This window comes from Diadema antillarum, unplaced genomic scaffold (assembly GCF_040938485.1).
Source record: "Diadema antillarum isolate AM-2024a unplaced genomic scaffold, OU_Dant_1.0 seq00000002_RagTag, whole genome shotgun sequence".
Taxonomy (NCBI): Eukaryota; Metazoa; Echinodermata; class Echinoidea; order Diadematoida; family Diadematidae; genus Diadema; species Diadema antillarum.
Window position 1 is genome coordinate 1,119,585 of NW_027271124.1, and position 136,475 is coordinate 1,256,059.

The 136,475-nt window shown below is 39.0% G+C and overlaps 3 protein-coding genes across 3 annotated transcripts; all 3 read left to right on the plus strand.

The window, feature by feature from the left end:
• Positions 1 to 7,059: 7,059 nt before the first annotated feature.
• LOC139724867 (ATP-binding cassette sub-family C member 9-like) lies at positions 7,060 to 56,049 on the plus strand. Its single transcript, XM_071635991.1, has 30 exons — positions 7,060 to 7,154; positions 23,165 to 23,767; positions 24,688 to 24,930; positions 25,781 to 25,975; positions 27,622 to 27,780; positions 29,570 to 29,725; positions 30,295 to 30,429; positions 31,723 to 31,885; positions 32,819 to 32,859; positions 33,427 to 33,714; positions 34,294 to 34,476; positions 35,567 to 35,645; positions 37,246 to 37,351; positions 37,752 to 37,850; positions 38,277 to 38,442; positions 39,006 to 39,143; positions 39,531 to 39,756; positions 40,417 to 40,619; positions 42,146 to 42,315; positions 43,174 to 43,243; positions 44,372 to 44,529; positions 45,888 to 46,083; positions 46,614 to 46,727; positions 48,225 to 48,336; positions 49,004 to 49,131; positions 50,036 to 50,223; positions 51,091 to 51,194; positions 52,408 to 52,541; positions 53,384 to 53,446; positions 54,252 to 56,049. Exons 2-30 carry the CDS (start codon positions 23,207 to 23,209, stop codon positions 54,387 to 54,389), a joined length of 4,716 nt encoding a protein of 1,571 aa, XP_071492092.1. The 5' UTR covers positions 7,060 to 7,154; positions 23,165 to 23,206; the 3' UTR covers positions 54,390 to 56,049.
• Positions 56,050 to 64,872: 8,823 nt separating this feature from the next.
• LOC139724902 (decapping and exoribonuclease protein-like) lies at positions 64,873 to 75,734 on the plus strand. The gene is made up of 7 exons (XM_071636026.1): positions 64,873 to 65,159; positions 66,115 to 66,199; positions 67,337 to 67,367; positions 73,397 to 73,589; positions 73,841 to 73,979; positions 74,356 to 74,466; positions 75,582 to 75,734. Exons 1-7 carry the CDS (start codon positions 64,873 to 64,875, stop codon positions 75,732 to 75,734), a joined length of 999 nt encoding a protein of 332 aa, XP_071492127.1.
• A 12,347-nt stretch (positions 75,735 to 88,081) lies between these two features.
• Positions 88,082 to 108,580, plus strand: LOC139724904 (decapping and exoribonuclease protein-like). Its single transcript, XM_071636028.1, has 7 exons — positions 88,082 to 88,386; positions 102,475 to 102,645; positions 103,138 to 103,196; positions 104,105 to 104,297; positions 106,284 to 106,422; positions 106,737 to 106,822; positions 108,427 to 108,580. Exons 1-7 carry the CDS (start codon positions 88,082 to 88,084, stop codon positions 108,578 to 108,580), a joined length of 1,107 nt encoding a protein of 368 aa, XP_071492129.1.
• The last annotated feature ends 27,895 nt before the right edge of the window (positions 108,581 to 136,475 follow it).

Below are 136,475 nucleotides of genomic sequence, written 5' to 3' on the forward strand. Positions count from 1 at the left end.
ACTTTGATCCATGATTTAGCACCCCCCCCCCACTTCTTACAGCTGAAATGTTGTAATATGACGATTAAATAGAACCGATGCAAGTTCTTTTCTAATTCATTTCATTAAAAAAAATAACATTCGGTTACATCCATTATCCAACCCAACTTGTATAATATGTGGGTGCCGCTATTGTTACTGATTCGTGTAAAGATATAAAAAGGTAGACTTTTTTGGGGGGAGGGGTAATACTTGGTCATATTTTGGTGAATAATCCTCGTCTTTCTGTTTTTATTTCACTTTATCAAATTTCATTACAATTGTCTTTAACATGTAATATTACACAAATAATACAGAAAGTTTTATCAAAGTAGATTAAACAATAACAGTTGGCAACTTACAGAACGTCAAGTGATTCCTGTCGCGATTGGGAATACACAGGTCGAACAGGGCAAAATGTCGTATGCGTCCGTTCAAACATGCATCAAGGCAGAGAAATTGCCTGTTCGACACAATTCTTGAGGTTTCAGTGTTGACTCTTCGTCCGGCGCTTACACACCAATCACAGGACTTCACTCCGGCGAATCTCTCTACCAGTGTGGCAGATCTCTTGGAGGAGTCGAATCAAGCACGAACTTTTGCAAGAAAGGGGGACGGATTTATTGATCTCTAGACTTTTATGCCCTTGGCCTACCTCATAGAGCTGGGTACGAACTATAAAAAAAAATAAACAAAGGTTCGTTATGTCTCTCTGGACTTTGTCCCTTCACCGCTATTTCAACATTTATGATACGTATCATTATTATGGAGCTATACGTTGTTGCATTCCGATTTGTTAACAAACAAAGCCAACGAAATGACGCGATCGTTAAATATCGTATAATGTGATCATTACATTGGGATGCATTCGTTTATATCGTCATGCAGTGTGAGTGGTCTCGGCCAGACATTTTAAGGATAACAACTTATGATTCTTATTGACTGAAAAAACAAACAAATTACAGACAAGATATGCTGCCTCACCAAGTGGTATAAGCACGTCCCCCCCCCCTTTCTTTCTCTCTCTCTCTCTCTCTCTCCCTCCCTCTCTCTCTCTCTCTTTATCTCTCTCTTTCTCTACCGTAGTGGACTCAGAAACAGGTGACACGGATAACAATTTCGCATTTCTGCGGCGCCGTTTTACTTCTCGTCTTCTCACTAAACCATAAGATGGTCCAAAGAGGTATACAGCTGTATCACATAGGGCCTACTCTTCCTTCGTTTTTGGATGGTCTGAAGTGGATAAAGACACACTAGTTTGCGAACTGCTCAAAAATTTTTCATCAAAAAAAAATGGAGGATGAATGATCAGGAGTACAACATTAAGAGGATAAATCCCAAAAGGAATATACTTGAAAATTCACGAATAGAGAAAGAAGAGGTCGATCGGCGGAGAGATGGGACAGCTACGAGGATAATGAACTCTTTGAAAATTGATACGTAATATAGGCAGTCAATACACGCTCCTTAAAAAAAAATATAAAAAAACGCGTTCCAGTTATGACTGTAATGTACCTTGCACAGTATTTTTCGGTTGTTGTTGTTGTTCTTGTATTCACGAAATGTTTCTATTTTATTCTTTTTTACAATAGAAAAAGACATCCATGACTGTGATCATGCAATGAAATAGTTAGAACGTCGTGTTGCAACGTTATACGTCCAAGACAGAAATCCCATTCGTACAGATTGGATATGTTTAACACGCGTAAATAAAAAAAAATAAAAATCGGTCATCGCTAATATTTTCTCCGTTCGAGATCAAATCTTCACTGATTGTTCACCATGTGCACTTTGTATTCATTTCACAATGTGTGTCTTGGAAACAGCTCACATCGTGTTCCATATAAAAAGATGCTTACTAACTCTATATACATAAACCTTGACCCCCATGTTATCTGTTGTGTCCTCGCCCAGGACAGTTCGTTCCAGGGTCGAATTTTGATGTGGTTTGCCGATAAGACCAAGTCACTAACCGGTCAAGTCCACGAGAGCACTGGCGTAGCCAGGGGGGGGGGGGGGGGGGGGCGATGGGGGCGGTCGCCCCCCCCCCCCCCTAAGATTTGGACCGGGGATTTGGGAGGCGGAAAAAAAAATGCGTGTATACTGTATGCATGCACATACATTTCACTCAAAGTGTGCACCAGATCGTTGAATTTCAATTCAAAATATGCAAAATCTCTCGTGCTTGGGAGGGGGTATCCCCCTCCCAAACCCTCCCCCTCTGTGCCTCTTTCCCTAGCTAAGTACACTTTTTAGATTTACAAAAAATTCTGAATAATTCTGAGTGCACCAGACTTATCACTTATATTCCGAAAACTGAAGGTTCCCTCATGTATAAGGGGAATTTCCCCTTTTAATCGACCCTTTCCTCCCTCAGCCCCCCCCCCCCCCCCATCAGGTGTTTTCTTTTTTTTTTTTTTGGTGATTTCCCAAATGTTGATTCCATCAAATACGCGTATACGAGATATCTCAATTTCAACCTTAAAAAGATAAAAGCTCCATGGGAAGGGAAGGGTGGAGTTAACACTCGCCCACGCCTTCTCCTGTGGCTATACCCAGATCGCTTTATTTCAATTCTAAAAACGCAAAAGCTCCGCGAGCGGGAAGAGGAATCCCCCTTCCCCTAAGCTCTACCTCACTAGACTTTATACATACGCACAGATGGTGCACATTCGGAATAAGAGCTAAATTCCGTGATTTTAACACTTCGATGAAAAAGTATCGCACCAAAAATTTGCACCAGATCGCTGAATTTCAGGTCTGAAAACGCAAAATCACCTTCGTGTGGGAGGGGATATGCCCCTATCTACACCCTCGTGTGCATGCTTTTTCTGTTTGATTGCTGAACAGACAGCGTTCATGATATTCAGTGTAAGAATTAGTACAAGAAGACTAGTGTATTCATATTATACCATTTTATAGGCAAATTGTTCAATAATAATCTACACTAAAATATACTGCAACCTTAAACAAGTAGGACTGTTTCAACTCGTTAAAACACGCAAAAACATGCATCAAATTGCACCATTTGCAACATCAAAATGCAAAAAGTTCTCACCGTGGGAGGGGGGACACCCCCCTCCCACACCCTCCCCTACCCCCTCGCTCGCTCCGCTCGCTCGGGTTTAGTCGCGTTCATGATATTCAGTGAAAAGAATTGATACAAGAAGTGTATCTAAATTATACCATTTTATAGGCAAATTGTTCAATAATAATCTACACTAAAATATACTGCAACCTTAAACAAGTGGGACTGTTTCAACTCGTTAAAACACGCAAAAACATGCATCAAATTGCACCATTTGCAACATCAAAATGCAAAAAGTTCTCACCGTGGGAGGGGGGACACCCCCCTCCCACACCCTCCCCTACCCCCTCGCTCGGGTTCAGTCGTGTTCATGATATTCAATGAAAAGAATTGATACAAGAAGTGTATTTGAATTATACCATTTTATAGGCAAATTGTTCAATAATAATCTACATTAAAATATACTGCTACCTTAAACAAGTGGGACTGTTTCACGTCGATAAAACGCGCAAAAACATGCATCAAATTGCACCATTTGCAACATCAAAATGCAAAAAGTTCTCACCGTGGGAGGGGGGACACCCCCCTCCCACACCCTCCCCTACCCCCTCGCTCGCTCCGCTCGCTCGGGTTTAGTCGCGTTCATGATATTCAGTGAAAACAATTGATACAAGAAGTGTATCTAAATTATACCATTTTATAGGGTAATTGTTCAATAATAATCTACACTAAAATATACTGCAACCTTAAACAAGTGGGACTGTTTCAACTCGTTAAAACACGCAAAAACATGCATCAAATTGCACCATTTGCAACATCAAAATGCAAAAAGTTCTCACCGTGGGAGCGGGGACACCCCCCTCCCACACCCTCCCCTATATCCCCTCGCTCGGGTTCAGTCGTGTTCATGATATTCAATGAACAGAATTGATACAAGAAGTGTATTTGAATTATACCATTTTATAGGCAAATTGTTCAATAATAATCTACACTAAGATATACTGCTACCTTAAACAAGTGGGACTGTTTCACGTCGATAAAACGCGCAAAAACATGCATCAAATTGCACCATTTGCAACATCAAAATGCAAAAAGTTCCTACCGTGGGAGGGGGGACACCCCCCTCCCACACCCTCCCCTACCCCCTCGCTCGCTCCGCTCGCTCGGGTTCAGTCGCGTTCATGATATTCAGTAAAAAGAATTAATATAAGAAGTGAATCTAAAATATATACCATTTTATAGGCAAATTGTTCAATAATAATCTACATCAAAATGAACTGCCACCATAAACAAGTGGGACTGTTTCACGTCGATAAAACGCGCAAAAACATACATCAAATTGCACCATTTACAACATCCAAATGCAAAAAGTTCTTACCGTGGGAGGGGGGACACCCCCCTCCCACACCCTCCCCCCCTCGCTCGCTCCGCTCGCTCGGGCTCGGTCGCTTCGCTCCCTCGCAGACTAACCGCCCCCCCTAAGATGAAATCCTGGCTACGCCGTTGCCACTGGCGTAGCCAGGGGGGGGGCGATGGGGGCGATCGCCCCCCCTAAGATTTGGACCGGGGATTTGGGAGACGGAAAAAAAATGCGTGTATACTGTATATGCATGCACATGAAGCGGGTCTCCTTTGCAACCTTTCATCAAATAAGATATTTTTTGAATATTTCACTCAAAGTGTGCACCAGATCGTTGAATTTCAATTCAAAATATGCAAAATCTCTCGTGCTTGGGAGGGGGATACCCCCTCCCAAACCCTCCCCCTCTGTGCCCCTTTCCCTAGCTTAGTACACTTTTTAGATTTACAAAAAATTATGAATAATTCTGAGTGCACAAGACTTATCACTTACATTCCGAAAACTCAAGGTTCCTGTCATGTATAAGGGGAATTTCCCCTTTTAATCGACCCTTTCCTCCCTCAGCCCCCTCCCCCAATCAGTTTTAACACTCGCCCACGCCTTCTCCCTGCTCCCCCCCTTCCACCATGCATAGAAGTATAGACTGTGGCTATACCCAGATCGCTTTATTTCAATTCTAAAAACGCAAAAGCTCCGCGAGCGGGAGGAGGAATCCCCCTTCCTCTATATACCTCACTAGACTTTATACATACACACAGATGGTGCACATTCGGAATAAGAGCTAAATTCCGTGATTTTATCACTTCGATGAAAAAGTATTGCACCAAAAATTTGCAACAGATCGCTGAATTTCAGGTCTGAAAACGCAAAATCACCTTCGTGTGGGAGGGGATATGCCCCTATCTACACCCTCGTGTGCATGCTTTCTCTGTTTGACTGCTGAACAGACGGTATTCATGATATTCAGTGTAAGAATATTAATACAAGACGATTATCTAAATGATACCATTTTATAGGCAAATTGTTCAATAATAATCTACACTAAAAGATAATGCTACCTTAAACAAGTGGGACTGTTTCACGTCGATAAAACGCGCAAAAACATGCATCTAATTGCACCATTTGCAACATCAAAATGCAAAAAGTTCTTACCGTGGGAGGGGGACACCCCCTCCCACACCCTCCCCTCCCCCCTCGCTCGCTACGCTCGCTCGGGTTCAGTCGCGTTCATGATATTCAGTGAAAAGAAGTAATACAAGAAGTGTATTTAAATTATACCATATTATAGGCAAATTGTTCAATGATAATCTACATCAAAATATACTGCAACCTTAAACAAGTTGGACTGTTTCAACTCGTTAAAACACGCAAAAACATGCATCAAATTGCACCATTTGCAACATCAAAATGCAAAAGGTTCTCACCGTGGGAGGGGGGACACCCCCCTCCCACACCCTCCCCTCCCCCTTCACTCGCTCCGCTCTCTCGGGTTCAGTCGCGTTCATGATATTCAGTGAAAAGAGTTAATACAAGAAGTGTATTTAACTGATAGCATTCTATAGGCAAATTGTTCAATAATAATCTACATCAAAATAAACTGCTACCTTAAACAAGTGGGACTGTTTCACGTCGATATAACGCGCAAAAACATGCATCAAATTGCACCATTTACAACATCAAAATGCAAAAAGTTCTTACCGTGGGAGGGGGGACACCCCCTCCCACACCCTCCCCCCCTCGCTCGCTCCGCTCGCTCGGGATCGGTCGCTTCGCTCCCTCGCAGACTAACCGCCCCCCCTAAGATGAAATCCTGGCTACGCCGTTGCGTGGACCACAGTGATCCCAACATCAAGACTTCATTTCAAGTTGAGAAACCGTAATTTGATTATTTTTCTGTGTTTTTATACAAAATCATTTTCGGAAATAGACAAAGTCTAGACCTACTACTAGATCTACCGACATCTCAGATCGACCTAACAGCCAGGCCTAACTCGATCTAACGTTAGCGTAGAATGGGTATAGACCCTGCGGAGTTCGTGATTCCTGTGTGTGACTGTGTGGTCGAATCATGACGAGTGTTTGAAAGCAGTACACAGGGTGGTTTACAATTCTCTGCCTAATTGTTACATTTATTTTTGGGCCTTCCTGAGTTGGCGGTCACTAATTTTGTATTGTGATTGTGGACAAGGTGTTGTATAAAACGAATAATTTATGATTTTGTTCGTGCATTGGGGCACGTAATACCGCACTCGGCGCGAGATTCGCCACTGGTCTATTCAACGCGGCGCTACGCGCCTTGTTGAATAGACCAGTGGCTCATCTCGCGCCTCGTGCGATATTCGTGCCCTAGTGCACTCACAACTCATAAATTATTCGTATAATATATATATATATATATATATACATATATATATATATATATATATATATATATATATATATATATATATAAATCTCCAGAAAGCTCATTAGACCAAGATGCCTCAATTCATATAAGCAATTTTGCATTAGAATAGGTCAGTCTATTCTGTCGCAGCCTGGGAAGAGACTAGTTGATCAGGCCCGTGAGAGAAGAGAATTAGAGAACAAAATCAATAATTCACCCGCTGTGTGCGAAAAGTTTGATAGGGTCATGATACGACTTCATCCGACCCGAGAGGGAGCGCATTGACAGTACCTATCCGAAAGCAGCAAGAAACACACATCTGTCCAACGATGATCATTATTTGAGTAGCCGAACGTTCCTGAGTAAGTTTTGAAACAGTATGAAGACCATCATTATGCCTAAACTAGACTTTAGCTTTGAGTTGCCTCCGTTCTGTCTGAGCTGAAGTCTGATGAATAAATTAAATTACAAATGCGTTTTGGTCTTCTCGGTTCTCGGGCACATAATTACAATGTTCTCTCTAGAAATAGAACTGAGCTGCGTGAACGACGGGGCCCAATAACTCCATGACTATTGTTTGTATGGCGAAGGAAGTACCTCCACGGCGCTGCTGAATAGCCCAAGCATGCAACGGTATACTTTCCGCGCTTGAACACAGCTTTACAATAGGCACAGCACATCCCTGCAGGCAATGAATGCACTTTACGGTCCTCCAACCGTGAGGGTGGTTTTGGCTCTGTTTATGCCTGTGCGAAGGTCTTCTTGCTGCAGTAGTTGTAAAGCGAAGCGAGCCGAGGTTTTGAAGGGTCGTCATCGCACCGATATCCGATATAGAGACAGCCAAGCCTCAGTCCTCGAGCTACGCGTGGCGTGCAATTAGCGCTTTCATGTCAATAACAATGTAGATTATCACTATTATTTATTTATTTTTTTTTTGGGGGGGGGGGGGGGGAGGGTGTTTGTTTTTCCGAAAGGCTGCTTCTTCAGGATCTACATCAACATGAATGTTGAGAAGGAGAGTAAGCTCTTATGCGTGACTGCGGTAGTCGCATGCTCATCCATTTTCTCTTTTTCGCGTACTTGGACATTGTAGCAGCCCCCTCCCTCCCCCTTCCTCCACTATTGCCCAAGGGCCCAAGGGGCCGGGGGGGGGGGGGGTGAAGTACAAGGCGAGCTCGTCTGGTTCCCGATGAATAGCCCGTGACCAAACGGTGTGCAGATGCACATCGTCTGTCGCTGTGCTATTAGTACAGCACTGTGTGCTTGTATATTCCGGAGGTGAGACGTCTGATAACCTGAAATCTAATTATCTCTTAGCACCTGTGTACAAAATACATTTACAGTGTACAGCGTATTACAATTTATTCACATGATATTCAGCAGAGGCTTCTGCCAGTTTCTTCAATGTATGTTTGATTTGATTTGATTTGATTTGATTTGATTTGATTTGATTTGATTTGATTTGATTTGATTTGATAAATGCCTATTAGTTCCTGTGTTATCATTTTACATGAACATGAATTGTTATATTACATACATACATGTATTGTTGGCGCCATACATGCATATCAGTTGTTAACAAAATACTTTTTCTTCATCGTTCATTGCCTAATTTACACAATGTACAGCTGAATCCTATCATCAATAGGGCTACTTGATTTACCTGAATCCCTCGTACATGTACGCATAGAAAAAGTAGGAGGGAGGGATGACTTGCGTAGAGATAAGATAGTACTAGTAGAAAGGAGAAAGGGGAAGGAAAGGTCTGTCTGCTCTCTCTAAGGGCTTACACAGATTTAGCTTACCTGGACCACTAATCAGTAAAGCATGACAAAACATTTTCTCATCGAGGCACAGGTGAACAGCTACAGTTCATGGTTGGTTTGCATGATTGTAATTAAATTGGCGGCGATTGGTTCTACGAAAGAATTACGTGTATACTATTACAATATTAAACAATGACAACGGAATTACTGTTATCCAGAGAGCAACATCGTTTTACAGCTTTCCTAAAAGAGTACACGGATTTTAAACTTCGATTTTCTGAAGGAAGAGAGTTCCAAACATCGGGTCCGGTGTGTTCTGTCTGATAGAGTTTACAGCCATGTTTTAGGATTATATAAATGAAATTTATCAGATTGCCTTGTGGGATAAGAATGTATGTCCTTGTTTAATTGAAAAAAGTGAGAAGAAAGAAGATGGCAACTGACCATTATGTGAGCGAAAAGTGTGAGTTTGCAAAAACAAAAAATGATAATAATAATGTCATTTACCATGGGTGTTTTTAATTCTACAAGTAAAGGATATTCAATGGTCTCGATATCCTGAGTTGGTGCATATACGTATAACTTTCTTTTGTAGAAGTAATAATGTTATCAATGTGACTTTGTCGGGCAACACAATTAGTTGCTGCATTTATTACCATGCATGTGCCAGATCATTTTGCGATAAGTTTTCTCCTTGCATGGTCCATTATTACGTGAGTTGTTGGCATTAACTGTGAAATAGGAAAAATGCAGGATTATTTAACACTTTGTTAGTGGAATACAGATGGAGCTATCATAAATGATTATTTAAACTTCGCTAGTGGTATACAGTCATAAAGCTATTCATAGTACAGCACAGGTGTGCATTCGAGGACTTGAAGAGTTAAAGTCATCATCTCAAACATTTTACCGTCTCCGACGTCGTCTGCGACATCGGTCATAAAAAAATATTAAAACAAAATACCCGTGTAGTGACAGCGTTCGTATGCTGCTTCCAAACTATGGTATTTTCTCCCACTGTAGAGGCAAGCAGCTACTTGAATTAATGTATATAATATGTGTTCTGTTAATTTAGATTGCGCAGTTCGGTACGTTATTATATCGCAGCTGAGCGACTGAAATTCCCTTCGTTATCATTATCAATGATATTCTTAATATCAGAAATAATAGCATTAATAACAGGAAAAATAATAACCATAATATTTTTAGTAGTAATGTTGATAATATTAATCGTATCATTATGATCTTCATATTTGTTATCATTATAAAGTCAACCATGGAGTAGCTCCATGGGTCAACACTTACTGTAGAGAGCGTGGGAGTGTCTCTTTCTCCTACTGTCAAAGTGCAGTGGCCAGAAGAAAACCGCAGGGGCGGCGCTACCTTATTTCAAAATGAGGAGGCCGACTTTATGGAAACAGGGACGTTAATTCGTTTTCAAGATGGAAGCTTTATACCAAATTGAGCTCACAAGCAAGGAAAAAAAAGATAAGAAATAATTCTGCTCATGTCAAAAAACAACAACAAAAGATCTTTATATTTTTCTCTGCTACTTCTCAACAAACAAACAAAAAATAGAAAAGAAAGAAAACTAAGACCTTACATCTTCTGCATAAGTGGGGACCATGATAGTGTTACCCTATATTTTCTGCAAAAAAGTGGGGGCCCACCCCCCCCCCCCCTCCCTTGCGTCGGCCCTGAATCGAAGTGGCTCCTACATAGGGAGAGGTGAGCCTCACCTCCCTGCTCCTACTTATCGAACTTAGCATTGTAGTCAATAACTGTAAGGCGGAAAGAGAGGAAAAACGACATTCCTGTCCACAAAAGAAAAAAAAATTGATGTCGATTGCAGGGCATGCAAGTGTCAATCTCGTCCATGCATGCGTATTTATGCCTCCGATCCTCAAAGGGATGGATATGATTAGTAGCCGGAAGTTCGTAGAGAGGGTAGAATTGAGTTGACACAATTCTTTGGTGATCGGTCAAGGTTCCTAATGTTATAATCTACTTTGGTTGTAGGTGCCATTCTCTATAGCGACACCTTCAGCTAGTTCCATTTTGTCATATGATTAGATAAATAAACTGTGAGAATATATTACATGTATTGTGGCTTATCATTATCCTGAACACCCGTTTTACAAGTGATCAACTTTTCCTTTCCACCAGTCATTTCTTCTTTCCCGTCCTTGATATACCTCTCTCTATCCGAATTACTTTATTCCTTCCATTTTTGTCGAGCCCACCGGAGGTGAGGGGAGACGAAGGGATCGCCTGCGGCGTCTGTCCGTCCGTCGTCCGTCCGTCCGTCGTCTCAACTCTGTCCGTAACGCTACAAAAACTTCAACAACTCTTTACTCTGGGCTTCAATTGCAATCAAACTTCGAGGGAAGAGGGGTCATACAAAGTTTCACATTTTACCATGTCGTCGGCCTTATGCCAAAAGGGCCTTAACACCATAGACTTTGTACACTATTAGTGCCCTTTTGGCATGAGGCCGACGATGTATGAAGGTGACCTTGACCATGTATGAAGGTCACCTCAAGGTCAAAGCTCACAGGCAGGGGTCAATGAACTTTAGGGCCCAATGTTAAGTTTTTATGGCGCGTTTCTACTATGGGTCATAACTTTTGATCCATAACTCCATTTGTGACCAAACTTGGATAGTAGATGTCCCTTGGGGAGTGGATGGTCATTACAAGGTCAATGGTCACAAACATGGGTCAACGAACTTTCAGAGCCCAATGTTAAGTTTTTAGGGCGCGTTTCTATTATGGGTCATAACTTTTGATCCATAGGCCCGTTTGTGACTAAACTTAGATGGTAGATGTCCCTTGGGGAGTGGATGGTCACCACAAGGTCAAAGGTCACAGGCATGGGTCAAAGAACTTTAAGGGCCCAATGTTAAGTTTCTATGGCACGTTTCTTTTTTGCCATAAATTTTCACCCTTTTATATCTCCTTTTATCTGTGAAACTCGAAGAGGTCTTGTTATAAAGTCATCTCATGTCGAGTATTCATATGGCGCATTTCTATTATTGGTCATAACTTTTGATCAATAGGTACGTTTGTGACTAAACTTGGATGGTAGATGTCCCTTGAGGAGTGGATGATCACTCCAAGGTCAAAGGTCACAAGCAGGGGTCAACCAACTTTAAGAGCCCAATGTTAAATTTTTATGGCACGTTTCTATTATGGGTCATAACTTTTGATCCATAACTCTATTTGTGACTCAACTTGGATGGTAGATGTCCCTTGGGGAGTGGATGGTCATTACAAGGTCAATGGTCACAAACATGGGTCAACGAACTTTCAGAGCCCAATGTTAAGTTTTTAGGGCGCGTTTCTATTATGGGTCATAACTTTTGATCCATAGGCCCGTTTGTGACTAAACTTAGATGGTAGATGTCCCTTGGTCACCACAAGGTCAAAGGTCACAGGCATGGGTCAAAGAACTTTAAGGGCCCAATGTTAAGTTTCTATGGCACGTTTCTTTTTTGCCATAAATTTTCACCCTTTTATATCTCCTTTTATCTGTGAAACTCGAAGAGGTCTTGTTATAAAGTCATCTCATGTCGAGTATTCATAGCAAGGCAAGTGCCATAATGTGTCTCGCCCATTCGCGTACAATTTCTTGGGATATAGTCAAGTTCAACCCAGGATCATCTTTATAAATTATACAGTCAAAGTTTCTATCAGTGTAATTTGTGGTGAATATTTTCATGTTGTTCCCTAGTTTTCATTTTACTCTTGACATCAATCAAACCCCATTCTTGGAACTTTCTGATTAGTCCTATGCTTGTCAATAATCATTTATAGCCATGTATGCCTTCGTCCAATTACGGAGCACTGATGTAAAGTACAGTCAGATTTCGTGTAAATTGAATAAGTGAGGTATACTTTCACTTTGTTTCCCACCTTTCATTCTATTCATTGCCGTACGGAATTAATAACTGCTTTCTGGGAAAAGTGTAGACATTGCGTAGTTGTAAGAATTCATTAACTTTTAATTATCCAGCCAACGCCTCAGTGTAGTAGATGTACAATCAAAAGCTGCCTTAGCGGCCACCCGTCTATAGCAGCCACCTGCCTTATGCGGCGGCAAACAAATCCCCCCGAGAGAAAACTCATGTATAAGACGCTGTGTATAGCGGTCACCTGTCTAAAGCGGCTAGCGACCATCAACTTTGTCTCCCGCGGTGTATTTTAAACTGTGTGTATCGGCAAAAGACACACACGGAGCTGTATAGCCGAGCCGATAATTAAGTTGCACGTCACTATAGTTCGACACCTAGGAGTTATAAGTGTATTATAGCCCACTAGTCATACAGGTATGATACAGCCCATTAGTCACACAGCCCATAAGAGTCATACAGCCCATGAGCTCGACCATGAGGCTAAAAAGTCCCAGGAGTCCGACTCTAAGCAAAGGCTCATGAGACCGACACATTAACCCGTGTGATATAATGTCGAATTTGTTGGCCTTCTTTGCTTAGTGTCGAACTCGTGGGCCTTATTTGCCCAGTGTCGAACTCACGGAAGTGTTTTGCCAATGTGTCGAACTCACTAGCTGCATTCACCTGCTATTCATTCACAGTATAATGCCCAAGTGAAAAGCTTATTTACTGTACACACGCTACTGTGCAACTCGATCATTTCCGGCATTGTTATGAAACACACGTGTACGTATGCACATAATATACATGATATTGTAGGTAATACACACAACATGTTGGATAACCTGTCTATAGCAACCATCTGTGTACTGTGCAACAAAACGGAGAAAAAAAAAGGAGGGAGTTGTGGTCATAGGATATAGGATGTTAAGGACCTTGCAAGTAGGCATCTCAATAATGCCCAAGTGCATAATTATATCCTATGTCACAACTCTGCTTTTCCTAATCCCTTCCCCACCTTCCTCTTGTTTTGGTTTCTCATTTCAGTCCTTCATTCTGCAATACATTATATATCATTTTCGCTCATCCGCATGTAGTACATTTTGTAATTTCTGGGACCTTGTTTAACAAGCTCTGGTAACAACATTCCATGTATACATAAACCTGCTTCAATTTTGTAATTGTTTTTGAAACAATGTACATGTCCCCACGAGGGATTTGTGTTATGTGAATGATTTGTGAAATAAATAGTTGATGTTTGAATTAGATTTGAATTAACTCGATTAATACCGGCATTGTTCAATGCATAAAATACATGTGTGCAAACGTGATTATGCACATACATGTATGTGTGTTCTTACAAATGTATACAACGATGTACATGTAGGCAATTAACGCACACAAAATGTCAGAGAACCTGTCCATAGCGGCCATCTATCTATAACGGCCACTCTTTTCATCTCTCTGGGTGGTCGCTGCAGACAGGTTTGACTGTACCTCTGAGGACGCATACAGTGAGCTTCTGAAGCTTTATATCTGATGCTGCCACCCCCTGCTTGACAGCACTTAATGGCCTGTAGCATACCACGTGATTTCTATGAGTTTCTCGTCCATTTTTTCGTACAATCTCGAGGCATCACGCTTACAGGTTAGTAAACAATTAACACACACACACACACACACACACACACACACACACACACACACACACATAATATGTATAAATTCGACAATGCAATTTGTGAACAAGATCAGTGTGCAATTGTTACTTCAACATGTAAAGTAATTAAGACGGCCCGTATGATCTGTTGTGGACACTGAGGGATCGGAAGGGCCATCTTAACCGCAGGGACATTGATACGAATTAAGACGTGATTCAACTTTATAAGAACTTTGCAGGAAAGCCACTTCATATACCATAATGCTATCATCATGCGATTAACCACAGGAATATTCTCACGAGTGATACAACTTTTATACAAGAACTAATTCGCAAGAAAGCCAATTCTCATACCAAATGCGATCGTCATGCGACTAACCACAGGGACCTTCACACGTATTAAGACGTGATACAACTTTACAAGAACTTTGCAAGAAAGCCATTTTTAAAACCATAATTCGATTATCAATGTCCACGTTATCCATCAAGATCGGATGAATTTGTCTTTAAAATATCTATAGACCGATTCGGGTTCGTTGAGGGCAGCAGACAATTTGTGGCACTGGGCGCAGCCATGAGCTCATTTTCAGGTGTCTTAGCCGACCCCCCTCCTCTCCCCCACCCCCGGGCAACATGTTTATCACGCACTTGTAACAAAGGTTCGCACACTAAGCAAGCGTTTGCGCACTGAGTACGAGACGTCTATTGGCTAAAACAACCATGCATCATTTTTTCATTCCGCGCGCGGAAGGGGGTGGGGGAGAGGGAAGGGGGGGGGGGATGTCGGCTAAGACACCGCGTTAATGGCGCTGCCCATGCCAAAAATACACATAGCGCGTCACAGAATCGGTCTATATGAACACTGATATATCATGTACTCACTTTCCTTTTACATCAGGTGGTTGAAACATATTGTGTCGGGTATTTTTCTTAAGGCCGTTTCACACCTTTCCGGACAAGCCTTGCGTGCGACTTGCGAGGAACAATTTTTACTACCCGGAGGTCCCCACAGATGACCCGCACATGACAGTTACTAGCACGTATCTCACCCGTAGTTACCCGGAGTTGCTCACGCAAGTCCCACTATACCCTTCACCCGCAGTCAAGTTAAGGCCCTGTCACACCTTTCCGGGCAAGCTAGGCGGATTTGTTGCGTGTGGGGATTTTCCAGCACGCAGGACAATTTTTGCATGCGGACAAGGATTTGGCAAAGTTTCGCATGCGTTTTACCTGCTGGACCCGTGCTACTTAATTTCTAATTCCGTGTGACCTGCGTGTCAGGCGCGTGGATGGGGAGTAAGGGCTGACAACTCAGTGAAGAAATCCCTCTGGAATGGCAGAAGTCTCACAGAATGTCATTATCTTGACGCATACGGGGACTGCGAAGTACCTGCGTTACAGCTGCGAAGTACCTGCGTGGGAGTTGCCTGCGAGGTGCTGCCGTTATACAAGGGCCTCCTACTGGCGTTCTGCGTGGACCTCTGCGGGCAATCCCAGTGACTTACCCGGATAAAAGTTTTTGTCATCCTAAAATCTTTGCTGTGGGTAAATCGGACTTGCGTGCGCACCTCCTGGCAATTACGGGCGTGATACGTGCTAGGTACTGTTAGGTGCGGACCAACTGCTGGGAGGTCCGGGTAACAAAAAAAAAAAAATCCCCGCAATTCAACCCGCTAGTCTTCCCAAGACACGGTGTGGCAAGGCCTTAAACATGCTCAAAACTCGTTCCGGGTGAGTCGCGGGTGGTATGCCCGCTGAGGTACACGCAGAACACCAGTAGGAGGCCCTGAGAGGCAGCACCTCGCAGGCAACTCCCACATAACGCAGGTACTTCTCAGTCTCCGTATGTCACTCGTTGCTGAAAATGGATCGGTTTCAAAGCTCTCACTCAGGTCACATGGAATACACGCAAGTAGCAGGTAAATAGCGCGCGTCTAGCAGTAAGACGCAAGTACGGAACTCGCCAACATCCTTGTCCCGCAGAAAATTCTCCTGCGTGCTGGAAAATCCCTACTCGCAACAAGCCCGCGTAACTTACCAGGAAAGGTGTGACAGGGCCTTTATAGATTTCAAGGTTCTTATTCAATGAAACTTTGGCAAGCCTTTTTGTTACTATGCAATGTGCAATCATCGCGCACCCGTTGATTACTTGCAAAGTGATTAAGTAAAAAGGATGGTTCGTTTCACCCCACTCTACCCTCTTTAAATCCCGTGGTCAGACTTCAATGCAGAACAGTTCACGAAAGCTCCGTTTTTGTTGTTGTTTTTTGTTTTTCTTTTTTACTTAGACGAAAATACAGGTCACAAATTACCTTGAGACGAGAGAATTATCTTTGTGATGCAAATAACCCTATCGTCTTCTTTTGTCAAATCCGCGAAAAAAAAAATGCTGTTGGTCTGTGCTGCAAACATGCACTATTTTCCTCTTTCCCTAGGCCTAGCTGTCCCCAACCTCATCCCTCTCTCTCCATCTCCCTCCTCCTCCCCCCCCCCCCCTTTCCATACAGGCTTACTTCTCCCTCTTTTCCCATGCTCAAAGTTAGATAGTAATAGTACATAACGAGGGATGAGGTGTTGGAATTCAGTGTTATCACCAGTAAGACCAGTGCCACAGAACATAATGAATACATGGTATGCCATCTTGTTTTAACAAGAAGGTACTATAATAGGCGAACCTAGTAGGGCCTACATCCTTGGTTTGAGTGGGGTAAACCCAACTGCAAACAAAGTCGCGTAATCTGCCAGCGCAGTTTTTTTTTTTTTCTCACACGTAGCGTTTCTTTCATACGTATGGGACTCACTGTACAGTGACACCCATCTCATTCCACACGTTGACTTTTCTTGGAATTACGAGGCATTAGCTAAATGTTTAATGTTTAAAGCAACGGAGTTTTGAACGTAGAGATCAATTAATGTAATCTTCATCATCATCGTTGATGTGTTTCCTTGATAGTCTAGACACAGCGAGCCCGAGCTGTTTCCGTTAAATTCAAACGAATTTGCCACACGGTGTGAATGCATGCTCCGTTGCACTGCATGAGATAGCTTTTTTTAGGGACACACCATCTCTAGCTGTGGAACAGCGACCACTTCAGCAGTAAGACACTTCAATATACACGTAAAACAGGGGGTAAGTCCATCGATTTTATATACTTAAGTGAATTTTACTGCCATGAATCAGGGAGGTGGAAATCAATACAACCCTCCGAGTTCGACAGCCAGTTTTGTAGCTGTATATCGAGAGAATTACGAATTGCAATACAGTGCATGAATATCACCAGTACATGTAATTAAATCAGACAAAACGGAATGCGAAGGATAGCATTTTCACTCAAGTGGGGGTGTTGTTAAGGTGAACATAGTTACTGTTTCGATAATAGCAAGTGTCTGTGTTCTTGTTTGTCTTGATATCTTTTGTTTTTCTTACTTTTGGTCATATTTTTAGCTGTCATTCGATGTAAACTAAATAGAGTTATTTATATGTAACATTTATTCAGCCTATTACAGACAATCTCGATTCTGCAAGCACAACCTCTAGCTGAAGGCACCCCCCCCCCAAAAAAAAAGAAGAAAAAATAGCAAACGCAAATATAACACATGTTCTGTGATGGTGCGATATTCAAGCTGTGAGTGAAGAGAACTTGACACATTTCACCTAATTACAGGTGTATCTAGTTTTCAATAGTCTTAAAGGAGACCTCCGGATGATTTTTCAGATTTTTACATTTGAACAACTATAATCAGTTATACTGAGGACAGAGTTTAAGAATTTGTGATAATTGGGACAAAGAATAAGAACATTAAGATTTTTTTTTTCAAAATTTGGAAGAAATTGTAATGAACAAGGATGATGACATGGCAGAGTCACCATAAGAATGCATGAGTTGGGGCTCAAGGAAGCAGAACAAAAGAAGAAGGCATGCATAGATTATACACAGGTGAACTCGCAAGCAAGCGGTATTGTAATGGAATTACACTGCAACATTTCTGAAATACACTGTATGTGAACCTCCTATGTCATCATCCTTGTTCAGTGTAATTTGTTTAAGGTTTTTCAAAGATTTCTCTGCTGAAGAACCACAATATCTATACATGGAGTTGTCAATTTAATGCACTACATGATGTGAAATTATGAAAATCGTCTGGAATGTCCCTTTAAGATTTCTTTGGCAGTGTCTCGTATTGCCTGCGTCATCAGTTTTATTCTTCAACATTTTAATGAGTCTTAAAATGTTCTTTATGGACTCGTAATTGCATAAACTTGCCCAGCTCGGTTTTCTTTCTTCTTGTTCTTCTTCATCGAAGAGATTAATTTCAGCTAGCAAGTCATAACACAGAAACAGCTAGTTCCTTGGAATACGAGGATATTTTCTTTTGTTTGTATTATAATTACCACTATTATCAGCATTTTCAATATCAAACGTGATACGACCGTATGATCAATGAGGCATACCTGTCAAACTAATCAAATTTGTCTCATCAAGAGTCACTAGTTTAGTCATTACAAATAAAAAATGCAGGTATATAGCCATCATGTTATACTGAATTGTCTCATTAGTTACCAAACGAATGCCATATAAGGAAAATTGCAAAATTGCAAATTAGTACTGTGGCATTACAAAGGCAACCAAACACAAAACGTTTACTCGATTGAAGCCTACATTGAAGCAAAAGTTATCTCCCTCCCACGCCAAATCACTCAGTCGTACTACAATTTAAGCTATGTTTTAAGTTTGAAATATCTGAAGTTTCTATAGTCCTTAATTTGTGTCATGAAAATACCTAATGCTGTGTTCATTTGAAGCTTTTAAAAATAAAGGTGGGAAATGGACGCTTTGTAAGTGCTTCAAGAAGTAAAGATCTGTGAGCGACCGGATTTACCATACCCATTGCTTCTCATTGACAGTATAGTGTTCGAATAAACCATGATTCATGAGCATGATGGTATTTGTATACGTCAATGAGGTATGCGTGATATCTCCTTGGTATATATATGTAGATATCCTGATAGTGATAGAAAACCTAACAAGTTTGTAAGTCCCAGTGTTGTCCACTTATATCTACAAGCGTGTAACAAGCAGACAGAATGTTTGCTTATGGGTGACGTAATGACTAATTCGGCGTTGATATTTATTCGTCAAATTAGGGCGCTGTTACAGCTTGCCCAACTGCACTAAAAGTGCATCAAGTCACACACCTAGAAACATTTTTTTTAAAATCTGAAATAAGCGGCACTCCGATAAAATTTAAACATAAAATATGTATGAGTATGATGATATATACACAGAGAGAGAGAGAGAGAGTATTTTGAAATGCGCCATCGATAGAACTATAGTAACCTCCTATGAGTTGGAGAGGGACATAATATTAGAGCGAGGTATGTACAGTCGTACAATTTTAAAACGATAAGTTGAAGAGAGAGATAGAAACATGCTATAAACAGATATAACAAACATATATATAACCAAAACAAGATGCAAACATGCATGACTTCAGATTCTTTTGAATAGTTTTTATGCAGTCTGCCAATCGGGTCCTCAGTGGAAGAACATTCCACGGGGATGGAGCTGCAGAAATTAAAATCTTTTCTTCGAGAAAGGAGATAAATATTTGGACTGTTATAATTAGGGTCATATATTGCCTGCACTATATTCAGCTATGCTATATCGCAAGTTATTGAGAAGTCTTAAAGGGGAATTCGGCTCCATATTCGAGTGGACCCAAATTAATTCAAAGTAATCAAATAGGTTGCCACGCTCAGAAAACTTGGCCTGTTTTTCTTGTTTTTTTTTTTATTAACTCAGGAACGAAATACTTCTCATCGAATCTTTCCTGAGTGACATACCACACTTCAAGCAATGTTATTAGTAGAAAAGGAGATTGTCAACAAATCATTGGTATTACATGTATAAAGCTACTTGCAAGCTCTCCAATCTACGTGGTGCGGTCTACATAATCAATGGCACGATTTAAAACAATGACATCATCTCGTCTAATTTGCATCTTACAGATGTATGTGCATAATATAATATACATTGACCGATATCATATGCGGAAGTTTAACTTCCGCATTTGAAAAAAAAAAATGGCGAGGTCGATTATGATGAGCTGTCACTTTCGTAGTTGTATAACATTTCTTTACAAATAAAAGTTACCCGAAAAGTAATATTAACAAGAAGTATTCCTTTAAACACACCAAGTATATTACCTACATGCGTGGGCAGGAGCTCATGGAGTGATTTACGCTAGTGATTACGGGTTAGTTAGTTTAAGTTAAAGTTTAACGTAGAGTATACGACACATGCATGTTGCTTAAAATGACTGAATCAACAATTGGTGGTCCATTTGGGGAATGAACAATGCTGCGTGTGAATTCTGACATCCTTCACGTAAACTGCTTTTATACCGTTGTTGATGTGAGCATTATATTGCTTTTGATAATTATGTTTCCCTCTCAAAGGCCTAACGTCAATCGTTATGAAGATATGCCATTCAGTGTATATCCTCTAAAGTGTAATGTATCAGTTTTCTCAAACGACATGAACGAACGCAAAACGGGCAATTTGCTCGAGTTGAGAGCGTAGGCCCGTAGCATTTTGAATGTGTACGTGTGTCGGGGATGACTTAAAGAGGTACGGCTTTGGAGTATCGCATGGCTTCATGTTATGTAATCATTACTGTGGTCCTTTATAAATACAATATCACAAAGTTAGGCGGGTTTACTTCCTTTCGCTTTCGCGTTGGCTCACCTTAGCCCTCCGTCATGCCTCGTGCGACTTGTTTGAGACTAGTGGGGGGAACGAGCAGACAAGGGGTGAACGCACTGATCTCTACCTGAGAGCATGCCGCGAGTATAAAAAGAGATTGTTTTGTGAATGCTGAACGAGAGGCACAAATCTCTAGCATTTTCACTGTTGTTGTTATTATTATTTTGATATTTGAAGCGGTTGTCTGTCAGTTGTTAATATTTTGCCTATAATCTTGCCTATAGCTGTTACAGTCCCGCATAAGACGCGGTGCTAAATACACCTATGCCACAAGGCATGCATTTTGTCTGCAGGGAGGTGAGAAGAGCACCTCCCTGCTCTGCTAGTACGTGATAAGGTTATGGCTCAATGGGCCGCAGTGGTGCAAGGATGTATTATGTAGTCATTGTAACTTACGTTGACACACACTGAATATCGTTATTATGACCAGTATATGTTTTTTTTATGAATATTGATAGTATTGCTTCCGTTTTCCGTCATGTCTATTTTGAGCACGCTTAACGCGTCGTCTGTTCTGCCATGACGTCACTGCCCCTTTGGCGATCGCTGATGCAGTATCAATCAGGGTATTAAAGTACCATTCAGTGACCGGTCGACAACTGGTGACGGAAAATCGAATATTGCGTGGAAATCCCGTCGCCCGTCGGCTATTTCAACGGGAAAATGAATAAAATATCATTTTCCTATTTCCAACTGAAAATGGAACACAGGATAATGGATTTGCTCTGAAATCCTGTTTTCCGTGTTTAGTTATGAGGAAATGTGGAAAAATGACTAAAAATCCCATTTTCTTAATATTTCCAAAAATAGGAAATGGAAAACAGGATATCGGTTCGATATTTGTTTTTCCATTTTCCATTTGCAACGAGCGACAGGATATTGAAGGCCACCCCCAACGGCCACTTTATTTCGACACGTAAATCAGTGGTAGCCACAGCGGTCACAGAACTGTGTAGAGTTCTGTGGTAGCGGTTCGCTATTATTCATCGTCTAGAAGAAGGAGACTATATACCTTGGCTACGCTACGCATCTCATGTACGTACACACCGGTCATGTCAATTTACTATCCCGCATGAAGCGGACATTGTGCGAGTGATGTAATGTTGATGCTCTTTCGCCAGTTTTTTATCCCAGTATTTGTGGAAAGGAAAATGAGCTGGTGTTCTTTTCGGTTAACAAATCCAGTCAGGACTTGATGTTTCTTGCCTTTTTCGTTCGACCTGACCCAAAAACTGCATCCGTCGTTTCCTGCATGACGACCGAAAGCAGCGCTCGTTCCGCCGATACCATCTCTGACACTTCTGCGTTTGATTTTCTTTCTATTCAGTCCACGTGTTCTCTTTTTTGTCATACTATGACGAGCTACAGCGTGACGTCGTAAGTGAAACACCATGGCTCGTCATTTTTTTCTTTTTGAATCGGTTGTTGTAGATTTTTTGTGAATGCTTCAAAAGCAGGTAAAACGCTGATAGGTGTAAAGAAATCCCAAATAACCTGCTGTCCTGATTATTATAATATTCAAATCGCTTACCCATGTGCGACCCTACTAGTCGGCAAACGTACAGGCAAAGACAAAATACAATGTGCGGTTTTAAGTGGAACGCACGTGGGGGTCGACGATCTTTTTTTTTTAAATTGTATAGTTAACAGCATTTATCATTCATTGATGGTGAATTTTGTAATCTGATTGGTCAATCAACCACGCAAAATAGCTCATATTACGCGAATGATATCATTGCCCACGTTTTACTTCGTGTTTCGCCATTCATATTCATATTGGTGTGGTCTTATGCGTACACGTATACATATGCGTTGATCAATGTGAGCACAACTAAAACGGTTCAAGCTGGTTATTCAAACGTCGAAGATTCGTCGGAAATTGGCAAATACAAAATATTCATCTAGGATCTTGATCTGGATGTAGAGTGTCTCGTCTTCACGCTAAATGCTGTTTCGTGGAATATAGTTCCAGACCATAGATGTTTCCTGGTAGGTGGTTTTCGTAACATATTCAAATTTTATGCATAGACCTGCCTTTTAAACAAAAATCATTCTTGACAACATGAAAGCTTGTCCGAGGCTCGTCAAACATAGCAACAAGTAATACATGTATATGCAAACTGGATTCCAGCAATTGAATTTCATTTAAGAAGTGCAGGTCAATGGAATAACTCATCTGTATGTTGCCGAAAATGACACATCCATAAATTTGAATACATTATGAAAACGGTCTATCACGTGAACAATCAGAGGTAACTAATAGTGTCCGCTTTACATTCTTTTTCAGAATATGAGATAGCGGAAGAAGGAGGAGAGGTGGACTTTGCCCATGGCGTGGTTTTGTGGGGTGAACTCGACGGACGCCAATCTGTCGAGGATTGAGAATGAGTGCGTGATCGACGCCCTCATCTGTGCACCGCCCGTCGTCTTCACCGTCTGTGCCACCCTCATCCTGCTCTGTTGCTGTGCCATTAACAGGCCCGTGCGGAAGATCCTGCTCCGGTACCCTGGACACGTAGTGCGATGGCTAACCAGTCTGGCCATCGTCGCCGTCGGCGTGGCAGCAGTCGGCGAGGGTATTTTGAGTGAGGAATCATACCGGCGAGGTGGGAGCCAGCCGCGGCCCCACCTGTACCTCAGCGGCACCGCACTTCTCATCTCGGGCATAATGTCCATAGGGTACTACCACTGGCTCGAGCTATGGCGCCGGAAGCTAATGGCCTGGCCCCTCCTCGCCTTCTGGATAGCATCATTAGTCACCATGGCCTGTCGTATTCGTCATTTCATCGCCACAGGAATGAACGACTTTCAGATCGCTCGATTCAGCATCACGATTGTGCTTCTCGTCTTGTATAGTATCATGTTCATCACTGAAATATTCTTTCTAACGGTTAGTCACCACTTCATTATCTACTTAGATGTAGTAAATGGTGAGCAATGGCCCACGCTGTTGAACATTTGAACAGTTGAATTATATCCTAATAGTAAGGAAAGTTATAAGAGTTTTCTGGTTTTTTTTCTTTGTTGGGGGGGGGGGGGGGGGCGGGAGGGGGGAGTACGAAACAATATCTTTCGCAGTTACAGAGGCAAATGCGATTACAAGATGCAAGTCTTGTCAAAAGTAGACCCTATATTTTTTTTTTGGGGGGGGGGAGGAAGAAAGTATGGAAATAAGAAATGTATATAGTAGTTATACCGTAAATTGGTCGGTAGCATACCTTGAGTGGTAGAAGAAATGTCTTTTTATTGCAACCAATCGACAAATTGCCCTTCGTCGACGTAAGTACGCATTGATTTCTTCATCGTTTTTGGTAATAGCGATGATAAAGACCATTGGCATACATACACGGATGGGATGTATGCCCGCAATTTTCATCATGGCTATTCCTCAAAACCCTGAACAAATTGGTATGTATTTACGTCTATGAATGAGGATTTGTCAATCACCGGCTAGAGGAAAGAACGAAAGGCAAGAGTCATTAATTGGACAAGATGTTTTACCCACAATGTTCCTCTCGACCCAGGTGTATAAATGGGTATCGATCAACGCCATACAGGGTAATAATAATGGCAGGGCCCTCTGGTAGAACAGTGGCAACCCTGAAGAGGCTACCCTGGATAAAGAAGACCTTCTATATTAATATTAATGTTTTGAAGAAGTGTCTTATGTGCTGTTGCTTTCCTGAATCATTAATTTATTCAGAGATTGACCTGCTGGTCAACTGGTTAATATTAAACGTCTTGTTTGTTTGCTTGTTTGTTTGTTTGTTTGTTTGTTTGTTTTTTATCTTTTTTTCTTTGTTTTCACAGAAAACCTACTCCTCCTGCGGCCAAAATATAGACGCTATCCACCCGGATCTGAAGAAGAAAGACATGAATTACCTGGCCAAATGCTCCTCCCTACTATCCGAGGTGGTGTTCTGGTGGGAAAACTGGCTCTTCCGGAAGGGCTTCAAGAAAATTATCGAAGTGGAAGATCTGGGCAGCATTCCGGACGTCCACACATCATCTTACAACCACCGACGTTTTAAAGAAGTCTTCATGAAACAAAAGGTGATTTTTTTTTAAAATCTCAGTGACGCAAGAAAGTTTTTTTTTTTTCATCAATGGAAAAACACATGTTTCGATTAAAGGTCCCGTTTACCTTTGGGACCAGTGATTTCAAAAATGTTCAAGATATCACATTTTGATGCATGTGTGTAGGTCTGTTGCATCACAAAACACCCTACCATATAAAATTTTCTCAATAAAGCCTAAAATATAAGGTGATATTTTATTATTATATAAGGAGGTAGGGCCCTGTTTTTCTCAATAAACCATAACTGTAGACGGTTTTGTCTGGAATCATTTTTGTTATAACTATTGTTCACATTTTGTGTATTTAACAATACTTAATACGGATTCAAATTTTCACAGTGGTTCATTCTTTCGTTTCTTTTTTTCTTTTTGTTTCATCTGCAATGATGGTAGATTATGCCTTGGTTTTGCGTGGAATAACCTCCATCCATGTTTTGTTGCAGTTGTTATATTCTTGAAGTGTATAAATGAAGGAATATAAGATGTACTCTTTAAATATTTTATTTTTTATGAAATGAGTACTGTGAAATTTTGATATTCCTTTGATAATGATGCTCAAAAAAGGAAATAATATTGTACTCTAACTTTTACCTGTATTGTATTTGGATGTTATCACAGATTGTCATAACAACAAAAAGGACGATTTCATAATGCGTCAGTCAGTGGAGTTACACGGTGCTGGCCCATTGTCTAACGATCAAGTGTTCATTTTCTAAGTGAACGCAGTTAACTAAAATGATTTAAGAGTTCGTGATATACCTCTTTGTCGCTCGATGGATATTTATTCCTTCCCCTGTCATGTATTTTTCCTTTTATCATCATTCAGGAGAAATGTGTCAAGTTTGGCAAACTTCCCAGCATGTTCAAGGTGATGTGGGTGACGTGTGGGCCTTCCATAGCGCTCGCCGGACTGTTGAAGATCATCGGTGACTTGCTGAGCTTTATCGGGCCAATGGCCATCAGTGGAATCGTCTTGTTCGTCGCAAACACTTACTACAGGCCAGAGGAAGCAGTTACAGACGTATGCTGACAGACGACAATTCATATCTCTATGGCCCGAATTCACGAAGATGGTTTAACCCTAATCAGGCCGGGCTTTTTTGGCCATGCTAAAACCGGAGGGGGCGGATTCCGCCCCCCCCCCCCCCCCCCCCCCCCGAGATCTCGGCCATCGGTGGTGCGATCGCGACGAAATTTGGCATGCGTGACACCCACGTCATAATCTACAAGATTGTGTCATAAGATTTTTTGAAACAATCAATTTCAAATTTTAATTAATTAATTATGCAAATTAAGCTCAAGACCACATTGTAGCTTAATTAAAAGCATTGAGAGTCTACATTTTGGTCTGTAAACCTGTTTTAGCGTATTCAACAATTGTACATCACAAAAAAACTTCCAAAACTCAATTCAATTCTTATGTATTCTATTGTTTTCAGAATTTCTTTGTTTTTAAACTTTTGTTTTTTCTTTGTTTTTTTATTGAAAATTGTCACTGACCACTTTTCTACCATAATTACCATAAAATCAATCAATGAAAGTGATTAATTGTAAAAATAATCAGGTTTTTATGACTTTTATGACACAGCACTGTTTTCCATAGGAAATGTACACAAAATCACAAAATTGTGCCCGTTTCGGGGCGACATGCCGTTACAAAAATGGGCGTGGCTTCGAAAAAGTATGCGCAGACTTTGCAAATTTGGTCTCAAAAGTTGCGCGAGACTTGAACGAAGAAAGTCAAGAAGCCTCACGACGAGGCCTTCTCGCGTTACAGAATTATAGCGAGAAACGTCGAGGGGGGGGGGAGGCGGATTCTACCCCCCCCCCCCCCGCCCTGTTAGGGTTAAACCTGGTTTAAACCTTGACAATGGTACAAATTTAGACCATGGTCTAAAATAAGCGTGAAATAGGCGTACACGTACCTTTGATATGCACGTAGATATCAAAGTGCGTTTGTTACTGGACGTCTGTCGGCGTATAATGCGCAGTCTGTAAATCGTATTTACGCAGAAGAAATTTGCATAAGCCATGGTTTAAATTTGTTTCATACAATTGTATGTCTCTTATTTGGTTTTATAAGACTTTGTTAACTTAGGTTTAGATACCTTCAGATAGTGTCTACATTAGGTTACAACGCGTATGCCAGCCAATAAGATACCTTCAGATATTGTCTACATTAGGTTACAATGCGTATGCCAATAAGATAAGTTGGTGATGTCATCGACTCACCCTCTGGTTTGCGAACGGATTGTTTTAACAGTTATTTTTTGTTTTTATTTGTTATCAATCGCCATCGTAAAGTTATGCATAAACAACTGCATCCCTTCCACTCGAAGTCTTCAAAACTATGGCTCCTGAAATGAAATCATGTGAAATTTTGAAATCCCAATTGACGTTTTCTTTTAATGTCCAATTTTAGAGCACTGTTGTTATGCCTGTTTGACTTTCCAGGATTGTCTCTGCCATTTTTACTTCCTCCTGTAAATGTGATGGATCTATGAATTTGTCAGTGCTATAGCTTCCACATTCGTATTTGTGGACAAAAAATAAAAGCACACCATTCAGTTCAATTCAGTTTAGATCAATATGCATGTCTGCACATTAAAATTTCTATATATAGCCTATGCATATTTATAAAATCGTTTTTATCCATTTCTTTTATAGGTGGTTTTCCCGCATTTTGTTACTGTCAAGGAGTTCTTCTCCAACGGCTACGTGTTAGTCAGTGTGGTTCTGATTACGTCATTGATACGTCACACCTGTGATCAGTTCTACCAGTACTTGGTCGCGATAGAAGGGCTTCACGCTCGTGCTGCCATCCAGGTTAGACTAGATAACTACTGTACATGTCTCTACCCGACGGTATTAAAGGGACTGTACAGTACTGGTTGAGGTGGGGATTCAGGTCTATAACATTCCTTGGTGAGATGATGAGAAACCTCTTATGAAATATGAAAGAGCATGTAATTTTAAGAAGGATTCAACATTTAGTTGATGAAAATTCGTTTTCAAATGGCTGAGATATCCAAAAAAGTGGTAATAATAAAAGGCGACAGGCCACGCCTTTTATTAGGATCTCTTTGTTTCACCTCGTTTTTGGATATCTCAGCTATTTCAAAACCGATTTTCATCAAAATAATAAACTTTTGATACCCCATAGACTTGCATGCTCTTTGACATCTCATAGAGTGATTTCTGAATATCTCGCAAAACGTTAAAATCTAAATCCTCACGTCAACCAGAACGGTACAGTCCCTTTAAATATCACAACTGTTTTAAGATCTTATCTCGAAAGCTCGCAAAGAATTGAAATAGCAGTGCAATACATAGATAACACTTGCTACAGATGACTACTCGAAGTGCTATAAGAGTAAGTATTTGTTTCATTCGTGGAACTTTGTGTAATTTAGAATAAGGTTGATTCTTAGTATAACTTTGTCTATTAGGTCACTTCGTCTCTGGAAGTACATTCAGGTATTGTCCATTTTTTTGTGTGTTGAACAATAGTAAAACATTTGTATGTATCTTTATTTTACTTTATTAGTGGAAAATTGAGCAAAGAAAATGGGATTCCATCGGGAATTATTTTACTTTATTAGCGTAGGTAATTTGAGTGTTATTTATAGCAAGCTTAATGTTGATTTGATGATTAAAGTTTGATTTACAGCTTCAACATGTTCAAGGGTACTTATTATTTCATGAAACTCAAGTAACAAGAAATATTAATCACTCGGAAAATCTGAACGTAAATGTTAAAGTTTAAACTGTCGTATCGTGTTGCGAAATCAAGACATAGAGTTATTACGCAAAGAGTAGTATGTGTATCTAACTTACATGTTTATGAAAACACATCCAGAAACTCGATATCCTAAGTTGTTCATCCTTATAAGTTCAATACCATTTCATCGATTCCCATAACTTTTTGAAAGAAAAAAGTTAAAACAATATATAATTACACATTTGGAAGTGTGAATGCCACTCCACGATATTTGTTATAAAATGGAGTAAAAACAGACAAACAAAACAGGACATGTTTCACGGAAGTTAAAGATGAAAAAGAAAACTGTAAAAGAAAAATATCTTTTGTCGATGATAAAGCCTTTACAAAGTCTTTTCTACTTGATTATTATAGTGATAAAACAATAGATGTAAATGACTTATCTTGTCCTTTTTGAATACATAAGTTAAACGAGGAAATTAGTGAAAATGTGTGTGCCAGCGAAAGGAAAGCTCGTGCGGCCATAACATCACCAACAACTATTACTTCCGTTTGCCCTTTGACCCATATTATTGTTCACAGAACACAAGAAAACAGCAGAGTTATTTGATTTTTTTTCCATCATCTCATCTTATCGAAAATTCCACGACTGTGTTTGATTGATATTATTGTTCGCAGAACACAAGAAAACAGTAGAGTTATAGATTTAAATTACTCCATTTTTAAATTTAACTTAAACAAGGTATGGATTTGTGCTTTCACATTATTGTAGTCACGCAGCATGCACCCCTGCTGCGAAAATACTATTGAAATAAACACACGTTGTATATAAAGGTGAGGTACAGTTCATAAACTACCGCCCCTTCGTCGCTCAATCTTCTTCGTATTCTATAGGCGATGGTATACGAGAAGTCGATGCGCCTGTCGACGTTCGCGATGTCGGGCGGAATGATGACCATGGGGCAGATCACCAACCACATGTCGGTCGACGCCAACAACGTCATGATGTTCTTTACCATGTGCAATGAAATCTGGGCCGTGCCTTTGAAGGTCAGCTCAATTACGTGTTCGACCACGGTATATTCTCACATTGCCAGAGAAACTATCTGACTTGACACTTCACTCCTTCACCATTCGATATCTCACGGGGTTGACCTTGTTAATAACCTTGACCTTTTCAAGCAATCTGAAGAAAAGTAGCAGAAAATTATTAAGAAATATAGGACACATAGTGAGATAGTCTTAATTAAGCTTAATGAAAATTAATTGAAGTGACTATAAGAGTACTATGAATGAATACAAGTCAACATGCATTTGTATTGCATAGATGACCACTCAGCTCAAAACCAACAAAAAGTAGGCCAAAATTAATTTCCACATTTCTACATAGTTCGAAAGAACAAACTCTAAGCTTTAAAAGGATATATGACTTGTTAAAATTGGACCCTCCCAAATAATTCAAAAAAGTGATCGAAATAAGAGAGAGAGTTCGGAGGTATAGTTTCAGGGGAGGGGAGAGAAAAAAGGATTTAAAGATTTGGGTCAGTCACTTTTTTTTTCTTTTGTACGCTTCAGGGTTATCACCTTCTCTGTATGTGTTTGTATTTTATGCATTTTAGATTGTAATCACGCTGATATTATTACACACTCAACTGGGAGCCCCGGCACTCATTGCCGCCTGCTTGTTTCTCGTCACCGTGCCACTGCAGCTCAAGATTGGGGTCACCGTAGCGGGATACATCAAGATGGTTCTGGTGAGAATAATAGCTGCAGTCATCTGAAGGGGTTTGTTTATTCATTTTCCATCTGAGAAGATGGTTGGATAGCCCATATTCAGCTACGTTAAGCTGGTCTTCCATGGGGTCCAGTTGGATGTGATGTAGGACCACTTCACCAGGTTAAACACCCTGCTCTTCGCGATGAAGGAATGAAGCGAGATGTTTTACGTGCATGAGTTGTGACTTTCTCATACACAGGACCTCTATTTTATGTGCCGAGGGACAGAGTGTTTTGCCTCTTGATAGAGGGGCCGGCATGCTTACACACAACATTGCTCAGTCCAGCCTCGGGTTCGAATCCGGGCCGCGTGATCGTGAGGCAGACGCGCTACCGACTGAGCCAACTCACCGCCGGTGGGGGAGGGGCAGTAAGAGGAGGGAAGGAGGAGAGAGGGATGGGGAGTGGGGCAGGGGAGGGGTACCTCTCATGTTTGAAAGTTTGCGTGGATTGGTATACACACAAACACTGAACAGGTGTCGCACTTCTTATAATTTATTTGCAAAAACAAATTAGCCAGAGTTAATGCAATACAGCACAAAATGTGAATGATGATGTGAGAACATGGGGTCCATTTTTCGCTCATCAGTAATTTGTTTATCTGTAACATTATGCATTCACCCCAGAAAGTAACAAAGGTAAAAAACAAAACAAAACAAAGGTTAATAAGCTAAGGAGTCGGAGTCATATTCCATCAAGGAAACTCGGCCCATCTCAATCACTGAGATGGAATTCGATGATTAGATATGAAGATTAGATTAGATAGTGATCACAATGTAATCATTATTACAGATTGATTATACTGCGCATTGAGTCATGACTTCATATGGAAGTTTTCAGAAAATGAAAAACTGTCCAGGAAATGCGTAAAGCACCTGAGCAACAGAAACCTTGAAGTTAGCATTAAGAGAAAAATAAACTGACGTAATTATTTCATGTTATGTATTTTAAGCACAATAATAATTTTGTAAGCATACACACAAAAAGCTAGCTTCTAGCTAGCTAGCTAGATATACGTAGATAGATAGATAGATAGATAGATAGATAGGTGGATGGATAGGTAGGTGGATAGATAGATGGATAGATAGATAGATACACTTGTAGATAGATAGATAGATAGATAGATAGATAGATAGATTAAATTGATAAAGACAGATGTGCCTGAGTGTGTATCATCGGGTGGTCCCAGCTTTGGTATATAATCAGTGATTACTTTATATCATTGATCATCATTGTAGTTGCTATAAAATCCTTTTTGTATGTCCTCGCAGAAATGTGCTGACACTAGACTGAAACTTTCAAACGAGATGTTACAAGGAATCAAACTCCTGAAGCTCTACGGCTGGGAGAAAGTCTTCTACGAAACAATCAAGCAGGCTAGGGAAAAAGAGTTGGCCGTTCTATGGAAACAATACGTCATAGTGTCCTGCAATTGTGAGTAATACATAATCCCACACCGAAGAAGATTATATATATGTAAATATGTATATATAAATATATATATATATATATATATATATAATATATATATACATACATACATATATACATATATATATATGTATATATATATGTATATCATATTATATATATATATATAGTAGCTATACACATGTATATATATATATATATGTATATATATATATATATATATATATATGAATACATTATATATATTATTCTTCAACATCGAAGCATACAATCAGTATGTACTATACAGCATAACCTTACCTGTCGCTTCGTTATGTGCAATAGTGAGTTTTGGATCAGCTAAAGACGATGCTATTAAGCAGTAGTTTCCATTGTCCAACCCGGGAGGCTGCGTCGTGTCTTAACTTTCAAGCTCGCTATTGTTGCACTGAGCAAACCGGATTATTATGTCACATAAAATAGGAGATAATGTCGAAGGCTGAGTGAATTAAAGGACCAAGACGGAATAATACCATTTTACGGGTGGCATAATAGACATCCGTGATCTAGTTCTCTCCCGCCCTGAATGATAACATTTCTGTGGTCATTATTTTTGCGTGCCCAGTGTGGTGCCGAGATTCTTGCAGACATCATACAGAGGGACGGAATTGATTACAAGCTAGTCATGATAGTGTATCTTACTGTAGCAGGAAGGTGATACTGCTCTGCCTCCACATCTATATTTTTGTAGTATCTACACCAGTATTCGTCTGTAGTTTGTAGTAAAGATGAAACGCAATGACTGCTGAATTTATCCAACAGTTGATTATGATAAAGACGTTGATTTTTTTGGCAACTGATTTATGCATTATAACTTTGTAAAGTTAGAAATTTTCGTTATGAACATGATGAATTATCCTTCTGTGTTTCTATATTTCCTTTGTATCATTTCTCCAGTCATGCTCAATGCTGCCACTCCGCTAGTCGTCACAGTAGTGGTAAGTGTAAAGGAGGCTGTTCTCTAACAGTGTTTTGGAGGATTAATAGTAATGGCTGACTGATTTTGTGAACCACAATATTGTCCATATTTTCAAAAAGTGGGATTTTACCAGGCATGATTATGTTGTTATTCACAGGTGTATATTTGGCATAGTAAAGCAGTAGTTGATTATACAAATAAATATCGAATGATTATGACATGAGAACCACGCAATCATGTGAGTAATTTCTATCGCTTTGACTGAAAGGTTTACAAACATACTATTGTTTATGGTTTCTCTTATAATGCTCATGGGATATGTAAGAACACCTCGCCCTTGATAGTGATTTGAAAAGATTTACATTACAGACAATGACAGATAATGAATGTGTTGATATATCACGTGCCTTCACTATAAGCCACTTTGTATCGATTCATCCAGTGCAAACTGTGCTGTTGTCTTTTCTTTTTTTCGTAATGAATATGGCTCCCAGTTTTGAAAAGGAAATAAAGTTTAATAAATCAATATGCCTTTGCTCATAATAATATATCAAATCCCTTCTTGTGATATACGCTCTGGCTGTAGGCATTTTGCTCCTACACCGCCATTACGAAGGAGCCACTCACCCCGGACATCGCTTTCTCAACCTTGGCGCTCTTCAACCAAATTACTGCCCCGCTCTTCCTTCTTCCCTTCGTCGTCAACCTGTTCGTCAACTGCATCGTGAGCTGCAAGCGATTATCGGCATACTTCGCTGCCCCAGAGATCGAAGGCAGTAACCAGTACGACGATGACAACGGGGCCAAAAGGCAGAACGGGCTAGGGTCGGACTATGGGGGGAGTTTCACCGAAAGCAATCAGAATGACAAAAATGTGAGAATTTCATTGTTCTGACCAACCTGAAGCCTCCCCTTCACGTTGAATTCCAGCTTCTGTAGAGTTTAAATCCACTTGCACAGAATTTTACTTCCGTGTTGTGTTACGCTATAAGCTCAAGATGCACTGCATGTTTTACTTTTACGTGGAATGCACGTGGATGCTGACGGAAAACTTGCACCTTTAAGGAAGGATATGACCTTTTTGCTTCATTGGCAACTGATGTGTAGTCTGAATTATGTAAATAATGCTGTGTCCCAACAACTATACACTGAATGTGAAAAACAAATGTGAAAAGATGAGTGTAATTGAAAGTGATTTTGAAAGGTTGTAGACACAAATCGATTTGCGCCTAATGCCAATCGTCTCTTCGATGTATTCAGCGTATGAATTTGTGACGCTACAGTTTAATTTATGTGCGACGAGAAATATGAAATAAACGATAACTACAATGGACCTATCATGCAGAAGGTTTGCTGATGTAGATGTTCTTGAGGTGTGCGTCACTTCTGTTAAGTTCGTTTGCAGTGAGACATTATTTCGACCATAATTATGACAGTGGTAAACCGTTCACAGGGTACGGGCGTCAGGTATCGGCAGCCTGGGAAGAAACAGTTCATCATCGATAACTACGCAGGGGACGACGACCGTGAACCTCTGCTGGGGAGCACGGATGGGAGTTTCTACGGGTCTGTTGAATCGAAGACCGACATGAACACGTCCTTTACCGAAGTGATCCCCGATGACGTGGCAGTCAGGGTGAGTTATTCTGCGGTCATCAAATATAGCATAGTTACAATTAGTTTGTTTGTTTGTTTGTTCGTTTGTTCATTTCCCATCTGAGAAGATGGCTGGATGGCCCATATTCAGCTACGTTAAGCTGGTCTTCCATGGGGTCCAGTTGGATTTAAGGTGGGACCACTTCACCGGGTTAAACACCCTGCTCTTTACGATGAATGAATGAAGCGGGATCTTTTACGTGCATGAGTTGTTACTCTCTCATACACGGGACCTCCATTTCATGTCCTATCCGAGGGACAGAGTGTTTTGCCTCTTGGCAGACTGCGCGATGCGCAGAGAAGACAACGAAGGCTACGTTACTTAGCAACACCTACGCACTTTACTCTTGATGACCGCTCATACTTCGGTAATCTTCGTATCAATGCTAACGGTGATCGGCAGTATCATCAACAGCGCCCTCTACACTACCGGGACTATGCCCCTTTAATTACGTTTTTCTCGTTATCTCAGTGTGACGATACATAAAGCATTATCGTGATAGCTGTCATCACTCTTTGCAATGTCGTTTATTTCATCAATGCCGGTCAACAATATCCACCTCCATAAACTTACGGTCAAAGTGAAGACTCATATCACAAGCAGAATAAAAAGTGACATATAACACGATTTAGTCGATCACATTTTCCCAAAAGTGTTTATAATTTTTCTTACTTTTTTATTGAAAGGTCCTAGCTTACGTACGGCTATGTATTCGAAGTGTATAGTATGTGCATTCCTGGTCGTATTCTTCATGGCCTTTTCGAAAGTTGGATAATCTCGTCAAACTACGTATGTCTCGTATGAGTTTGTATATGTGTGTGTATAATTTATGTGGACGAGCAAGAGGTACATGGAGGGGGGGGGTCCATCTTCAATGTTGCACTTTATTTAGTCAGGCACTGCGTGGGGGTATTGACATTGTGGGAGTATTTGTCTATGGGAGAGAAGAACGGGGTACTCTCACAAGTGCCTAGTTCTACAAGGCGTAGTTTGTGTTTGTATATGTGTGTGTGCCGTAGTGATGTCATCTCGAATGATTAGATTCAGATTATCGTCTGTTGCATTTTAGATAACTGACGGGAACTTCACGTGGGACCCCGCCTCTACCTCGCAAACCCTGCATGACATCAATGTGGACATACCAGCTGGTGGGTGGCGAAGCATGATAATCATAATTATTATGAAACCCTTGTAATCAGATGGATTGTTCTTCAAATGGGTAACATAATTATGAAAGAGCAATATTATGATATAGTGCTCACATTTCATCGGCAAGCGGTGCATTTTCGCAATCTGTTGGGTCTTGTACGAAGCGCTATAGTTAGGTTTTTAATCGTCTATCTTGAATGTATATTGCATTATAGACGGTAATATTTATATAGGACAAAGTATCATACATTGTGCTATCAAGAAAGATGTATTTGCAGCTATTTTCGTGATTTATCTCATCATATCCCACAGACCGAGGAAAATAGGGGATTTATCGAGGCCTTGTGAGTCTCACCAGATTTCCTACTGTCATTTCAAAGAGAAATGTATCACACTTCTATTCCACATTACTGAAAGTGTATGGTTCTCTGAGTGAAAAGCAAACAAAAACAAAACAAAACCTAGACGGCAACATAGTGTATGCTAGCGTGAATGTGAAGAGAATGACCAAAAAAAAAGTTATTGTAATTGCAATGTATAGCCAGTGTTTGGCTAGGCGGGGGCAAAGTGCGTCCCCAATACACTCATTCCATAGACACGTACAACTGTTTGCCATTGTGCTGACATGCTTGACTGAACATGTTGTGTATGACTTCTTGAAGTAATGAGACCATAGGGAATCTTTCTAACTGTTCATCGTCAATGTTTCAGTGTGTGTTCTGGAAAAGCTGCTTAGGGATTTCAGTGCACAGAAACAAAACAAAATAAAAAAAACAAAAGAAAAGAAAACCTCAGCAGCTGTTTGAATTCTATTCATTCCATCAGAAGGTAAATTATCCTTAACATTGCACATAGGGGTCGTGTTTTCTGTATCCAGCGAGGCGCTGACATAAACTTTGCTGTCGAGAGGGGAGTTACATTCTGGTGTAAATACGTTAAACCAGTTGCCTGTCTGCTTTGCGTGGGTTCAGAACTAGACTGTAAAAGACGATTGAATCAGCTCCGCTGAGGGCGCTATACTGGTCGACACCAGTGATACACTTTAGCGGGAATATTGCATAGGGCTCACACAGGTAAATAATTCCCCAAAGAGACGTGTGTTAAAATTCAAAATTCAAAAAATTCAGTTAAATAGCTGGGAAAATGAGTTATTTCATCTTCACTAACCTGGATAAGTGAGCTATGCCCTTTCATCCATCAAATTTCCAAGGCGGGTTCTTCAGCTCAAACTCTGTCAAAGGGTCGTCAAAGCCAGACTACGAGTTCTTTTCGCTAAAAAAAAATCACCTATTTTCATCACATGCACCCAATGAAATATTGTCCCTTCAAATTCCATGAGAAAAGCTTTCATCGTCAAACCAAAATGCAATTTGTAGAGGAATTCATACTCAGTATCTGCAGCTATTCAGTTTTATGCCAAACTACATTATTGATTTTTGATTTTTTTTTTCTTCATTTATTTTGGTTTCTTTGGTACAAATTTGTGAAGGGGTCTGGGACATTCCATTTTATTTACAGGTGTGAGCCCTATAATTCAGTTGCGGTTGTCCATCTTACCACCCCTGATATCGCATGTATCAATTTTTTCTATTTTCACAGGCAAGTTGACTATGATTGTCGGCGCCGTAGGGAGCGGGAAATCGTCCCTGATCCAAGCAATTCTAGGAGAGATGACAACCATTACAGGAAGTGTACAGCTGAATAAGTAAGAAAAATTATATGACAGTTTTATCCTATCAGATGGGATAAGGGACTGTTTGATTGCATTCTGTTTGGTTGGGTTATGAGTTATTGATATATTTATGTTTTGATGGATGTGCGTATTTAGTCTGTTCAAACCTCGGTGAGAAATGCATTGATTATTATTGTGACTGTAAGAGACTTTCTCCACAATACTGTAAGCAGATTATATTTTTTTCGAAAGAACAGTGTCATAAAGAATTCTTGAGTTACGTTGAGAAGCATCCATAATGCAGATAGAATACAGATCTGAGAATATTCTTTATATTAGGAATGATCTGAGATTTTATGCTATTGTCAATGTGCCTTATATCGACGGAAACGTTTTCACAGCCATAATCCTCTACCTTATGTGTATCGTGTAGGAATCATCACACCGTAGCATTTGCTGCGCAGAAGGCATGGCTGGTAAATTCCTCGCTCCGAGAAAACATCATCTTCGGGCAACCTTTTCGTGAATCTAGGTAAGTTTCTCTCCTCGCCTGTTCAACCATAATATACTAAGATCGAGAAAAATCTAAGAATCTCTCCTCAAAATCCCATTTACTGCACGTCATATTCTCTTCAGCAAGTGACGGCAATGTAATCATGACATTCGACAAATTGCAGCTCTACTTATTGTTAGCAGTAACACACAGTCAAACCCTTTTTTTGCACTGGATTATGGTAAGAGTTGGTGTCTCAAAACCGACAATGCTGACCAGACACAGAAGCACTTAAATATATTATGTATATAGGTCTGGAACATTTTACTAAAACGTGAATTGTGTTGATTTTATTTTCTGAGCTTTTTAAGAGGTCATCGTTCGCACCGACCAATCTAACATAATCAAATGACGTAACTATTACTATTGCATGTTTATTTTTCTGACCGTTAAATGATACAACAGGTATCAGAAGGTCTTAGATGCTTGTGCGTTGAAATCTGACATTGATATGCTACCCGCTGGTGATGAAACAGAAATAGGAGAAAAGGGCATCAACCTCAGCGGGGGACAAAAACAACGTGTCAGTGTTGCGAGGGCGCTGTATTCTAACAGAGATATCATCTTACTGGTAAGAACCAATTGCTGTCTGATTTTCGGTATTATGTCGTTCGTGTCGTTTGCCAATTTTCCTAAGCCACCATGATTTTGATTTAATGTTGTTTGTGATGTCTACCGACTACTCTGTGACGTATGACGTTCGACATGATTTATGAAATAAAGACATCGATTTTTTTTTTGATTTTTTTTTCTGTAATGAAATGATATCAATTAACATTATGAAAGAAAATGGGATTCCATCGCGATTCAACCTACATCCGGTTTGCTAGACCGGTATGTACTTTTACCCACTGAGTTATGAAAAGCCGAAGTACAGTTTTCGTCCCTGATCATTGCGCGTGTACGGTAGTCAAAAGCTGTTGTAAACCTGGATCCTAAGGATAAAAATCAACTTTAGGATCGATGCGAGGGATCACTGAAGGGATGCAATCTTTTCTTCTTCTTTTTTTTTGTATATGTAATACATACCAGCAAATAGGGATACTGAGAGGAAATACATACATATATATATATATATATATATATACATGAAGTATTAATGAAAATAAGTTATTTCCTGCTTTACCATACTAGGACGACCCTCTGTCGGCGTTGGATGTTCATGTCGGAGCGCATCTTTTCCAGACAGGCATCCTCAAAACTCTCAAGAAACGGAAGCAGACCATTGTCTTGGTGACCCATCAACTCCAGTACCTCCCAGAGGCTGATCAGGTGAGACTATAGTCCACGTTTGCCTCGTCCACCGTCTATACATACTACAATGAGCTCCCCTCATCTTAATGGTAATTTTGCCACAAATTGATAGGCCCCATGGTAACAGCAACCCAGTACTACCTCAAGCTTGAATTGTGCTCTGAAATAATGGCCACGACCAATGGAAAACAGCGTCCTATGTTTCATAGTGTGACGGTTTTTTGACGTACTTACACGAAGCACACAAGGACAGAGCAGTATTCAATGCATTGAGGGTTGGTCGTTTCGTGTTTGATTTGGGGCTGTATGATGTAATTGTATACCACCCTGCAAGCCTTCTGCTAAAACGTGGCTCAATGAAATAAATGGTGACAGTGTATTTGATATTCTTTTTTTTTCATTCAGATCATCGTTATGAAGGATGGTCGGATAACGAGTCAGGGCACCCCGGAGGAGGTGGCTGAGTTGGACCCAGTCCTCTGCTCAGACTGGACCCGGGCCGTTCAAGTCATGAGCGGGACAGAGACGGAGTCTGGAGCCGAGTCCGACGGGGTGCTGAGGGAACGAACAGCTCTTAAAAAACAGATTGCTCGCACCGCCTCGACTATCTCTTCAGGCAGTGACGCACAAGGTTTTTTTATCTTTATCATTTGATATGATCGTACAAAAAAAAAGAACACACACATTTCATTACGATGATATATTAAGAGAAATATATTGTGCCATTTTGAAGGCAAAAGAACCCACTCTACTTCTCTTTTTGAACGGAAGAGGAAGAAAAGAACAAACACACAAATACCGGAAGATGTACTCGGATATCCGAGTAAGGAGTACGTGTCTGACTCCTGATTGTATATACATTTTCTTATAGTCTTACAGACTAAGAGATTTTATGATCACATTATATTTTTACTCCATTTCTTCTCTTTTTGTTGTTTTGTGGTTTTTCAATTTTTTTGAATGTTATCAGCATATGATATTACTCCTGTTTCTTATTGAAGCGCAAATTTCGCATTGAAAGCACCTACTGTGATATTATATTATACACGCCCGCACACACACACACACAGTTATATATTTATACGTATTTATAATCATATGTAATGTTATCGGTCGCAATTCGCGAAAATTTCATGCAGCGAAAAGGCCGTCGGCTCAAATTAGGGGAAATTTCATGTCACGAATTTCAGAGTGAGCAATTATAGGAAACGTTGGAAAACAGCTCGATATAAAAACAGGCACGTGGTTTGTAATAGCTATAGTCTTATTCATCTTCCTCTCTCATGTGCAGCCAACGAAAAAGGCCGACTGATTGCCGACGAGGAGCGAGACAGGGGGTCGGTGTCCTACCAAATCTACCTTTACTACTTCCGTGCCGTAGGCTATGTCATGACGGCGTCCATCTTGGTCACAGTGGTCATCAGGGCGGCCGCTCAGATCGGAACGAACTTTTGGCTGTCCAGCTGGAGCGAGTACGACCTCAACGTAACAGGGGTGGGTGAAAAGATACTTGACAAGGAGTTTCATTGGCAAATACAGTATGAATCTTAACGCTGACAATACTATAATAGCACTCTACGATACCAGGCCCTATGCCACGCTTTAAGTTCGTCAGCGCAGCAGCGTCTCAGCTCGTTTTATTATAATTAATGATTGTGTTTCTGGTGTTAAATTTTGCTATTTTCTTTCTTTGTGTAATCATAAAAAGCAAGCATTACCTAAAGCGGCAAGTATATAAGATCAGAAAACATAGCGTGAGCTGAAAAAAAAATTAAGGCCTTGAAAACATTAACCCTATATTAACTGGGGGGATGGGTTCAAATTGATCCCCCCCCCCCCCAGCATTTCGCGCCACGGTTCCGTAACGCGAAAAAATGGCGCCGCATCACTTCATGACTTTTTTCATTGAAGTCTCCCGCATATTTTGAGACCAAATTTGCAACGTCCGGGTACACCGTTCCGAATGTACGTAATAATTTGCATATGCATGTCAACCCCAAAACAGCTCAAATTCACGATATCGTGTGCAAATCCAATGCAAATTGTACTTTTTTGTTAAATTGATATGAATTAGATTATTTCCACTTTTAATCATTGAAATTAATCAATTCTAATGTAGATAAGCTTGAAAAAGTGCCTGCAACAAAATTTGGTCAAAAAACAGTAGAAAACAAAAGGTCGAAAAACAATAAAATACATGAGAAATTAAAAAACAATAAACAAAGGAAATTGATTATGATTGTGCAGTTTTTTTGCAAGAAAATTGTTCAATGTGTCTTGAGGAATTCGTAAACAAAAGTTTACCAATCCTTTAGTCTTTCTAATGGAGTTACAGGTGAAAATATGAATTTCATGCATAAATTTACATAATTGATATACTAAAAATAGAAAATCAATATTTTTCTATTGTATGACCATGTAATCTTGTAGTTTACATCCGGCTCTATGTTCAGGCAAAATTTTGCGGCGATCGTGCGATCGGCGGCCGAGATCTGAAAGGGGAGGGGGTCAAATTGACCCCCCCAGTAAAAGCTTGGTCTCAAATAGCCCAGTTAAAATAGGGTTAAGGGAGGAAAACCACTTCATTGTGTATGCGATTACCATGTGAAAACAAAATTTTTCCAATTACCATTTCATTTCTCTCAAGAGAGATAAGAATGTAGTCACCATATTTATGGAAGATTGCATTCTTGCCATTTTAACAATGTAAGCATATTCAATTTACTTTGAATATTTGAGGATTTGCTGCCTACCTACCACATGACCCATCGATTGAAGATGAAAGGCATATTTTTGACCAAAGCTCACACTAAGTACTATTCGTATAATTAAGTTCCTCGCTGTCCTTAGATGAGTCTCATATCAACAGCACTGAGAGAAACCGCCAAGAGTGAATAATTGCATAAAATGTCCGTTGCGACTGAAATCCCAGTCTTGGTATCCAATGTTGGGCTACCATGGAAGCAATTTTCACCCTCAGATCTTGAGGACTCATCAATCTTACGTTCTTCGTCTCACAGACGTCTTCTTCGAAGTCATCGGGTTACTGGATAGGCGGTTACGCGGGCTTGTCTGTGGCTACCATCATCCTGACATCATTTAACATCATTCTGGTGGCTTTCGGAGCCCTTGCGGCCTCCACGAACATCCATTACACCCTCCTCCGCAACATCATCTGCATCCCAATGAGGTAAGGTTTGTGAATATTAATGAATAGTTGAAGATATAGAGACAAATAAATAGATGAATAGGTAGACTGGAAAATATTAATTTTGGTAGAGATGAAAAGATGTAAAGTTCAACTGATTGACTGATTGATTGATTGATTGATTGATTGATTGATTGATTGATTGATTGCTTGATTGATTGATTGATTGATTGATTGATTGATTGATTGATTGATTGATTCATTCATTCATTCATTCATTCATTCATTCATTCATTCATTCATTGATTCATTCATTCATTCTTGATTATCAATTCTTGATTATTGATTCTTGATTGTAGGAATATTGCGGTATAGCGGATAAGAATCTTGACTTTCAATCTGAGGCCCCGAGTTCGAATTTCGTCAAGTGCCGAGTACGTTCTTCGACAAAAATTAATGTTTTTACCTACCGTGTCCCTCTCGACACAGGTGCATAAATGAGTACCTAGCATCTGTAGGGTAAGGATAATAGCAGGGTCCTTCTGCAGCGCAGTGGCAACAATGAAGAGGCAACCCTGGATAATTTTTTTTATTTATTACAATACTATTATTGATTGATGTTTTTTATTTATTTCATTTTTTGCGGAGGGGGGGGGGGGGGTCGGTCGGATGGATGTTGGTGTTTCGGTTGGATGATTGTTGGCGTAGTGGTTGGTATAGGTTAGTAGACCCAGACACCTCCTTGGTAGACCATTGCTCCACAGAGAAGATACGTAGATCACTTAACTTCGAAGTTGTTGGTTTTTATTTTGTACTTGATAACAAAAGAAATAAATTTCATCCATATCAATCTCCTCGGATGTTAAACTCCTTGTGGTTCTATACCTGCTTCCTTTACAGATTTTTTGATACCACCCCGATTGGTAGAATCCTCAATCGATTGTCCAGCGATACTCAGTTGATCGACCAGGTGAGTTTCCTCTAACATTTTCCAAGAGGTGATTTATATTTTGGAAGATTCATTTATTCGTTTATGAGTGGTTATTGATTCATGAATATTCCTCTTTACCGTGAATTATGTAAAAGGGGGAGGAACAACCCTTACCCTACCTCTTAAATTGATAATAACAACAACCTAATAATGCGTGCACATCACACATTAGCGTTAATGAGAATTATCCATCCGATAGTAGCTTTGTAACAGGCGAAAACACCGGAGGCGAAGCCGAGTGTGTTCTGAAATGATCAAAAGATACGGAGGGTGGATAATTTTACTATTAAACGCCCTGACCGAGTAATATGCATTATTTGTTTTATAAAGTGGTAACATGATTTGAATTCCACTGCAACCACTTTCACAAGATTCCCAGGCCAGCACTAGCTTCAAACTAAAACTTTGAACCGCACACACGAACAGTTGCGATGCATTTTCTAAACACGGGCAGTGCCGCTGAGCAGAGTAGTCTACTATCGCCGGGTCCGCTGCAACCACTTTCACAAGATTCCCAGGCCAGCACTAGCTTCAAACTAAAACTTTGAACCGCACACACGAACAGTTGCGATGCATTTTCTAAACACGGGCAGTGCCGCTGAGCAGAGTAGTCTACTATCGCCGGTGATAGGTAAAGTTGGGACATTAGGCAATATAAAAGACTGGTTACGTGATAGCTCTCAGCCAGTGATTTGATTAGAATTCATAGCACAGTTTCATGATGAATAATCATCCGCAGAGAACTGACTGATTACTCATTGCTGAACATACCAGGCTAGTGTCGGACACGTCTTTTACTTTAGAATTGCTACCCTAACAGGTGGCAAACCAGATCACTGTACTCAGACCCTCTGGCTAGAGAATAGTCATTACTTGCATCCTCCCTTCCCACAGAGAATAATCAACCTTGTATTAGAGAACTTTCGCTGTTATTGCTGCTGCTTTTGTTACTTCATCTTCTTCATGTAGATTAATGGTACGTTTTGTAGGTAATGTTTTATTTATATGATCTTGGTAAGATGAAACGCTCTTCAAACAATCCAGATCAAGTGCATTCCCTACAAAACAAAGTCAAATGAATATTGTTCACACGTTGCCTTCCTGCAGAGGTTAGTCCACTGTTTGCGGCTGTTGGTCAATCTTTTCGCCAACGTGTTCAGTGCCCTCATCGTCCAGATCATCGTCGTGTGGTACTTCGGTGTGTTCATCGTTCCGATCTGCTTGGCTTTCTTCGGTCTTCTGGTTTACTACATTTCAACGTCGAGGTGAATACCGCTCAAAATGAATGACTTCGTGTAAAAGACTTCGCGATCTGGTAACTGGCCATCATTAGGTCCTAATAGAGGCAATGCGACGCCAATGGTTTGCAGTCATTATGTTCTGTCATAGGACGTGTAATGTATTGCGAAATATGCGGAAGTTCTATAGAAGCTGCCATTCAAGACTAATTTCTATATAGTATGAAATATATGGGGTTGTAAACTCTCAATTTTAATAGACCCTTGAGCGTGGGGATTCTTATGGGTGATCCAAACCACTCACTACCCACAGGGGTAGGTCCTACACTAAAACCACAAACACTTATCGGTAACTGTCGACACCAGTCGAGATTCTTCGACTATGCGTGGACTTACATAGAGATCAGTCATAAAGCTGTAGACAATTTGTTATGGAGATTCTCGAATATGTCCGAACCGCGCCAGCCTTTTACAGTCTTATAATTACCACCCCCAGAATCAGATTAGTTTATAGGCTTATTTTGATACCCCTCCGCAAAATCTGCATTGCCGTTCTTTGTATTATTGTTACTATTGCCTAAGCTTTGACTATGATAAGAACTTCTTTAACCTATACTTCGCAGTTGAAGGGTTTGTGGTATGATGATTCTTTTTTCTTCTCTTTCTTCCTCAAACCTCCGAGGATCGTTGTCTCTGTTGCATATTCCGGTCTATTCTGTTACCTCTTTGTCACGCTCTAGTCTTGTTTCCTCTCGTGTCAAGTCAGTTTGATTCCTACAAGTAGTCTTGTTGCTGTTCCAGTCTTGTCTCATGCTCATTATTTTGTTTGTTTGTTGTTTTGTATGTAACTGTTTGTCTGTCTGTCTCTTAGTGGGCTGCCAAACTTTTTTTTTGCCAAACTTTTTGTGCTACCTTGTTGCTATTTTGAATCATTTTTTGCATCGACCATTTAAATACAAGAGGGGCCCACACTCTACAAGCATTGTCTTTTTAGTGGGTCCCTCTGTTGTTGTTTTTTTTTTTCACACAGTGCATATTGACAATTCATTTCACTTTCGTTACCTCAGCAACTATTGCAATGTATCGATACTGTTTTTTTTTCTATTATTGTTGTTTTCTCTGTACAAATTTCCATGCATTCTTTCTGTCACTCAGGAAAGTGAGATTTACGTTTGTATATTATTTTATTGTGGAAAAAACAAATAAAATTTGAACTTGAACTTAAACTTGAACTATCCACTCCTTGAATCCTCACGTTATCGGGTCTTTAACTGGTTCTAGCGTAGAGAGCCGAGCTATTCGCAATGCTGCGCTCATCACAACTTGGAACCCTAGTAACTTTTCGTGATCTACTCGATTTTTCTCGATCTCCTTGTAAACTCTAGAGAGCTCCAGAGATGCGAGAGTGTCAGCCGCTCGCCGATCTTCGCTCACTTCTCGGAAACTCTCGGCGGCTTGTCGACTATTAGGGCCTACAAGGAGGAAGGCCGCTTCTTCGATACAATAATCGATCGCATCAACACCAACAACACTGTATTCTTGTATCTCTTGACTTCCATGAGATGGGTGGCCGTAAGACTGGTAAGACGAGAATGTAATCGGAATGAACATCTTGGACGTGGTCTTAACCGCGATTCGCTGCCATCTACCAGTTACTGATGTCCAACCATCGCTTTCTTGATTGCATGTCTCCCTGCCTTGCACGCGATTAGAAATCAATTCAAAATTTACTATTAGTTATCTATTTACAGATTGATGTACCAGTCATTTAATCCATTAGCATGTTTTCTATCTACCGGTAGACGTGTAAGATGTATTAATGGCTTTACAGCTAGGTGAACTGTGAAAATCATGGTCCTGGCTATCTATTTCTTTGTCTATACGTATTAACACTTTGTGTGCTTTGAGTGTCGATTGCACACACAAAAAATAGCATTGTACTTACCGTCTAAAGTCCCTAGCACAAATGATATAATCAGTTCCATACATCCTCAGTCTATCCACCGATCAATCACTCAGTCTTTCAATTCGTTCTGTCAGTTTCTAGGCGCGTATGTTCTGTCTGCTCTATTCAATCATTGATGTCTTTGCTCTGTCCCAATTTTTGACAGGATTTCCTGGGAGACATCGTCGTCTTTATCTCCAGTCTCTGCGTCTTGCTCGGAGCCGCGTACCTTGGGGTGGACTCCAGTCTCGTTGGTCTCGCTATCTCCTACTCGTTGGAAGTAAGATATAAAAATTATACCTTCATTTGATGAGTTATCAATGTCTATAATGTCAGAGGGCGGTGATTTAGCTCACTCTGTAGCTCATCTGCCTCCAAAGGACTGGTTTGATTCAAAAGTCTGAGTACTGTTGTGTGTAATCTTACCGTCACCATAGTAAAGAGGTATTAAACACTCTGACATAAAATTGAGGTCCCGTGTGTGAGAGATTCACAACTCATGCTTGCAAAAGATCCCGCTTCATTCATTCATCGTAATAAGCAGGGTGCATACTCCGCTGAAGTGGTCTCGCCTCACATTCAACTAGACCCAATGAAAGACCAGATAGTGCAGCTGAATATGGGCTGTCCTGCCATCTTCTCAGATGAAACAACATACAAAACACAAACAAACAACACAGAAACCTCGCACAAAATTATTGTAGTTAGAGGATGATTATTAAAAAGTGACCTTGCTGAAGATATAATTGAGGTTTAAAAGATATTACATTGCCCTGGTTGAGACTGTCGAGCACTGATTTAGAAAATATCATGCAGGGTAGCTCATTCTGAACAGTTATTGACTGTTGGTATGAGTTTATGTTTGAGTTTATTTTATTTCACCACGGGTCACTCACTTCAGCCAATGGCTGTTCTTCTGTGAGTCCGTGAAGTAAAAACCATGCAATTCTAAAATACAACATTTTATACATAGTATAGGAAACGTCAAAAAAAAAAAATGGTATGCATAGCTTCTCTCTGGACATTCACAACCGTAAGGTAACGTCTTCTGGAACACTGCATGGAAGACGCGCATAGAAGCCCACTCAGGACACTACTGATATTCAGAAGTTTATCAAAGAAGCCTTCGGGATATTGCTTTAGTGATATTGCGTTAGTTTACTAGGTTACTCACACGTATTCACAAGAAAATAACTGATTTTAAGGTTATTGCTGACATCAGGAATTGTCTTGCTAGTATCGGAGTTACGATGTTCAACAGAGTCAGAGTGACTTCGATACAGCATGGGAAATTAATTCAAATAAATTGTAATTTACCAGGCCAGGAGAAGTCCAAGAAAATCTCGAAATTTCATCTCATCTAAAAATGTGTCGTCAGTCTTGAAAGTAGTTACTTACTGATACCTTACAGTAAAAATAAGTAAATAAATAAATAAATAAACAAATAAGACAAGCAAACGCGTGCGATCGCTCAATGTATGAAATTGAAAGACTGATGTAACTTGATATTTTATTTGGGTGAGACAAAAAATACGATTCTCTCTGTTGAGGATGCCTGCATATATTTGAAAGCTACAGGAGGGAAATTTCATGGAAAGAGTCCCTTATTGTCTTAAATTTAACCCTCCCCCCCCCCCCCCCACACACACACACAATTTTAGCTGGTATGAACTTTATTTTTCGTCGCCTTCGTCACCGTCGCCATGGTATGTGTGTGCGCACGTGTGCATCTTTACCTTACACTCACTTCACGTTGAAAGTTATTCTTCTTCTCCAGGTTTCCCTTTACATGAATTTCGCGGTGCGCCAGTGTTCCGAAGTCGAACTCCAGATGAACGGCGTTGAACGCGTGAAATATTACTCGGAGGTCCCTACTGAAGACTACGAAGGTATAGTGTACCTGTGTCGTTCAAGGAACGCACACGTATGCGGGCACATTCTCGGTATAGGCTGCCTCAACGTCACGACACGCATTCAGCTCATTAACATATTCATTTCAAACTCAAAATGGTAGAAGTACTTTCATACTTGGTTCTACAGAAAACCTGAAGTGTTACAACGTTCTGTTTGCTTGTTTTTTCCTATACAAAGTACTTTCCGCCAAAAATGAAAAAAAAAAATCTTTGGATTTTTGCATTTTTTTTCCACTTTTTAAAGCAAGCGAAGAAAGTAAATGAATATGTATGTGTGACACTCGTTGAAACTAATACTAAGTCATTGCTTATTCATGAAGTCATTAGCTTTGTTATGTTTCCAGGAAGTGTTGAGATGGTGAATGTTGACATCACTTTGGGAGATTTGGTTGCCCCTCTTATTTAATTTATTTTCATTTATTTATTTACTCAGTTAGTTACTCGTTTATTTATCTATTGGTTAATCTATCTATTCATCATTTTATTAATTAATTAATTTATTTATTTATTTATTTATTCCATTCATTTATTCCTTCCTTCCTTCATTCATTCATTTAATCTATATGTACTGAGTAATTATCTGTAGTATGTTCGAACCTTACAGGTTGCAAACAAAATGTGATGTTGGTCTCTATCCCTTTAGGTATCGAACCTTCCCCCGACTGGCCGTCACGAGGGAAGATTGAAATCATGGATTTGAGTGTGAGGTATGCCGAAGGGCTCGACCCCGTGCTCCATGATATTACTTTCACAGTAGAAGGCATGGAAAAGGTAGGCCTTTGTTGTTGTATTTCTTTTTTTTACAGACACAAATCATGTGTTTTTGCCACTTTTATATCAGTAATTTAATTAAAAAGAGAGAGAAAGATAAATTATCACTTTGGCTTATGCGTTACTGCGTAATACACCAGCGTCAGTTGACCCGTCTATTCCCGAGGAACCAATTGACTTAAATGCGTCATGTCTCATACAAGGAGACATAGACCTGCCAGAAAATAGGACATTCAGTACAGTATACTATATGTAGTATTGGACTTTCGACATCTAGATATTGTAAACAATTACAATTATGAACAGACCATGCTTTTAACTGCATCTAACAAGTCGCTCAAGAATAAGACTTAATAAAAATTTTGCCAAATTTTGCAGACAGAAGATGAAGTGTGCTTGACCCCGTCTTCTTTCTGTCCAACTGTTCACCCCCCCCCCCCACACACACACACACACACACAATTCTCTCCTCTCATTCTGTCTGTTGTTCCTCTCTCTCTCTCTCTCTGTGCATATATATATATATATATATATATATATATATGTGTGTGTGTGTGTGTGTGTGTGTGTGTGTGTGTGTGTTTGTAAGAAATCAAGTTTGATCCGGACATTGCTCTCTGCTTTTCCTTTAATCAAGCTTTCGGCCTGTCATGGCCTTCACCAGGATCTACCAAGAGGACACACAATCTAATAATTGTCTAGATGTCATAATGTGCCATGATGTAATAAGTGCAGTATTATACAGTACAATGTTCTGTAATAATTATGATGATAATAATATAAATCTTCTGAAATATTACCTTTGCACGAATCAATTTACCTCGGTCAGGATCGATCTGTGGCATGGGTGTGTATATTGACATACCTTTCTCTAATTCTCTATCTTTCTCTCTGGCTGCTACAGCTTGGTATTTGCGGACGAACAGGTAGTGGGAAGTCCTCGCTCACCCTCGCCCTCTTCCGCATGATCGACACATTCCAGGGAAGCATCGTCATCGACGGGATCGACATCGCTACCGTCCCGCTGAGGACGTTACGTCAACGATTGTCGATCATCCCCCAGGACTCCGTCCTCTTTACCGGATCCATCAGGTAAGAAGATTAATCATATCAATAAGAAGAACGTATTTGAGGACCAACTGCATCGGTTGCATATGCCATCTTGGGCGATAAAAGCCATTTTTATTAATGGCCAACTGAAACATCGCATCGACATATTTATCTATATACATATATATATATATATATATATATATATATATATATATATATGTATATATGTATATATATATATATGTTTATATTTATATATATATTATGTTATATCATATTATATTATATTATATTATATTGTGGTGTAAATAGCTATTAAGGAAATACAACTTTCGTGAATTTTTTCTTAATAACTAGTCATTCAACCCGCAAAATTAGTCTTCACACTGCGTCAAAGAGACATTCCAGCCGGTCATGGTTTTAGTTTCTTTAGCGATGCCGAGCCGTACTCCGTGCGGCTCTCACATCGTTGATAAAACTTTAGTTTGCACCGAGTGTCACCTAACACCTGAATTTTCTGTTTTTCATCATTATCTCTTCTCACGAAATTTGTACTGTGATCACAATTTCTTAGAAAATAGAAGCCAGCTGGCATAGGGAGGAACGTACTGAAAGATCCGTCCGAGTGGTTTGAGATACTGTTGAAAAAGATTATAACCTCCACCAGTAACATTTCCAAACACTGTTGATGCGATATTCGAGACAACAATTGTCGCCATTTTATTCCGTTATATTCCATCTATGAGATAGCACCAGTACTTTGAAAGTTATGACAATGTCCTGCATTGGCAGAGCATCCACTCTGCGCATGGAAGAACAATGCAAAGTAAATAATTCGCTGTGCATCAGACCATGTTTATCCAATGGAACATTTGCCCTAAAAAAAAAAAAAAAAATGACATACAGGAGCAACCTCGACCCTACTGGCACAAAGACCGACAGTGAAATATGGTACGCTCTCGAGACTGCGCAACTCAAGGACGTAGTATCAACCATCCCGTTGGGACTGGGTAAGAAACCAGGCTGCCAGTTTGATTTCTTGAAAAATTGATAATAAATGTTCACAGACCTTTTCCTGTGTAGGATACGAAGTTCGGCGTCAGTCAATTTAAGCGCGTGAGCGCGTGAGGGTATACGATCGTTTACTTTTTTCACAAAGAAGTTCTTTTTCGATATAAACATTCAGGTACAAATTAATATCACCCTTGATGATAGATGATATAGATGATATGATTTGACAGACAGCTGCAGATAGTCTAAATAAATGTGAATACGATTCCAGTTAACATGGGATACAAAACCGTTAGTTTTTTGACATTTTATGTTCATCTATTTTCTTCGCTTGCTTTACGTAATGACAAAACGAGATTTAAAAAAATCTAGTGATTTCTCATTGTTTGTGGCAAAAAAAAAAAAATATTTTGCATACAAATGAAAAAAAAAACCCAGCATTTTAAGATTTACGGTTTTCTTCAGAACCAAGTATAAAAGTACTTCTAGCAATTCCAAATTTACTCTCTATCATAATTTCCTGTATTTGAGGGGGAAAAAAATCTTCGTGTTAGATATCGCCTTCCCAAATTCAAATGTGTAATTGTTTCTGTGGAGCTTGAACTAATCTTACAGAGGTCTGCGTAATGATATGATTGCATATTAAATCATTTTCTGGAAAAATCATTTCCAATTGAAGATTGGAAATGACTCACAAAGTACAATCACTCACAAAAATGCTAACTAAATATCCAAAACTTTCATCCGGCAAAATCCCATGCTTAGGAAATACTGCCTCCTCAATTTTAAGGGAGATGAAATGAAATGACTTCACATATTTACAATACTATAGTAGTTGTTTATGGTGTCTTCGTCTGAATGTTTCATTATCATTCGTCAAGATTAGTCAATATTTAGATAAGACTATAAATCAACCGACATATCTTTTCTTCTGACACAAAATCATTATTCCAAGTATACGTGATTCGATGTATCCGTCTCAGACCCCCCCTCCTCCCCTTGCCTTCAGCTATGATTAACTCGATGTTATGATTTAATCCGATATGACCAGGCCACTCTTCTTATGTACAGTTCTTAATGAAGCCGTTCTTATAGAGACTATGTCATGGTTGAGACCAAATTCGTGATCATATACCTCTAGATTTCACAGTAAAAGAATGTAAATGACCTACTGATATTATATATTCCGATTTGTTGACGCATTTTCGGCAGACTACACGGTAACGGAAGGAGGGGAAAACTTCAGCGTTGGTCAGCGTCAACTGTTCTGTTTGGCACGAGCTTTCCTCAGGAACTCGAAGATCGTCGTCATGGATGAGGCGACAGCGTCCATCGATCACGAAACGGTGAGTTTTCTTTGCTGGAAATGATATTGTAAGGTACACGAAAACACATTTGAGGGACTGTGCAAACGACTTCATGCATTTACTCTACTCGACTGGTGTGAGTATGGGTAAGATCTTGCGGCGATGGGTGTATCTGATCAAATGTTCAAGTTGACAATTTTAATACATGGAATAAAGTAATACAAAGGAAAAAGTGTATGTATCATTAACAATCAGAACGTTTTCACGAAAGGGTGATTATGTTGTAACCATATATAGGCCTACAGTGATGTTTAGGAGAGGCCATGATTACTGTATTATAAATGATATATAATAAATCTCCCATCGGTTTGTACACAAAATGATGTCGAGAGAAATTCTCATGAAGAAACTACAGCTCATTTCCTGAAAAGGCATTACTGCCTAGTCATGGCAGCACGACCAATACAAATACAAAGAAAACTAATGCTTACAAATCAAAGGGACATTTAGTGCAGTATTGTCTTCAGCTTAAAGAGTCTAGTGAGGCAATTACGTCATCACTAAACATTTTGCATAATGGTTGTTACCGATATAACTGTTTCATGAAAATGTGTTTAGTCTGAATACATAGTACGTAACTGTCTTACTTTCTGTCCGTTCTGATGACAATTTTACCGTTCGTTATCAAATATTACATTCTCCGTGAGAATCAACGTGAACATCGAGTATTAGGCCTACTATTACCATTACTAGCTGTGCATATGTGATAGTAGTTGTATCCAGCACCGGAGCTTATGCACTTTTATTTGCTCATATTTAGTATTACTGTATCAGAGAATTATATTCTCACACGGCACAAAAACTTTTTTCCCCTTGCCTAGGATGGAATAATCCAAGACGTGGTAGCAGATGTCTTTGAGAATCAGACTGTCCTTACCATTGCAGTAAGTCCTTAATCACTTTAAAAATCATGATATTTTGTATAAGTCTTGTTTTAGTGATATGATGCAATGATGATTACTATCGTAAGCAATCAAAATTGTTAAAGGCGTTGATGGCAGTTTTACTCAATAATCCACGTAGAAGTGGTTGTAAGTAGTAGTAGTAGTAGTAGTAGAAGTAGTAGGTAAAGTAGATAGGTATAGTATACTATATAGCACAAAGGCTTTGGTAGCAACATCACCATGGGCTTTATAACTATAATAGCATCAAGTTAAAAGATATCGTATTGTAATTACAAGGTGTAAAGTCTTTCTTCCGTTTAAGTATAAAGTAGGAAAAATGACAGTAATCGGAGGGTAATTGGCGTGATACGTTATCTACCGTTTGAGTCCATATCGGTAAAGCCATCATCAATCATGGTCATCGTTTGTATATTCTCATTTTGATTGCCTGAAATTGCCGCTGCTGTTGATGTTTGTGCTACTATTTCTCTACTACTACTGCTACTGTTTCTCGGTTTCTTGTAACAGCGTAATCAAATATTTTGTCCAAACCAGCTTTGATTACCCCGGCTAAACAGTAAAATGGTGATTAGTTTTTAAAAACAACGAATATTGTCGAGAGATACATATCGCATAGATTTGACTCATTCTTCGAGAATGATAAGCAGTCAAGTCGGGTACAAACAAAGTTTTTGATTGTGAACCACCCCCCCCCCCCTCCCCCCCCCCCCCCCGAAAAAAAAAAAAAAAACAGAGAAAAAAAATCACGTTGTGATACTTACCGAACTTTAATGTCTGTTTCCAGCATCGCGTTGGGACTATTCTCAACTCTGACACCATACTCACCCTAAAGGATGGCCGGATCGCCGAGTTTGACGAGCCTGGCAACTTGTTGGATCGTCACGATAGTATTTTCGCCTCGCTGGTGAAGGCGGGAAAGTAGAGCAGTGTTATTATGTGGACCGTGGAAGAGATATTAAGCCCGTGATTTTTTTTTTTCCTTTTAACTGAATAGACTATGTATTTAACTACTCTTCCAACTCTCTTATGCCTAAAGTCATGTGTGTGTGTGTGTGTGATGTTGTGTGTGTGTATGGAGGTGTTGCGTGTGTGTTTTATGCATTACAAAGAGGGCTTCATTTAGTATTTTTATTGACTGATATATGAACGTATTTCTACATTGTTGATAGTGAATCGAGGATGAGCCTGAATGATTAATATTCTATGCACAATTCTAGTCAGCTGAGAAAGGAATGAAATTATATAGTTCTTTTTGAAGCAATGAATTTAAAGAAATTCATGTTGGCAAATTCTTAATGATTTAGTATTCATTCTCCTCATGTAGAATATGTGCATGACATTTATTTTGTGTACTTTTATACCGTGAAAAGAATGAACATTATCAGCAAAATGAATGATTAACTGTATGGACGTATTTTATGTCACATAGCAACTGATTCATTTCACACTGTGGAAGAAATTTAACTCTAATGATACGTTTGGAATTCAATTTGCGTTCGATATCGTTTCAAATGCATATTCTTTCCTAAGTTTATGTAACTCTGCGGTAAACCTGTCCAACGGAGTATTCAATAGTCATTGTTACTGTTGTAAAACACCGTTTACCCGTTTATTCGATATTCCGATGAAGAGTTTGAAAAAGACAGCAGCAACATGTACTTGTCAAAGTGCTTTGGTGGTTAAAGATTATTCTTGCTTGTCGTATGATGGAGGACGCCACTCCGGGGCATTTCATCAAGTGTTCTGTCAATGATTTTCACTGAAAAATCTGTTCTCAGCCAATTAGATGTAAGGATTTCAGTAGCGTAAAACAGTTGCTAGTGATTGGCAAGTTTCATGAAATGCTGCCTGTCACTAGCTGAGAAAAATCTAGCACACATGAATATGCAGTTGATATCAATTCCAGTAGATATTGACGATTTGTGATGGAGATGGTCGTATGCATTCCAGTTAAGTATGGGATCGAGACTGTGCATTGCGAAGGTTTGCCCAAATCGGTTATATTCGCGACATTCGAAATTTGACCCGTAAGAATACTTTATGTTTTATCACATTGCACTTTATCAGGAAGATCAATAGATAGTTTGGCGCATGTATGTATGATATGTATGATGCTGTACTGTTGTTCACGTAGTTTGTTCGAAGGGACAATAATTTAAAACTAATTATCAATAACTAATTATTATTTCGTAAGTGGTAACTCTCCTTTGAAACTTGCGTAATGACAATGAGATCCAGGTGCAATTTGCTTATTTGACGCACCATGTCAAAAGATATTTTCTCATCTTGATGTTTAAGCAATTAATTTAAAAAAATTTAAAACTTAACAAAAATTAAAATTATTCCAATTTTCAAATGTCTTACTTCTGCTCTATCCTTCTATCATGATTTTATTACATTTTTGCATCATTAAAACAGCCCGTAATGCCCTGTCCGTGCACTGGTCCTCTCATTGGTTTGTAGTTCATGTGAATGACCGTTATAGAGTCCTGACACAACCAGACTTCACAGCAGTTACCACAGGGCTTGATAAGATCGTGGAATAATGAATAAATACAGTGTCTTTGCCAGTGTATTGTCTAGTTCATCGTAGCATATACAAGTTCCACTTTTTTTCACGTATTCCACTTGAGGTGGACAAGAAAGCTAGAACTAAAGCTGTTGTCCAAATTCAATCCCAAGTGGTACTTGGAATTGACAGTGTGCAAGTGACAATAGTGCGTGTGTGCATGTGAAGTCGCCTAAGCTTTGTTTCTCTCTCATTGTCCCAAACAATATCAGCTTACACTTGTTTAATGTAAACAAATGCTTATTGTGACAGAGCATGACAAATGTCGATGGACTTTTGGCTATTTTCAGTAAGTTCCAATGAAGCAAAAAAACAAAAACAAAAACAGAAACAGTAATACTGTGGGTTCCAGCCGTAGTAGTTGGATACACGAATATCATTCATATTCAAATAACTTGCTTAAACACTCTTTTTTTTTCAAGAAAAATTTACAGTACCGGTAATACCTCTACATTCATCTATGATTATGAGGATCTAAATTTTTTTCACTTTATTAAAGACATACCACTCTATAGATCAAAGAATTAAGCTATGATATGTAATAACTCTTTAAAATACAACATGAAAAAGTTTAAAGACGGGTGGACTTGCAAGCTATGTGTTTCAAAATGTAGAGATATTTCGATAGGCTTTGTCAAAAAAATAAACTAAAACCTGGTAATATATCGTGTTTCACCTTGTTGAGTGAAGTGTTCATGAAAACAGTTGTTGTTGATCTATTATTAGTAATTTCAAGAAGTAAGATTATCCACAAACGTCACAATATCTTTATCCTGCATATTTGAAAATTTTTAGCCGTTTCCACATTTCACTTGAGTTTCCGTTCTTTTCAATAAATTGGTAAAAAAAACATATTTACACTTCTAGCTTTTCTTATCTGTGAAGTGACAGCGTTTCGCAAGTTCAAGTAATCTTTCCAAATACTGATAGGAAATTTATAATTCTTTGCAATCCTTTACATTTATCCCAATGCGCAATACATCAGTGTCGTACATTTTTTCTATCGTGTGTTGCATAGTACATGTACAACACCAATGTGAATTTTGAGGTGTTCAGTATAATTAAGGATACTATAAATCTCACGATATCTCACTTCAATTTGTCCCCAATTGTAGACAAATCAATTTTCTTTACATTTCTCCGGGTAATAAGTTTAGTTCATGGACTCTGAATATTTTGTATAAATTCGCAAACATAAAGCACATAAGTGGTCACTCGATGTTACATGAATTACATCGTATTTATCAACTTTTATTTTATTGGGTTACAAGGCACAATCAATTAAAGTGTAGATCGAGTTACGCATAATTTTCTTCTCTGCCGCGCGAGGTTGTCACTGTCTGTTTTACTCCAGCCCAATCCAGTCTCACATAAAGTCGACACATCAAATGATGTTATTTTGCAATATAATTCAGTTTATCTCTTTCGTGTTTTTTTTTCACATAAAGAACACATACATGTAATTACATATTATGAGCTGCATTAAAGCAAGTGAAAGGCAATCATAATATATTCTCACAAACATTGTCTTGATTTGTGACTTTTCTGTTCAGCACAATGTCTTTCCCTATTGAACCAACTGTAGATGGAAAGAATACTGATGACATAACAAATGTTACAAACCTAATACAGTATGCAATTCGGCAATCAAAAAAAAAATCATTACAAACTGATGCAGCATAGATATGAGTCCATATTTTACATGCAGTTTACCTCATACAGAGCATTCTGATTTTGTTTCACACCCAATTCTTACAAAAGGATATCTAATCACCATATGAGCAACAAAATACATTGTAGAGCACATTTCACTATTTCTCGCGGAAAAGTGATAATGGTCACTTGTTGGTGCTGTCACATAATGCAAAAAAATGACATGAAGACTGGCGATGACGTTCAACCGCCCAATTTCTTTGTACTCTAATGTTACATGCACAACAATGTTCTTGACATGTAACTGCAACCCCTTCATTACTCTTGCTGAACATATATTATTTGCTTGAAAGTCCTCTCATCTCAACCCACTAAAAGGAACGGGCCAGCAAATCACACAATTTTCCCACCAACCCCCTACCCCCGAAAAAAAAAATTCTAACATAGACTAGTTTTAAAAATACTAATTGCAAAATAGCCACGCATCCTAGATACAACAAGCACAATAATCGAAAGTATTACTCACAAACCGCTGTCGTGAGATCCATACGTAATTTATTGTAGTCTTTGCTTCAGACTCAAAGTCCAGTATGTATGGCTGGCAGCAGTTTGGTGCGTAGCATCTTATGCCATGGTAATGAGCGGGACGTTCAGTCTGTTCTGTACGCTCAAATGTTTCTTCTCAACAGCATTGTATGTATGCCCGTATATACATGTATTTTGGTTATCCTTCAAGAGTTCACTTTCTCTCAGTGACATCTATCGGCGGCATCTTGTGGCGACCTACACTCACTTGCTCTAGGAAATCCCTCTTGCCGACAAGTTTGCTTTATCATTTGTATAATAATTATGATCAACTTTTAATAGATTAAAAAAGGCCTATACATGCATCGCCAAAAGAGCTCTTTAAAAATTCGAACAACCAATCATAATTCTATCAAAGCCGACCACAGCAGGACGGTATCATGGCTAGCAATGACGTATCAGTTCTAGAATGGAATTGAGACCATCAGAAAGAGTTGAAGGAAAATGGACTCCTGAAACCTGGTGGAAAGGGTCCACAAATGAAGTAAGAATAAAAAGTGACATGCATCACAAAACCAGGGAGGTGGTCTCTCTTCCAGCTCCCTGAAAAAAAAAAAGTCGTCCACACACTGACTTTGTGTCAGGACTCAAAATAGATGAGATGGATCAACTAAGTCAAACTTGAACTTTTCATATTTTCTGAAAGAGCAATTTAAAGGAAACCAAAACCCAAAGAGAAATGTGGATTGAATGAAAGCAGCAACATTAAAGAACACATAAGAGAAAGTTTGAGGAATATCGACGCAAAGTTAATAAATTTTAAAGGTTGGAACCGCTGGATACGGAGACTACTAGAGGTTATGAAGTCATGTGTGGACAACAATATAAAGAAAATATAAAGGGAATTCCTCCAGAATCACTTTTCTAGCAAAATGAAAGAGCACTTGACTCACCGCTTTCAAGAAGCAGGGGCAATAAATGCTACCCTTTACATAATATGTTAGAATCAAGTTGATGGAATGTGCATTTTTCATGAAAAATGGCTTTTATAGAATTTTATTTGTATTTTCTTATGTTGTCCACACATGACGTCATAACCTATAGTAGTCTCTTCATCCAGCGGTTCCAACACCAAAAACTTTAAAAATTCATAACTTTTTCATCGATTATCCGATTTTCCTCAAACTTTGACTAATGTGTTCTATTAATGTTGCTGTTTTCACTCAGTCCACATTTCTCTTTGGGTTCTGGTTTCCTTTAAGAATTCATCTACATCATGACAAATTTTGGTATCGTAAAAAGGATGGGAAAATGTGTTCGTGGCAGTTTTTCTAGAACACCATTTTTTCGGAAGGGGGGGGTAATTGACTGTCATTAGGTCTGCCTTAGAGTCCCCTTTTCATTTCTGAAAATCCCTTTACAAATTCTTCACTTTTAACTCTAATAACTGTTATAAGCAGTGGCGGATCCAGAGGGAGGTGCACCGGGCCCTCGCCCACCCCCCCTTTTTTTTAAACAAAAGAAATATAAAGAAAACATTGGAGGTGCATGCACATCCCCCTTTAATTTGGTAAAGGCTCCTCCCCTTTACGGAATTCCTGGATCCGCCCCTGATAAGGATAATACTACTACTTTAAATATTATATATTAGTAATGAATAGAATATGTTGAAAAAGCATGATTAATTTCAGCGTAATCTGATATCTCTTCATCGTTTGTGCGGTGGAGTTTCACATCCTGTGTTTGGCCCATTCATTGCTTACATAGCACAACATGGTAAGATGGGGTCCGGTAAGATTAAGCGCTTGAATACATCCTTGTACTCTTTCCTATAGACTAAACACTTTTCCATATTATGTGTTTTCATGTCAATATTTAGATGGATTGGGAGAGTTCATTTGAATTCAGTTATACATCAAAAGTTAAAGTTTGCTCTTTCAGAGTCTGTCCTTAGCTAAGATTACATGTCTGGCGGCTTTTATTTGTTTTGTAATGCAGGATCACAATTATAGAACAAATTTGTTGAAGTGGCCTATACTGATATTGACTGAGTATGCTTGTCTTCCCGCTCAGCCAGCAAAAATCAAAACAACTGGTCTCTAATCAGTTTCATTGCAATAATTTCTTCAGTCGGACAGCATCACTCCAATAATGTACCTTATCCTATATAGTAAGTGTGATAGATATTCTTAGGTAATGTAAGAATTCACGCCTACAAAAAAAAGAACAGGATAGAAAGAATACGCAGTCATATTTTGCATATGAACAGACACTACCCCCACACTTGGGGGAAATGCAAGATTCTAGTACTGTGAAAGCTTTTATTTGAAATTTGCGGATCACTGTTGGGCCGCGAATATAACGACACGAGAAAACATCGCGAATTAGGGGCAGGCATTATTTAGCGCACTTATATGATATCGTGTCAAATTGCAAAATTGACATTTCGCGAAGATGTCTATGATCTCACAACGTAAATAACAACCTTTACTTATCGTAAGAGGGTTTGGAGGGAGGGGGAGTGGAGAAAAAAAGATGAAGCTGATATATTAGGAGTTCTTGCTCGTCTTTGTTCGCACTTCGTTTTATGATGCAAGGTTAATAGCAATGGCCACTTTATGAGCTCCTTTCGTGTTCTTAATTTCGTTCCTTTTCTCTTTTGTAGGTTTTCCCAGTTAATTTCGTAAAGTTGTACTCCATTCTCACTGTATGTACATTCCATTCCTTATGTTTGAAGCTGTGGAGTGACTTCGATCTGATGATTTGCTTTCAAATCCACTTTTAGGAACCGAAATTAATGACAACTCCTCCCCCCCCCCCCCGAAATTCGGGAGTAAGCAATCAATTTCATGTTTGGCCATAAACTTCCAAATTTGAGCATTCAAATTGATATTCAGTTATATTGTGAATCTGAGATTCAGATTGATTGAGCATTCGATGGGCTAGACAGCACTTTAAACCATTTGAGTGATCGATTTTCACAACTAATTATTCAACTTATATATATATATATATATATATATATACATATATTATTGTATTAAAAAGTGATTCTGTCTATCAAATCATTGAATATTAATTTTACTCTCTATCCGAAATTTCATTATCATGATCAGATGTTTATTTTTTGTTGTCTAAACCTTATTCTCGCGCTAATTATTCTATGTGAACTTCAATATAAATCCTTAAGTTTGTCATGATCATCACAATCCTTATTTCGGTAATCTTTAACATCCTTATTTTTATCTTGATCGTCATATTGTTTTTGTGATGTTCTTTCTACATATTATTTTATTTTCATTATCGTTTCTGATCCATTATAGAGATTTAAAACATTAAAAAATAAAACGCAGAATTAACCAACAAGTAATGTGATTTCTCAATGGACACCTTGCAGATTTAATCTGAATGCTAGCTCGCATTATAGGTGAACTTGTTTGCATTTATACGACTTTCAGTTTGTATTGAGCGGGAATTCCCACTCCATAATAACGTTTTACACTGAACGTAATAACCATTATGCCCTAGTCACACAGTGCCTTACGATGGGTTACGTCCGCCGCGGATAGATACGGATGAGTGGACGCAAGGGGACGCAGAGTGGACGCAGGCATCCGCAGGGTTGTATGTAGACGTAACTGTCCGTAACTAATCCGTAAAGAAACACAAAATGACGGGGCCAAGCCTGCGAAATGTTGAAATGTTCAAAATTTCTCAGCGGCACTCCACGGATGCAGACTTTCCCTAGCAGCTTTTCCCTAGTGTACAATATAAGACAGTCCAACATGTGATAGCCTTGTTGTCATAATACACTAACTGAGCAGGTATCGTCAGAGAAAACCACATTGTCCATAATTATTCATAACAATCTGTAACTGTCCGTAACTCCCCGCAAGTATTCAAAAGTCTTCGGAAGTTTACGCAAGTCGAAAAAATAAATAAGGGGTCAATTCGTAAGATTATCCGCAAGTGGACGCAGGTGTCCGCATCTGATCGTATCTGTCCGTATCGCCTGCATTTTTTTCCGTGTTTTTTTATTGAAAAAAAAAAATTCTTGTCACGGCAAGGGATTCGCGAGAGTCCGCAGGAAAAATTACTTTTTTTGACGTAACTCCGGACGCAGAGCATTATGTGACTGGGGCCTGAGCTTTTCTGCACATGTGTTCATTGCATGATCTATGAAGCGTGCACTGTAGGCCTATAAGGTTGCCCACAATGGGAATTCCCATAGTCCATGGGCCAAGACCCGAAAAATGCGTTATTGGTACCACCTGAGGTGGCAAGTTCTAGTTGTGCATTTTGAAATGGCATACTAACGACTATTCGAATTATGTCAATTTCACGTCATTATATGCCTTCTTTTTGACGTAAATAATAAAAAATGTCGTACTGTCTGCTCAAATAGAAGTTGTCCAAAAGGCATCAAAACAGATGGAGGTCTTATAGAAACTTCTTAATGACGTGTAAATTACCATTTTAAAGATGAGATGTCAGATTAATGTCATAAGCACGTCGTTTACACGTCAATATGCCTTTTTAACGTATATTGGAAAAGAAAGCAGGACAACGTCTTAAAGACGCCTTTGTGACGGAAATCAAGAAAATTGACTTGATTTTGACGTCATTTTAAAGTTGTCACCGCTGGGTTAAGTAGTATTTCATTACACGCAAGGTACAATCATGATACGAATCTAACTTACCCTACTCCTAATGTCCTAAATCCTGTACGTCTACCACCTATTCGTATATAGTTACAAGACTGTTGTATCACATTAAAACTTTCGGTACAAAGAAAATCTGATACAAAAAGAGGCTGCCACATTGCTCATGATAGATTCCGTATTTTTGTCCAGGCTTGGTATGGAGCTAAAACACTTTAATGGCTAAAAAATCATCACTCAAACGTGCAGTGATGATTATATATTTCAGTCTCCTATAAATGCATAATACATTTTGTATTATAAAACTCGTCAGTAGCGTTTGTGACTCTGATGTGAAGCTCGATGCTCCAACTTAATGAAAAGATCTTTAATTTTTCTATCTTATCGGGTAATCTTGATTTCTTTTGGTTATTTACCATTAACATCTTTCGCTAAATGACAACACATAATAAAACGATTGTTTCACATCGCTTCCACAAAACGTGTATATGAGAATCGGAGCTGCGGGTTGCATTTTTTTCTCTCACACGGTAGACATATTCGGGTTTTGCTGTCATAATAAAGTTCATACGGGTGAAGTGCTATCATAGCTTAGTTACTCATCACTATTCTTGTGTGTGTGTGAAATCACAATACGACTCGACTTTGAGACAAGAAATCATGCAAGACTTCCTTGAGTGTCAGTCGGTTTTGGTATGGTTTGTACACATTAAAACTAATGAACCGAACTGAAAATCTGATACCAGTTAATTCTAGTTGGAACTTGGCTTCTTTTGGTTTCTGCATTGATCATGAATTATTTTCATAAAAAGGGACGAGTATGAATGCAATTATCGCGTATTATATTTTTGAAGTGTAAGCTCAATTTACAGGAATTAGACTCAAGAATTGTCCCAATATTTATTTTGTACTATAACAATAACAATAACGACATGATCATTTTGTAATGAAATACGAACGATGGAATCGAAATTATTTTCTCTTGAAACAACATAAAAGAGAATCTATAATTTGAAAAAGTAGTGGAAATAGATACAAGACATCAAAATACTTAAAAAATTGAACATGATATTGCAACTTCTTATTTCAATTTTCATAATTATGACATAATTTTAACCAAAACTAATGCTTGTAACTGATCGTAAAGATGTCATAATGACGTCATACTAGGCCTATTCATTTTTGTATCGATTATGCATACTTATAACATTGAATCTAATATGCAAAAACTATTGAAAATAAGGAAAAGCATCATAAATTGCAGTATTTATGCTGTTTTAGAAATTGTACTTGTTATTCTTATCTTTCTCAAACTAATCCCAACTTGTGATGAAGACATATTTTCATATTTAATTGGGCTTATCAAAAAATTATGACCTAGTTTAGTAACCATGTCATGAAGCATTACAACTTTTTGCCTGTAAATACAGAAAACAAAAACACATATCAATGTAAAATCAGATAAAAATACTAATAACATAATTGCCACCCATCCTACGACACTTGTGACTTGTAATGAAATCGCAGTTACTCCCAAACCGTGCGCTGTTGCGAAATTACTGCGTGGACAGAAATACATGTATCTCGAGCTATCATTTTGCAATCCGTAGTCATATTCTTTGCTTCAGACTGTAAGTCCTGTTATTATGGCAAGCTGCAGTCTTATGAGCGGGATGAATTGCTCTTTGAGTCTGTGTGTGTCTTTCCAACATTTCAATATTATGTAGTATGTTTTGGTTAATCATTCTAGGGTTCACTATCCTTCAATGAATATCTATGAGCGGTATCTTCTGGCGATCTACACTCACTTGCTCCAGAGTATATCCCTTTACAGCTTTGCTTTGTGCCTGATTAACTCTTAGCAATATTCTTAGCAATTTCATTGCTGTTAGGGATCTACCACCGCCCGTGAAACATTCACAATCGCCGAAAGAGCTCTTCAAAATTTGGACATCCAACTACAATTCTGTTCAAGTCGACAATAGCAGGACAGTATCATGGCTAGCAATGACGTAGGATTCCATGATCACGTTGTTCTTGGAACATTCTCCACTGACGAAGACAAGAATTACTGTAATGATCTGCGAAATCGCCGATTCTTTGTCGAACCAGACGAGAGGCCAAATTTCGACCTGACGCACGGCATCGACGACTTTGCCGAGAGGGATTACAGCGATGTGCAACCGACATCGCTGACTCCGGTTCTAGAATGGATTCGAGACCATCAGAAAGAACTTAAGGAAAATGGAATCCTGAAACCTGCCGCAAAGAGTCAAGAAATAAAGTAAGAAAAGAATATAGCATAAATTTGTTGAAGCGGAACACTGATCAAATCTGTAATGCCTAAAGGGGTGGTATAGCATTGGTGGAGCTGAGGATTGGGCTTTTAACTTTTTTTTGCGATATACCAAGAAACCACATATGAAATAATACAGAACAAACCATTCTAAGAGGAATTCAAAGTCCATTAGATGAAAATCTGTTTTGAAATTGCTGAGACATTTTATATACCTTCAACCTTACTACATTTAATACATTGCTCAATTAGAATGTGTATATAGTAAAGCATTTTTGAACATGTTGAAAATGAAAATTTGGCTCAAGCATACTATATCTGCGAATCATGATCCCTACGAAGAGCTAACGAATAGCCCAACAACACGTCATGTCAAACATGTTAAGGCCCTGTCACACTATATAGCATATACAAGCGTTTCCTCTACTTTGCGCGCTCTTTACTCTACTCTTGACTAAAGTCAAGCACGTCAGACGAATGTCATGTAATGGCTGAAGCAATTTAGAATATGGCGTGTATTACAACTGTATTGGTCATTCGTTATCTGTTTGTTACTATAATGCTCTGTAAACGTTGTGCATTCGTTTCGGCAAAGTTCCAAATTGGCTGGACGTATAAGGTCCTACCTAGACAAACGGCGGACGGTTAAATAACGAACACTCGGCACCAAAAACATTAAAACAGCAGATGTTCAACGTCTACACGGCGTGTTACGTTGTCATCCTCTAACAGTTTTTATGTCCCCAAAATCAAAATTCGAATCCAGCGTATCTCTGTCAATCCCTACGAATAGTTAATGAATACAACAAACCTCAAACATGTTACGGAAGATAAGTGACGGATGCGAACGTATCTTAAAATTTTCGAATACGTTGGGCATTCGTTAGCTCGATATGATCAAGTATGACACTGCCTTTACGTATTGTCTGATTCTTTCTCTCAGAATGGACGTCGACTTCATAGCTCGTCGTGGCATTCTCGGTTGCCTCCTCCGTGCTGGAACCGATGCTGTCGAAGTCGACCTGATGGTAACGCGTTACCATGGGACCTACTACCTATAGAGGGCGTGACGGACCTACGACTCGAAAGGGTCCCGAAACAGTTGGGATTCGGCGGGAAAAAAATTCTGCAGTACGTCACAAGCGGTATGCAACATTTGAAAAATTGCCTGCACTAACAATAAGCCTAGGCCTATGATCTCTCAGTTTCCATCGTAGCTTTGTTGAGTGCTACGGTACAAAATTCGAGATAACGTAAGGCATTTGTGATAGCACATATATAAAGAAGAGGAAAGGCATTGTACAATTACATGCATAATGGAGAATATACGAGATGCTTGTAAGTTGCAAAGTTGTATATGTACGTGATAAGAAAATGCTCTAAAATGGCATTATAGGTCAGAGGTATATATCAAACGATGAAAAACGGAGCCCACTATGACTTGTCATCTTTACTATAGATGATGGCTGACTTTGATTCATATCAGACAGAAAACAATGCAGGACAAAATGTATAATGTATGTTTCCGCTAAACGACCACTTCCTTCGCATGTTAGGACTCTTAAGCAAAGCGCAAAGCAACTAAACATGCAAGCGGGGTTTCAATAATAGATATTAAGTTGATAAAGATGGAGTAAAACTTAAGCTACGGTCACAAAGGTTCCATGCGTTCGTACGAATGTCACTGTTCGTACGATTTCTGGAGATTCGTAAATGGGGTACAGATTCTTACGGCCTTCTTACGAATTTCGTACGAACGCTGTTAAATTCGCAAGAACAACTTAAGGCCTTTTAGAAAAACGAAATGATTTTCAGTTATGTAATGGCCCTAGAATTCGTACGTTTGTCGTAAGAATGTCTTGAGTTATTCTTTCGTCAGACTTACGGCCGTCTTAAGATTTCTTTTTGTCGTAAGATGGTCGTACGTGCAACTCATGGTACTCTCAAGTCATTCGTAAGAGAGTTTTAATCTTCAAGATGTTAGTAGTGCCACCGAGATTACAACTGCAGCTGCATTTGCAAATAGAGGAGGACATGGAGGAGGAGGAGGTTGTTGCTCCAACTCTCCCCCCTCTCTCTCCTTCCTCCTCATCTCCCTTCTTACTTTTCTTCCCCTTCCCCCTTTTCCCTTTGATTGCCTTCCCTTTTGGTCCCAAATTTAACAGAGATGTTTTCTGGTCGAACACCTAGAACAGAGTGAGGATTTCAACTTCGCGCGTTTGGTTTTATACCCCTAAAACTCAACAGTTGAACAAATCTTGTACCTACGCCTTATAAGTCTCTCACGACCACCTTACAAACTCGAAGAGTTCATAAAGCATTCTTACGAAAGACGTAAGAGCCCTCTATGAATGATTTAAGGCGATCTTACAATCATCGTAAGAATTAAAGGCTTCTAGAATTGTCTCTCGACCCTAAAAAATTTTGCGTAGTTCTTACGATGTTCGTACGACGTTCGTAAGGCCGCCTTACGAAGAGAGGGTTTCTTACGCAGTATTAAAGAAAAAAAAGTCTTGGACAAGATCATCGACCAGGTTACGAACTTACGAACGGTCTACGAACGGTCTACGAACGCTGGTTTCGTACGGCCTTCTTTAGAAGATCTTAAGCCCCGGTCACATAATGCTCTGCGTCCGGCGTTACGTCCAAAAAAGTCATTTTTTCCGCGGACCCCCGCGGATCCTTTGCCGTCACCAGAAATTTGTACAAAACATGCGGGCAAAAAATGCGGGCGATACAGACAGATACGACCAGATGCGAATACTTGCGTCCACTTGCGGATATTCTTACGAATTGGCACATAATAGTTCTGAACACTTGCGGAGAGTTGCGGATATTTTCGGATAATTACGGATAGTTACAGATTGTTATTAATAATTATGGACAATTTGGTTTTCTCTTACGATTCCTGCTAAGTCAGTGTATTATGACAGCAAGGTTATCCCATTTTATTTTATTCATTTATTTATTTATTTATTTATTTATTTATTTTATTTGTTCATTCTCCACTCACGGGATGGATTACCCTGGTCAGCTAAAACCTGGTTTTCACAGGGGTCCAACCAAAATACAAAACATGCCATCAGTACAAACAACAAATCAATCAATCATATACAACTAAAATTACATAAAAAGCCAGAATGGCATGAGCTATACAATTTAACTAAGGGGAAAAAACCTACATATTATTAAGAAATTAGAAACAATAATAAAAAATGATATAATCAACATCAAAAATCGGGGAATGGGGGTGGGGGATGGGTGAGAAAAATCGTTCTCGTACAATCTCAAATAATCTACTAATTGCGTTGACTCATTATCCTGCAAAAATGGGTATGTCGGGGCTGTGATTTACGTAACGTTTGAATGCTTCAAAATATGATACAATTGTTGAAGAGGGATAATTAAGCTCATTCCAAAGTTTGGCCCCTCGATAAGATAGGGACCGTTTACCATAGTTGGTCTTCGGTTGAATGAGTTTCAATTTGGATGGGCCGGACCTTGTGCTATAAGCAGTCTGTCGAAAACAAAACATTTGATTTAAATAGGGAGGGTATAATTCATGTAATGAACGGTACATTGTACATGCTAGTTGTTTAGCCCATCTTACATGTAGCCGATCTAATTTCAATGTATCATATAAATTATCAGTAGGATGCATATAATCAACATTCATAACAATACGAAGTGATCTATTTTGTAGTATTTGTAATTGCGAAAGGTAAGATTTGGAGGCATTTGCCCAAACCGGACTACAATAATCATTTTGGACTGTCTTACATTGTATACTGGGGAAAACTGAAATTGTATTACGTACAAGTTGTGAAAAAAAAATCGTTATCCTTTAATTTGCTTTACAATAATAAAAGATATATGAAATTTTGAACTTGAAGTTTGATTTTTTTTGTGCAACTCAAATATGAATAAACGTCATAAATGTAAAGAATATATTGTGACCGTGCATCACAAAACGAACAAAAAGTCGCACACACTGATTTTGTTTGAGGATTGAAAATAGGTGAAATGGGTCAACCGAGCCGATCTTGACTTGGCTACCCTGGGTAAATAAGGCTTTATCATTATCATTATTATTATTATTATTAATTTCAGTTTAATCTGATAATCCCCTCATTGTTGTTACTCCGGTGGTTTCCATCCTGTTTTTTGTCGCATTCATCGCACAACCAGCACGGCTTGATAAAGATTAAGCTCTTGAATAGACACTGTACTTCAGAGCCTCTTTTCTCAGTTTACACTTTTTCTGAGTGTGTGCATTCTTTCCACTATTTAGATAGGTTAGGAGAGTCCATTTGATTTGAGTAATACATCATTTTAAAGCTTAAAGTCTGCTCTTTAAGAATATGCTCTCAACTAAAATTTCATGTGTGGCGACTTGTTGTGTGTTTTGTGGTGCAGGGTCACATATAACATCACTATACCACAAATAAAATACAATATAGATCGAAAAGTTAAACATTAGAGTAAGAAAATATTACTTGCAGTCATGGAATAGGCAAACTGTGGTTACGCTGTCATTGTTCAGCGAAATTCATGACTTACTGGGTTATGTTATAAAGGAGATATTTATGATAAAGCAATGCTTATTAAATTTACAGAAAAAAAAAGACATCAAAACTTTCAAACACCCCTCCCACACCCAAACACAATATCAAGTCATCTCTTGAAGTAATGTATTTTCTGTTTGAATTTCTTGTATGCATGTCAATTTGTAATGCGCAGTAAAGTATATTATGATAGTAGCTGCGCAATATAAATGTCCTTTATTATTATTATTATTATTATTATTATTGTTATTATTATTATTATCATTATTATTATTATTATTCTTATTATCACACACACACAAAAACAAATGTAATACTCATTCGATGGAGCGTAAAGTGCATGGGTAAGACTATACAGAAATACTAAATTCGTTCTCATTTTATAGAGTTGCCCCTGTCCCACACCTTCCCCGGCCAGAAAAGTGAATAAAATGCTATCACCCCATCCCCTACCCAAAATATTGCTTTTTTCGAAAAATATACATTCGAAGAGTACAAGAAAAAAAGTTCAGCACCAAGAGTCAACCGATGTCATGAGTATTCGTGGTATATGGGTGCCACTTAAAATGACCAATATGTGGGAGAAATTTCATAATTTGACCATGCAGTTCTGCCTCTCCACCGCTCCGACTGTGTTGTAGTATTCCTTCAGGTAAAGGCGCTGCAGCTTGGGAACAGGAGTAGTGTGCCTTCCCACGAGTCTCTGTGTTCCCATGCGAGTGGAAAACGGAAAACGTCGAAGGACGTAATTGTCCGCAACATCCGTAGCTGTCCGTAAATATCCGTAAGCGGAGGAAACTGTTGTGATACGTTAACTTGCGGTTAATTTCGGATACTTACGGTGGACGTAAGCGAACGCAAACGGACGGAAGGTAATTTTTTTTGCGGATGGTCTGCGTCCAAGCCACCGGTAGTTACGTTCAGTTACGGATAGTTACGTCTGGTTACGGTTACTTGCGTAAGTTTGCGTCCGTGGCGTCCCTCTGCGAAATTTTGAACATTTCAAAATTTCGCAGGTTCGGCGACGTCATTTTGCGTTTCTTTACGGATGAGTTACAGGCAGTTACGTCTACATACGTCCACGCGGATGCCTGCGTCCACGCTGCGTCCCCCTGCGTCCACTCATTCGTATCTATCCGCGGCGGACGTAATCCATCGTAAAGCACTGTGTGACTGGGGCATTACGAAATTGTCTAAAAATCGGTCATACGGCGTTCGTAGCAGTTCGTAAAAGCATTTGTGACCGAGCCTTTACATATGTGGCAGAAGTTTCATTCAACCATGGACCTAATACGCATGGACATTCATCGTATCGTTAATTAATTCATGCACCCGTACATCTCAAAAGCGCTACAAAGGCATCTTTTAGCATTCTTCACTGCTTTGATCCCATGATCGTCACCGCCAGCAAGCAGGGAAAAGAACAAGACGAAGATTCGGGAAATCTAAATCTATATGCGCAGAAGAAAATAACTCACAAAAATCAAGAAAAGTGAATGTGCAGTTGCGGTGTATGTTAGGAAATCATACCTCAAACAAGTTCTCTCGGGTGAAGCAGGCAGTTTTTAAAAGAAAGCCAACATTTTGGCAGAATGATCGTCATTTGTGATATCAATATTCCAGCAACTTATTCCAGAGCAATAAGGGACGGAAATGGTAGAGAACAGATATTTTGCCGTTGGGAAAGGTCTTATGCGTGTGCGAAAATGTGCGACTCAGCAATTACCCATCTTTTGGAACAAAATTTGTAACGATCTCAGGTTTGCTGCTTCTCATCATCTGCATTCATTCAAAGACATTTCCGTCTGAAAAAGGCACATCAGCGAAACAAGACTGAAATGAGGGAAAAGATTCTTTTATAAGTGACGATACATGATCACACAATCGTTATTGTCCAAACTCCTGGGATGTACTCATTAAGATGCACATAACCAGGTGTCGGCGACAATCATTACATCAAAGAGAGACTGCAGTGAACAGTCCATGTATATTAGGTCCATGATTCACTTCGGACATAATGAGTTTCTCTATATATTGCATGCATGCAAGGGGTGTATGCGTGTGTTTTGTATGAGGGCATGAACACGACTATCATTGATAGGACATGATTTTTTTTTTTCCATTGGATAGGATTTTGCTTGTGTAAACATGTAGAAATGATTATTATGCTGGTATGCCCTTGCATTCAAATGTTCGTGGAATTTCAAAGGGTTTGTTATATTTTGATAGACAAAAAGATGTAGATTCCAGCCTGTTGTCATAAGGCCCTGTCGCCTCTGTTAGCATCATCTACGACGGTCTCTAAAAAGAGCTGAAACTGATCACTCCAGAGCGAGGAACTTTTGCAATCTGCGAATATGATTTTTATTCATGAACACATCACTTTACATGACCTCCTTGATACAGTACGTAGGTATTCGCCCATCGACCATCAGTGTGAAATAATGTATATTTATTAAATAAGGTGCCTCCGATCAGGAATTTGCTGCAGTTGGTTTTAATCAGTTGTGGTGGCAGAGCTGGTACTTTGTAGTTCAGATGTGCTTGAAGGATTACAGTTTGTTATTCAGAAGAGCTCGATGTTCCGAAGGTTCGTTTATGCGAAAAAAAAAAATATGAATAAATAAAGTTCGTTATTTTGAAAGTTCGTTAGTTTTGTTTTTTTTTTTTTTTTCATTTTCCGATTTATGAACCTTTTTTTTTTAATTGGATTAACAAACATTCGAAATAACGAACCTTGTTACATATTCGGATTTACGAACCTTTGGAACAACGAACCTTATTTTGTTTTCGGATAAACGAGCCTTTGAAATAGCAGACTTTAGGAATAAAGTCACAATACAAGAAAATGTTCTGATTATTTTGTCTATTTTATTTTCGGATCAACAAAACTCTGGGTATAGGGAAAATGTGTGTTTCGGAATAACAACTCCGGAGCCGGAATAATGAATATTCGAATGGTTGGCTTACAAGGCTCTTTCGTTGAGGCTTGCCTCTTGTTACCAGCTTTACTGGATGCCAAGGTCAGGTTTTGGCTTCACCTTCTCACTCAGTGGCGAATGCTTGCAAACGTAGCAATTCTTAGGTTTCGTCAGAGTTCGTAAACATTGCTTGTCAAGTTCGGAAACAGTTGCAACAGAGATTTTGAACATGTTCAAAACTTCTTTGTGACGATGAAAACTGTTTTCGTTTACATGTATCATAACAAAATGGGATACCACTTTATCGTCCGCCCATTTTTTTTTTCTTCATGGGTTTCCCTGTTTCGAGGGTACTGCATCCGAATCCGAAACTTATGGATGTTTTTTTTCCATCCTTCAGGGTTATAAGATATTCAAGATGGCTTCTAAAATCCAAAATGTCTAGGTATTTCCTCACAAATAGTGACGAAAAAAAATACATATATATATATATCATATACAGTGGCCCGATCGGGCAACTGAACTTTGAAATCAACTTTTATCATTTCTTCTTTTTTTTCGGGCCACTATATTTCTTTTTCGAGCTACACTGTACCAGAATTTAAATTAAAAGATTTTAGAGGTCTGAAAAGGCCATGGGGCTATTGAAGGAAATAGAAAAAAAAAATAACTGTCTGTTGAGCCCTGACATAAAATACATAAAATCTAAATGTTTGTCATCCATTTTCATTTCAAAAAGTTGACGGGGGCCAGCCAGATATTGACCAACCAATCAACGCCAGTTCCTCTTACTACTCGATGACCAAGGCTACGTGTGGTGACTACACCTTTCTGTTCAGCGGGGAGACTGTAGCTGAGCGGAAGGACGCGGTCGAGCGCCCTCCCACGAACTACGTCGATGTGAATACCAACAAAGCCCTTTCCGAGCCCAGGTAACGATCGAACTTCGACAAGTACGTTTACCCCTTTGCAATCATGTAAGCACTGATCGACTTTACTGACGTCACAACTTCTAAAGGGGGTATCTCACTGAGCGGCTAATGTTTGCGAACTCAGCGAATCTAAATTTTCGTAAACAGATGCAGTGAACAGTAAACAGTTTATATTGTCGGAAACAGTTTTTCTTGTCGCAACTTATCGATTTTCTCCTTTTTTATGTGACGCCATATTATCTCTTTATCAGATTCAAAACGCTCAAATGGTGGTCGAAGAACCACATCAGCGGAGTCTCCGACATCGTGGTTGGCTGGAGGGACGATAGACGGAACGTCGTCACCTCAACAGCGATGATGAGGAACGAGGACCTACCCAACAAGGCAGCGGTAAAATTTAGATGACACTCTGTTGCCATTGTGATACCGACTGTGTGCTAGTTGTAAAAAGAGTAAAAACATGGCCATGCATTCCATTTGTAATGGTCAAAAGAGCACTGCGGGTTGGAAGTTTTGGGGGCACAGGAGCAAGCAGGAACACGTTCAAATAACCAACAAAAAATATTTTCCTTTTATTTCGCAAAGAACACAATATAGCTTTGTATAAAAATGCAATATGTGTGTTTGTGTGTGTGTTTGTATTAAGGTGATACTTATTCATCCGTTGTATCTAAAGGGGTATTATGTATTGTTTTTATTTCTGTTCTATTTTTCATTACTTATCAATTAAGTAATTAATTCATTTATTTATCTGTCTTGAATCAAGGGCTTCTGGGATCCAGCATCGTGTGTGTCCAGCTTTTTATCACTCATCAAAGACATCCGGAAGAAAATCCCCGACGACGACCCAAGGTATAATATCCACAGGTTCCCTTCAGTCAGATTGAACATTAAAAAAACAAAAAAAAAAGAAAAAAATCAGGTTCATTTCACACAATATAGAATGACACCACTTGACATAAAAGCCTATCTGCTGATTCGGCGACCGTAAGGTCAACCATTGCTATGCTAGAACCTTTCCCTCAAAACAAATTGCCTACATAAAACTGACCTCACATTTTCTTCATTTTTTTGTTATTCCTTAGATTATGTTTGTACTCTTTTTTTGTAATACCAAACCAATCATAATAAACACACACAAAAAAAACGAATTTGAAAAATAAATTTCAGAAATATACTTATACCACGTATTCTGAAGTTGAAAAACACCGTTGTAGCTATTGAAATTGTAAGTTCGGATGATTTAACTTACATTGTCAAATTAGAGTCTATTCTGAATTAGATATATGGCGAAAATACATGAAAAATCATGTATTTTATGAAAGAGTTGAATGGCAAGGCGGCTTGTATTTTGTTTTGAACACGTTTATCTGAATTTCATTGTCCGTTTTCTTGATTTTTCGATTCAGAAGAATATCATTTAATAGCTTCGTTGTGCAAATGATTCTAGAACAACTAAACAAAGTATCTTTTGGGATTTGCTGTTCTTTTCCGTTATTGCTGTATCAAATCTTATATTCTATACAATTACAGTATAGGAGGTAATCAAGATGCAGTTCAAAAAATATAGGTAAATGTAGTTTAAAATAGTTATTGTTTGATTGTGTTCACTGATTGTGTAATATGCATTAAAGACGCCGCAATGCGATATGCTGCGTATCTGCGTAAGCTAACGTCAAATCTTCACGTCTCTATAAGGTGCGTTCACTGTTTATACTCATCAGCTCAACTTTCTTGGAATTTCTTTCTTTTTACTTTCACTTATAGTCATGATAGTTAGGAAATTTAACGAATTTTCGTCAATAAAGAATTATAGACTCTATATATTTATAGGAGAGCATATCTTGTTTCAAAATGGTGTAAATTTTGTTGTTATTTTTGCGTGTATAATTATTCAACTCGACCTTATCACACTTGTTAATGGTGACATGCCTTTGTTTCTTTTATGACACCTTTTGTGGGATCTTCATTTCGCGATTTGTGTTCCAACAGCGCTGTCTATTGTATGGGACTAAAGAAGCTGGAGATCAGCCGAGACACCAGGAGCAGTTGAAAGCAAGGCGGTTCAGCTTCAGTCTCAAGGAGGATGATTACGTCATACTGAAGGACTGGTATCTGCGAGACGTCTTGAAGGTTCCCGAATGAGTGGATGACTTCACATATGACCACCCAGTGGCGGATCCAAAGGGAGGCGCACCGGGCCTCTTTATTTTTGGTTTAAAAGAGAAAGAAAGGAAAAGTAAAAAATGGGGGGATGCGTGCCACCCCCCCCCCCCCTTTAATATTGCAAAGGCGCCTCCCCTTTACGGAATTCCTGGATCTGCCCCTGAAACCCGTCTATGAGTTGTAACTAAAGCTGAATTCAGTGTTACCGAATAGCATTTTTGTCTCACAGGGTGATATCATTATACTTGCAAAATCGAATCATGTACGCAGTCATGTAACAATGCTGTTGTGAATAGGTTTTAGATGGTTAATTTCTTGTATATAATGAAAAGTAGTATACAGGAAGCAAGAAAGTAATAGCGAAATATCGCAGCTTGCTTAATTCTTTAGATTCAAGCATAACTTGTGCTGTCAGTATATTTGTCTTTAAACAAAAACTGAAGTCGTAACTTTCAAATAATTATTTAGTTGACTCAAAATTGCGCTCTAAATTGCTGTCTTGTCATCATCAATTATAATAGTCTAAATATTCCTTATGCAGTATCTCTGCATAAAGACTTTCTTTTGTCTCCACACTTGTAACCAACTTATCTTTTTCGGCCTCGTTGTGGTTTTGTGAATTATATCACTTACTTGCTTTCGTTCTTTTTTTTCTGTATATTTCTCATCTCTGTGATAATTGTTTTGTTTTATGTCCCTTTTGTGAATACTTGTATTTCATTTCTATCTATACCCCCTTGCTTGTTAGTTCAAAGACGTTTTATACTTTGTTTAGAAGTATTTAATCAGTAAGTGTTGTTGAATACTATTTGTAGTGATTATGAGGACCCTTAATTTTATAAGGTTTGCTTTTCTTGGGTCTCCTCGTCTTTCTTCATTTTTTTTTTTCGTGCTTAACCACAATCAGGCTGGACTTTTTTGGCTATGCTACATCCGAGAAGGGGGCGGATCCCCCCCCCCCCCCCCCCCGAGTGTCAGTGGTGCGATCATAACGGGAATTAGGCACGCTCGACACCCACGACGTAATCTAGATTTTATCTTAATTTCTTTTTTTTAATCATCACTTTCTAATTCTAATCAATTGATAATGCACATTAAGCCCAAGATCTTATATCAGCCTAATCAGAAGCATCGAGAGTCTACTTTTTAGTTTGTATGTCTGTTTTTACATATTTAACAATTGCACATTTCTTTTTTTAGATTTTGGTTTTTCTTTTTTTCTTCTTCTTCGTTTGAAAGTGTCACTAACCACTTTTCTGTCATAATCAGCGTGAAATCAATCAATCAAACTGATAAATAGTACAAATAAACAGGTTTTATGAATTTTATAACAGAGCACTATTTTCCATGGGAATTGTACACAAAATCACAAATTTGGGCGAGACATGCAGTTACAAAAATGGGCGCGGCTCCGTAACGGCTTCGTAACGTGGACGTTGCAAATTTGGTCTCAAAAGTTGCGTGAGACTTGAATAAAAAAGTCAAGTCAGAAGACTCGTTACGAGGCCTTGAGCGTTTGCAGAATTGTTGCGAGAAAGTAGGGGCGGATTCCCCCCCCCCCCCCCCCCGGCCATTTTAGGTTTAACCAGTGCATTTCACTTAGGTTTATATGCTTGTTATTCTCCTGTTAACAACACATGTAATTCAAATGTATCATGTTGTACAGAAAGATAGACGAATAAAATGGAACTTAAATTTCACCTAATCAATACGTCCACGTGTAAGTATGTGTGACGCCATAATTATCGTCCATGAGAAATTCAGTACATTGGTCTTTAAGAGTACATTATTGGAATAAACTGTATGCAGTGTTATGTCATGCGGCAAAAATGTGAAAGGTCATAACGATATTTTATAGGTAATGATATCTCGTAAGCTTTACAATTTAATTACTATATAAGGGGATCTATGCTCTGTGTACCGTACATACGCTTTGTCCGTACAATGAGATGTCGATAATACATGTATAATCACGTTCACGTCATTGTGCTTGTGTGTTTGTGAGATGTGTGCGTGCGCGCGCGCGCGTGTGTGTGTGTGTGTGTGTGGTGTGTCTGTGCCCGTGTTTTCTTCTTCTTCTTCGTCTTCTTCTTCCTTCCTTCCTTCATTCATTCATTCATTCATTCATTCATTCATTCATTCATTCATTCATTCATTCCTTTCTCCGGGCGGCAAGGAGGCTTGTTGCACCAGCCACGCCGGTCGTATGCCCGTTTGCTCAGAGTGTTTGAGTCAAAATGAGGGGGCGCTTTGGATGCATAAAATATATGCCCACGTATTATGTGGGCAAGCTTGGGATCTGCGTGTGGGTAAATAGTATTTCAGATTAAATTTAGATTCTGACTCTATTTCTTGATGATATTTCAGTTTTTGATTATAGGCGGTGTTTAGAGAAGGGGGAAAAGGAAAATGTATATTTATATACATTCTTCTTTTTTTTTCTTGCGAGAAACAAATAGTAATGGAAATGTGCATTGTCTTGAGCAACTATCATGTCCCCCGTTTTGAGGGCATTTTGCGAGAATATGATATATTCTCGCAATATTTTAACACACATATATTGTGTTTAAAAAAAAGAAAAAACGAATTTCGTTTCTTTGGTCAAAAAAGAAGTCATTATGTGACATTATTTTTGTACAAAGTGATGAATTTTGTCTTTGTGTGATGTTTTGTTTTTGTGAATGTGAATGTGAATTCTGCGGTATTGAACGAAATTCGAATAAAGAATTTTAAAAAGGTGTCTGAGTCTGTGTGGGTCTGTATTTTTCAATCTTTGTTTTATTGGATGAAAAGGCACAGTCGCTTAAAATATGGATGGATTACGTTACGCATTAGGGGTTTACCAACATTTAAGTCTTGTTTATGTGACAGGCGTTCTGTGAGTCATTAGTGCTTAAATTTTCCGCAGTGGGTTGCAGTTCAGATTCCTTGCAGTTCAGATTCCTAAGGGGCGATCACACATCGCCGGTTTAGATGGCGGTTCATGGCGGTTCGGCAATTCGCCGTGCTCCGCCAAAGACCGTGTTCACACCGTACACAAACCCTTGTCATCCGTCACTCATCCGCCATAAACCCCGAGAACCGCGGGGAACCGCCAGAAAAATTAAACATGTTTAATTTTTCGTGGCGGTCTTGGCGGTTTGAAATGGACCGTGATCAAAACTCCGTTCACCGTGTAAAGAACGGCATCCTCCGTGTTTACACCGCAACATCCGTGATAACACCATGTTAACACCGCCATAACTTTTCATGCGAAAACAAATGTTGAATTTAAAAGAGAATAATGCCTTCGGCGACACTCCGTGGCGGAGCAATAAAAATGGGGAAAAAAGCAAAGATGAACCCATAATACAAGATCGGGTAAATATATTGAATGCTAAAGTTTCATTACTTTTTTAAAAATATTTCATAACATAGAGTAACAAAGAAAGTTTAATGCTCAAAAAGTTGGTAGGTATGTTGAATAGCACATCAGTTACATTAAAAGGTGTGTTCATAATTTTGTTAAAGCTTAACAGCTTAAAAGATGGCCAGCTACGTGAACCTGTAAGTTATACACAGAAGACTTATGTAAATATGTTGGGTTCTGCTTTCGTGATTATGTATGCCTTTTTGTAAGACTGCATGTTGATACAGATATGTTGAAACTTAGGAAAGTAGAGGGAAAAGCGATGTTGAAACTTGATTAAAAAAAATTACTCCATTATTATGTTACGTGAACCTGTAAATAACAGGAAACTATGTAGATATACTATATTCTTCTTTGATAATGTATGTCTTTTTATTGACTGTTGTTAGAGATGATAAGTGAGAACTTAAATATGAAAGAGGAAAAAAAGAGATGTTGAAACAAGCAAGTATTTGTACATTACTTGGTATATAAACCTGCAAATGAACAGGGAACTTTGTAAACTATGTTGGATTCTGCTTTGACATGTTGTCTTTTTAATGACAATTAATACAGATATTTTAGAAGTAAACGAGAGAGAGAAAATGCATGTTGAAACTTGAAGACAATTGCTTATTGCATCACTTATGTCAATCTGTAAATACACAGGGGGTTACAACGTTTCGAAATTTCTTTTAAATTGTGTTTGCCTAACGAAGCAATACGCTCCTTGTTGTAACCCATTGAAGACGAGTGAAAGGGTTCTGATTGCATCCAACTTGAGGGGCTTGGTATGGACTCCTCCACCTTTCGGGGAGATCCGTGTTACTACCGCGCCAATCCGCGTTAGCGACGTGTTCAAAACGTGTTGAGAACGTATAGTCACATCGCGTTTAAAGTGCTTTCCGCCATCGTTGGGACACGCTTCATGGCGGTTTGAGAACCGCCATGAACCGCCATCTAAACCGGCGATGAGTGATCGCCCCTGTACAGTACTTGTACTTTATCTGTTCTAATAAAGTGACTTCCACGTTTTTGTAAAACATATCCTAATAACTGAAACGCTTATTATGTAAGGATCTAAAGTCTGCACCATTGAATGTTGATAAGCAACTTCAGATTGGGTCATTCAACGTGCACACATTCATTTCAAGTATAATACATGTACTATACATGTATAGGTACATACCAATGCATGTAGTACATGTATCTATACGTGTGTACATGTGGTAACTGCTAAAGTTTGTAAACCTTTGTGTGTCTAAGTTGAATTATTCTTTAAGTTGCACGTGCATAATCACCCCACCACCATTTCTTGTTCGGTCTGGCCGCACGGGATTCTAGCCTTCAACAGAAATGATTGTTAAGATGCTGTCTAATCTAGTCTTACTTCAATTCAGTTCAATTCAATTCAATTTATTTTCATATTTCTCGATGAAAAATTACATCATATATAACAAAATTAAATGAAATACGTGACATACATAGAATATTGCAAATATGTAAAACATAATAGTGGTCGATCTGTTGAGTATGGAATCTGTGAATGAATGCTAAAGAAATATGAAGGAACCTACTTAAAAGCGAGCTTGTTGAGCGTAGGTCCCGGTTAAAAACGAGTTTAAGATTGAGAAGGTGAGCACGGGTACAACAATGACCGGAACATAAGAGAAAAACAAAATAAAAAAGTACAAATATACAGTTATATAGCAAATTCTTCTCTAGTGCAGGTTAGGGGTCGGAAAAGACATTACTTGATAAGACATCAGACATCATTGTCAACACATATATCAAATGCTGTTTTGCAGTAGAATACAGCATCTTGTCCATGTTTTTGTACAAATAATACTCAATCAAATTAGCTACATTGAAGCAAGTGAAAGGCAATCAATCATATGTATTTTCATTCAAATTGTCTTGATTGTTTTACTTTTCTGTTCAGCTCAGTGTTTGTCTCCATTGAACCGACTGTATATTGAAAAGGTAACTGATGACGTATCTGATGACGTAGACAACACTGTTCCAAACCGAATTATGTACTTGACAAGAAAAAAAAATCGTTGCTTACGGACGTACAGCATAGATGAAGATCTATATTTGACATGCAGTATACACTGATATACACATGCACAGTACAGCATTTTGATTTTGTTTCACACGTAATTCTCACACACACGGATATCAAGGGTGGTATTCTGAAAATCTTCCCAAGTTTCTTTCTATTTAAGTTTCTTCCTAAGTCAGAAATTTAGGAAGTGCCTAGGAAAGACAGAATTGGTATTCTGAGATTTCTTCCTAGGCACTTCCTAATGCAAATTAGGCCATCCTTATCCCCGCCCACGTCCTTTCTTAAAGCCCAAACAAAGTTCTGGTACGCCTGCAAAAGTTATCAAATTTTGCTCCAAAATGTGAACGTATGCCTAGGAAATGTGCGGAATAACGCTGTAATAACAAGATATTAGATGGGTAACGACGAAAATGGGAAATATTAACCAAAAACGTTCAGTCTCAGAACTTACCCGAACGGGGTCAGGCTAGACTCGGACTCGGGGATAACTCGGCCTCGCTTTGCTTGACGGCAGGATGAGTTGTATTGGTTGTCCCTCTGGATTGTACAGCGTTGTACTATGCATATAGTCTGGGTGCCAAAGGCCGAACCTTGTTTTACCATCCACCCAATGTTTTTTAATGGTTTTACCCTATCTCGGGGGTGCTGAATCCGAATCTGGGTGATGCAACTCTTGCATCCTTGAGTATTTTGAGATATTCAAGATGGCCGCCAAAATGGCCGCCCAAACCGGAAATTCCCATGTATTTCCTTCTAAATGGTGAGAAATTGAAAACAATTGATGGTTTTACCCTATTTCGAGGGTGCTGAATCCAAATCAGGATGGTGCAATTCTTGCATCCTTGAGGATTTTGAGATATTCAAGATGGCCGCCAAAATGGCCGCCAAAACAGGAAATTACTATGTATTTCTTTCTAAATGGTGAGTAATTGAAAGCAATTGATTATTCTACCCTATTTCAAGGGCGCTGAATCCGAATCTGGCTGATGAGACTCTTGCATCCTTGAGAATTTTAAGATATTCAAGATGGCCACCAAAATGGCCGCCCAAACCGGAAATTCCTATGTATTTCCTTCTTAATGGTGAGTAATTGAAAACAATTGAAAGTTCTAAGCTATTTCGACGGTGCTAAATCCGAATCTGGATAATGCAACTCTTGCATCGTTAAGGGCTCTGAGATATACAAGATGGCCGCCAAAATGGCCGCCAAAACCAGAAATTCCCATGTATTTCCTTCTAAATGGTGAGAAACTATTGATGGTTTTACCCTAGTTTGAGGGTGCTGGATCAGAATCGTGATAAAACTTTTGTATCCTTAAGGGTTTTGAGATAATAAAGATGATCACCAAAATGACCGTCAAAAATGAAAATTCACATGTAGACCCCCTTTTTCCTTCTAAATGGTGTAAAATTGAAAACAATTGATGGTTTCACCCTATTTTGAGCTTGCTGAATTTGAAGATGCAGGATACAGCTCTTGCATCCTTAATGGTTTTGAGATGATAAAGATGGCCGCCAAAATGGCCGTCAAAAACGGAAATTCCCATGTAGGCCCCCTATTTCCTTCTAAATGGTGTAAAATTGAAAACAATTGGTGGTTTTACCTTATTTTGAGGGTGCTGAATCCGAACCTGGTTGATGCAACTCTTGTGTTTTGGGGGAATTTGAGAATTCCAAGATGACCGCCAAAATAAGTCGATAGTGAAATTTTTGAGACCCTATTCAGCACCCTCAACATTTTGTTGTCGCAATTTTTGCATTCTTTAGGTTTTAGAGATGTCCAAGATGACAGTCAAAATCATTGACAGAAATTGAAATTCCAATGTTAATATTTTTTTCTAAATGGTAAAAATTTGAAAATGAATTGATGGTCTTACCCCATTTCTAGGGTGCTGAAGGTTTTGAGATATTTACAAATGTCCTGTATAAACGGAAATTCCTTAATATTTTCTTATAAATTGTGAAATATTGTGCTGTAACGTGAAGCGAGGGATTAAACCAAAGGTGAAAAGCAAAAATCCGTATTCTTGAATTCAACTCGGTTGAGCAAAATTTGTCAGATCATCCAACAATTAAGTGCATCCAAAATAACTGTCACAATGGTATTGTAATATACTGAGATATTCCGATATGTCTCAAACGGAACTTTAACACGTAATGTCAAAAAACAAAAATGATATTGACATCATACTGAAACGTACAAACACAAAGTTACGACTAAGAATTTCTTTATGCACAATTGCTATAAAGTAATGCTTGCGGTAGCCAATAAGGGCTCCACAGACTGATGTGAAGCTAATCCTTTTTGGCTATAAGAGTAATATTTAATTATAGCCTGCTGGTATTTGGTGTTGAAATTTGTCTTGTATTCTTATGAGTCTCGCCGCGTACTCTTATGAAACATTTTTATTCTGATTACGTCACTAGAAATGGTTGCATCCATGACCACTATAATAGGGTAATTTCAAAAGCACTCTGCGTGGTTACTGGACTATCAACTATTACCTTACATGTTGTCGTTTGTTTGTTTTTACGGCGCGTTCCATGTGATTTTCAATCCCCTCGCGTGCATAATAATTATGATATCGTCGCTTGGGCGGCAAGACCTTGTATCTGAAATTTTGGTGAAAATGACTCTTTTGAATAAACAGCCAAATAATCAGTTAGTGATGTCCTGTCCAAACCTTGGCTATCCTACCCCAAAAATGAAGCTACCATGGCATGTCAAAGGAAAGGTTCTCTCATTGTTATAGTGCTTTGGCTGCCATGTTTGTTTGCGTTTTGTGTTTGTTTGTTTTTCTCTACTGAACATGTGACATTTTGTAGATATGAGGTTTGTCGCCTATATATATAATTATATGATATTACATCATATCGAAAAAAAAATTGAAGCATAACTATAAAAATGTCCAACTCGTGTCTTCAACAATATCATCAAGACCACCAACCTAAACCAATTAACCAATGTGAGTGTCCATGGATGAAACGATTAAAACTGTTCATGGATTAAGACAGGTAATGTTGGGAATCTCAGTAAACTTCTCTACATCACTATCACAATATGATCGAGATGGGCATGTCTTGTCCACTGATTGTTAGTGTTCAAAACATATCCATGATATGTAGATGAAACAGTGTAATCTTGCAAATATTCAACCGCATCTGTAGTCTTGCAGGATTCATTGCTGGCACAGCTGTATCGCTCCAAGATATCCGGTAGAACTGGTTTCACTGTACAGCAAGTTCAAATTGGGATGAAAGAACTACAATATGCGTTCGTTTATCAGCAGAGTATAGTTGGGTTTAGATTTTGCCATTGACAAAAACCTGAAATCTTTCAGAAAAAAAAATAGGGTAAAGCCGTCAATTGTTATCAATTTCTCACCATTCTGGCGAAAAATTTTGGCGGCTATCTGGAATATCTCCAAACTCTCAATGATGCAAGGGTTGCATCGTCCAGATTCGCATTCAGCACAGTGATCGAAATAGGGTAGAATCATCAATAAAATTGTTCTCAATTATGAACCATGAAAATTGAAATACGTGGAAATTTCCGGTTTTGGCGGCCATTTTAAAATCGAAATATCATAGAACCATCAATTGTTCTCAAATTTGAACCATTAAGAATGAAATACGTGGGAATTTCCGGTTTTGGCGGCCATTCTTGAGGCCATCTTGAATATCTCAAAATCCTCAAGGATGCAATAGTTGCATCGCCCAGATTCGGATTCAGCACCCTCCAAACAGGGTAGAAACCACCAAGTTAATGTTTGCAATTTCTCACCATTTAGAAGGAAATACATCGGAATTTCTGGTTTTAATTGGCGGCCATTTCGGCGGCCATTTTGACGGCCATCTTTAATATCTCAAAATCCTCAAGGATGCAAGAGTTGCACCATCCAGATTTGGATTCAGCACTCTCGAAATAGGGTAGAAACCATCAATTGTTTTCAATTTCTCACCATTTAGAAGGAAATTCATGGGAATTTCCGGTTTGGCCGGCCATTTTGGCGGCCATCTTGAATATCTCAAAACCCTCAAGGATGCAAGAGTTGCATCATCCAGAATCCGATTTAGCACCCTTGAAATAGGGTAAAACCATCAATTGTTTTCAATTTCTCACCATTTAGAAGGAAATACATGAGAATTTCCTGTTTTGGCGGCCATTTCGGTGGCCATCTTGAATATCTCAAATTCGTCAAGGATGCAAGAGTTGCACCATCCAGATTCGGATTCAGCACCCTCGAAATAGAGTAAAACCATCAATTGTTTTCAATTTCTCACCATTTAGATGGAAAGACATGGGAATTTCCGGTTTGGGCGGCCATTTTGGCGGCCATCTTGAATATCTCAAAACCCTCAAGGATGCAAGAGTTGCATCATCCAGATTCGGATTCAGCACCCCCGAAATAGGGTAAAACCATCCAAAAACATTGGGTGGACGGTAAAACAAGGTTAGGCCCAAAAAGTGGCTTTGGCACCCAGACTAATATGGGAGCGGCCTGTATAAACTACATTGTAGCGTTCTGGCTACTCGCAGTAATGGTACGAGTTGTTACAACGCGCGCATCAAAAACCTCTTTGGCGCACAAAAATTGAAATTTGCATATTCCCGTCCCCTTCCTAAGTTTCTTCCTATGTTTACTTAGGAAGATTTTCAGAATACCACTTAGGAAAAAATCCTGACTTAGGAAGAAATTTCTTCCTAGGAAGGATTTCAGAACACCACCCCAAATCCCCATAAGTAATAAAATAGAGCACATTATTTCTCGCGGAAAAGGGATAATTATCGACATTCAGTGTTGCAGCCACATAATGATGTAAATGAGATGACGACTAGTGATGATGTCCATTGACTAACTCACAACTTCCCAGTTGCTTTGTGTTGGCTCAGTCGGTAGCGCGTCTGCCTCCGACCCAAGCGACCCGGGTTCGAGCCCGAGTCGAATTCCCTGTCGAATAAATAGCCCAGGTATTCCCTGTAATAATAATACATTTTGGAGTGGCAGTTATTAACTATTTTTGGGTTTTGGATTTATCAGGGCACAAGGTCAAGGACACAGGACTTAAATCATAATAATAGTAAACTAATAAATTCATTATTATAATAACTCAAATAGAATTATGTTTTCTCTGAAGCTGAACTGATTTGGATTAAGGGTCATGGGGTAAAAGGTCATGGAACTCATTACATATAAAAACAGAAAAAATGCCTAGCGATGGAGGCATCCTTTCTTCTTTGTGAATAATGTGGTTTTTTTTTGTAATAATGTAATGCATATTATATTGTAATGTATTGTGTGTATTTCTAAGCATATTTGTAGTGTACATACATTTTTTCTATCTCTTTCTTATTCCTTTTACGTGTGTTTCAATGTTTGTACATTTTAATGACTGTATGTTTGTTTGTTTGTTTGTTTGTTTGTTTGTTTGTTTTTGTAATATATGGTCGGACCCTTGTGAAAAACAGCTCTTAGCTGACCAGGGCTATCCGTCCCATGAGTGGAGAATAAATAAATAAAATTAAAAAAAAATTCGACTGGAATTCCCTGTCGTCAGAAATTGTTTCAGCGCCATCTGTGGGTTCATTTCGAAATCGTCTAACGGTTGATCACAGTGGCTAGTTATTTTCGTCAAATTTTCTATGTGCTTGTAAATATCTGTAAATAAATTGTATTATGATGTAAATAGCACCAGTCTGCAAGAATCTTCAGTCTATTGAAGGAGGCAGACTTAATCAGAAGAAGAAGAAGAAGAAGAGTCTGGACCACAGGTTCTGTGGTCTGGACTGAGCAATATTATGTTGTGTGTAATGATACCGTCCCCTCTAGCAAGAGGCAAAACACTCTGTCCCTCGGATAGGACATAAAATGGAGGTCCCGTGTGTGAGAGAGTCACAACTCATGCAGGTAAAAGATCCCGCTTCATTCATTCATTCATCGCGAAGAGCAGGGTGTTTAACCCAGTGAAGTGGTCCCGCCTCACATCCAGCTGGACCCCATAGAAGATCAGCTTAGCATAGCTGAATATGGGCTATCCAGCCATCTTCTCATGTGGAAATGAACAAACAAACAAAAATATATCCAGACATACAGTGTTCTTGACTTATATCAACAACTGCAATCCCTTCAACGTCTTCAATGTCATTTGCACAAACCTTAGGCATAAAATCAGTACATGTAGTAGCGTGCATGTGCTGAACTTATTGCTTGAAAATCCTCCTTTCTCAACCCATCAAATAGAACGAACCAGCAAATCACACCACCCCCTAGTCCCCCCAAAATAAAATGATTATAACATGAAATAGATACAGAAATTGTAATTGCAGAATAGTTACTCCCAAACCTTTGTTGCGAAATTCTTGCATGGACCAAGGTCCATGCGTGGATTTTTTTTTTATATTAAAGATTAACTTGCAATCAGTAGTCAAAGTCTCTGCTTCAGACTCTAAATCCTGTCATTATGGCTAGCAGCGGTTTTGTGCGAGGCAATTTATGGTAATGATCGGGGAGAATGTTTTTTCCGTCTGTATATGTTTGTTCAATTGTTCAATCTCAATGTATTATACATGTGTATTTTTCGGTTAATGATTCTGGAGTTATCTCTCTCTCTCTCTCTCTCTCTCTCTCTCTCTTTTACTGAACATCTATTAGCGGCATCTTGTGGAGATCTACACTCACCTGCTCCTGAATGTCCCTATAGGACAACTTTGCTTTGTGTCTGATTAACTCTCAGCTATTCTCTTTGCAATTTCATTGCTGTTAGGGATCTAGCGCCGCCCGGGAAACATTCACAATTGCCGAAAGAGCTCTTAAAAATTTGGACAACCAACTACAATTCTGTTCAAGTCGACAACAGCAGGACAGTATCATGGCTAGCAATGACGTAGGATTTCGTGATCACGTTGTTCTTGGAACATTCTCTAGGGACGAAGACATGAATTACTGCAATGATCTGCGAAATCGTCGATTCTTTGTCAAACCAGACGACAGACCGAATTTCGATCTGTTACACGGCATCGACGACTATGTCGACAGGGGTGACCATGATGACAGGGATCACAGCGGTGTGCAGCCGACATCGCTGACTCCCGTTCTAGAATGGATTCGAGACCACCAGAGAGAGCTGAAGGAAAAGGGAATCATGAAACCTGCCGGAAAGGGTCCAGAAATGAAGTAAGAATAAAATGCAGAATAAATTTGTTGAAGCGAATATAATTATTGTGTATGCTTATTGTCGATCCCGCCCATCCAGACAAAAAAAAAAGTTAGGTCCCTTACCGGCAGTTTGATAGGAAGCTTTATACAGTCTCCTTCAGCCGGACGCCATCCAAATAGATCTTTCTTTTTGCCTCGTATTGTTCTAATTATTTACTCCGAATTTCTTTTCTACCTAAGATAATGAAATGAGGGGAAAATTGTGAATAGTTAGGATAACAATAATGGCATTAACAATGATGAGGATATTAAAACGTCAGAAAAGTAAATGGACTTTTATAACGATCATTAATGATATTCGAGCAGACTCGATTTAGAACAGAACGACATATTTTGCGAAAATATTCTACTTAATCAACGATACACATATATACTATGTCAGTTTGTCAAGACAGAGAGGAGGTTGCATGACGTTTGATAACCTACAACCTTGACATCACACAATTCCCACTATTCACTGTCAGTGACTGTATTACCTTTCACGTATTTTCACGTGTTTGGACGACAGTAGGGTTTACATCTCAGAGGGCCTCTTACATGGGTGTTTGTATCATATTGCGCCTGTGACAGAATAGGTTTTAAAAAAGTCGTCATTGTATTTATATACATGACCAAGAGGCAAATGAAAATGAAAAAGCAAGGGGCATTATGAGGGAAATGCAAAATGGAAAGAGAGTATATATGTATATATATATATATATATATATATATATATATATATTATACAGATATTGACTGGTACGGGGTTGAATATAACATTCTTTGGACCGCCAGGGAGTTATATTTTCCCAAGGGATTATATTTTCCCGAAGCGCGCAGCGCTGAGGGAAAATATGATCACGAGGGAAAATATAACTCCCTGGCGTTCCAAAGATTGTTACATTCCACCCCCTACCAGTCGATATCTGTTATATTAGATGTCCTTGCCCTTGATTGTGCTATACAGAAGAGCATACACTAACGACGCATAGGCCTACGCTCATGTTAGCCCGACCAGACGCTGTGTTCGCGCTGTCGCGATTTTGTAGTTGTACAATGTCCTCTAATAGTAGAGCAGATAAGCCCTCAAAATCACGTGAATTGTGCAAAATTTGACTAAAGCATGAAACTTTCACCAGTGTTAGTACACACCATAAGATTTATTTCAAGATCGGGAGGTAAGTCTGATTTGACCTCTGATGACCTCCAGAGGTCAATGTACTTTAGATATCAGAAAATCGATGTTATTAGACATTTGCGAATGATATATGTGGTTATGTTGCACTAAACATGCATTTATACCACAGAGAAATCATTTCCAGATTCAACAGAGCACTGACAGGTTTTTACCTTTGACCTCTGATGACCTCCAGAGGTCAATGAACTTTAAATATCAAAATATCGATGTTTTTAGACATTTGTGAATGATATATGCGGTTATGATTCACTAAACATGCATCTATACTTCAGGGAAACCATTTTCTGATTCCACAGAGCATTGACAGGTTTAACCTTTGACCTCTGACGACCTTTGGAGGTCAATGACCTCAAAATATTATATTGATCTGTGATGTCATTGGTTAATGGTAACCATTGTTAAGATGTACAAAACAAGCATATCTGTCTTACAATGAAATTGTCTTCATATTCTAAAGAGCAGACAGGTTTCTACCTTTGACCTCTGATGACCTTGAAAGGTCAATGACCTCAGAATATCAGAATATTGAAGTATGACATCATTGGTGAAAGGTCAAACATGGTAAAGATGTACAAAACAAGCATATCTGTGTACAATGACATCGTCTTCATATTCCAAGGCACACAGACGAGTTTCTGCCTTTGACCTCTGATGATCTCGAGAGGTCAATGACCTCAAAGTATCAGAATAGTTTGGCATCATCAATGGTAAACATGATGATGTTCTAGAGAGCACTCGTAGGCCCTGTTTATTAACGAGCCATTACCGTTCACCTATGAAAATCACACAAGGTCAAATACCTCGAATGAAATGTGAGGATGTTAATATTGATATTGCGATAGTTAATAGTTAATAATTGCTTATGATGTAGGGCTTACAAACCATGCATTTCTGTTACTTAAAAAGTGGCTACTCATTCCGCAGAACTTTTCAGGTAATTATCTAAGTCGGGTATGTGCACAGAGCAAGGGGTGTTGATCTGTTTTCACGTGGGGGGGGGGAACTTGGAAAATATGTAAAAGCATAAGTTCATGGTGCAAAGGAATGAAGCGGAGGGGGAGGGGGAGGATGTGGGTGGGGGATTGGATTTGTGCAGGTTTAGACCTGAAATCAGTGATTCAGTGTAGCTCTTGTATAATGTGTGCGTCATCACTTATACGGAAGTTGATGGGGTGTGGGCGCATCTCACCTACCCTCCTCCCAAAGACAAAGTTTGTTTTTTTTTTTAAAACAATCTGATGCACACGTTTTGGGGAATATTTGGAAAATTATGGATCACCAAGGTGTACCAAGTCTATATGGATGGGAACCCAGCAAGCGCAGCGTTGGCGAGGGTACTGTAGGGTATTCCACTCCCATTCGAGAGAGCTCTTGTATTTTGAGAAATGAGATTCAACGACCTGGCACATAGGCACTTTTGAAGGAATACCTCGAAATTTGTATCAAAAAGGTGTAGTAAGTCAGCCATCTATGGAGGGAGACCAATCGACAGAAGGATGTGGGTGGAGGTATCCCCCTCCCACATTATGGAGCTTTTGCATTCTTTTGTTTGCAATTCAATGATCTCGTGCCACTCTTGGTTGAACTACCATTTTGAAAAAAACAAGTCCATACCCAAATGTGTAGCCATAATCAATGCATGGAGGAGAGGTTGATACAGCGAGAGGAGGGTATGAAAGGGGCTGTCCCCCAATCCTTCCCATGCGAGGGAGCCTTTGCAGTAAGAATAGAAATGTTTTAAAAAATGTGTATACACATTATATGATGGAATATTTGGGAAATTATCAGTAAAAGGAGTGTACCAAATCTAAGGGTAGAAACCGAGGAGGGATTCTTCACTACCCCCTCCAACAAGAGGGATTTTCTTTAATATGTCGGAACTGAAATTAAAGATCTAGTACATACTTTGTGATGATACAGAACAAAAATGGGACAAAAGCACTGAGCGTATATGGAAGGGGACATAACGAAAGATAGTGTGGGGGAGGGGGTATGCAAAGGAGATTCTGCCTTTTAATCTGGTGCATACTATAGCTGAAATGTTCAGTGACAATTCATTTTCTGTCAAAAAAGTGAAGAAAAAAATCTCCATCTCAGGAAATACTTGGAGGCAAAGTTTTATGTCCCCACCATTCCCCCTCCCATATTTTCTCGGGAGGCGGGGCAAATGCCTCTTGCCCTCCAAAATGAACAATCCTGCATATATAGGAAAGCTTTTTCATCTTTGGAATTCAAATAAAAATATCTCTTGAAAACGTTTTTCATAGAATAAGGGAGATTATCATTCCCCAAAGTATGTTATATCTGTGGAAGGAACCAAGCAGGGGGAAGGAGTCTATCGAAAGGAGATATCCCCTCTCACAGAAGGGAGATTTTACATTTCAGAATTAAATTTTAACAATCCGATGCACACTTAAAGTGAAAAACTTGGGCAGTTTTCTGTCTAAAAAGCAAAAAAACAAAACAAAACAACAACAACAACAAAACATAGTCCACATCTCAGAATTTAATGGGGTGGGGGTCAACTATCCCTGCCACCACCCCACCCCTCGTCCAAACTGATGCCCCGGCATGTGCATGTGTTTTATTCCACTTGTTGAAAAGAAGAGAGAGTTTTAAGAAACAATATTGTTCAGTGGTCGCTATCCCAGTCAAGTAAATTGTTTATCAATAAGGTGATTTCCTTCACCTGTATACCTTAAGATGATGTAGGCCTGGTATTTGCCTTGCACGTTATTACATCTATTTCTTTTTTAGTATTCTCGTTTATATTTTGATGTGAAAGTTGTTTACTTTGCCACGATTTTATTTGTACATAGAAAAAATAATCCAAGACTGAAAATGAAACTGATACAATATTCAATGATTGACATGATGCACATATTGTGTATTTCTATAGCAATAAAAGTGAGCAATTCAAAAGGCGTGTACTCATTTCACATGAACATTAGCGATGATCCTCTGACCTCTGGAGGATATTGAAAGATATGCATCAAAATGTAAGAATATTGATGTCTGGTCTCATTGGTTTGTAATGGCCAGCTGCTTATGAAATAGTAATTATATTTAAAAAAATGCATTTTGTGTGTGTGTGTGTGTGTGTGTCCAAAATTGTATGCAGAGTATTCCACACACAGTTCAATTTTGACTTCCATCTAGGACGATGAGCGGTTACTTTTTTCTCAACTACACTGTAATATCAAAATCTATTGAAAAAACACGGTGGCGGCTGGGTTTAACACATTATCATTCCTTTTCGTTGGAGATCCATGCGGGATGGTCAAAACAAACATAAAAAACAGATATCTCAGACATAATTGTTATAACAAAGCATCATATCCTCATATACCCAACCCAACCCTCTATGCCCAGACAATGTAAACCACCCCATGGACTTACTTGGAGCTTTAGAATATCCTTTGTCAACAGAGAGAGACATCCAAACCTTTGCAGTGCCGACTAAGATCTGCCATGGAACTGATTGGTATTGGCTCTGCATCATTGACAGCAGATCTCGTTTCCTATTCTCCTTCTTCTTCTTCTTCTTCTTCTTCTTCTTCTTCTTCATTATACTGTGTAATCTTGTAATATTCTGCCATGGGGCCTTTTCTTAATTGGTTAAAGAAGGTATCCAAAGAGCTATATGAAGCAAAAAACAACAAACAAATGCAAAAACAAAAAGAGAGACATGTGTATCTTTAATAACAGAGCTGAATATTGAGTATCTCTCTCCTGAAGTGTTTCAAAGAGATACAAGAGACAGTGGCCGAGAGTAGCCGTCACCTTTTTTGGGAGTAGGCCTACTTTGTGTTCTTGCAAATGATGCCTGACATTTTTGGTCATTTGCCCTTTTTGAAGAATGCAGCAATAGAGCCACAACTTCCTGCGGAGTGGATATTGTGGGGTTCTTGATGCAGAACATCATCGCTGAATTTGCCTGTGCTGTACTTTCTTACAGGGATTGCCATTGTAGTTTTGTTTTGTTTTGCTTTGTTTTGTTTTTCAAGTGTGGCTGTAACACTGCTTGTTTTGCATATGATGGTCATTGCAGCTAAAGAGTGCATATCTTCTCTGGATCATTCCAAACTTCATGATGTTTCACCTGGGTGAATGGATCCCAGATGATGCATGCATATTCCAGGACAGTCCTGAGCGGCATGGAGTAGCAAAACACCTGAACTTTATGATACTCGTATCTTCGTCTGGAGAGAGTCTTTGGTTGAAGTATAACCTTTTTAAGCTGCTGTGGCGATTTGATTCCAGCTGAGCCTCCTATTGGAACTCCAAAATACTTTGCACAATCCGCTTTCTCCATGGTTTGCCATGAATGCTTATCTATTCCCTGGGTAGGTCTCGGATGGCAATAGCTAGTTGCAATACACAGGATTGCTTCATGTGGAATGCATGTTGGGCCTCACAGTATGTCGAAGTTTTCAAGATGGTCCATGATGTCGCAGCTGTGGACTGTATACTCCAGGACCATGAGTCATTCATCGCAGTCATACTGTAACAACCCACCAGCTTTACACTGGCCAATACAGGCCCACCAGCTGGAAACTATGCAAATATTGCCCATGAGCTTGACACTTAGGCAAACCAGTCCCATAGTGAGTCCGACAAATGGGGAAAAAGATCTATGAGACTTACACTGAATAGATTAAACACTCTGTATATCAGTCTCGTGGCCCTTGTTTTCCTCGAGTGTCGAGATGATGGCCATATTTGCCTATATTTGCTAGTCTACATAACTAACCCAAACATAACAGTTATATTTGAGGTCACTGCCATCACTCAAGAAACTTAAGCTTTATTTCTGAAGTAATTGACCTCTCACATTTCAGAGACCTGTTACTATAAACCAATGCTCTGTGGAATATGCATACATACTTTGATCAAAACGTCAATGTGTGATTTGTACATGATTAAGCATTAACGATTACACCAATGAAGCCAAACATCAATACAGGTAAGCCTACACATGTGACCTCAGTGACCTCTCATTGTCCTGAGAGGTCAAAGTTGGATATAATGCACAGGCTAATGACCAATGTTCCATGGAATGACAAGATTCTTCTATTATAGCATAAATGATTGTACATCGGGTATTACAAAGTTGACCATTGACTATACATAGAATATCAATATTCTGATATTTTGAGGTCATTGACCTGTCACACCTTCCTCAGAGGTCAAAGGTAGAGACACGTGAGTAATTTCTCTCGCTCTGTGGAATAGGAAAACAATTCAATTGTAATACAAAAGAATATAACATCTAAATCATGTTTGTCATCAACCAATTGCACCAAATATCAATGTTCTGACATTTTGAGGTCATTGGCCTCATCATAGGTCATCTGAGGTCATCAGAGATCAAAGGTAGAAATCTGACTCGAAAGGCTCAGTTGAACATTGAGGCAATTCCTCTTACAAAAATTAGTTTTTAGTACATAATTATCGTGTTTCAGTTATGAGTGACGCATTAAAATATCAATTTTCTGACATTTTGAGGTCATTGACCTCTGGAGGTCATCAGAGATCAAAGATAGAAACCTGACAGGGCTCTGTGGAATATAAAGACAATTTCACTGTGACAAAAATTAAGTTTTAGTACATCATTGCTGTGTTTTATCATTAACCAATGATGCAAAATATCAATTTTCTGACATTTTGAGGTCATTGACCTCTGGAGGTCATCAGAGGTCAAAGGTAGAAACCTGTCAGGGCTCTGTGGAACATAAAGACAATTTCACTGTGACAAAAATTAAGTTTTAGTACATTATTACTGTGTTTATCATTAACCAATGACGCAAAATATCAATTTTCTTAGATTTTGAGGTCATTGACCTCTAGAGGTCATCAGAGGTCAATTCAGACTTACCTCCCGATCTTAAAATTAATCTTATAGCATGTACTAACAATGGTGAAAGTTTCATGCTTTAGTCAAATTTTGCACAATTCTTCGGCTTATCTGCTCTACTATAACGACAGTAGGCCCCACTAACGTTAACGTTTAATAGTAATAGGCTCAAGTCAAGTAACGACGCTTTGTAGGGCCCTACCTATAGTAAAATTAGGCTGAGGTCCAAAAGATCAGCAGATGTTTTAACGTTAGGGTCTACTCACAAAACAAATCTAACTTTAGGCCTTAAACGTTATGACCTACTGCACTGGGCAATTTTTATCATTTGACATTTGTTTCTACAGGTTGGCCCTAACTGTTAGTCGCTAACGTTAGAACCTAACTTGTTAGGCCGAGGGTCTAACGTTAGATCCTCTAATGTCTAGATTCTAATGTTTGTTAAATGTTATAGGGCCGACTAGATAGACTCTATTCTAACGTTAGTCCTAATTTAGATCTAACGTTAAGGAGTTCTAACGTAAGAATACACACGGTCTTACGTTACGTAAGTCTATGTTAGCGTCTAAAACTCTGTAACGTTACAATAAGTCTAACGTTAGAGTTACAATACTCTTATTAGTGTCTGTTGGTGTTAGAAGGGCCTACATCACATGCGTCCAAATTGGCTCCCCAGTCCAGTGTATCATCTTTTTCTAGGCCTAACGTTAGGCCCTAGCAGTTAGGCCCTACCCTGTGATTTTCAATCAATTTGTCTTGTGTCAGGACCGGTATAGACGTAGGCCTACCTTCTGTCATCAGGAATCTGCAGCAATTTCAAAATCAGTCTTTTTTCCCCTCTGTTGCAGAGATGAACATTGTAGAAACACAGTGATTTGCAAACCAGTCTGCTCGGTGTCGTAGTCCTCCACTTGTGGTTTCTTTGATGTATGTTAGGCCTGGATCTAACGTTACTCTAACTCTTCGGTTCGTTAAGTTACGTCAATACAAAGATGCATGAATTGCCCTCGTTAAAAACTGAACTGAACAAAATGTCTCTAGACTATTAACTCGCTTGTTTTAGGCCATGTTTTATGGAGTTAGAATCCTTATCCTCCAAAATCTTATCGAGCTCGTCGTCGTTTATTATAGACAAAACGGGGTTCCATTTTGAAGTGTGAATCCAAACTTCGCGGGCCGAATGATACGTGCATACTTAGTACGTAGACGGTACATTGGGTAGCCTATGTTACACTGTACGTAACGTTTAGCTTCCCGAATTCCATCCAGGCGCTGGCAGGCCTAGCGCATGACGCTACTCCGCACCGTGCCGTGCCGTCTACTCTCTCACGTATCGTTTGTGTGTGTGTGTGTGTGCGGTGATGGTTGGGGGGGGGGGGGGGGGGGGGGTGAGTGGGAACATATTATATCGATCCAGACTGCAGTTATCGATAGTAATCGTTTGCTCCTCCCTGTTACCGATGTGGTCCCACACACTTATATTGGTGTAATTGTTGGTTTTTCAACCGTAAGAGGGCGACACACATGGAAAAAATATATTCAGTTGACCAGTTGGTCAATATAACGAGCTGGGAAAATATAACATTTGCAATCCTCGCAAACAGCATCACGTGATGAGCTCTCGACCTATCACACACCAGAAACTGTCTAAGCCATCTAATATATAATAATAATGGGCCGTGACGTGAGAAAAGGGCCCTTTGCGGCGCTGCGCGCAAACGCTAGAAAACGGCGCGGAAGTTTAACAAAGCAATACGCGCAAAAAGGATCAACTAGCTAACTACGCGGAAATGCATAGACGCATCAAAAAGTGATAGGATTTGGGCAAAACATGCTGTTTTGAATGTCGTAATTGGAGCATTTACGGGTGGAATTTCAGACAAAGGTTTGCATATCCAAATACGTCAGAGTTTCTTCTACAATATGGAGGTGAAAACTCATTTTCGGTATATAATGCCCTAAAGGGCCCTTTTCTCGCGTCACGGCCCAATTATATATACAGGGACGGCCTCCGGGAGTAGGGAATAGAGATGATGGAGATATTTTAATCGATCAATTCAATCAATCAAATCTTATTTCATTTTTCGAAAGAAAAGCATAGACATTTCTCTTTCCTTGGTAACAGAGAATAAGCAAATCAAAGTAAACTGAGAAAAATATAATCGTGGAACCTTGAAGTAATAACACCTTGTCATGAGAACTGAAGTGATAAAGACGAAATAACAACATGCAAACTTCGAAAAATGGAGGGACCCATGCACTAAAAAGAAAAAGCTTAAAGAATGTGGGTACCTCAGATACAGATGGTCAAATAGAAAAATAAGCTGATGCACAAAGGGGAAAAAATCTGGGGAAAGAGCCTGGAAAAAAAGTATGGAAGCCCACTAAGAAGACAGAGTAACAAACAGACACATTAACACACGCGAATAAACATTAAACGAGACTGGGACAACGAAAGTAATAAATGGATAAAGGACAAGACAGAATGAGACAATTCAAGACTAACATGACAGGAAGACAATACACGTACAGCGGGCAGAAAGGCATAACAGATCCAGCGATCCTAGACAGAAGTATATCGAAAAAAATAATAGGATGCGTGAAAAGGACACGGAAATACCGAAATACAGAGAAATAGATGCAGAAGTAATATAAATATAAATATAAATATAAAAGAATCTACCCTGCAAGTGTTTTAGGACAACAGGGACGAGAAATGACGTGATAGTATTATTTGGAACGCAAGTTCTTCGAAAGGAAATTAATTAAGCTTAGCTCAATTCTGTGGGATCACATATATTGCAATAATGATAATATTATGTGTTAATGTGTTAATAATATTTCATTCAATATGTGTCATGCATAATAATAATATGTGTTAGATCGTGTCCGTCCTGTCTTTGTCTGTCTTGTTCGTTTTATGGTCCTGAAGGACAATTTCAATTGACTGATATTGACCCCTGGGCTCCTTTCATGTTCTTTTGTTTCTTTTCTCTTTTATCAAATAATGCTGAAGATATTATGTGGGGACAATGGGGTTATTTAATCAACGCTTACCACACGTGGGTATAGGTTGTTTGCTACGTTTCGTCACAGCACAATAAAAAATGTCTGTTCTGATTTACTCACGATTTTTTTTTTAAGTGGAGAAAAATCACAAACCAAAAATAAACAAGGCACACTACCAGCACAATGCTTTTGCCTCCCCGGCCCACATCCGCGGCCCGTGGTGAGTATCTTCAGTGTACTAAGTGAGAATTCCCACTGATCCAAAGAAAAACAGTATTGATAGGAGGGGTAATCATGATTAAAATATAGGTTTTCCCATTCATTTTCAAACTTTTTTCATTCAATTTCACAAATTTTTACTTCAATTTCGTCGCGGAATGTCGGGAGTAGGCCAATCTTACTTTCAAATTCGTCTTTCGTCGTTCATTTTCAAATAAAGTCCATTCAATTTAGTCATTTGGCATACATTTTCGTCATTTACAGTTCAAATTCGTCAGTCTCACTCGCAGCACTCAAAACAGCAGGATCGATTTCGTCTTTTGTCAATCATTTTCGTTAAATTATCATTCATATTCGTCTCATATCTCTACCCGGTGTGATTTTCCAGTCATTAATGTATTGGGGTTTTTTTTCTGTAAACGTTCACATTTTACATTCAGGAGTTAACATACACACAAGTGCCCCCCCCCCACACACACACACACAGAACCACAGATACAGACACACACACACAAGCAATCCGAGTACACACTGATACAAACAGACGTATACCGTCTCGCAAACGAAAACGCTGACAAACGATTTCTAGGCAAACATGATTAAAGACAAAATTTAAGTGTAGAATTGTCGCCTGTTTAATGTCAAAGAATGGATAACATAATTATGTTTGCTGCTTTCCAGGGTACAAAATTTAAACTTTGCTTCATGCATTATGATGCGAAAACCTGAACATTACGAGTTAAAGTTCAAAATGTGACACTGACATACTGTCCTGGGTTATGACTTTTGACTGTCGTTTATCCTTCAATCATTTTCGTTGGCAGTCTTGTTTTTCGTGTGTATTGTTAAAGAAAATGGTTAGGGAATAATGTGTAACGATACAGTTTACGAGAGAAAGTAAAAATATGTCGGCTTAAAGTTGGTTCACCATCAAAATAAAGAATCGACAACATCTGACTAATTTGAATGAAAAATTCATGAAATTGTGTGAACAAAGACGAATTTGATCTTCACATTCTGCGATCCGTCAGCGGGAGGGACGAATTTGAATGACAATTGACGATTCTGAATGCTATGTCGTCGAAAATGTTTGACGAAAAACGAATTACAATGACAATTGACGAAATTGAAGTTGCTTCTCTAGACGAAATTGAATAATAAATCTTTGAAATTGAATGACAAAAGTGAGAAAATGGATGGGAAAACCTATATTCATGATAATATGAGTGCATGGCGAATAGGGTAAGAGAGGTAATGAGAGGAGAGGGAATCCCCGCTCATCAAGGTAAGCAGAAAAAAAAGGTCTTCTTAGAGAAGACTATTATAACGACGTTTTTTGTCCGAGGATATCACCATATGATAAGAGATGCGTATCTACTAGAGTGGGAATTCCCACTCTAGAAAGATTGAAAAGCCATTGAACAAAATTTAATACATAATGGTGTTCGTTTCTGTATAATCGTTCTAATGGACTTTGTTAGCCCTACCAGAAGTCGTGCGGAGCTCGGCGTCCCCTGATAGTATACCGTGAAGAGGCAGAACTATGTATCCAGTAATCACCTTGCGCAATACACGAGTGTGTAGAGTATGTACGATTATAGAGCTAGTACAGCCATGACAGCTAGAGAAGTTCCATGGTACGATCAAGGACCTACTACACTATGGACTATGAACGGAGGTCTTTCTGTGATCCCATCATCTCCGCCGCTGTATAGCTGATTATGTATATCTTATGTTTACATTCAGGTGCTTGGACAATGAAAATGAGTAGTTAGAATTAGTTCATCTTGATATATTATGTCTACATAATGTATCTGAAAGTTATCACTGTAAAAGATTAATTCTGTGTACTCACTTTTTGTGTTGTCTTTTGTTAAACGTTGTTAAAATTTTTCATCTTGGTATATAGTTTGTCTACATATGCAACTGAAAGCTATCACTGTAAAGGATTCATGTATTCCCTTTGCGTTTTTTATATATTGTTAAAACATTTGTTGAATAAAGACATCAAAAAAGAGTGTGTAATCGTGCATCGCCACTGACAAAAAAAAAATCCCTCATTTCGGTTTTATTTGGCTGAGATGCTTTTTCAGATTCAACTGCCTCAATAAACACTAATGATTGGAGCAGCAAACCTCAAACATGACAAATCCTGTGTTAAAAAATTGGTAGTACTAGAGTGGATATATTTGAACACGTATGTAACGTTGCTGAATGGTAAAGACATAAATGTCGTCTACCGTTGCTGTCAATGTTATTGTTTACTCTGAAACAAAGTGCGAAAATCACAATTAACCTGTCAAAATATTTGCTTTCTCTTGTAAAGTACGTGCATTTCGCAATTTAAAATTGCTTGAGCGGTGACTTTCTAATATGCACTACTGCACATGCATTAAATTTTCTTGATTTAAGAGAGTTATCATCTTCTGTGCATGTAGTTTCAAGATTTCTCAAAACGCCTTTTTATCAAGGCTGGCTATCATCGGTGATAACTTGATTAAAAACGAGAAAGCATGTTTAAAATGTTTTGCGACGCTTTTGAAAGAAACAGGTATTTGAATTGATTAACGAGAGAACAATTTCCATGTGTAGGTCCATAGTTCGATTGTATGAATTCCCAATGCCGCAGAAGAAGAAGAGCGCCGTCATCGGGCTGATGAGATCAATGATAATTTACAGCAGAATTCCAGAAACTGAAGGAATATTCCTTCAGTTTCTGGAAGGTGCGGGTGGATGAGGGGAACCGTACAGTGCCAGAGGAGGTGGTAGTAACTGCCCTTCGGCCGGACATGGTGATGGTGGCTAGGTCTGTGCACAGGTTAGCAATGGTGGAGTTAACTGTGCCATGGGAGACAAGAATGGATGAGGCAAGGGAAAGAAAGTTGGATAGGTATGCTGAGTTGAGGGAGGAGTGTGAGAAAAGGGGGTGGAGAGCGGAGTTGCATACTGTGGAGGTGGGGTGCAGGGGATATGCTGGACGATCGGTAAGGAGGTGGGTCAGAGGGATGGGAATAGGTGGTAGGGACGGGGAAAGGTGGATCAGGAGAATTTGTGGGGCAGCAGAGACAGGATCTGCATGGATAGTAGGGAAGGCTTGGGGGGGTGGGAATAGGGGGGTGTAGAGAGAGTGTTTCTGGAGTGAGGAGAGGTGATTGATGCCAAGCGTTTTCCTTTTGTTTGTCTTGTTTTGTGATGTTTTGCTTTGTTTTGGTTTGTTTTGTTTTATCTTTGAAATGCCATGGGGGTGCTGTCAAGGGGATCCCAACGCAGCACCGGCCAGCCAGGGGGAAGTGTACAGCACTTAAATGGCCGAAACACTGGTGATCCCTGGTGTGCTGCTGACGACCCATGGCATTATTTTGCGGAGTTAACATCTTTCCGTTGATTATCTTGCAGAATAACACATCAAATCATAAATTTAAAGAGAATGAAAGCCAAAGATAGATAGATATGGGAATTGATTGAATGCAGCAATATTAGTTGAACACATAAGTGAAAATTCAAAGAAAATCGGACAATCCGTTCACAATTAACAACAACAACAACAACAACAACAACAATACAATTTAGTTTTGTTGCCGCCATCGTTGGATGAGAAGACAACATTTTTGTGACTTCACCAATGGAAAATGATATAAAGAAATAATGGAAAAAATCAATATATTTTAACTTTTCTAGCATAATAATAGACAACTCGACTTACCTCTTTCAGAAGCAACGGGGAACATTATCATACTGAATACTAATTTAGTTCAATTATTCATTATACAATCATTGCTCTCAGAATGGACGTCGATTTTGTAGCTCGTCGTGGCCTTCTAATGAACCTCCTCCGTGCCGCAAAGGATGTTCAGGGAGTCGGCTTGCTGGTAACGCGTTACAATGGGACCTACTACCTGGAGGGCATGGGGCGTCGACGACAAGCCGAAGTCCCAACTTGCCCAAGAGAGATTGGGTATGTTACATGTTCTTGAAATATTCTCTCTCAGTTTCAATCATGTTGATCGTGACCTTGATCCGGCTTTTAAAATCCTCCAAAATTAGAATAATGCCAAACATTTGCGATAATAAGTGTAGATAATGAAGAAAGGCACCATACAACAAGGAGAGTACTAAACGAGATATGTGAGTAGCCGTTGTTGTCGTTGTCGTTGTCGTTGTCGGCGGGGGCGCACGGCGGCGTCGTCGTCAACAACTGGGTGTACTCTCAACAAATTACTCAATAACTTTCCACAGATTTGAGTCATGACCACTAAACTCACACTACAGATAGATATCCAAAAATGCCCGTCAAGTTCGCATATAATGGGTGAAGTCCGACAAGTTCAAAGGTCAAATGACAAATGACCTTTACCTGACATGTCTGATAAGTACTGTACTCACAGTACAGTCGTGTACTGTCAGTAACTTTCCACAGCTTTGAGCTATGACCAACTTCACACCACAGGTACATCAACAAAAGATGTCTATCAAGATTTGATATTGTTAAGTCCGACAAGGTCAAAGGTCAATGAACTTGAAAAACACTATACTCACGAATTGCGAAATGCAGGCGAGACATCGTTTGGTGGTTTTTTCATTTCATTTCATTTCATTTATTTTTTCCATCTCCAACAGAACTTGTAAATACATTTTTCCTTCCACATAAAATATAGATACATATACTGTATATGTCAATGTTACAAAATATGATGATTGGAATTTATGGATATACAAATGATAAGGTGAAAAAGAAAAAGCACAAAAAGCATTTTGAAGTTAAGACAATGCAGGAGATGGGGAGGAGTGCTGAAGAAGCAAAGCTTGTAGAGTGCATTCCCCCCAAACATATCTTACATCATTGATCTTCTACTTAGCACATGAGACTAAATTTACAAAAAGAATTACACAAACTACCTTGTTGCCTTGTTATTCAATGAGCCTTGTTATTCATGAGCACATCACTCTGGCCTCCTGAATAATTGAGCTCTAGCTACAGTAGATTGTCACTTCAGACACCGGCACTGGTATTCACCATTCCACCATCAGTCAACGTGTCAGTGATGCATAATGCATTCATATGCACAGACGTTTTCGATTTTGGCTGATAATTGCATAACTTTTGTTTTTATAAAGACCAATATTAGCTGATTATCATAACTAATCGTTCATATAAGATCTACCTAATCTTCGGCAATTGCATTAAGTTCTTTTTCATCAGAATGATCATCGTGATTGAAATTGACATGTTTTGTTCACCGATCGTCATGTGTTCAGCGATGCTGCATACCGAAAAAAAAAAAATGTGTACGGTATGCAGTCATAATTTGATCAGGTATTCAGGCGAAATGTAATGTATGCATGACATTATATACATGTATATTGACATGAAATGAATCTTCAAAATTTGTCATCCATTTTCATTTCCAAAAAAGTTGACGGGGGCCCGCCAGATATTGACCAACCAATCAACGCCCGGTCCTCGTACTACTCGATAACCAAGGCTACGTGTGGTGACTACACCTTCCTGTTAAGCGGGGAGACTGTAGCTGAGCGGAAGGACGCGGTCGAGCTCCCTCCAATGAACTACGTCGATGTGAAGACCAACCAAGCCCTTTCCGAGGACAGGTTACAATAGAACTTCAACAAGTAGGTTTACACCTTTGCAGTCATTAACAATGATTGATTCACTGGCATCACAACTTCCATGAGTTTTTAAGGATTGTATCTCACCGAGCGGCGAATGTTTGTGAACGTATCGCTAAATCTTGGGTTTTCGTCAGAGTTCGTAAACAGTTGCATTCAAGTTCGTAAGCAGTTGCAATCAATTCAATTCGCAAAGTTGTCATTGTCTCAAATAGTTTTTCTTGTCGCAAAGAAATTTTGAACATGTTTATTTTTTTCTGTTTGTTACAGTAAAAACTGTTTGCGAATTTGATTACAACTGTTTACGAACTTGATTGCAACTGTTTACGAATCCTGACGAAACCTAAGATTTTCTCAATAAGCCATTTCGTAGTTCCACTTTGAGCATGAGCAGAAAATGGTACTTTGCCATAACAGGCATGTAGGTCTTTCAAATTCACTGAGATAAACATCTGTGATGTAATAATTATGCAAGTTCAAGTTCAAACCGCTTATTTCATCCCCAACAATAAATCGTTTGAATACACATATAATGACACGAAATCAGTACAAATAGACAATGTAATATAAAACAGGGAGGTGTCAACTGAGATACCATTGATATTTTGTAATTTTTAAGGGAAATTCCGAAACAAAGTTGTTGGAAATGGAGGGGAGTGCTAAAAAGCAGCGCTTGTAGAATGCAGTCCCCTCATTATCAAATGTATATATATATATATATATATATATATATATATATATATATATATAAATATATATATATATATTTATATATATATACATATATATATATATATATATGTATATATATATATATCCTTCATATTGAAAAAAGTCAAATTGCAAAACTAAAAAAAAAATAAAAAATGGGCAAACTGCCTGAGAAAAAGAGACGAGAAACAGTGTGTATAATTCACACGCGTACACACATACACACACACACGCACACTAGTGATCACGAGACATCTCTCTTGAAAAAAAAAGAAGAAAGGAAAATAGATAGATGACACGTATAAAGTATTAACACAATCCTTTAAAATAGTGCTCTCCAACACATCCACCTGACAGCAGCAAAAGGTTCATTAAAGACTAATATTTTGGCAATAATGATAGACAAAAATAATGCATTCAATGCAAGAAATAAATGGATGCAATACATGGATGCTTCTCACTGGCCAACCTGGGCTGGGCACCTGCTGGTTTAAGCAAGTACTTGCATTTTTTGTTTGAACATAAATCGCATAAATTATTACGTTGGACAAGCCTATTCACTATGTCGTTTTGAAAATGAGTGAAGTGCCTAACCAGCTGAGAAAAAAGAAAGGTCATTTTTCGAAATGTACAGATGACATGGATGAGTTTATTACGAAATAGTCTATTAGCTACGTTCGCAAAAAATCGCCCCTCGGTGAGATACCCTCTTAAGCATATCATAATTTCACACCATCCCATTCGTTTGAGCGCGCTCGCCTACATAATTATAACATCATCGATATGGAGCTAATGATTTTGAGAACGGAAAAAAATCTACCGTCATCTGCTGTCTGCCAGAAAAAAAAAAAATCAGTCAAACAGATCAGAATTTATCATAGGACCCACCGCTCAAGCTAAAGGTAAATGGATTTGACATCTGTTGAACATTTTAGTGCAACATTCTTCCACAAAGTGTGACTGCAAGCTGTGCTCCTAATATTGGCTTTACGATAATATAAGTACGCATTACAAGAACAAAATTGGAGGGGAAGGTAGTGAACAGGTATGGCTCTCCTAGAAATTTTAGTGACTTGTTTATTTGTTTGGGGTTTTTTTTTTCTCTCTTTAGAGAGAGAGAGAGAGAAAATAAATAGACTTGTTGCCCCGATGCAGAAGTCACGTTCTTTACCCTAAACTTCTCCTTTCCTTTCTCCTCTCGATCTCGGTCTCTGTCGATTTTTCTCTTTCTGACATGATACCATATCATTTTATCAGATACAAAACGCTAAGGTGGTGGGCGATGAACCACATCAGCGGAGTCTCCGACATCGTGGTTGGCTGGAGGGACGACAGAAGGAACGTCATCACGTCAACGGAGATGATGAGGACCGAGGACCTACCCAACAAGGCAGCGGTAAAATTTAGATGACACTCTGCTGCCATGGTGATACCCGCATTACCTTCGTTAAGAATAGTACTGAATGGAAGTTGGGGGGAGCATTGGAAAAACAGTAATATGTTTGAATAACCCTCTAAATATTTTCCTTTTATTTTGCATAGAATACAATAAAGCTATTATGAACTATGTTCAAATGTATGTGTTTGTGTTCAGATTATATTGATTCATACGTAATATTAACAAAAGGGTGTCGTGCATTTTAATTTCATTTTAATTTCACCTATCTATTTACTTATCTATCTTATCTGTCTTTTTTTTTTTTAAACCAGGGATTTTGGGATCCAGAGTCGTGTGTGTTCAGCTTTTTATCTTTTGTCGAAGACATCCGGAGGAAAATCCCCGACGACGACCCAAGGTATGATATCTTCATCGGTCAGGTCCTGAATTTTAAAACAAGAAAGGAGAAAACAAATCATGTTCATATCACATGGAATGATACCGCTTAAAATGAAAGCATATATAGCTGCCGATTCGGCGACCGGACGGTCAACCAATGCTGTGCATGGACCTCTGCTTCAAAAACGTATTGTATACATGAAACTGACTCCATATTTTCCTCACTTTCTGTAATTACATGTACTTACATTATGTTTGTACTCTTCTTTTTGAAATACCAAGCTAACCATGGTAAAAAAAACGTGACCCAAAATGATAGGTGAATCTAATTCTTTCAAGTATTTAATCGTTGCAAAACACTGTTGTTGCCATTGAAATTCAAATTCGGATGATTAAAGGGGCATCCCATTCCATTCGATTTTCATAATTTCACATCATGTAGTGCAAAAATGAACAGCTCCGTGTATAGATTTGTGGATTTTATTGTGGTCCTCGAGCGGAGAAATCAATATTCTGAAAACCCTAAAACAAATAACACTGAACAGGGATGATGACATAGGAGCCTCACATATTTCAGAAATGCAGCAATGTAATACCATTACAAAGCATGTGCTTGACAAGGTCACCTGTGTAGAATTTATGCATGCTTTCTTTTGTTCTTCTCCCTTGAGTCCCCACTCATACATTCTTACGGTGAGGCTGCCATGTCATCATCCTTGTTCATTTGTGATTTATTATGAATTTTGAAAACATTCTTATTTCTCATCCCAATCACCATAAATTCTGAAACTCTGTACTCGGTATAACCAATTTGTAGTTGTTTATATTTAAAAGCCTGAAAATCATCCGGAGGTCTCCTTTAACCGTATGTTGTTATATCTAGAATCTGTTCTGAATTATGTAGACACAGCGAAGTTATATGATATATATTTTGCATTTTATATAAGAGTGTAATGACAAGACTATTTATATTTTGCGTTAAACACGTTTAACTCGATTTTATTGTCCGTTTCCTTGATTTTCGATACAGAAAATGGTTGTGTTAATTCCAGAGCAACTAAACGAAGTATCTTTTGGAATAATACTATTTGCCATTCTGTTCCGCTACTGCAGTATGAAATCTTATATACTCCAAAATAATTATGCAGTATGAGAGGTAATCAACGTGCCATTTGAAAAAAAAAAATGACAAATGAAGTTGACAATTGTCGGATTGTGTTGACTGATTGTGTAATACGCATGAAAGACCCATAGTGATACATTATGTATGTTGCGCTTCCACATGTTTTTTATGCTAACGTCAAATACAATCTTTAAGTCTTTAAGGTGCGTTTATCTTTTTAACTCATTAGCTCAAGTTTTTTTGAAATGCCTTTCTTTTCATTTTTCCATATAGTTAGATCTAAAGAATTTTTGCCAATACAGTGTACAGAATTATAGACTCTATAGATTTACAGGATAGCATGTCTTTTCTCAGGATGGTGTAATTCTATTTTTATTTTTTGTATATATATATTATTCAGCTAGACCTTATCACACCTATTATTGTTGATAATGAAATGCTTTTTCTTCTCTTATGACACCTTGTGTGAGATCTTCTTTTCGCGATTTGTGTTCCAACAGCGCCGTCTATTGTATGGGACTAAATAGGCTGGAGATCAGCCGAGACATCAGGAGGCAGTTGCAAGCAAGGCGACTCAGCTTCAGCCGCAAGGAGGATGATTACGTCATACTGAAGGATTGGTATCTGCGAGATGTCCTGAAGGTTCCCGAATGAGTGGATCACGTCACGAATAGACACCTGTGATGACCTCCACCCACTCGTGCGTTGTAACTAAACCTGAATTCGTCCTTAAGAAAAATTCTTTCAGTCTCAAGAGGTGATATCAATTTCTTGTTAAAACGAATCGTACGCAATCATGTAACAATGATGTATGATTTGAATAGGCTTTTAGATGGACTACTGAAGACAAATAAGTAGGCACCTACTGATAGATAAATGATTTATACATTTGCTTGTACACCAAAGCTTACATATGAAGTTATGTTTCATACCAATATAAACGATTTAGATGTAATGGTATCAAACTTATATACGTATTAAAGTAAGGTAGTCATGTGATTATCCTCCATGAGAAATCAAATTTCTCAAAATGGGACCTCTTTTGTTTATAACGAATATAAATGATATGATAAACGTTTCTCATATTTTATCTTTTTTGTTGTTTGCATATGATTCAAACTTTTTTTTTTCACATTCTGGTCCCCACATTTTGGTGGATACCTAAAATTCAGAACTTCAAAAGTTGCTTTATTGGATAAGATCAAACAGATTGTCTTTGAATCTTCTCAAAACTAAGCGTATGTTATTTACTTATTCTTTGAATAGTCTTCCTAATAATATAGTATTAGATGATACTGTTATATAATAGTTGTTGTTTCATCAACGGAGTTCCTAGGATTGAAAATTGATAATAAACTTTCGTGGAAGACACATATTGATAATATTTGTCATACAATATGTTGTAACATTGGTGTCATAAGTAAAGTTAAGTTTCATTTTCCCTTCCCACCCTCCTTATGCTATATTCAACTTTGATTCTGCTTTATCTTAATTACGGTATCATAGCTTGGGGAAATACGCATTCAATGCATCTTGATAGACTGTTACGTCTCCAGAAAAAAAAAAACAAACAAACCTTCGTGTAATTTACAATGTATCTTGGATCTCATACAGACGTTTATTTTATTTTTTTTTTGAAAAGAAGATTTTAAAGGTAACTGATCTTTATAATTATCATCTTGGTCAATTCATGTATAAATTTAATAATAATTCATTTCCTCTCACTTTTACTGGGACGTTTGTGGAAAAACAACTCATTCTACAGATACCCAACTCGTCATTCTAATGAATTTCATTTACCTTTAACCAAGACTGTATTTACTCAATCCGCATTTACTTTTGTTGGACCAAAATTTTGGAATAGCCTTAGTGATAATTAAAAAACGGCTCCAAGTTTGAATTGATTTAAAGTCAAGTTAAAGAATCTTTCTTTTAGATATTTATTTTAAAAAAAATTCATTTGAACGTCGTCAATAAATTTATATATGTTTTCATATTCAAATTAAAAAGTTAAATTTTGTGGAATTTTTAATGATTGTAGAAGTACTGGAATATTCACTTTCATTTTTTTTTTTTGCTTCATATGGCTTATGGCTTAGCTGCTCCGTTCACTCTTCACTTCTTGTCTTCACAATCGACATTATTCTTGTTTTCTATTTTCCAACCATGCATGTTGTCTCTTCTTCTTCTTCTTCTTCTTCATCTCCCTGTCTTTTCTTTTCTCTCTATCTCTGTCTTTCTTTCCTTTTCTATTTTCTGTCCCTTCTATATATTCATATAGAAGGAGATTAAAGTCCTTTTTATTGCAATTCTATGATCCCACAGAATTGAATTAGCCTGTTGAATCATCTTAATTCCTTTTCGAAGAACTTATATTACAAATAATATGCTGTCACGTGTTTTTTCGTCTCTGTTGTCCTGAGACACTTACAGAGTAGATTTGATTTCATTTATATTACTTCTGCATCTATTTCTCACTATTTCTCCATATTTCCGTATCCTTTTCATTATTTTTTCGATTCAGTTCTGTCGAGGATTGCTGAATCTGTTATGCCGTTCTGTCCGTTGTATTACCTTCCTGTTATGTTAGTCTTGTCTCATTCTGTCTTGTCTTTTAGTCTCCCTTTATTAGCTTCTTCCTCCCAGTCTCGTTTAATGTTTATTCGCGTGTGTATCTGTGTCTGTTTGTTATTCTGTCTTCTTAGTGGGCTTCCAGATTTTTTTCTACCTTTCTTCCCAACATTTTCCCCCTTTTTTCATCAGTTCATTTTTTTTATTTAACATTCTGTATCTGATGGGCCCACATTCTACAAGCTTTGTCTTTTTAGTGGCTTCCTCCATTTTTCGATGTTTTGCATATTGTTATATCGTCTTTATCACTTCAGTCAGTCAGTTTTCATGACAACGTAATGTTACTTCAAGGTTCCACAATTATATTTTTCTCAATTTAATTTGTTTTAATTATGCAACCTTATTCTCAGTTACCAAAGAAAGTGATATGTTTATGTTCTTTTCGAAAAATGAAATAAAATTTGAATTCAATAGAATTAGTGTTGGGATTTGTCTGGGTGTTTGTTTAGGGCTAGTTAGGTTTTTATTCGTAGTTCCTGTAATTCATTTTGTAATCTTAATTTCGTGTACAAAGTAGAAGATCAATGATATGATATGTATAATTGTTTTACTATGTTTGGGGGGAATGCACCCTACAAGCTTTGCTTCTTCAGCACTCCTCCCCATCTCCTGCATTTTCTAATCTTCAGAATGCTCTTTGTGCTTTTTTTTTTTCACCGTATCATTTGTTTATCCGTAAATATCATTTATCATATTTTGTAATGTTGACTCATATATGTGCTTATATTTTACGTGAAAAAAGAATATGTAATTACAAGTTCTGTTGGAGATGGGAAATATAAAATTGAAAAAGATGAATGAAATTATATCGTTCTTTGAGAGTTTGTAATTGCAGTGAACTGTATACAGTGTAATATCATGAAGTAAATATAAGAAAGGTCATAACGATATACAGTATCTGAGATAATGATATCTTTTAAGCGTTAAACCCTATTCAACATACAAGGAGCCTTTGCCCAGATGTCTACGCTCTGTTTGTGTGAGATATCGATACTATCACGTGCAAGTCAATGTCAACCACTATCAAGTCGGTAGCAGTGTGTGTGTGTGTGTGTGTGTGAGTGTGTGTGGGACAATGTATTCGCATAATGATTAAAGTCTTGTGCCATTTGTCATATGTTCTGTGAGGCATGAGTGCTTTTTCAGCAGTGGATCACAGTTCACATCCCTAAGTACAGTGCTTTATGTAATCTAACAAAGAGGCTTTTGCATTATCGTAAAACATTCTCCAATGACTGTAACGCTTATCATATTAGGATCATGAAGTTTGCACCATTGTATGTTAATAAGCAATTTCTGATGGAGAGCTTGCACAAATTCATTTTAATCATAATACTATGGTATAAGCTGGTAAATCTTTGTGTGTCTTTATAAAGTTGAATTATTCTTGCACGTACATAATCACCCCACAAAGAGTTCTTATACTTGGTCTCGCGACAAGAGATTATAGCCTTCCACAGAAATGTCTGCTGTGATTCTGTCTAATCTAGTCTCAGATAATGTTAACACATAAATGCTCTTTTGCAGTAGAATCCAGCGTCTCTTCCACGTTTTGTACAAAGAACACACAATCAAATGAGTTGAGATAAAAGCAAGTGAAAGGCAGTCATATATATTCATTCAAATTGCCTTTATTTCTAAAGTTGCTGATCAGAGTCTTTCTCCATTGAACCAATTGTGTCATGAAAAGGTAACTGATTATACGTAGCTGATTATGTAGACATAAATGTTAGGAAACCCAATTACGTATTTGACAGGGAAAAAAACCCGTTGCTTACTGATGTGTAGGCATACGGCATAGATGAATACCCCTAAGCAATTAAATAGAGAACAAAAATTGTCGGCCTTATGCCAAAAGGGCCTTAAACCACTTCCACTGTTATGCCAAAAGGCCCTTAACGTATAGACTTTGTACACTATTAGCGCCCTTTTGACATAACAGGGGAAGTTTTTAAAGGCCCTAAAGACCGACGAAAAATCAAACAATCATCAGTGTTGCAGCCAAATTAAAATGTAAATGAGTCATGATGACTAGTGATGATGTCCAGTAAATAACTCAGACCTGTCCAGTTGCTTTGTACTACATGTATTACATCCACACAAACAGTGTTCTCGGCTTATATGAGCAATTGCAATCCGTTCAGTGTCTTCAATTTCATTTACACTATACCCTTAAGCACAAGTTGAATCAGTACTAGCATATCATGTGCTGAATATTTGCTTGAAAATATCCCTTTTCAACCAATCCAAAGGAACGAACCAGATAATCACACTAGTCCCCCCCCCCCCTTCCAAAAAAACAACAAAAATGATGACAGATATATTGATTGCAAAATCGCCACCTTCCTTCGACGCGCATACTGAAATCGCAGTTGCTCCCAAACCGCTGTTGCGAAATTATTGCGTCGACAGAAACATGTCGAGCGACCATTCTGTAATCCGTAGTTATAGTCTTTCCTGTCAGACTATAAGCTCTGTAATTGTGGCTCTAGCGGAGGCTTGGTGCGCGGTATGAGTGAGTGTGTTCTTTCCGATGTTTCAATATAAATACCTGTATAATGTTCTGGTTAGTCATTCTGGGCTTCCCTCTCTATAACTTAACATCTATCAGCGGTATCTTGTGGCGATCTACACTCACATGCTCCTGAAAGAATATCTCTATACAACTTGCTTCGTGTCATTAACTCTTAGCAATATTCCTAAATGTCATTGCTGTTAGGGATCTAGCGTGGCCCGGGAAACATTTACAACCGCCAAAAGGGCTCTACAAGATTTGGACAACTAACTATAGTTCTGTTAAAACCGACCACAGCAGGCCTCTATCATGGCTAGCAATCACCTAGGATTTCGTGATCACGTCGTTCTTGGAACATTTTCAACGGACGAGGACATGAATTACTGCAATGATCAACGAAATCGCCGATTCTTTGTCGAACCAGACGACAGACCGAATTTCGACCTGACACACGGCATCGACGACTATGTCGAGAGGGATCACAGTGGTGTGCGTCCGAAATCGTTGACACCCGTTCTAGAATGGATTCGAGACCACCAGAAAGAACTGAAGGAAAAGGGAATCCTGAAACCTGCCGAAAAGAGTCCAGAAATGAAGTAAGAATAAGATATATACATAGGCTAACAAAAATTTGTCGAAACCGACTAAATTAGTTTGCCGAACTTCTCGCAAAATTGAAATCGTTGGTCTCGACCTACTGACAATTTCAGTTGATTGAAAGGTTTTCTTGAGCCGCACATTATCAAAACAGATCTTTTTCTTTTACCTGATATTGTTGTATCGATATGCTCCGAATTTCATTGTTATCAATATAGAATACAAAATGTAGGAAAATCAGGGCACTGTTCCCGTTTTAGTGCTGTTTTACGGAAAAGTGTGATGTTAAATTATGTATAACTTTACGAAAACGGCAGATTCTAAGCTTTCATAATGATATCTAACATTAAATACAGATGTCAATATGAAAATTTAGCCATGGTGAACAATATTAACTGTTTGATACTTTAAGTACTAAACAATAAAATATGTGTGTAGCCCTATACGTATATAATGCGAGTGGGTGATAAAGCTGTAAACAACCAAATACGGGGACTTTCGAATATTTCCCACCCAGGTCAGCTTTCCTACTCCATCAATCCCTACACTACGCGGTCTTTAAAATGCACTTGAAATGGATGGTGGCCTCCATCCATATCCATCCATTTCAAGCTTAATCGCTTACGATGGTGGTCTCCTGCATTCAATGATCTCTGTTGTTTACTGAAAAATACTGTATATCTTATTTTATGTTTCTGTGTATCTACATTGCTCAATGCAATCACCCATGTGTATCTATTTATGTATTGTTATCGATTTATTTCACTGCACTTGTTATTCTTTGTCTTTGTACTTTTTGAAGTTTGTATTCAAATTGTATCTGATTGAATGCAGAAATAAAAACAAACAAACACTAGCTTTTGGTCAGATTTTGAGGAAACCTCTGAATGTTAGCGTGATTTTAACAGGTGACTTTGGTCTTCGGTAAAAATGAACATGGTGTGAATCTGCACTTCGAGGGACTAGAAGTATGACGTACTCGTAGGCCTACCTCCTGAAATAAAGGAATTTATCACGTAAATTACATCAGAGCAGATAGGTTTGTACATCGCACGACCAAAGCCGGGGTGTAAAACCTGCTTATTTATTTCAGTACTTAGATTCATTATCTGATCTTTGCTCTCAGACTCGACGTCGACTTCGTAGCACGTCGTGGCATGCTAGTCCGCCTCCTCCGTGCTGGAAACGATGCTGATGAAGTCGATTTAATGGTAACGCGTTACCACGGGACCTACTACCTCGAATGCGTTGTGGACCTCCGACTCCGCCAGGCCCCCAAACAGTTGGGGTTCGGTGGAATAAATTCCAGCAGTACGTCACAAGCGGTAGGCTATACATTATGAAAAGACGCTGTCCTCTCAAGGCTACTCTCTCAGGTCCCATCATAAAGCCAAAACATTGTTCTGACACGCCAGCAAAATTGTCAAATTTTGCTCCGAAATATAATAATAATAATAATAATATAAAATATTTATTTAGCGCTTAATACAACATGTTTCTAAGCGCTTTACAATGCTAAACAACCAAACATACAAATGTACACGTATGCTTAAGAAATGAGTAGAATAACGCTGTAATAACAAGATATTCTTAGGGTAATGACGAAAATGCGAAATATTACCCAAAAATGTCCGCATCTTAGAACTTACCTTATCGGGGTCAGTTTAACTTGGACTCTGGGACATCTCGGTCTCACTTTGATGGCGGGGCCGAGTTGCCCCTCTGGATTTTACAGTATAATTGTACCCGGAAGCGCTTCGCGTTCTCGCTAGTCGCAAATATGGGCCGAGTTAATACAAAGAGCGCATCAAAGAACCTCTGATGCGCATACAGAAAACAAACGTGCGCTTATGTATAGAATAATGGCGATCACGAACTGCGTATGAATAAACATGTCTGAAATAAGACCGAGTTGTCCTTGAGACCGAGTTAACCTGGATCCTTCTGGAATAAAAGTTGGTATACCGACTTATATTTATGATCTCAAAATACTCTGAAACATCTCATTATCCCGGCAAACCGCGTCAGGAAGGTAAGTTTTTTGGTAGACTCTTTCGATAGAATTGCAAGCAAAAAATGGTGCAAGACATGTTTTCAGACCCTTACCAGAACTATGTTTTTATTTTAACCTTGTTCTGTGCTTTTTTTTTTCCAAAATTAAAGAAATGTTTTGTTCACCGATTGTATTTTCTTTTTCAGGAATGCCGCATGCAGAGAAAAAGTAGATAACAATAATTGTGCAGTCATTATCAGATCAGGTATTCAGGGTTAGATGCTAAACATTTACACTTGTATATTGTATGAAGTCTCTAAGTTTTCTCGTGAATTTTCATTCCAAATAGTTGACGGGGGCCCGCCAAATATTGACCAACCAATCAATGCCCGTTCCACGTACTACTCGATGACCAAGGCTAAGTGTGGTGACTATACCTTCCTGTTCTGCGGGGAGATTATAGCTGAGCAGAAGGACGCGGTCGAGCGCCCTCCCATGAACTATGTCGATGTTCACACCAACAAAGTCCTTTCCGAGCCCAGGTTACGATCGAACTTCAGCAAGTAGGTTTACCCCCCTGGCACTCATCCGTATTAAGTCCCCGTTCCACTATTACGATCTGGATCCCATCTGTCCCGATTTAGCAGATCGGGAAAGAACGGTAAAAGCGTATAAAGGGGATCGGAAGCATCGTATCAGCAGCGTTTGGAGGACGGGGTTGGAGCGTGCAAGATCGGGAAGAAATTTTGAACCTGTTATTGTATATTCTTCGCGATCTCCCCGATTAATATTGACCTATTTTGAATCGTAAGGCGAGCGGGGAGAGCGTAGTGACAGTGTAAACATCGCGGGATGAGCGTAACACAGTCTTTCTGAGCGTACTGATATCGGCACAAGAACGGGAAGAAAACTAGACACCGACGTGGTCCCGCTGCTGCGCCGCTCTTCCCTGATCAAAGCACGACCTTCCCGCTTTAACGACGCTCTCATTCATATATGCAATACGTTCTCTAATTTCGTATAGAATAAAGGCCTGATCCTACGACGCTCTCAGTACGCTTCATTCCCGCTTTAGTTACGCTGTTTCCGCTTTAGCTACGCTTTTTCTATGCTTTCGCGAACTCAATTACGCATGATCCCACTGGAAAATTCTCAGCCAAAATACCTGCCAGAAGAAAATCAAAACGATCGAGGGGCAAAACTGTTGAGGTGGAGGAGGACGGTGTCGCTGCACCTGTCGAGGTTGAATATGAAGACGAAGGAACGAAAATTCTCGAAGAAGAAGGAGAAGAAGAAGATATGAAGAGATGGAGACAAAGAAGAGAAGAAAGCAGCGAAGTAGCTATACTCGCAAAGACAAAGAAAGAGTGATTGCACGTCTTGCTAACAGAGAAGGGAAAAGAGGAAATGGTAGAATATTGAAGAGTATGAAATTATGTACAACTAGAGGAAGACGGACTATAAAAGCAAGGACATCAAGAAAAGTGGTTGGAAAGATCAACACGTCTTTGATGAAGAATGAATTGCTGCAGAAGAACTATGAGTTGAGGAGCCTCTCCGAGGTCTACAGTATATCTCTTTGGTTCTGCAGTCTAATTAGTTGAGAGTTTAGTGAGGAACGGCAGCCTAATCGGGGTACATCGGGCACTTCGGGCACTTTTCAGCTCTCTGGACGGGGGAACAGCTTGATAAGATCGTATAGAACGTAAATGCAGCGTGCATTGATCGTATAACAGCGGGAACATCACTGACAGCGAAAATACATCGTTCTAAATCGTAACTGCATCGGCAGATATTGTACTGCCTCATTTTCGATCATTGTAGTCAGAGCGTATATGAGCAAGCACGTGTTAGTCGTAAATACAGATAAATAGAATACTAAATACTGAATACAAATAAAATTCTTTAATAGAGCGTTCTAACATCGTACTGAGTCCAGAGCGGCGTATGTTTTACCCGATCCTTCCAGATTAGAGAATATTGTCAAATCGTGGCGAGAACGGCATAGTGGAACAGGGGCTTGATAGATTTCACTGCATGACATCACAACTTACTCTACTTGTATAATTATGTACCATTAAGTCAAACCTTTTATCACACAATCCTGTTCCTAAATCGCTGGGCAACCAACCATCACGTCGCCGGACAATCAAGTGACAGATAATGACAATGAGCTGGATTGTATACTGGTTGAAAAGATTCGCCGGGCTCTCCTTTCACCGACTGTCATGGCTGCCCTTGTGAAAGCTGTCAAAGAGGCTGTCATTGAAGACGTGACCCAGAGAGTGTACGAATCCCTACGACTTGATATAGAGAGCAAGGAAAGGGAAATCGGTGCGCTCACATCCCAGATGAGGAAACAACAACAGAGGCTTGACGAGGTTGATGACGAGCTCGACGACCAAGAGCAGTATAGTCGACGACCACTGCCTCAAAATCCATGGAATAGCTGAAAGACCCAGTGAGAACACCGACGACGTGGTCATACAGTTCGCCAAGGATCAGCTAGACGTCGACATCAAACCAACTGATATCGACCGCAGCCACCGACTTGCCCGACAAAATCGACATGGACGCGATGCTCGAGAAGAGAATCATGGAAAACGAAAACCGAACGCGATCATCGTCCGCTTCTCGACGTACAACGCCAGAGAGAGAGAGTGTGTGTACAAAGCCAAGGCAAAACTGAAGGGAAAACCATTCTACGTCAACGAATCCCTAACAGCGTACAGACAGCAACTCCTCAACAAGGCTCTGCGCCACACCAACGTTCTGAGAACATGGACATACGACGAAAATATCACAGCCCTCACGAAAAACGTGAAGAAAGTAGCCATACACAGTGAAAAAGACCTCGAGAAATTGGACAGACTGGAAGTTTTCCTCTCAAACTTGTGTCGAACGTTTAAATAGTTGAAGAACTTAACATGGTCTTAAAATACCCATGCATCACATGTAATACAACAGTCAAATCAAATCAAAATGCATTTATGTGTTTAATGTGTAAGAGGTAGATTCACCTATAAAGTGTTCGACTTTGGATCTGGATTTTTTTTCTCTTCAGCACAGACTGGTTCTGTGATATGTGTCTATACGATGAATTGCCATTCAGCGTAAACGACAGTCAAGATTGTGATAGTATGCGTCAGTGTCAAAATAATAAGCTCAACCAAGTTAAAGCCTCATGTGATTCATTGAACGCTCTAAAAACTTATTCTGGTATGAATATTGCACATCTCAATATATGTTCTCTTGTTAAAAATATAAATGAAATTCGACTCATAATGCAAAAATCACATATTCATATATTAACTCTATGTGAAACTAGGTTAGATGATTCAATTAGTAACGAAGAGATAGGAAAACCGGGCTTTAAGGTAGCCAGGAGAGACAGAAATAGACAAGGCGGTGGTGTAATTATGTATATTTGTGAGACGTTCAACTTCATTATTAGAGAAGATCTGCACATCGAAGGATGAGAGTTATTGTGCATTGAAATTAGTTTGGAAAAACAGAAACCATTTTTAATCATGTCATGGTATAGACCACCCCCCCCCCCCCGACTCATATGCTCATAATATTATATATTTGATTCGTTTGAAACAATTTTGCAGACTGTCGAAGTGCAACAAATTGAATATCTTTTGATTGGAGATCTCATTGTGACCTATTATCAAGGAAATTATCACACAGTAGCAAACGTTTACTTGAATAATAGAGATTATAGTTTGAAGCAAACCACTTGACAAGCCTTGCACTCTTAGAACTCACTGAATATATAAGCACCGCCATAGATAATGGTTATGTTGTGGGTTTCGTAACCTTGGACTTAGAAAAAGCTTCTGATATGATTTCCCATGATATTTTGCTCAGAAAACTGAAATTGTACGGTTTCAGTGATGATGTATCAAAATGGTTCAAATGTTATTTTTCTCTCCGTAAGCAAGTAACTATCATAACTGGACATACATCGACCACATCATTTGTCATATCTGGGGTGCCCCAAGGCAGTATACTAGGGCCATTGTTATTTATGTTATACATGAACAATCTACCTCGTGTTGTCCATCATTGTACTGTATCTCTATACGCAGACGATACTTGTCTATATGTAGCAGCTAAAGACCCCTATGAGCTTGAAAGAAAGGTGAACGATGACTTAGCCTCAGTATTGAACTGGCTGAGCCACAACGAGCTACTATTGAATGTAAAAAAATGCAAAGCTATGCTGATGGGATCACAAAGAAGATTATCCCGTTTTCGTGACGTGTCCTTCTTTATTGAAAATAGCGAACTGGAGTTTGTCTCGGCATGTAAATACCTTGGCGTTATTTACGATAGTCATCTGTCGTGGGCTCCTCAAATAAATCATGTTAAGTCAAAGCCATTAAGTAGTTTACACGTGTTAAGACGCACACGCGTATTCATTGACCTAGATACCGCGATTTTTGTACAAAAGCATGATACAACCCCATTTTGATTACTGCAATACAATTTGGATGCATTCAAATTCCACCGCCACACGGAAACTCCTGGTCGTTCAGAACAGGGCACTGAGAATAATCCTACAAGTACTGTAAATGGTATGTATAGTCGAAATCTACTGTATGAAACATTACATAATTGTCTGAATGTGAAGTTCGAAAAAGATCTGGCCATATTGGTTGTCAAACTACTACGCAAACTTGTTCCTAGGGAGATTTCTGGCAAATTAACAACAGAATTGTCACATTACCAACTGAGAAATAACGAATCCAAAGTTTCCCTCCCAAGGCCAAACACAAATTTCAAGAGAAACAGTGCATTATAATATGTAGCGTCAAAAGTGTATAACAGCCTCCCAATTAATCTCAGATGTGAAACCCAGTTAAGTAGATCTGTGTCAAATATTGATTGTATCATTTTCCAAACTCATAAGGTAATTTTCTGATTTGTAAATTTCACTTTTTTAATTTGTTTTGTTCAGATACCTTTTTTTTCCCTCGGCTCTGCCCATCCCCAATGATATTGTGTTTTGTTTTGTTTTTCGTTTTGTTTTTGTGTATCTATATGATTTTTTTTTACCCTTATCAGACTTTGTTATTGTATTTTTGTTTTGTGAATAAGTTTCTTGTCGTATTTGTGTATGCTATCTTTTGTTCTGTATTATCTTTTGTTGTTTTATACCATGTATATTGATATATACGGACTCACTGAAAAACAGCCCTATATAGTTTTTTAAACCGTATTAAAATAAAACAAACAAACAAACAAATGATTATGACATCATGGGCTAATGGAGCTCATATCTTTGAAAGTGGAGAGACGTTCTCTCTAGATTTGACGTCTGCCAAATTATCGGTCATACAAAACAGGTGATATTGATGATGACAATAAAAAATTATAATCATGTTGATAATAGTAGTAGTATAATGATAACAGAATAAGAATAATAATAATAATCTATGTATATTTATATGCAGCATATCACGAACGAATAAAGTTATCATCTCTCTACATGCACATTGAAGGAATAAAGACAGATAGAACTTAAGGACAATAGACATAAGAGAAAGAGAAAAGAGGCGACAAGGCAAAATGAAAAGTGACAAAACTGCGACATACAGCGCAGAGCTAAAGAATTGTCAAATTAAAGAAATCGTACGTTTTCAAATGACTCTTAAAATTGTCTACAGTATCAACCTGCTTGGGATGTCAGGTAATTTGTTCCGTAACTCAGCGGCAGCCAGTTGGAGAGATCTTTCTCCATACAAATTTTCGATATCGTGTGAGTGGCTGAAAGAATGTTCACCATTACGGTATAAAATTAAATCACTATGCCCTCTGTTAGACTGTTTAAAATCACAAAAATACACAATCACAAAGATATCTATACGCATTGCAATGTATAAGAACAAAATTGAAGGGAAAGATAGTGAACACGTGAGGCTTTCCTAGAAATTTTAGTCCGAGGTGACTTTATAATAGCACGAGATGCTATTTTTCAAGAGAGAGAGAGAGAGAGAGAGGGGGGGGGGGGGGGGGGGGGGGGAGAGAGACTTGTAGCCCCGAAGCAGAAATCACATCCTCTACCCTAAGCTTCTCTTCCTCTCTCCCCCTCTTCCCCTCTCACCCCCCCCCCCTCTCTCTCTCTCTCTCTCTCTCCTCTCTCTCTCCCTCTCTCTCTCTCTCTCTCTCTCTCTCTCTCTCTCGATCTCTGTCGACTTTACTCTTTCTGACATGATGTCATATCTTTTTATCAGTTATAAAACGCTCAAGTGGTGGTCGCAGAACCACATCAGCGGAGTCTCCGACATCGTGGTAGGCTGGAGGGACGACAGACGGAACGTCGTCACCTCAACGGAGATGATGAGGACCGAGGACCTACCCAACAAGGCAGAGGTAAAATTTAGATGACACTCTGTCGCCATAGTGATACCCCGCTGTCGTCGGTATTCTGTAGAATGAATACATGCATTCCCTTTGTAATGGTCAAGAGAGTAAAACTAGTTCGAAGTTTTGGGGGCATACATAGGAAAAACAGTAACATGTTTGAATAACCTGCAAAATATTTTTCTATCAATTTTGCAGAGAATACAATAGAAATATTATGTCCAAGTATATCATGTATGTGTATTTGTGTTCAGATTGTGTTGATTTATACGTGATATTGATAAAAGGGGGTATTATACATTTTATTTATCTATGCATTTTCATTTCATCTATTTATTTATTCATTCATTTTCAGGGATTCTGGGATCCAGCGTCCTGTGTGTCCAACTTTTTATCGCTCGTCAAAGAAATCCGGAGGAAAATCCCCGACAACGACCCAAGGTACGATATCTGCCCTTCGGTCAGGTCCTGAATTTGAATCACGGAAGAAAACAAATCATGTTCATATCACATGGAATGATACCGCGCGACATGAAAGTTTATTAGCTGCCAATTCGGCGACAGTACGGTCAGCTATTACTGTGCACGCACTTCTGGTTTGATAACGTACCACATGATTATATCTCTATCAATTATGTACAAATTTGTACATTTGTGAAGATATTAATGCCCAGACCTCATGGTTGTATGTTTCTCATTTTTTGTAACTTCTTAGATTACTTTGTACTCTTTTTTATACACCGAACTAGTTGTAAAAAAACAAAACACTCAAAGATAGCAAAATATACTTCTATCACCTATCACGTGTGATGTGGGTCGACATTTTTCTTACTTGAAAATTGCAAAACGCCTTTGTCGTTATTGAAATTCTAAGTACCGATGATAAGACTAATAGCATTATATCTATAACCTGTTCTGAATCTTATGATTAATGATACAGCGAAGTTATTTAACACATCATAAGATCTGTATCTTATAAATGAGAAAAGGGCAAGTATGGTACACTGAATTCTTCAAATTAATTTTCTTGTCCGTTTCTCTGAATTTCGGTTCAGAAATTGATTACGGTAATAGTATCGTTGTTCAGACTCATCTCTCAACACTAAACAACAGCTAAGCAACTTGTGCTTTCGGATTTACTTTTTCCTGTAAGTGCTGTTTAGATTTCACTACACAGTAATTATGCATACAGCACACGAAGAAATCGAGATGCCGTGTGTCGACACACAAAAAAAAAATCAATCAATCAAGTAAGTTGAATATCATGTGATACATGAAAGACCCTATATGCGATATGATTTGTTTCCCGTACAAAAAGCCAACATCAAAATAATACAATATTGACGTCTCTAAGAAGCGTTTACTGCTCTAACTCAGCTGAAGTTTTTTTTTTTTTTTTTGAAGGCTATCAATCTTTTTTTTTAATTCATATCTGGTCTTTTGAAAGAAAATTTACGCCGAAACAGGATTACACACTCAATAAATTTAAAGGAGAGCATGCCCTGTCTCAAAATGGTGGAAAATTTGTTGTTATTTTGGTACATACATTGATCCAAATATTTCGTACATGAATCCCACTTGATACAGTTGTACTGAAACACCCGTACTTCTCCTATAATGCCTTGTGCGAGATATTCATTTCGCAATCTCCGTTTTAACAGCGCAGTCTATTGTATGGGACTAAAGAAGCTGGAGATCAGCCGAGACATCAGGAGGCAGTTGAAAGAAAGGCGGTTCAGCTTCAGTCGCAAGGATGATTACGTCGTACTTAAGGATTGGTATCTGCGAGACGTCCTGAAGGTTCCCGAATGAGTGGATGACGTCACGAATAGACATCTGCGACCACTCACATGTGCGTTGTAACTAAAGGAAAATTTGTTCTTATGGAAAACCTTTCTGTTGGAGATCCAGATAATGTTAACTTCTTGTCGAATCGAATCGTACGCAATCGTGAACAATTCTGACTGTTTTTAGATATAGAGAAGGTAATAAAGTTCTAGGACAATAATGATTTATACTTGTATAACAAGTATCGCAGCTTGCATATAACATTTTTTTTTCATAGCAATGTGAACAATTTTGATCTGAATCTGGATCTGGATGTGTACGATGCAGGGCCCTAATGGGCATAACGAACATCGTGGACGTACTGCAGGATATGGTTATCGAGTTGGTAGAAGTAGGATGATTTACTGCAGACACTCATGGTGTAGCACTTCTCTGCATTGAAGCACATAACCCATTTATGTGCCCAAGACACCAGGACTGTCAGGTCGTTTTGAAGGATGAGGTGGTCTTCCTGGTTTCTGATCTGACGGTATCACAGATTGTAAATGTCGGTGAACTGGCATACAGAATCAAAGGGAGCCAACTACTGTACCACAATACTTGGACTACAAGTGTTTACCGGGGAAGATGTAACAAGTGCCTTCAAGGGTAGGGACAAAGTCGGACCCCTAAAGAATCTACAAAGCCACCCCATGTACCACACAGCATTCAGGTGAGAGTAGTCTGATATTATAATTTCAGCAATATTTTACTGAAATGTATTAAATTGTTCAATATAACATTTGATAAACACTGCTAAGATCTTAGAACATGACTTTATAATGTGCCAATGTTTTACCCCCCTCATAAATCTTGGTGATTGGTGATCTGTAGAGCCAGAGGTGACAGATGAGATTTGAGCATTCGCATGCCGAATGTATGGCCACGAGGCCTGGGAGATGTCTATTAACAGCAGCATCATCCTGAAACAGATGGTGGGAGAAGGCGAACAAATGACGATCAACTCCAAAGTGGATTTCTCCATGCTCCAACCTTGAAGAGACAACCTTATCTCACACATTTAATGTGTGATCCATCGCCTTATACCATCTTAAAGAGAGCTGACCAGCCAATCTTCTGGTGCTCTGTATTGCATGACCCCTTTGATTCTGGATAAGGATGGCAGAAGACAGCCTTCGGTATCACGGAGCCAGTGTGGTCAAGTGGCCCTATCTTTCCCACCTCCCTCATTGACTTGCTTCAGAAAATTACTTAGGAGATGAAAAGGAGGATGAAGAGGATGAGCTAGACATTGATTACGATGATGGTTTTGTTAATGACTAGAAATTACAGAAGTGTGAAATGAAAAGCTGACATATCGCTTATGTCACAAATGTACACACTAGTAGTTATGTACATATTATGATGTACTGTATGCATGGTTGTTTTAATGTGTATGTACACAGGGTGACCAGAGGAACATTCTATTTGGTATAGATATAGTACATACAGGCTGACCAGATTAGTTGAGAATTTTCCATGTGGTATACAATGTAGCTATAATGGCAATGCTCGAAAATCCGTTTATCAAGGAATATAGAGCGAGTAACGGAGTGAGCATGGTGCAAGAGGATCAAGAAAATGTCTGTGTCTGGCGTCCTCACCACAAGTGCTTTGTACCCATGCTCAGTGGAATACTCAAGGTAGAGCACTACCCTGGTGTCCATCTCCTGGTTGGACAGCAGCTCATGGATAGAGCTGATTGTCTCCTGAGACGCATCATTGTGTGAATAGAAATAATGTAACAGGAATCACTTGAGCTTCAGAGAATGTGATTTCTGTTACATTCCTTTTGTTTACACAATGATATGTTCCAGGAGACGATAAGCGATATCCATGAGCGGCTGTCTAACCAGGAGGATCAGACGGACACCAGGGTCGTGCTCTACCTCAAGTGCGCCCCTAAGCTTTGGTACAAGGTAGCTTTTGTGAGGACTCCTGACACAGACATTTTCGATCCCCTTGCTCCATGCTTAATTCATCGCCCTCACTTCTACAATGTAGTATCTTCCTTAATAAACGGACTGTCAAGTATTGCCAGATAGTATATAAATGTCAGTGAAATTGAATGCAGAATCAAAATGAGCTGACTACTGTACCACAATACTTGGATTGTATGTGTTTACCGGGGAAGATGTAATAATTAAGTACCTTCAAGGGTTGAGCAAGGTACGTTGGACCCCTAAAGAATCTACAAAGCCACCCCATGTACCACATAGCATTCATGTGAGAGTAGTCTGATATCATAATTCCAGAAGTATTTTACTGAAATCTTGTAACTTGCTCAGTATTATCATAATTAACACTACTGAAATCTTAAAATATGACTTCATTATGTGCCAATGTTAGTTTGCTTTTTTCTCAGAAATCTTGGTGATGGGTAGTCTGTGGAGCCAGAGGTGACAGATGACATTAAAGCATTCACATGCCAATGTATAACAAGGCCCGGGAGAAGTCTATTAATGGCGTCCGCAGCATCATGCTGAAGCAGATGATGGGAGAGGGCGAGCAACTGATGACCAAATCCAAGGTGGTTTTCTCCATGCTCCCACCTGGCAGAGGCAACCTTATCCAACACTGTCAATGTGTGAACCACCACCTTGCCATCTTTAAGCGAGCTGATCAGCCAGTCCTATGGCGCGCTAACCCCTTTGATCGTGGACAAGGGTGGCAGAAGACAGCCTTCGGTATCATGGACCCGGTGTGGTTAATTGGCCCTATCCTTACTACTTCCCTCATTGATTACTTCAGAAAATTACTGCGTAGATGGAGGAGGATGAAGAGGAGCAGCCAGACATTAATTACAATGATCGTTTTGATGATGACTAGAAATTACAGAAGTGTGAAACCAAAAGCTATCATATCGCTTACCGCTTCTGTGTTTTGTATAATTGCACAGGATGAGAATTCAGAATACTTTTGACAGAGTGAAGTCATATTGTGTTACTTTTCTCGATATACTTTAAGTCCATACTTCATGGAAAACACATACTGCAGTACATAAGTAACAAAATGTGACTAACCACTTTGTCTGTTGATCAAAGGTTAAATATTTTGTCTTGTATCAGACAACTTTTAAAAGAATTTAAAAGAAAAGTTAATTTCAAACAATTTGAAATTTCTTTTTGTTGAAATAGAATACATATGTAAGCACATCAGCGATTCGTATGCAAATATTCCAAAATCAGTTGCCGCAATCAACATTGATATAGCTCAGTCTCTATTCACAGAGTGGATTTCTGGCTGTCAAGTGAAATTCATATGTTTATTTTCAGACAGAAAGGCTTTGAACAAATACGTTTGAATGAATCACTTTTAACTTAATCTTCAATAAGTTTTAATGATAACATTTTGGCGCCTAAATTGTTGAAATCGGCAGAGCATCTTTGCAGAGTGATTGTTTTCATGAAAATACCCCAACTCAAACTCTTCATATATGCAAATTAAGTGAAATAGAATGCACACAAAAAGTATTAAATTTCATTTTAGATTCTATTTTTGTCGATTATCAACGGTCACTTTCACATGTTGTGATCAAAATCTGTATGTTCACCTCTTTTGATCTGCTATTTTAGGGGTATTTGCATATGGATTGCCATAGTGCTTACATTCTTCATTTGATTTCAACAAGTGAGAAGTCAGAATGCTTGGAGTTGATTTTTAAAGATAATGTTGAATGTTCTTTTTGATACAAAACACCAGATCTGAGCTATGATCCAAAGACAAAGTGGTAAGTCACTTTTGTGAAGTAGTTTGTGTCATGTATATAAACGGATTATATAGTGGGTACTCTACAGTGTAAACGACACTAAACTTTTCATATTTTTGACTTTTCTTGTATCAAACTTGCTTTAATCATGTAAATAATCATCTCAATCAATTCCTCGTGACACATTTACCCTGAAGAAATGATATATTTGCCCCTGTATGTTGTGAAGTTCAAAAGTCATGAAAATTAATGATTTTCCTTGCAAATCCACGATGGCCGCTAATGGCTTCCATGGGAAACGATTTTTACTTGAAAAAAAAATCATTCAATAGACACCCTAAGGGATACAAAAAGGAGGGTGCATGGGGATGCCCCATTCCTTCAAGACAGAAGTGGTTAGTCACTCTTATGAGGTACTAGTATGAGATTGTCATGTATATTATATGGACTATTTGGGCAATTTCCAGAGCAAACGACACTGTTTTTTTTGTTTCTTTTTGCATTTTTGGACTTTTCTTGTTGCAGACTTATCTTAATCATTTGAATAACCATCTCAACCGATTCCTCATGCCACATTTACCCTGAAGAAACGTTTTATTTGTCCTTGCATGTTGGAAAGTTCAAAAGTTCTAGACATTAATGATTTTCTTCGCAAATCCAAGATGGCGGCCAATGACCCCCATGTGACACGATTTTTACTTGGAAACGAAACAAAAATCATCATAAAGACACCCTAACGGATACAAAAAGGAGGGCACATGGGACCCCCCCCCCCCAATTACTACCAGACTGTTAAGACAAAGTGGTTAGTCACTCATAATGAGGTATGAGATTGTCATGCATCGACTATTTGGTCAATTTCTAGAGTAAACGACACTGGTTTTGCTCGCATTTTTGGACTCTTCTAGTATGAAACTTGCTTTAATCATGTAAATAACTATCTCAAACGATTCCTCATGCTATAACTCTGAAGAAATGTTTTATTTGTCCCTGTCTGTTGGAAATGTGAAAAGTTATAGAAATTAATGATTTTCCTCGCAAATTCAAGATGGCCGCCAATGACCCCCATGGGAAACGATTTTTACGTGAAAACAAAAAAAAAAATCATTTAATAGACACCTAAGGGATACCAAAAAGGAGGGTGTATGAAGATCCCCCCTTTACTACAAGACTATTAAGACAAAGTGGTCAGTCACTCTTATGAGGTCTGAGATTGTCATGTACTATGTATATAGACTATTTGGTCAATTTCTAGAGTAAACGACACAAATTTTTCTTGCATTTTTGGACTTTTCTAGTATGAAACTTGCTTTAATCATGTAAATAACTATCTCAAACGATTCCTCGTGCCGTATTTACTCTGAAGAAAATGTTTTAATTGTCTCTGGATGTTATGTAATTCAAAAGTAAAACTATTTGGGTATTTTTCGGTGTAAATGACACTGAAATTGTCATAGTTTTTGGCTTTTCTTGTTTCAATTTTTCTTCAATCATGTAAATAATCGTTTCAATCGATTCCTCATGTCACATTTATCCTGAATAAATGCTTTATTTGTAATTGTATGCTGTGTAGTTCAAAAGTTATGGAAATTCATGATTTTCCCTGAAAATCCAAGATGGCTGCCAAGATGGCCGCCAATGACCCCCATGGGACACGATTTTTTCTTGGGAACAAAAAAAATCATTAACTAGACACCCTAAGGGTTACAAAAAAGTAAGTTAAAAAAAATGTGTTCGGAGGGTGCATGGGGACCCCCCATTCCTACCAGACTATATGAACTTCTTATAGGTCTGACATTTATTATGTGCAACTGCAAGGAAGGTATCATGGCTGTAGAACCTACAAGGTATGTGACATGTGTTGTGTACCGGTGTGTATTTACATAGAGGAATGTGTTAGCGTGTGTGCATGTATGTGTGTGTATGTGTGTGTGAGTGTGTGTGTGTTCTATTGTGCTTGGTCAATTTCTGCCTGCAAAGTACCCTGGGTCCCAGGGTATACCGGGTAGTTAGCGGGTACGAACCCTTGTTGGGAGTAACAGAGTCTGCGCCAAGACTACTACATGCACTCAACTGGCATTGTCCCTCAGACTGTTGGGAGACGCTACAGTACAGGGCCTATGAGAAAGTGTAGTCTTGATGCAGACTCCATAGCGACTAACGGGGGTTTGTGCCTACAAACTAGCGGTCTGGCATGCCAACCCCTTTCCCGACCAGATATTTTGTCAGTTTTTATATTTTTATGATGTACACCCATAGGACGTTCTTTTAGACCAAGTTTGGTTCATGGGCTCCATGGGGTAAATTACACCCGCCAAGGGCCCTTTTCGGGGGGTCCCTGGGGGCCGAACCCGCCCTCCGGGACCAGGCTGACGCGCCTTTTGTTAATGAGGAGGGTGGTCCCACTAACTCTGAGGGGTAAATTGAGTGGTCGCTAGCTCTCTAGTGGGGGATGATTGGCGATAGTCACCATCACCACGATGACAAGCCCATAACCGGGGGGGGGGGGTGGAAGCTCCCCCCCCCACACACACACACACACTTTACAGGGATCAAATGTCCCACTCTTTTCCATTCAAAGTGTGAGGGAAGTGGCAGCAAAAATATGACGACTTTTTGTTCTTGTTTTTGTTTGTTTGTTTGTTTTGTCTTGTCAGCCGACTTTCGGCGGAAAATCAGACCGTAAAAGTATGAAGACTTTTTTGTTGTTTCTCTTGTCTTTTGATGTTCTTTCTTCTTGACTGACAGGCGATTTTGCCCCCCCCCCCCTTTCAAAAACGTAGCGCAGCCCTGAATAATGCCCAAATAAATTCAATAAAATGCTAATAAGGATATCCATTTCTTGAATAACGTAGTAGATATTTTACTGTAGCTATTAATTGTATTCTTCAATTTTCTTGATTTAAGTCAGTAAAGCAATCATCATAGGGGCATCGTTCCGTTTTAATGATGGGGGGGGGGGTAGGGGAGGGACTTTTAGTTTGAATATCTGTGCGAGGGAGCGGAGCGGTCTAGCGGGGGGAGGGTGTGGGAGGGGAGTATTCCCCTCCCACACGAGGAAAATTTGGCATTTTCAGACCTCAAATTCAGCGATCTGGTGCACACTTTTGGTGAAATTTGGGATTTTTTCCTGTAAAAAAACAAGTAAGAAAAAGAAACATTCGTAGATAATTGAATGACTACATCGTGGTATTTCAGCTCTTGCTCCGCCTGTGCGACATCACTGTGAAGGCCTGCTAAATAGTGGGGCCTATCACCGGCGTAGCCAGGATTTGATATTAGGGGGAGCGGTTAGATGCGACGGAGCGATGCGAGCGAGGGGAAGGGTGTGGGAGGGGGTTTTTTCCCTCCCACAGTGAGAACTTTTTGCATATTGATGTTGTAAATGGTGCAATTTGATTCATTTTTTTTTTTTGCGTGTTCCATCGACTTGAAACAGTCCAACATGTTTAAGGTAGCAGTACATTTTATGTAGATTATTATTGAACAATTTTGCCTGTAAAAAATGGTATCATTTAGAGAAACTTCTTGTCTTAATTAATTCTTACACTGAAGATCATGAACGCGATCATGAATTTTGACATTGTACAGTCCAAAAGCGGCCGTTTGTAGCTATATATATATATATTTTTTTTTTGTCGCTTTGGAAATTAAGGGGGGCGCACCGGGCGCATTTGCTGGCAATTTAATCCAGGCAGCAACATCAGGAGAATGACATAACAATCAAATGCGAGTGAGCGAAGCGAGCGAGCTTGAAAATTTTGACATTTTACAGTCCCAAAACTGCCGTTTGTAGCTACATTTTTTCGCTTTGAAAATTAAGGGGGGGGCACCGGGCGCAACTGCTGGCAATTACCCGGCAGCAACATCAGGAGAATAGCATAGCGATTAAATGCGAGCGAGCGAAGCAAGCGAGCTTGACATTGTACTGTCCCAAAACGGCAGTTTGTAGCTATATTTTTTCGCTTCGGAAATTAAGGGGGGTGGGGGCTCACCGGGCGCAACTGCTGATAATTACTGGCAGCAACATCAGGAGAATGACATAACGATTAAATGCGAGCGAGCTTGAAAATTTTGACATTTCACAGTCCCAAAACTGCCGTTTGTAGCTATATCTTTTTCGCTTTGAAAAATAGGGGGCGCACCGGGCGCAACTGCTGGTAATACCCGGCAGCAACATCAGGAGAATGGCATGACGATTAAATGCGAGCGAGCGAAGCGAGCGAGCTTGAAATTTTTGACATTTTACAGTCCAAAAACTGCCGTTTGTAACTGTATTTTTTTTTCGCTTAGGAAATTAAGGGGGGTGGGGGCGCACCGGGCGCAACTGCTGGCAATTACTGGCTTGACAATTATCTCGCTGCATCATACGCGTAGCTTAACAGCAAATTACAAAGACAATAACTGCATTCTCCGCCTAGATTATAGGCTATGCAATAATCCATCATGCTGAAATCAATACCACCACATTTCTTTTTGTTTGGTTTTTTGTTCCTACATCTTTTTCTTGGGAGAATTTCAGGGGGGATATTTGTACAGGCCACCCCCCCCCCCGTCAAAAGTGGGGGATATATCCCCCCTCCCCCATCCCTCCCCCCCCCCCCCCGGATTTACGCCCATGCTCCAGAGACTGATGTGAAGTTAATCCTTTTTGGCTATAAGAGTAATATTAAATCATGGCTGCTGGGTATTTGGTGTTGAAATTTGTCTTGTATTGCTATGAGTCTTGCTGCGTACTCTAATGAAACTGAATTGTGGCATATTCTGATTACGTCCCACGAAATGGTTGCATCCATGACCACTACAGTAGATATCAATATAAGAGTAATTTCAAAAGCACTCTGCGTGATTATGATATTCGTAAGTACCGGACTATCAACTATTACCTTACATGTTGTCGTTTGTTTGTTTTATATATATATATTTTTTATAGATATAGATATATATATATATTTCGTTTTATATTTTTTAACGGCGCGTTCCCTGTAATTTTGTCCATCCCCTCGTGTGTGTATATGATATTGTCGCTTGGGTGACAAGACCCTGTATCGGAACTTTTGGTGAAAATGACTTTTTTTGAATAAACAGTAATATAATCAGTTAATGATGTTCTGTCAAAACCTTAGTTGTCTTACCCTAAAATGAAGCTACCATGGCATGTCAAAGGACAATTCTCTCATTTGTTGTAGTGTTTTGGCCATATATATATATATATATATATATATATATAATATATATATATATATATATATATATATATATATATAATATATATATATAATATTACATCATATTGAAGAAAAATATGAAGCATAAGTATAAAAATGTCCAACTCGTGTCTTCAACAATGTCATCAAGACCATCAATATAAACCGATTAACCAATGTGAGTGTTCATGGATGAAACGATTTAAACTGTTCATGGATTAAGACAGGTAATCTTGGGAATCTCAGTAAACTTCTCTACATCACTATCACAATAATATGATCGTCCATGATATGTAGGTGAAACAGTGTAAGCTTTCAAAATAGTCAACAGCATCTGTAGTCTTACAGGATTCATAACTGGCACAGCTGTATATCGTACCAACTCCAAGATATCCGGTAGAGCTGGTTTCACTGTACAGCAAGTTCAAACTGGGATAAAAGAACTACAATATGCGTTCGTTTATCAGAAGAGTATAGCTGGGTTTAGATTTTGCCATTGACGAAAACCTGAAATAGGGTAAACCGTCAATTGTTATCAATTTCTCACCATTCTGGCGAGCATTTTGGTGGCTGTCTTGAATATCTCCAAACTCTCAATGATGCAACGGTTGCATCGTCCAGATTCGCATTCAGCACAGTGATCGAAATAGGGTAGAATCATCAATAAAATTGTTCTTAATGTTGAACCATTAAAACTGAAGTACGTGGAAATTTCCGGTTTTGCGGCCATTTTGAAATCTGAATAGGAAAGAACCATCAATTATTGTTCTCAATTTTTAAGCATTGAGAATGAAATACGTGGAAATGTTCCATTTTGGCCGCCATTTTGGCGGCCATCTTGAATATGTAAAAATCCTCAAGGATGCAGGAGTTTCATCATCCAGATTCGGATACAGCACCCTCCAAACAGGGTAAAACCATCAATTGTTTTCAATTTCTCACCACTTAGAAGGAAATACATCGGAACTTCTAGTTTTAATTGGCGGCCATTTCGGCGGCCATTTCGGCGGCCATTTCGGCGGCCATTTCGGCGGCCATTTTGGCGGCCATCTTGAAAATCTCAAAACCCTCAAGGATTGAAGAATTGCATCATCCAGATTCGGATTTAGCACCCTTGAAATAGGGTAGGAGAATCAATTGCTTTATTACTCACCTTTAAGAAGGAAATACACGGGAATTTCCGGTCTAGGCGGCCATTTTGGCAGCCATCTTGAATATCTCAAAACTCTTGTGGAGGCAAGAGTTGCACCATCCATATTTGGATTCAGCACCCTCGAAATAGGGTAAAACCATCAATTGTTTTCAATTTCTCACCATTTAGAAGGAAATACTTGGGAATTTCCGGTTTTTGCGCCCATTTTGGCGGCCATCTTGAATATCTCAAAACCCTCAAGGATGCAAAAGTTGCAGCATCCAGATTCGGATTCAGCACCCCCAAAATAGGATAATTCCATCAAAAAAACAGGGTGGACAGTAAAACAAGGTTAGGCCCTAAAAGTGTCTTTGGCACCCAGACTAATACGGGCGAGACATCGCTTGGCATTTGCCTTGTTTTTCATGAACACGTCACTATGATCTCCTGAACAGTTCAGCTCTTGGTAGTTCATCACTTCAGACACTGCCACTGGTATTCGATCATCAGTATATGAAATATTTTTGCATAGACTTTTTTGATCAGGGCTAGCTGACCATTGCATGAAGAATGTACAGGGTTTTTTTTCGATAGATCAGTCTAGGTAATTATCAAAATTAATTATTCGTAGATTAGAGCTACCTAACCCTAACAAGTATAGTAACTTCCTTTTCATCATTATGTATGGTCATATAGTGATTGAGATTGACTTGTTTTGTTCACCGATTGTTTTGTGCTCAGCAATGCTGCATGCAGAGAAAAAATGAATGATAATTGTGCAGTCATAATTTGATCAGGTATTCAAGCGGGATGTTATCTGTACATATATTATACATATATATATTCTATACGGATTTAATCTAAAAGTTTTGTCATGTTCAATTCAAAAAGTTGACGGAGGCCTGCCAGATATTGACCAACCAATTAACTTCAGTTCCTCGTACTACTCGATAACCAAGGCTAAGTGTGGTGACTACACCTTCTTGTTAAGAGGGGGGATTGTAGCTGAGCGGAAGGACGCGGTCGAGCTCCCTCCCATGAACTACGTCGATGCGAAGACCTACAAAGCCCTTTCCGAGCCCAGGTTGCGATCGAACTTCAGCAGGTAGGTTTATCCCCTTGCAATCATCCATAATGATCGATTTCACTGGCATTACAACTTCCGCTGATAGTTTTAAAGGGTTGTATCTCACAAAACGGCGCTGAATCTTGGATTTTGCCAGGTTTCGTAAACAGTTGCAGTCAAGTTCGTAAACAGTTGCAATCAAAAATATTTAAGGGGGTATCTCACTGAGCGGTGAATGCCTACGAACGTTGTGAATTTCGGACTTGCCAACATTTCTGACGAATGTTTCCGAAAAATCAGGGTTCGCCTCTACCATTAGCAACATTTAGCGACTTTTAGCGATGTTTAGCAACAACTAGCAACATTTGAGCGAATGTTTGCGAAAGTGTCTTTGAAAGGCAGTACGCGACTTTTTTTGCGGCCGTAAGCGAATGTTAGCGACAGTTTTTGCGAAGATTAGCAACTATTTGCCAATCCTTAACCACTATTTGTGAGTGTCTTGGAACTTTTGCTAACTCCTGGAAAAGTACCAAGCGAATATACCCAACCCTGATGTCAAGGCATAGGCAACACAGGACGTCTTCTCCATCTGTTTTTTTTTTCTCACCGTCGTTAGAGGGTGATGAGGAAGAGGACTCATCATCTTCAATAGCATCAAGAGGTTCAGCAGCAGCAGGGTGCTTATTAGCACCCTCCTGGATGGAGGAAATTATTCCTCGGTCGGGGCATCGGCATCAACCTCCCCCGCCCCCCGAGGGGGTTTCGCCCTCCGTTTCGTCGGCATGGCGACCTACATGGCAAATTTCTCTCAACGGGTCGATTTTACTCAGTAACCATTATGGTCGGTAGCATTGGTGAAGTAAAAAGAACTTCAGCGACACCGTCGTCATAAAAACCGTTTGCAAAGACTTACGACTGTTTTACAAACGCTTGCAACTGTTTGCGGAAATATCAATCCGGAAAGCTATTTTTGAACATGTTCAAAATGTATTTGCTACAACAAAAACTGCGAATTTTCTTGCTACTTCTAAGAACCTTTTGCAACCTTTTACGAACCCTGACGAAGTCCCAAATTCTCTACGTTCGCAAGCATACGTCGCTCAGTGAGATACCTCTTACAGCACTTCACTCATTTTCAAAGCGACGTAAAATGTATAGGATTGCCCGACGTAACAATTCATGCAATTCATGTTCAAACAAAGAATGTAATTGAGCAAACCAGCAGGTGCCCAGCCCAGGGTGGCCAGTGGGATGCATCCATTAATTGCATCCATTTATTGTTTTGGATTGAATGTAGTGATATTTTTTACCTATCATTATTGCCAAGAAGAAGATAGTGAACAGTTATGGCTCTCCTGTAAATTTGAGTGACTTTATGATAACACAATGTTTTTGCTTGTTTGTTTGTTTGGGTTTTTCTCTTTAGAGAGAGAGAGAGAGAGAGAGAGAGAGAGAGATTTGTTGCCCCGATGCAGAAATCACGTTCTTTACCCTAAACTT

Bases quoted from the DNA above. Each gene is read 5' to 3' on its own strand.
- LOC139724902 (XM_071636026.1), top strand. From the start codon at position 64,873: ATGGCTAGCAATGACGTAGGATTCCATGATCACGTTGTTCTTGGAACA. The intron at 67,368-73,396 runs GTGAGGATTTCA...CATTTCAAAAAG, and splicing joins GGTCGAACACCTAGAACAGA to TTGACGGGGGCCAGCCAGAT. The intron at 73,590-73,840 runs GTAACGATCGAA...TCTCTTTATCAG, and splicing joins AAAGCCCTTTCCGAGCCCAG to ATTCAAAACGCTCAAATGGT.
- LOC139724867 (XM_071635991.1), top strand. From the start codon at position 23,207: ATGGCGTGGTTTTGTGGGGTGAACTCGACGGACGCCAATCTGTCGAGG. The intron at 37,352-37,751 runs GTAAGAAAAATT...TGTATCGTGTAG, and splicing joins GGAAGTGTACAGCTGAATAA to GAATCATCACACCGTAGCAT. The intron at 39,144-39,530 runs GTGAGACTATAG...TTTTTCATTCAG, and splicing joins ACCTCCCAGAGGCTGATCAG to ATCATCGTTATGAAGGATGG.
- LOC139724904 (XM_071636028.1), top strand. From the start codon at position 88,082: ATGGCTAGCAATGACGTAGGATTTCGTGATCACGTTGTTCTTGGAACA. The intron at 104,298-106,283 runs GTTACAATAGAA...TCATTTTATCAG, and splicing joins CAAGCCCTTTCCGAGGACAG to ATACAAAACGCTAAGGTGGT. The intron at 106,823-108,426 runs GTATGATATCTT...GTGTTCCAACAG, and splicing joins ATCCCCGACGACGACCCAAG to CGCCGTCTATTGTATGGGAC.